This window comes from Struthio camelus, chromosome 7 (genome assembly GCF_040807025.1).
Source record: "Struthio camelus isolate bStrCam1 chromosome 7, bStrCam1.hap1, whole genome shotgun sequence".
Lineage (NCBI taxonomy): Eukaryota > Metazoa > Chordata > Aves > Struthioniformes > Struthionidae > Struthio > Struthio camelus.
The window spans coordinates 44394664-44533950 of record NC_090948.1 but is presented as its reverse complement, the minus strand read 5'-3'; positions in this window follow the sequence as shown (position 1 = coordinate 44533950).

Genomic DNA, 139287 nt, shown 5'->3' with positions numbered 1-139287 from the left:
GCGTCCATTTTTCCCCTTCACGCTGCCCCTGACAACCCGAGCATAACTGTTCAAGTGCTCAGGAAGAAGCCCTTTTGGTTTTGCTGTCTCAGCTAAAGGGACAGCACTAAAAAGAAGCCCAGCAATCCGGCCTTCTTGTCTTGATTTGAGCACGACCTGCCTCTACTTCCAGCGTCTCTCGGCGCTTCAGGAAGCGGAGCTGGAGGCAAAGAAGCAGCAGGGCTGCAAACAATTTAGCATTAGCCACTGTTTGAGTGATTCTGGCTGCAGCAGCAGGAGAGCTGTGAAGAAAGCTGCAGTGCGGGGAGGGGGGGGAAACACAATGCAGACGCTACCTACCCCCCACCCCCACCCCACCCCCATCCCCACCACCAAAAAAAAAAAAAAAGAGGAAAAGAAAGAGAAAAATCCCACTCTCATTTTGGTGCCTTCATCCTTCCCTCTCTCTCTCTTCCCTGCCAGTTACCTTCATCGTAGGAGGAGGAGGATGGGGTCCCGTAAATCCAGCCTGCTTATTATCAGCCCCCGGCTGAGCAAGGAACGAACGGGGAGAAGCTGGCACCGGTGTGTAAGAAGCGCCTTCTGCAGGTGTCTCACCGCGGCACCTTGGGAAACAACAGTGAGCTCAGTTGAGAGATGTTCTGTCAGCCTCCGCTTGGGCTAAGCCCCATCCTATCACGCTGTAGGAGCAGCTGATCGGCCATACTGAAAACGTAACCAAGACTACGAGCTGAAAATTAGGCGATGGTCTTCCTACCACGGCTGCCCCTTTCAGAGCAAGAACTCATCATCCTCACACCACCTCTGGCCTTAATTGTGCCTCTTTTCGGCATTCGCCTGCTACAGAGAGCGCCTCCGTAACAAGTTACGCGAGTGCAGCAGCTTAAGGCCAAGCAATGAAGGCCAAGAAAGGGCACGGGGACTTCCAGATTAGACAGAACGGAAGTCTACAAATAGCCCTTTCCTCCCGGGACAGAAAGAGAAACGCGTCAGAGGAGAAGAAGAGAAGCATCAGTAGCGTGAAAAGGAAACGCATGCTGAACCCACCTGACATAAAAAAGTAAATACGCCTGCTGGCTGAGAACGGTGCCGATGTTGCGAAGGACGACCGAGGCATCGTTCATCTCATACCACAGTCCGTTACTGGCCTGCAAATAAAGGCAGTGAGACATGGGACGAGTCCTTTCCCCCTAAAAAACAGTGGTTGCCGGTAGCCTTCTGGGGCAAGCCTCTCTTCACCAGCACAGGTTTTACCCTGCAAGAAACGAAGCTGATGCTTACCTTGGTGAAGCAGAAATAGTGTCCCGCGTGGCCGCTGCCACCTCTGTGCACCAGGACCGCATATAAGGCGTAGAGGACTGGTTCGCCGACTGGCTGAGACATGTATGCTCGAAGGTCCAAATACTCCGGATATTTCACGTGCTGAGGACAGAGCAAGAAGACCCCAAACTCATCTGGGAATACTTCACGAAAGAGCCGGAGAAAAACCCTGCTAAGAACACGGACCGGAAGTTGAGGCAGACCTTTCTTTGGCTCGTCAGAAAGAGGTCTTCCCAGGGACAACAGGTAACAATTTCAGGTGCAGAGAACCGTTCTCGGCAACATCAGCTCTTTAAGAGCAGAGCATATGCTTATCGTCCCACGGGAACTGTGCTGTTCCCCCAAGAGCAAGAGCCAGACCTACTTCTTGTACTGAGTCTTCCCAGACATCTACCGCCTCTGTACTTGCAGGCGGCAGACATTAACAGCTTTTCTAGAAGCGTGCTCTGCTCTGGGAAATCTCCCTCCCCAAGAGGACGGATTCGCTTCACAATTGTAGAGCTACCTTGCTAATCTTTCCGCCGGTGAAATCAGCAAATCTTTTCAGGGCTATGGTGAGAACGCTGGAAGAGCGATGGATCGTAAACCTCTTGGACGCAGCAACCATCTGTTCACACCTGCAAAGCGAGCACGGGCAAGTGTTTATAGGCATCTTTCCCTCCCCCGCCTCCCGCCAAAAGCCAAACACGTTTCCGCGTCTCTCGCACGCTCCTCCCAGTGCAATGCTCTGTCCTCGCGTAAGCGGGTGCTTCTTTTCAGAAAGCCACCCGCTGCCTTTCAGCCTTGCTCATGCAGAGACCGTAGCAGGATGCTTGAGGACACCGCGATACGCGCTGGGAAGGTTCTCTTTGGGCAGCCACACAAAAGCCTGAGTGCGCGTAGCCCGGCTGCGCGCCCCCCCAAAAGCGAGGCTTGCCAACAACTCCTAACGCAGCAGGAAGGCAACTCTTCCCACTAGAGCGCGGTTCCAGAATGTAATGCAATGCCGGGGGATGTTCCCTGGTACGCAGAAGTGGCTCCTTCTAGTCAAGCAGAATGACAAAGATGCCTCTCTTAAAAGCAAATGTACTGTTTGCCAAGCTCTGGGTGACTTCAGCTCTACAACCAAAAGGTGCGCCTCGCTGTCTCGTTTGCCTGTCTCAATTGAGTCAAAGGCTAGCTCATGCTCTGAGACAGGCCCTACATTTCAGCCGGGCTCTCCTATTAAGATGTCGTTAGGAAGAATCTTACTTGCTGCATTTGTAGCAGTTTTCACCATCCAGCCGTTCAGGTCTCACAAATTCCTCCAGAGCTGCGGGGACAGAGGAGGCTGCCTGGATGCGGAAGAAAGCAGGGCACTGAGTTCCTGGAAACTCAAATCCCAACCCGCCCCGAGTATTTTGCCACAGGGCCTCCCTCCTTCACCCAGGGGGAGACCGTCGGCTTTAGAACGCCACAAGTGGCAAGAACAAACCCTCAGAGCTCGGGCCCTTCAGCCACCGATCCAAAACGGCTTACCTGTATCTCCAAAGGGATGTCGAGGAACGCCTCGTAGGACTCCGACACTGCTTGGCAGCTCAAGCACGTTACTGCAAGCCAAACAGCAGCACGTCACAAAATGTGAAGGAGACTCCCTTTGCCCGCTTAAACCGTTAAGACCCACTCCTCCCGTCACACCGTTAAGCTCTTTGCGACAAACGGGCACAAAGGCACCGAGCAGTTCTAAGGACAGTCCTCGTTTGAAAAAGTACCTCTGGAGCGCAGAAATCCTCCAAAGATTTGGTGAATGACCGTGGCAGCTTGCGACGACGCGTCCAAGCTGGAAACAAATTATCATCAGAGCTCAGAAGAGCCTGCTTGTCTACGAAAAGCCGGGACAAAGGTTTTCGCGTAGGGTAGGACACGAAGGCGACAAAAGCGCTCGAGAACACTGAAAGGTCGAGGTGTTTCTGCTTACTCGGTGCTTCCATTCAAACAAGCCGTCTGCATAGCAGCCACGGTGCAGCGTAAGAATTCGTGAGCATCTTCCTGTCGGCCAAAATGGAAATGCTCCCCGATTCCTAATGAACACCAAGGGTACAAGGTCTAGCTCATCAAAAGGGACAGAACGCTTCCCTTTCTACAAGCGCTCTCTCGCCCTTAAAAACTTGAACTCTCCAAACCCTTTGCACCCGTGACATAGCCCTCTGAAAACGCAGACGTTTCTACAGAGGGAGAACGCCCTCTGCAATGACTTACGCCTAAGGTCCTTGAAGACAGCCGTAGGCTTGATGGCATCCTCAGAGCAGAGCAGGACCTGGTTAACGTGCGTTTCCATTGTACACATCATGCAGAAGCCTCGCTCGCGACCTGCCAAGAGTCAAGGAAGAACCCACCTCAGTCTGGTGAAAGACGCGCCCCTGTGGAAAACCCTAAGCAACAGCAACCTTGAAGTTGTAAGTGCAGCCTCTGCTCTCCGTTCTACGCTCTCTTCTCCTCAGCTGCCAAGAGCCCAGTCCGTGTGCATAAGCACTAGCCAGGAAGTCTGTAGTAGTAGCCCACATCTTCTGAGGAAGCACCTGCTAACGGACTGCTGCCAAGTCCTCTTTTGCCGGTAGCGTCCCAGGACTTTGCACGCCACAGAAGAGCACAACAGGCGAGGCAAGCCTATTTGACCCTGACGAAGCAGCCTTAAGAGAGACTGAGCGTTAGCTTCGGCGCGCTGCTCTCGGGTGAGCTACGCGATACGGCGCTAAGAATCCTTTGGGAGAAAGGGCAGGTTCAAGTAACGCGTGTGTAGGTACTTCCACCCTCCTTGCTCGCCAAAGGATGCTTAATTGCAAGACGTCTTGTAAACAAGGCGCCAACAGGGCCTAATTTCTCCGAGCATGGACTAAGACACCAGACCGGGAAGCACACAGCTGCCTGTGTCAGAACAGACCTACGTGCATACGACCAAAGGCCGCTAGGCTCCCATCGGTTCCACAGAAGAATAACTTCCAAAGAACACAAGCCCAAGGCTTGGAAAAATAAGGTCTGATTTGAGCCTCAATGAAACTCTGGGTTTCCAGACAGTCATCCCACAGAAATCTCTATCCGAGTTCACACCAGACTAGCTCACATCATTGCTTTCACGGCGGTCTGCCCTAGCTTCCGTCTTCCAACGGTTCAGCACTGACCACTCACAGCACTCGGGCGTTATGGAAACGCGGCTGGGAAGGACCGCTGAGAACCTGAGCTGCCCTCCTCCTGAACGTTATCATCTTTCTGCCAGTCGGAAACCCACGGGCCAAACATTCATGGAGCGCATCACTTCCCAATGCCCTTGATCTTTCACAGGAGGGAAGAAAGGATCCTTCCTTGACGTTTGAGCACAGTGCATTAAGTGAAAGCAAGCCCTCCATCAGCTAGCCTGAGCGCGTCGCAAAGGCACGATGAAAAGCCGGTGCGCGCCCCCCACCCCACCCCCCCACCCCACCCCCCTGCCCTGCCCCCCCCTCACCCCCCCGCAGGGAAAATAGGACATTTCAGAGAGTCACTTCACAGAGTCGCTGTTCTGCTCTTTGACCTGCAGAGCTGTCCCAGAGGTTGCAAGCAACATGCTCGGAAGTACTCACACGACTGGCTGTGTTCCCTGGAAAGCATGTAATTGGCGAGAGGCGGAGTGTAGGTCAAACACTGTAGAACCGAGTTGAGGAAACACGTATTGCCCAGGTTGTGCAGTCCAGCTCCAACACTTTGCCTTTGCCGCCACTCCACAGAAATCTTCTCGGGTGGGAAAAGCATCCTTTGTGGCGGAGCAGGTCCGTCAGTAACGACTGCAAGAGAACGCTAGCGTCAAAGAGACTGCACCCCTTTGTTTTACGAACGGAGGCTGCAAAGGTAGTGTTCTGGACAGGAGCCCCCAGAAGAACCAGCTGTAATCGAGAACACGAGCACGTAGTCGAGACAGCCCATGCCTCAAGTTTGCTGCTCAGCACACAGCTGGGGAAAAGCGTTTACTCCTCTGTTTTCCTTTTCCTCCTGGGCAACCACTACTACTCGGGCTTCAGGAACTTCGGCCAAGTCCCTTCCATCTCGAGGCTCCGCTCTGCTTGTTAGTCTAATTCTTCTGTCCTTCTTCCTTAGCCTGACCTGAACCGCAAGCTCACGCTGGCAATTACATGGCAATACGTGGAGGAGCTAAGGCCAAAAAAGAGGCCAGCAACCCTCCGAGGAGCAGAGCTCTTTCCAGGCAGTGTTGCCTTCAACTGTCGGAGGCGCACACACCTGGCGAAGCCTGTGTATTGCCACAAAGCTCCCTCCCCAGCAGCCACCGCAGCTTGTCAACCTCGCACAGTTCAGCTTTGCAACGCTAACCGCTCCCGCTGTCCCAGGGCAGTCACACCATTAACCTTTACTCTTGAAGTCTGTACTCACAGGAGTAGCTCCTTTCGGGGCCAGCTCCTGCAGCTGGTACCTGACCCCAGCTTGCAGAGCCTGACTTCATTTCTGTCGGACACGACTCCGACTCAAAAACAAACGCGCTCGGCTAGCCAGAAGGCGCGCTCAGCCCACGCTCGCTTCCGCCAGCGCGACTGCAAGCGTCCTGGCAGAGAGCGCGCCACGAGCTGCTGCGCCGCGGCCCTCTCTGCCGCACAGCGACCCCAGCTCTGTGGGCCATTGTGACGGCGGGCACCTCGGCCAAGCAGCTGAGCGGGCCGGGCCCGATCCGGCGCACCCAATCGGATCGCAGCGTGCCAGTGGCAGGCGGGTGCTGGGGGCAGCATGGCCCCACCCCTCCTTATGAGGGGGAGGCCGCGGGGGAGGCGCGCTCACCTCGGCGCCCCAAGGGCAGCCCCCGCCCCAAGGGCCCCAAGGGCCCCAAGGGCCCCCGGGCGTCGCCCGCCCCGTGGCCTGCGGCCTGCGGCCACTGCGCTGCCCCGCTGGCGGCAGGGGCGGGGGCTGGGCTCCCGCCCGCACAGCTGACACCTCTTTCCCGGGCCGAAGAAGCCGGACTAAGAAAAAAAAGCACGCTGCTGTCACCGTACCTGCTGTGCCGTTTGGGCTGCCCTGTTCCTGTTGGTGCGGGTTGTCTTTCCCACTCTTGTGGTGCCCCAAACTCTGTCCCTAAGACTTGTAGAGCACAACACCCGCTCTCCTCCAGCTCCCTTTTCCATGCATTTGGTCTAGGTCAGGAGGGGAAGCAAGCCCCTCATTCTGCACTACAGAGAAACACCTTCAACAGCCCTTAAGAGCAAGCCTGTTGGAAGACCCTGCAACGCCAAACAACTTTTAAGGCGTTCTTGGAGCAGCCGCACAATTTCACCTGTCTCCAGGAATTAGCGGAAAAGCCTGGCGCCATTACACGTTAGCACTAGTGCGCCTCCTCATCAGTGCGAGCACTGACTTGGACTTGGACTTTCTCTCTCCGGAAGGCTTTCCCAGGAACGGGGCTGCTCTCTCCTTGCGCCTTCTGGGACGAACTTAGTCCTGTACAATTGCTGCATAAGAGAGTCTTGACAGAACTAACGAGAGCAGCTATTTGACAAATACTTAGCGGGGGTAAGCCGCCTACGTTTCGCGGGCAGCTCCGGTGCTATGGAATTAACGCGTCAGTGTGTCCACAGCAGCTTTGGTTTGGGGGTTCTTCTCATACTGGATTGGGTGTTTTCCATCATTGCCCCAAGCGGTACTGCAGTTTGCCATGGAAAAGAGCGGCTCGACTCTAGATCGGTCTCCAGGCAAATTCAATTCGTTTTGCAATGCTGTAATCAGTCAAACTGCTCGAGCCGGGTGCCTCTTTCGAGGGACCCAGAACAAAAGAAGTCTGAAGAAACTGTCCTCCTTACAGTCTTAGTTCCCCGCCTGCCAGTGAAAGTCTCTTCCAGTCTTCTTTACTGAGTCAGTAAAGTCTCTTTCCTTCGGATCGGTTCACGTCTGCAGCCCGGGACGGTTGCTACGTTGCTGCTTCACGGTGCCTTCACTCGTTGCCGAAGGTTAACCGTTGCTTCTGCTCGTTCTGCTCTGGGTCCTTGAGGGCCGCTTCTAGCTGGTTTTGCAGTCCCATCAGCAGCAATGTCTTTCGCGTTCACTGCCGGTCAGTCCTGCGGCCTGCAGGCTTCATCTCCGTTAGGCCTCGCGCTCAGCTGGGCTAGAGCTAAATTAGCTCCCGTTTCTAACATAACAGTTATGCTAACTGAGGGACCAGTTTCTAACAGGTTCTACCTTGGCTCTTGGAGCTGCTCTGAGGGAAGGTTCCGGATCTGGAAGGGCAAAGCAATGCTTTTGAAGCCAGCCAGCATTTCATGCCAAAGAGAAGCAGGCATAGCCTGAGATGTCTCCAGGAGAGAGATGCTAACAGATTCCTGGCGCGGTGACACTACTTTCATTTGCGGGAGCTCTGTGCAGAGGGAACGGCTCTCTGTGACCGACTGCCCCCGCTCCCCCGCTGCTTTCTTCAAAGCACTCAGTGGCGGTAGCTTCTGTTTGGCTGAAGCTGGTCAGGCGAACACTCGCAGGCCTGGCACGGCAGAGCTGCTCCTGCGTGGGGCACGCTTGGAGGGTGCATTTGGCGTTTCCTCGGCGCTTGATAATGGAGAGCCTCACTGGGTAGGCAAGGTAGCACTGGGTAGGCAGGAAAGGTAACTCCCTGCCTGAAGTCCTGGGCTCCATAAATAATCCCTCCTACCTGCTCAGACGTCCAAGGCGGCTGCATGTCATAGTTTGCCTGTGAAACAGAGCAAAAGAGTCACCAGGTCTCTGAACTCTGTCAGGAGGAGCTGTGAGGAGGGGAAATCTCCTGGTTCCTGTGACTGTACAGGAGAGCAGACTTTTATCAGGCATAACCCGCAAGCAATCACCTTCCCTCTAACGTTGCCATTAACTCGGGCCACGGAGGGGCAGCGCAGGCGTTACTCTACCGGGAGAGGGTTAGTGTTCAGGGTTTGCCCTTTCGGTGTCCCGTTAGGGCCTAGCGCGTTTTGGCTAGGGGCTACGGGTTGGCACTCGCCTTTTCGGGGTAGGGATCGGGGGAGGCTTGGGGGAGGGTTCAGAGCTCTGCCTACGGCTGCTGGTAAGTGGTTAGGGCATGGGCTAGCCTTTTGGGTTCGGGCTAGGGCTCAGGGTGAGCCCGGTGTGGCAGGGACTTCAGGGGTGGGATCGGGGGGGGGGCCTGGGGTGAGAGGGAGGCTAAGGGGTTACCAGGTTGGGCTTGGGCTGGGCGGAGAGGGTGTGGGGCTAGGGATTAGAGCAGGGGCTCGGGGGAGGGCTGGGTGGGGGGGAAGGGACTGGGGTCAGGGCAGGGCTTCAGGGTCGGGGTTAGCGGCAGGCAGGGCAGGGCAGGGCAGGGGCCTAAGCAAAGGGCTCTCACAGGCCCTGTGCCATGCGCGCCGCCCTCACCGCAGGGCCCCTCACCGCCCCCAGCTCTGCCGTCTGCGTGGGCGCAGCTCTCCGGAGGCCGCCCCGCGTGCCCTGGCGCACCTGCCTCTAGCGCTGGTGGGCAGCGTCTGGGGCCGGCGTGCGGAGGCCGGGGCTGGCGTCAGGCTCGGGGCTCGGGGCTGGCACCGAGAGGGCGGGCGGGGAGCGAGCGAGCGAGCGAGCCCCGCGCCTTCCCCGCCACGCTGCCCGGGTCGCCGCCTGCCTGCCAGGCCCCGGCCATCTGCGCGCTGGCTGGCCGAGCAGCAAGCGGTGGGCGGGAGGGGCGGGGCGGGGTGGGGCGGGCCGAGCAGCAAGCGGTGGGTGGGAGGGGAGGGGCGGGGCGCCCCAGGAGCGACATGCAGCCCACCCAGTGGCGCTGCCGCCCGGGCCAAGGGCTGGTGCTGGTGCTGCTGGGCCGGCCGGGCCCCTGGGGGCCCGGGGGCCTGCGGGCAGCGGCAGGGGTGCCTGCTCCGGGGCTGCGCTGGCCCGGTGCCGGCCCTGGCATGGGCCGCCTGCCCCCGTGCCCCCGCGCTAGGCCGCGGCATGGCCCACCTGTGCCCGGTGGGCCCCGCTTTGCTCCATCCCTCCCCAGTTCGGTGTGTCTGGTGCCTTTGCCTTGGCTGCCGTGGCCACGCGTGGCTGTGTCGCCGGGACTGCCTGCGTGCCAGTGGCCCTGCGCCCCAAAGTGCCCCCTCGCTAGCCAGCTGGGCCTGACTGGATTTCCCTTTGCCTTATGCAGTTGCTCGACATCTTTTTTTTTTTCTTTTTCTTTTCCCTTTAGCCTCGCTTCCTCCACCCAGCCCCAGTGAAGCACAAGCAGCTTCTGATCAGACGTGCTGACACTTGACCTGCCCGAGCAGCAGAGTGGCTTGCTGCTCGCACTCCTGCCACGCGCTCCCACGGCGCCCCATTCGGGCCTTAGCTCCTGCCAGGCCTGGGGCGCCAGCGGGAGCTCTGCTACCCATCGGCATTACCGGCACCTTTGGAAAAAAGCACGCCTAATGGAAGCGAACGGGGGAAAAAAGTTGCTTCTTTGCGTGGTAAAATTCCGTACAGAAGTCTGAAGCACCGCTAAGGACTGGCTTTTGGTTTGATGGTCATTTTATTGTTTTGAGAATCAAAACAAGCTTTTCAAGCTTGGCTTGGCAATGCTATTGTTTTGAGCATGGCGATCTGTTGCTTTTGGTGGTAAGTTGCGGTGCTGGCGGCAAGGTTAGTCAGAGTCCTGAAGGCTCCCGCCAGCAAGCTCGGCATCGGAAAGGCAAGAGGCAGCAGGGTCACTCCCTGTCATGACATTCAGCCCAAGCCCATCTGCTCAGCGGTTTGCTTTTCTAGAAAGCAAAGACCCGAGCCTGCGCACAGCTCGACATGCGCCGTGACTCCGGCACTGAACGGGCTCGAGAGGAAGGCGGCCAAAAGCCTTCGAGGAAAACCGACTGCCTTTCAGGTCCGGGCTAAGGCGGGTGTTCTGCGCAGAAGAGCAGGACACAGCTACCTGCTTTCCTGGCACCCGCTAGACCTTAGGCACGTGCAATGTGGTGGCAGTCCCGCCTTCTTTCCCAGCAGCCCTTCAAAAACGGAAACAAGCAAGCAAGCAAATCACAGACGCTTTTTGTTGTTGTTTTTAATCAAGGCAGAATATTTGGCAGCTAGGGCCTACTGGACAGCTTTCCGCTGGCAAGCATTCCGAAAGTATTGCAAAGCATAGTCTCTGCTTGAATAAAAAGGAATCCCGCCACCTTCCTGGGGCCCCTTCCCTTCCATCTCCCCGCGGGATGGGGTGGAGCTCTGTTGGTTGCTTTCACCTGCACGGGAAGGCTGCCCGTCCCCGTGGCGTTGTCTGCCGCCACGGGTTCTGGCTTGCTCACGTACAAAGCCGTCTGCAGGAAGGGATTCTTCCTTCTCCTCCCGTGTGTGCTTCTGGAAACGAGGATCTGAGCGTTCCAAGAAGCTCTCCAGCTTCTTGAGGGGGGTCTCCTCTTTTCCTGACGCTTGCCATTGTCCACGGGGAGCTCAGAGAAACCCAAGTCCTACTGTCTGAAGGAAACAGGCAAGTTAAGAACAGAAAAAACAGGGGTGGCACTTGATGCCTCTACGGGACTGTCTTGTATCATACATTTCTACTGCAGGGGCTGATGTGCAGCGCATCAGCTGCCCTGCGGTTAATTTCCGTACGTCTGCCTTACTAGGAAGCGTAAACCCTGAGAGGTCGAGCGGGCATTAGGTCCTGGCTTGTAGACAAATCGTTAATCAAGGCTAGTTCCGGAATACGAGCACCTGAAAACAGTCACTCTCGTAGCCTTCCCAAGAACTGCGCGCAGATGGCATTCTGACCATGTGGTCCTGATCTAAAGGTTTAACGCAAGTCGGCAGTATCTTCCCTAGCCTCTCTGGATCAAGCTGTCAACGCGACCCCCAGAGAGAGTCCCCCCGCGTGCCCCCCCCCACCCCCCCGGCCCCAAAAGAGCTTGGAAGGAATAACAGGGCAGGCAAGAGAGACAGCCCCAAGAGAACGAGGAACAAATTGCTCGTTTTGCTGTAGCCCTTGCTTACTTGTAAGCCTTCTCTCGACGTTTATCTTTGGCCTTCTTGCGCTTCTTGACCTTCTCGTACTTTTTTCCTTTTTGGATCACCTGAAAGCTCTTGTCTCGATCCGTCCCCGTTTCTCTTCCGTTTTGCTGCCGCTCCCTTCTGCACGGGGGTGGTCTCTTCTCAAGAGGCGGGTGCGGATGTGATTCTAACTACGCGGGCCCGTTCTAAAGTGCCGCCCCAGCTCGGCCGTATCTTCCCTGTCTTCGCCTCATCAGCCTACCAACGTGATCCCCGGACAGACTCCGCACTACTGAGCGCTTTTTAAAGCAAACTGGGCGGACAAGAGAAAGAGCCAGAAAAGAACGAGGCACAAACTGCCGGAATCTCTTGTCTCGATCTTTCTCCGTTTCGCTTCTGTTTTGCTGTCGCTCCCTTCGGCGTGGCGATGTCCTCTTTTTCTGCTTCTTTGCTTTCCAGTCTTCCGGGGAGAGCCCTCCAAAGCAGAAGGAACTGACGCAGGCGGAAGCGCGTGTCTTTGAGGAGAGTGTTTTTCAGACTGCTGCTCCGGAACGGAACAGGGGCGCGAGTCTGCTCTGTGGCTGCGGAAGCGACGCACGTCTTCCCCTCCGGAGAGCGACGGCAGGTGGAGCCACCTGCTTTGGCAAGAAGGCTCGTGGCTTGGCCTGTCTTGTTGTGTTCGTCCTCCGCTTCGGGATCTGTATCGAGGCCGTTTTCCTGAGCTTCTGCCCTTACCTGGGCAGTTTCTGTCACGACGGGAAGACGTGCGCCTGCTTCCATTGCAGTGCCGCTGCTTCTGGCAGCTGTGCTTGTTTCTTTCCAGCCTGCAAGAGCGCCTCCTCTTGTGAGAATGACCGCCTGGTCCCCTTCCGTTTAGCTTCTCCCGCTCTTCGGTGCCAGAGCGCTCTCTCTTCCTCCGGCAGGGCTCCGGGGAAGGTTTTGGCGAGTCGCGTCTTTCGTCGGATGAAGGAACAGGCTTGCTTAGGTCCTCATCCTCCCGAGCGCTGCAGAGACCGTCAAGCTGCCATGCAGTCTGAGGTGCAGGCCGTTTGTTTGGAACGCTGAGAGCCATCTCCCGTTTCTCGGAGGGATCGAGAACGGAAGGCCTGGCAGTTGCCCAGGTTTGGACGCCAGCTGCTGGTAGAGCTGATGATGGCCTTTGGAGGGTGACACCATTGGGCTCCTCTTTCAGGGCTCCGTTTCTGTTGGAACCGTCTGAGCTCTGTATTTCAAAAGAAGAGAGTGTAAGAGGGCTCTGTGCAAACACACAGCTTTGAAAAGCCCTAAACACAAACCCCTCCTGCCAGATACTCCTACAGATTGCCTCGGGAGCTGAGCGGAAGGAAAACCACAACCCTGCTTTAGCTCGGAGTGCGAGGCCAAGGCGGGTGCTACTTTTCAGTCCTGCTTTTGGTTTTCTGCATATTGGAAGCAAATGAGCATCCTTTTTGAAAGCCCATCCAAACAGCTGAGCACGGATTAAAGATGTTCCTAAGTCTCGCTCTCTCGCTCTCCTCCTCTAAGCTTGACGTGTGTACGGATGTATGCGCGTCCATTTTTCCCCTTCACGCTGCCCCTGACAACCCGAGCATAACTGTTCAAGTGCTCAGGAAGAAGCCCTTTTGGTTTTGCTGTCTCAGCTAAAGGGACAGCACTAAAAAGAAGCCCAGCAATCCGGCCTTCTTGTCTTGATTTGAGCACGACCTGCCTCTACTTCCAGCGTCTCTCGGCGCTTCAGGAAGCGGAGCTGGAGGCAAAGAAGCAGCAGGGCTGCAAACAATTTAGCATTAGCCACTGTTTGAGTGATTCTGGCTGCAGCAGCAGGAGAGCTGTGAAGAAAGCTGCAGTGCGGGGAGGGGGGGGAAACACAATGCAGACGCTACCTACCCCCCACCCCCACCCCACCCCCATCCCCACCACCAAAAAAAAAAAAAAAGAGGAAAAGAAAGAGAAAAATCCCACTCTCATTTTGGTGCCTTCATCCTTCCCTCTCTCTCTCTTCCCTGCCAGTTACCTTCATCGTAGGAGGAGGAGGATGGGGTCCCGTAAATCCAGCCTGCTTATTATCAGCCCCCGGCTGAGCAAGGAACGAACGGGGAGAAGCTGGCACCGGTGTGTAAGAAGCGCCTTCTGCAGGTGTCTCACCGCGGCACCTTGGGAAACAACAGTGAGCTCAGTTGAGAGATGTTCTGTCAGCCTCCGCTTGGGCTAAGCCCCATCCTATCACGCTGTAGGAGCAGCTGATCGGCCATACTGAAAACGTAACCAAGACTACGAGCTGAAAATTAGGCGATGGTCTTCCTACCACGGCTGCCCCTTTCAGAGCAAGAACTCATCATCCTCACACCACCTCTGGCCTTAATTGTGCCTCTTTTCGGCATTCGCCTGCTACAGAGAGCGCCTCCGTAACAAGTTACGCGAGTGCAGCAGCTTAAGGCCAAGCAATGAAGGCCAAGAAAGGGCACGGGGACTTCCAGATTAGACAGAACGGAAGTCTACAAATAGCCCTTTCCTCCCGGGACAGAAAGAGAAACGCGTCAGAGGAGAAGAAGAGAAGCATCAGTAGCGTGAAAAGGAAACGCATGCTGAACCCACCTGACATAAAAAAGTAAATACGCCTGCTGGCTGAGAACGGTGCCGATGTTGCGAAGGACGACCGAGGCATCGTTCATCTCATACCACAGTCCGTTACTGGCCTGCAAATAAAGGCAGTGAGACATGGGACGAGTCCTTTCCCCCTAAAAAACAGTGGTTGCCGGTAGCCTTCTGGGGCAAGCCTCTCTTCACCAGCACAGGTTTTACCCTGCAAGAAACGAAGCTGATGCTTACCTTGGTGAAGCAGAAATAGTGTCCCGCGTGGCCGCTGCCACCTCTGTGCACCAGGACCGCATATAAGGCGTAGAGGACTGGTTCGCCGACTGGCTGAGACATGTATGCTCGAAGGTCCAAATACTCCGGATATTTCACGTGCTGAGGACAGAGCAAGAAGACCCCAAACTCATCTGGGAATACTTCACGAAAGAGCCGGAGAAAAACCCTGCTAAGAACACGGACCGGAAGTTGAGGCAGACCTTTCTTTGGCTCGTCAGAAAGAGGTCTTCCCAGGGACAACAGGTAACAATTTCAGGTGCAGAGAACCGTTCTCGGCAACATCAGCTCTTTAAGAGCAGAGCATATGCTTATCGTCCCACGGGAACTGTGCTGTTCCCCCAAGAGCAAGAGCCAGACCTACTTCTTGTACTGAGTCTTCCCAGACATCTACCGCCTCTGTACTTGCAGGCGGCAGACATTAACAGCTTTTCTAGAAGCGTGCTCTGCTCTGGGAAATCTCCCTCCCCAAGAGGACGGATTCGCTTCACAATTGTAGAGCTACCTTGCTAATCTTTCCGCCGGTGAAATCAGCAAATCTTTTCAGGGCTATGGTGAGAACGCTGGAAGAGCGATGGATCGTAAACCTCTTGGACGCAGCAACCATCTGTTCACACCTGCAAAGCGAGCACGGGCAAGTGTTTATAGGCATCTTTCCCTCCCCCGCCTCCCGCCAAAAGCCAAACACGTTTCCGCGTCTCTCGCACGCTCCTCCCAGTGCAATGCTCTGTCCTCGCGTAAGCGGGTGCTTCTTTTCAGAAAGCCACCCGCTGCCTTTCAGCCTTGCTCATGCAGAGACCGTAGCAGGATGCTTGAGGACACCGCGATACGCGCTGGGAAGGTTCTCTTTGGGCAGCCACACAAAAGCCTGAGTGCGCGTAGCCCGGCTGCGCGCCCCCCCAAAAGCGAGGCTTGCCAACAACTCCTAACGCAGCAGGAAGGCGACTCTTCCCACTAGAGCGCTGTTCCAGAATGTAATGCAATGCCGGGGGATGTTCCCTGGTACGCAGAAGTGGCTCCTTCTAGTCAAGCAGAATGACAAAGATGCCTCTCTTAAAAGCAAATGTACTGTTTGCCAAGCTCTGGGTGACTTCAGCTCTACAACCAAAAGGTGCGCCTCGCTGTCTCGTTTGCCTGTCTCAATTGAGTCAAAGGCTAGCTCATGCTCTGAGACAGGCCCTACATTTCAGCCGGGCTCTCCTATTAAGATGTCGTTAGGAAGAATCTTACTTGCTGCATTTGTAGCAGTTTTCACCATCCAGCCGTTCAGGTCTCACAAATTCCTCCAGAGCTGCGGGGACAGAGGAGGCTGCCTGGATGCGGAAGAAAGCAGGGCACTGAGTTCCTGGAAACTCAAATCCCAACCCGCCCCGAGTATTTTGCCACAGGGCCTCCCTCCTTCACCCAGGGGGAGACCGTCGGCTTTAGAACGCCACAAGTGGCAAGAACAAACCCTCAGAGCTCGGGCCCTTCAGCCACCGATCCAAAACGGCTTACCTGTATCTCCAAAGGGATGTCGAGGAACGCCTCGTAGGACTCCGACACTGCTTGGCAGCTCAAGCACGTTACTGCAAGCCAAACAGCAGCACGTCACAAAATGTGAAGGAGACTCCCTTTGCCCGCTTAAACCGTTAAGACCCACTCCTCCCGTCACACCGTTAAGCTCTTTGCGACAAACGGGCACAAAGGCACCGAGCAGTTCTAAGGACAGTCCTCGTTTGAAAAAGTACCTCTGAAGCGCAGAAATCCTCCAAAGATTTGGTGAATGACCGTGGCAGCTTGCGACGACGCGTCCAAGCTGGAAACAAATTATCATCAGAGCTCAGAAGAGCCTGCTTGTCTACGAAAAGCCGGGACAAAGGTTTTCGCGTAGGGTAGGACACGAAGGCGACAAAAGCGCTCGAGAACACTGAAAGGTCGAGGTGTTTCTGCTTACTCGGTGCTTCCATTCAAACAAGCCGTCTGCATAGCAGCCACGGTGCAGCGTAAGAATTCGTGAGCATCTTCCTGTCGGCCAAAATGGAAATGCTCCCCGATTCCTAATGAACACCAAGGGTACAAGGTCTAGCTCATCAAAAGGGACAGAACGCTTCCCTTTCTACAAGCGCTCTCTCGCCCTTAAAAACTTGAACTCTCCAAACCCTTTGCACCCGTGACATAGCCCTCTGAAAACGCAGACGTTTCTACAGAGGGAGAACGCCCTCTGCAATGACTTACGCCTAAGGTCCTTGAAGACAGCCGTAGGCTTGATGGCATCCTCAGAGCAGAGCAGGACCTGGTTAACGTGCGTTTCCATTGTACACATCATGCAGAAGCCTCGCTCGCGACCTGCCAAGAGTCAAGGAAGAACCCACCTCAGTCTGGTGAAAGACGCGCCCCTGTGGAAAACCCTAAGCAACAGCAACCTTGAAGTTGTAAGTGCAGCCTCTGCTCTCCGTTCTACGCTCTCTTCTCCTCAGCTGCCAAGAGCCCAGTCCGTGTGCATAAGCACTAGCCAGGAAGTCTGTAGTAGTAGCCCACATCTTCTGAGGAAGCACCTGCTAACGGACTGCTGCCAAGTCCTCTTTTGCCGGTAGCGTCCCAGGACTTTGCACGCCACAGAAGAGCACAACAGGCGAGGCAAGCCTATTTGACCCTGACGAAGCAGCCTTAAGAGAGACTGAGCGTTAGCTTCGGCGCGCTGCTCTCGGGTGAGCTACGCGATACGGCGCTAAGAATCCTTTGGGAGAAAGGGCAGGTTCAAGTAACGCGTGTGTAGGTACTTCCACCCTCCTTGCTCGCCAAAGGATGCTTAATTGCAAGACGTCTTGTAAACAAGGCGCCAACAGGGCCTAATTTCTCCGAGCATGGACTAAGACACCAGACCGGGAAGCACACAGGTGCCTGTGTCAGAACAGACCTACGTGCATACGACCAAAGGCCGCTAGGCTCCCATCGGTTCCACAGAAGAATAACTTCCAAAGAACACAAGCCCAAGGCTTGGAAAAATAAGGTCTGATTTGAGCCTCAATGAAACTCTGGGTTTCCAGACAGTCATCCCACAGAAATCTCTATCCGAGTTCACACCAGACTAGCTCACATCATTGCTTTCACGGCGGTCTGCCCTAGCTTCCGTCTTCCAACGGTTCAGCACTGACCACTCACAGCACTCGGGCGTTATGGAAACGCGGCTGGGAAGGACCGCTGAGAACCTGAGCTGCCCTCCTCCTGAACGTTATCATCTTTCTGCCAGTCGGAAACCCACGGGCCAAACATTCATGGAGCGCATCACTTCCCAATGCCCTTGATCTTTCACAGGAGGGAAGAAAGGATCCTTCCTTGACGTTTGAGCACAGTGCATTAAGTGAAAGCAAGCCCTCCATCAGCTAGCCTGAGCGCGTCGCAAAGGCACGATGAAAAGCCGGTGCGCGCCCCCCACCCCACCCCCCCACCCCACCCCCCTGCCCTGCCCCCCCCTCACCCCCCCGCAGGGAAAATAGGACATTTCAGAGAGTCACTTCACAGAGTCGCTGTTCTGCTCTTTGACCTGCAGAGCTGTCCCAGAGGTTGCAAGCAACATGCTCGGAAGTACTCACACGACTGGCTGTGTTCCCTGGAAAGCATGTAATTGGCGAGAGGCGGAGTGTAGGTCAAACACTGTAGAACCGAGTTGAGGAAACACGTATTGCCCAGGTTGTGCAGTCCAGCTCCAACACTTTGCCTTTGCCGCCACTCCACAGAAATCTTCTCGGGTGGGAAAAGCATCCTTTGTGGCGGAGCAGGTCCGTCAGTAACGACTGCAAGAGAACGCTAGCGTCAAAGAGACTGCACCCCTTTGTTTTACGAACGGAGGCTGCAAAGGTAGTGTTCTGGACAGGAGCCCCCAGAAGAACCAGCTGTAATCGAGAACACGAGCACGTAGTCGAGACAGCCCATGCCTCAAGTTTGCTGCTCAGCACACAGCTGGGGAAAAGCGTTTACTCCTCTGTTTTCCTTTTCCTCCTGGGCAACCACTACTACTCGGGCTTCAGGAACTTCGGCCAAGTCCCTTCCATCTCGAGGCTCCGCTCTGCTTGTTAGTCTAATTCTTCTGTCCTTCTTCCTTAGCCTGACCTGAACCGCAAGCTCACGCTGGCAATTACATGGCAATACGTGGAGGAGCTAAGGCCAAAAAAGAGGCCAGCAACCCTCCGAGGAGCAGAGCTCTTTCCAGGCAGTGTTGCCTTCAACTGTCGGAGGCGCACACACCTGGAGAAGCCTGTGTATTGCCACAAAGCTCCCTCCCCAGCAGCCACCGCAGCTTGTCAACCTCGCACAGTTCAGCTTTGCAACGCTAACCGCTCCCGCTGTCCCAGGGCAGTCACACCATTAACCTTTACTCTTGAAGTCTGTACTCACAGGAGTAGCTCCTTTCGGGGCCAGCTCCTGCAGCTGGTACCTGACCCCAGCTTGCAGAGCCTGACTTCATTTCTGTCGGACACGACTCCGACTCAAAAACAAACGCGCTCGGCTAGCCAGAAGGCGCGCTCAGCCCACGCTCGCTTCCGCCAGCGCGACTGCAAGTGCCCTGGCAGAGAGCGCGCCACGAGCTGCTGCGCCGCGGCCCTCTCTGCCGCACAGCGACCCCAGCTCTGTGGGCCATTGTGACGGCGGGCAGCTCGGCCAAGCAGCTGAGCGGGCCGGGCCCGATCCGGCGCACCCAATCGGATCGCAGCGTGCCAGTGGCAGGCGGGTGCTGGGGGCAGCATGGCCCCACCCCTCCTTATGAGGGGGAGGCCGCGGGGGAGGCGCGCTCACCTCGGCGCCCCAAGGGCAGCCCCCGCCCCAAGGGCCCCAAGGGCCCCAAGGGCCCCCCGGGGCTGCGCTGCCCCGCTGGCGGCAGGGGCGGGGGCTGGGCTCCCGCCCGCACAGCTGACACCTCTTTCCCGGGCCGAAGAAGCCGGACTAAGAAAAAAAAGCACGCTGCTGTCACCGTACCTGCTGTGCCGTTTGGGCTGCCCTGTTCCTGTTGGTGCGGGTTGTCTTTCCCACTCTTGTGGTGCCCCAAACTCTGTCCCTAAGACTTGTAGAGCACAACACCCGCTCTCCTCCAGCTCCCTTTTCCATGCATTTGGTCTAGGTCAGGAGGGGAAGCAAGCCCCTCATTCTGCACTACAGAGAAACACCTTCAACAGCCCTTAAGAGCAAGCCTGTTGGAAGACCCTGCAACGCCAAACAACTTTTAAGGCGTTCTTGGAGCAGCCGCACAATTTCACCTGTCTCCAGGAATTAGCGGAAAAGCCTGGCGCCATTACACGTTAGCACTAGTGCGCCTCCTCATCAGTGCGAGCACTGACTTGGACTTGGACTTTCTCTCTCCGGAAGGCTTTCCCAGGAACGGGGCTGCTCTCTCCTTGCGCCTTCTGGGACGAACTTAGTCCTGTACAATTGCTGCATAAGAGAGTCTTGACAGAACTAACGAGAGCAGCTATTTGACAAATACTTAGCGGGGGTAAGCCGCCTACGTTTCGCGGGCAGCTCCGGTGCTATGGAATTAACGCGTCAGTGTGTCCACAGCAGCTTTGGTTTGGGGGTTCTTCTCATACTGGATTGGGTGTTTTCCATCATTGCCCCAAGCGGTACTGCAGTTTGCCATGGAAAAGAGCGGCTCGACTCTAGATCGGTCTCCAGGCAAATTCAATTCGTTTTGCAATGCTGTAATCAGTCAAACTGCTCGAGCCGGGTGCCTCTTTCGAGGGACCCAGAACAAAAGAAGTCTGAAGAAACTGTCCTCCTTACAGTCTTAGTTCCCCGCCTGCCAGTGAAAGTCTCTTCCAGTCTTCTTTACTGAGTCAGTAAAGTCTCTTTCCTTCGGATCGGTTCACGTCTGCAGCCCGGGACGGTTGCTACGTTGCTGCTTCACGGTGCCTTCACTCGTTGCCGAAGGTTAACCGTTGCTTCTGCTCGTTCTGCTCTGGGTCCTTGAGGGCCGCTTCTAGCTGGTTTTGCAGTCCCATCAGCAGCAATGTCTTTCGCGTTCACTGCCGGTCAGTCCTGCGGCCTGCAGGCTTCATCTCCGTTAGGCCTCGCGCTCAGCTGGGCTAGAGCTAAATTAGCTCCCGTTTCTAACATAACAGTTATGCTAACTGAGGGACCAGTTTCTAACAGGTTCTACCTTGGCTCTTGGAGCTGCTCTGAGGGAAGGTTCCGGATCTGGAAGGGCAAAGCAATGCTTTTGAAGCCAGCCAGCATTTCATGCCAAAGAGAAGCAGGCATAGCCTGAGATGTCTCCAGGAGAGAGATGCTAACAGATTCCTGGCGCGGTGACACTACTTTCATTTGCGGGAGCTCTGTGCAGAGGGAACGGCTCTCTGTGACCGACTGCCCCCGCTCCCCCGCTGCTTTCTTCAAAGCACTCAGTGGCGGTAGCTTCTGTTTGGCTGAAGCTGGTCAGGCGAACACTCGCAGGCCTGGCACGGCAGAGCTGCTCCTGCGTGGGGCACGCTTGGAGGGTGCATTTGGCGTTTCCTCGGCGCTTGATAATGGAGAGCCTCACTGGGTAGGCAAGGTAGCACTGGGTAGGCAGGAAAGGTAACTCCCTGCCTGAAGTCCTGGGCTCCATAAATAATCCCTCCTACCTGCTCAGACGTCCAAGGCGGCTGCATGTCATAGTTTGCCTGTGAAACAGAGCAAAAGAGTCACCAGGTCTCTGAACTCTGTCAGGAGGAGCTGTGAGGAGGGGAAATCTCCTGGTTCCTGTGACTGTACAGGAGAGCAGACTTTTATCAGGCATAACCCGCAAGCAATCACCTTCCCTCTAACGTTGCCATTAACTCGGGCCACGGAGGGGCAGCGCAGGCGTTACTCTACCGGGAGAGGGTTAGTGTTCAGGGTTTGCCCTTTCGGTGTCCCGTTAGGGCCTAGCGCGTTTTGGCTAGGGGCTACGGGTTGGCACTCGCCTTTTCGGGGTAGGGATCGGGGGAGGCTTGGGGGAGGGTTCAGAGCTCTGCCTACGGCTGCTGGTAAGTGGTTAGGGCATGGGCTAGCCTTTTGGGCTCGGGCTAGGGCTCAGGGTGAGCCCGGTGTGGCAGGGACTTCAGGGGTGGGATCGGGGAGGGGCCTGGGGTGAGAGGGAGGCTAAGGGGTTACCAGGTTGGGCTTGGGCTGGGCGGAGAGGGTGTGGGGCTAGGGATTAGAGCAGGGGCTCGGGGGAGGGCTGGGTGGGGGGGGAAGGGACTGGGGTCAGGGCAGGGCTTCAGGGTCGGGGTTAGCGGCAGGCAGGGCAGGGCAGGGCAGGGCAGGGGCCTAAGCAAAGGGCTCTCACAGGCCCTGTGCCATGCGCGCCGCCCTCACCGCAGGGCCCCTCACCGCCCCCAGCTCTGCCGTCTGCGTGGGCGCAGCTCTCCGGAGGCCGCCCTGCGTGCCCTGGCGCACCTGCCTCTAGCGCTGGTGGGCAGCGTCTGGGGCCGGCGTGCGGAGGCCGGGGCTGGCATCAGGCTCGGGGCTCGGGGCTGGCACCGAGAGGGCGGGCGGGGAGCGAGCGAGCGAGCGAGCCCCGCGCCTTCCCCGCCACGCTGCCCGGGTCGCCGCCTGCCTGCCAGGCCCCGGCCATCTGCGCGCTGGCTGGCCGAGCAGCAAGCGGTGGGCGGGAGGGGCGGGGCGGGGTGGGGCGGGCCGAGCAGCAAGCGGTGGGTGGGAGGGGAGGGGCGGGGCGCCCCAGGAGCGACATGCAGCCCACCCAGTGGCGCTGCCGCCCGGGCCAAGGGCTGGTGCTGGTGCTGCTGGGCCGGCCGGGCCCCTGGGGGCCCGGGGGCCTGCGGGCAGCGGCAGGGGTGCCTGCTCCGGGGCTGCGCTGGCCCGGTGCCGGCCCTGGCATGGGCCGCCTGCCCCCGTGCCCCCGCGCTAGGCCGCGGCATGGCCCACCTGTGCCCGGTGGGCCCCGCTTTGCTCCATCCCTCCCCAGTTCGGTGTGTCTGGTGCCTTTGCCTTGGCTGCCGTGGCCACGCGTGGCTGTGTCGCCGGGACTGCCTGCGTGCCAGTGGCCCTGCGCCCCAAAGTGCCCCCTCGCTAGCCAGCTGGGCCTGACTGGATTTCCCTTTGCCTTATGCAGTTGCTCGACATCTTTTTTTTTTTCTTTTTCTTTTCCCTTTAGCCTCGCTTCCTCCACCCAGCCCCAGTGAAGCACAAGCAGCTTCTGATCAGACGTGCTGACACTTGACCTGCCCGAGCAGCAGAGTGGCTTGCTGCTCGCACTCCTGCCACGCGCTCCCACGGCGCCCCATTCGGGCCTTAGCTCCTGCCAGGCCTGGGGCGCCAGCGGGAGCTCTGCTACCCATCGGCATTACCGGCACCTTTGGAAAAAAGCACGCCTAATGGAAGCGAACGGGGGAAAAAAGTTGCTTCTTTGCGTGGTAAAATTCCGTACAGAAGTCTGAAGCACCGCTAAGGACTGGCTTTTGGTTTGATGGTCATTTTATTGTTTTGAGAATCAAAACAAGCTTTTCAAGCTTGGCTTGGCAATGCTATTGTTTTGAGCATGGCGATCTGTTGCTTTTGGTGGTAAGTTGCGGTGCTGGCGGCAAGGTTAGTCAGAGTCCTGAAGGCTCCCGCCAGCAAGCTCGGCATCGGAAAGGCAAGAGGCAGCAGGGTCACTCCCTGTCATGACATTCAGCCCAAGCCCATCTGCTCAGCGGTTTGCTTTTCTAGAAAGCAAAGACCCGAGCCTGCGCACAGCTCGACGTGCGCCGTGACTCCGGCACTGAACGGGCTCGAGAGGAAGGCGGCCAAAAGCCTTCGAGGAAAACCGACTGCCTTTCAGGTCCGGGCTAAGGCGGGTGTTCTGCGCAGAAGAGCAGGACACAGCTACCTGCTTTCCTGGCACCCGCTAGACCTTAGGCACGTGCAATGTGGTGGCAGTCCCGCCTTCTTTCCCAGCAGCCCTTCAAAAACGGAAACAAGCAAGCAAGCAAATCACAGACGCTTTTTGTTGTTGTTTTTAATCAAGGCAGAATATTTGGCAGCTAGGGCCTACTGGACAGCTTTCCGCTGGCAAGCATTCCGAAAGTATTGCAAAGCATAGTCTCTGCTTGAATAAAAAGGAATCCCGCCACCTTCCTGGGGCCCCTTCCCTTCCATCTCCCCGCGGGATGGGGTGGAGCTCTGTTGGTTGCTTTCACCTGCACGGGAAGGCTGCCCGTCCCCGTGGCGTTGTCTGCCGCCACGGGTTCTGGCTTGCTCACGTACAAAGCCGTCTGCAGGAAGGGATTCTTCCTTCTCCTCCCGTGTGTGCTTCTGGAAACGAGGATCTGAGCGTTCCAAGAAGCTCTCCAGCTTCTTGAGGGGGGTCTCCTCTTTTCCTGACGCTTGCCATTGTCCACGGGGAGCTCAGAGAAATCCAAGTCCTACTGTCTGAAGGAAACAGGCAAGTTAAGAACAGAAAAAACAGGGGTGGCACTTGATGCCTCTACGGGACTGTCTTGTATCATACATTTCTACTGCAGGGGCTGATGTGCAGCGCATCAGCTGCCCTGCGGTTAATTGCCGTACGTCTGCCTTACTAGGAAGCGTAAACCCTGAGAGGTCGAGCGGGCATTAGGTCCTGGCTTGTAGACAAATCGTTAATCAAGGCTAGTTCCGGAATACGAGCACCTGAAAACAGTCACTCTCGTAGCCTTCCCAAGAACTGCGCGCAGATGGCATTCTGACCATGTGGTCCTGATCTAAAGGTTTAACGCAAGTCGGCAGTATCTTCCCTAGCCTCTCTGGATCAAGCTGTCAACGCGACCCCCAGAGAGAGTCCCCCCGCGTGCCCCCCCCCACCCCCCCGGCCCCAAAAGAGCTTGGAAGGAATAACAGGGCAGGCAAGAGAGACAGCCCCAAGAGAACGAGGAACAAATTGCTCGTTTTGCTGTAGCCCTTGCTTACTTGTAAGCCTTCTCTCGACGTTTATCTTTGGCCTTCTTGCGCTTCTTGACCTTCTCGTACTTTTTTCCTTTTTGGATCACCTGAAAGCTCTTGTCTCGATCCGTCCCCGTTTCTCTTCCGTTTTGCTGCCGCTCCCTTCTGCACGGGGGTGGTCTCTTCTCAAGAGGCGGGTGCGGATGTGATTCTAACTACGCGGGCCCGTTCTAAAGTGCCGCCCCAGCTCGGCCGTATCTTCCCTGTCTTCGCCTCATCAGCCTACCAACGTGATCCCCGGACAGACTCCGCACTACTGAGCGCTTTTTAAAGCAAACTGGGCGGACAAGAGAAAGAGCCAGAAAAGAACGAGGCACAAACTGCCGGAATCTCTTGTCTCGCTCTTTCTCCGTTTCGCTTCTGTTTTGCTGTCGCTCCCTTCGGCGTGGCGATGTCCTCTTTTTCTGCTTCTTTGCTTTCCAGTCTTCCGGGGAGAGCCCTCCAAAGCAGAAGGAACTGACGCAGGCGGAAGCGCGTGTCTTTGAGGAGAGTGTTTTTCAGACTGCTGCTCCGGAACGGAACAGGGGCGCGAGTCTGCTCTGTGGCTGCGGAAGCGACGCACGTCTTCCCCTCCGGAGAGCGACGGCAGGTGGAGCCACCTGCTTTGGCAAGAAGGCTCGTGGCTTGGCCTGTCTTGTTGTGTTCGTCCTCCGCTTCGGGATCTGTATCGAGGCCGTTTTCCTGAGCTTCTGCCCTTACCTGGGCAGTTTCTGTCACGACGGGAAGACGTGCGCCTGCTTCCATTGCAGTGCCGCTGCTTCTGGCAGCTGTGCTTGTTTCTTTCCAGCCTGCAAGAGCGCCTCCTCTTGTGAGAATGACCGCCTGGTCCCCTTCCGTTTAGCTTCTCCCGCTCTTCGGTGCCAGAGCGCTCTCTCTTCCTCCGGCAGGGCTCCGGGGAAGGTTTTGGCGAGTCGCGTCTTTCGTCGGATGAAGGAACAGGCTTGCTTAGGTCCTCATCCTCCCGAGCGCTGCAGAGACCGTCAGGCTGCCACGCAGTCTGAGGTGCAGGCCGTTTGTTTGGAACGCTGAGAGCCATCTCCCGTTTCTCGGAGGGATCGAGAACGGAAGGCCTGGCAGTTGCCCAGGTTTGGACGCCAGCTGCTGGTAGAGCTGATGATGGCCTTTGGAGGGTGACACCATTGGGCTCCTCTTTCAGGGCTCCGTTTCTGTTGGAACCGTCTGAGCTCTGTATTTCAAAAGAAGAGAGTGTAAGAGGGCTCTGTGCAAACACACAGCTTTGAAAAGCCCTAAACACAAACCCCTCCTGCCAGATACTCCTACAGATTGCCTCGGGAGCTGAGCGGAAGGAAAACCACAACCCTGCTTTAGCTCGGAGTGCGAGGCCAAGGCGGGTGCTACTTTTCAGTCCTGCTTTTGGTTTTCTGCATATTGGAAGCAAATGAGCATCCTTTTTGAAAGCCCATCCAAACAGCTGAGCACGGATTAAAGATGTTCCTAAGTCTCGCTCTCTCGCTCTCCTCCTCTAAGCTTGACGTGTGTACGGATGTATGCGCGTCCATTTTTCCCCTTCACGCTGCCCCTGACAACCCGAGCATAACTGTTCAAGTGCTCAGGAAGAAGCCCTTTTGGTTTTGCTGTCTCAGCTAAAGGGACAGCACTAAAAAGAAGCCCAGCAATCCGGCCTTCTTGTCTTGATTTGAGCACGACCTGCCTCTACTTCCAGCGTCTCTCGGCGCTTCAGGAAGCGGAGCTGGAGGCAAAGAAGCAGCAGGGCTGCAAACAATTTAGCATTAGCCACTGTTTGAGTGATTCTGGCTGCAGCAGCAGGAGAGCTGTGAAGAAAGCTGCAGTGCGGGGAGGGGGGGGAAACACAATGCAGACGCTACCTACCCCCCACCCCCACCCCACCCCCATCCCCACCACCAAAAAAAAAAAAAAAGAGGAAAAGAAAGAGAAAAATCCCACTCTCATTTTGGTGCCTTCATCCTTCCCTCTCTCTCTCTTCCCTGCCAGTTACCTTCATCGTAGGAGGAGGAGGATGGGGTCCCGTAAATCCAGCCTGCTTATTATCAGCCCCCGGCTGAGCAAGGAACGAACGGGGAGAAGCTGGCACGGGTGTGTAAGAAGCGCCTTCTGCAGGTGTCTCACCGCGGCACCTTGGGAAACAACAGTGAGCTCAGTTGAGAGATGTTCTGTCAGCCTCCGCTTGGGCTAAGCCCCATCCTATCACGCTGTAGGAGCAGCTGATCGGCCATACTGAAAACGTAACCAAGACTACGAGCTGAAAATTAGGCGATGGTCTTCCTACCACGGCTGCCCCTTTCAGAGCAAGAACTCATCATCCTCACACCACCTCTGGCCTTAATTGTGCCTCTTTTCGGCATTCGCCTGCTACAGAGAGCGCCTCCGTAACAAGTTACGCGAGTGCAGCAGCTTAAGGCCAAGCAATGAAGGCCAAGAAAGGGCACGGGGACTTCCAGATTAGACAGAACGGAAGTCTACAAATAGCCCTTTCCTCCCGGGACAGAAAGAGAAACGCGTCAGAGGAGAAGAAGAGAAGCATCAGTAGCGTGAAAAGGAAACGCATGCTGAACCCACCTGACATAAAAAAGTAAATACGCCTGCTGGCTGAGAACGGTGCCGATGTTGCGAAGGACGACCGAGGCATCGTTCATCTCATACCACAGTCCGTTACTGGCCTGCAAATAAAGGCAGTGAGACATGGGACGAGTCCTTTCCCCCTAAAAAACAGTGGTTGCCGGTAGCCTTCTGGGGCAAGCCTCTCTTCACCAGCACAGGTTTTACCCTGCAAGAAACGAAGCTGATGCTTACCTTGGTGAAGCAGAAATAGTGTCCCGCGTGGCCGCTGCCACCTCTGTGCACCAGGACCGCATATAAGGCGTAGAGGACTGGTTCGCCGACTGGCTGAGACATGTATGCTCGAAGGTCCAAATACTCCGGATATTTCACGTGCTGAGGACAGAGCAAGAAGACCCCAAACTCATCTGGGAATACTTCACGAAAGAGCCGGAGAAAAACCCTGCTAAGAACACGGACCGGAAGTTGAGGCAGACCTTTCTTTGGCTCGTCAGAAAGAGGTCTTCCCAGGGACAACAGGTAACAATTTCAGGTGCAGAGAACCGTTCTCGGCAACATCAGCTCTTTAAGAGCAGAGCATATGCTTATCGTCCCACGGGAACTGTGCTGTTCCCCCAAGAGCAAGAGCCAGACCTACTTCTTGTACTGAGTCTTCCCAGACATCTACCGCCTCTGTACTTGCAGGCGGCAGACATTAACAGCTTTTCTAGAAGCGTGCTCTGCTCTGGGAAATCTCCCTCCCCAAGAGGACGGATTCGCTTCACAATTGTAGAGCTACCTTGCTAATCTTTCCGCCGGTGAAATCAGCAAATCTTTTCAGGGCTATGGTGAGAACGCTGGAAGAGCGATGGATCGTAAACCTCTTGGACGCAGCAACCATCTGTTCACACCTGCAAAGCGAGCACGGGCAAGTGTTTATAGGCATCTTTCCCTCCCCCGCCTCCCGCCAAAAGCCAAACACGTTTCCGCGTCTCTCGCACGCTCCTCCCAGTGCAATGCTCTGTCCTCGCGTAAGCGGGTGCTTCTTTTCAGAAAGCCACCCGCTGCCTTTCAGCCTTGCTCATGCAGAGACCGTAGCAGGATGCTTGAGGACACCGCGATACGCGCTGGGAAGGTTCTCTTTGGGCAGCCACACAAAAGCCTGAGTGCGCGTAGCCCGGCTGCGCGCCCCCCCAAAAGCGAGGCTTGCCAACAACTCCTAACGCAGCAGGAAGGCGACTCTTCCCACTAGAGCGCTGTTCCAGAATGTAATGCAATGCCGGGGGATGTTCCCTGGTACGCAGAAGTGGCTCCTTCTAGTCAAGCAGAATGACAAAGATGCCTCTCTTAAAAGCAAATGTACTGTTTGCCAAGCTCTGGGTGACTTCAGCTCTACAACCAAAAGGTGCGCCTCGCTGTCTCGTTTGCCTGTCTCAATTGAGTCAAAGGCTAGCTCATGCTCTGAGACAGGCCCTACATTTCAGCCGGGCTCTCCTATTAAGATGTCGTTAGGAAGAATCTTACTTGCTGCATTTGTAGCAGTTTTCACCATCCAGCCGTTCAGGTCTCACAAATTCCTCCAGAGCTGCGGGGACAGAGGAGGCTGCCTGGATGCGGAAGAAAGCAGGGCACTGAGTTCCTGGAAACTCAAATCCCAACCCGCCCCGAGTATTTTGCCACAGGGCCTCCCTCCTTCACCCAGGGGGAGACCGTCGGCTTTAGAACGCCACAAGTGGCAAGAACAAACCCTCAGAGCTCGGGCCCTTCAGCCACCGATCCAAAACGGCTTACCTGTATCTCCAAAGGGATGTCGAGGAACGCCTCGTAGGACTCCGACACTGCTTGGCAGCTCAAGCACGTTACTGCAAGCCAAACAGCAGCACGTCACAAAATGTGAAGGAGACTCCCTTTGCCCGCTTAAACCGTTAAGACCCACTCCTCCCGTCACACCGTTAAGCTCTTTGCGACAAACGGGCACAAAGGCACCGAGCAGTTCTAAGGACAGTCCTCGTTTGAAAAAGTACCTCTGAAGCGCAGAAATCCTCCAAAGATTTGGTGAATGACCGTGGCAGCTTGCGACGACGCGTCCAAGCTGGAAACAAATTATCATCAGAGCTCAGAAGAGCCTGCTTGTCTACGAAAAGCCGGGACAAAGGTTTTCGCGTAGGGTAGGACACGAAGGCGACAAAAGCGCTCGAGAACACTGAAAGGTCGAGGTGTTTCTGCTTACTCGGTGCTTCCATTCAAACAAGCCGTCTGCATAGCAGCCACGGTGCAGCGTAAGAATTCGTGAGCATCTTCCTGTCGGCCAAAATGGAAATGCTCCCCGATTCCTAATGAACACCAAGGGTACAAGGTCTAGCTCATCAAAAGGGACAGAACGCTTCCCTTTCTACAAGCGCTCTCTCGCCCTTAAAAACTTGAACTCTCCAAACCCTTTGCACCCGTGACATAGCCCTCTGAAAACGCAGACGTTTCTACAGAGGGAGAACGCCCTCTGCAATGACTTACGCCTAAGGTCCTTGAAGACAGCCGTAGGCTTGATGGCATCCTCAGAGCAGAGCAGGACCTGGTTAACGTGCGTTTCCATTGTACACATCATGCAGAAGCCTCGCTCGCGACCTGCCAAGAGTCAAGGAAGAACCCACCTCAGTCTGGTGAAAGACGCGCCCCTGTGGAAAACCCTAAGCAACAGCAACCTTGAAGTTGTAAGTGCAGCCTCTGCTCTCCGTTCTACGCTCTCTTCTCCTCAGCTGCCAAGAGCCCAGTCCGTGTGCATAAGCACTAGCCAGGAAGTCTGTAGTAGTAGCCCACATCTTCTGAGGAAGCACCTGCTAACGGACTGCTGCCAAGTCCTCTTTTGCCGGTAGCGTCCCAGGACTTTGCACGCCACAGAAGAGCACAACAGGCGAGGCAAGCCTATTTGACCCTGACGAAGCAGCCTTAAGAGAGACTGAGCGTTAGCTTCGGCGCGCTGCTCTCGGGTGAGCTACGCGATACGGCGCTAAGAATCCTTTGGGAGAAAGGGCAGGTTCAAGTAACGCGTGTGTAGGTACTTCCACCCTCCTTGCTCGCCAAAGGATGCTTAATTGCAAGACGTCTTGTAAACAAGGCGCCAACAGGGCCTAATTTCTCCGAGCATGGACTAAGACACCAGACCGGGAAGCACACAGCTGCCTGTGTCAGAACAGACCTACGTGCATACGACCAAAGGCCGCTAGGCTCCCATCGGTTCCACAGAAGAATAACTTCCAAAGAACACAAGCCCAAGGCTTGGAAAAATAAGGTCTGATTTGAGCCTCAATGAAACTCTGGGTTTCCAGACAGTCATCCCACAGAAATCTCTATCCGAGTTCACACCAGACTAGCTCACATCATTGCTTTCACGGCGGTCTGCCCTAGCTTCCGTCTTCCAACGGTTCAGCACTGACCACTCACAGCACTCGGGCGTTATGGAAACGCGGCTGGGAAGGACCGCTGAGAACCTGAGCTGCCCTCCTCCTGAACGTTATCATCTTTCTGCCAGTCGGAAACCCACGGGCCAAACATTCATGGAGCGCATCACTTCCCAATGCCCTTGATCTTTCACAGGAGGGAAGAAAGGATCCTTCCTTGACGTTTGAGCACAGTGCATTAAGTGAAAGCAAGCCCTCCATCAGCTAGCCTGAGCGCGTCGCAAAGGCACGATGAAAAGCCGGTGCGCGCCCCCCACCCCACCCCCCCACCCCACCCCCCTGCCCTGCCCCCCCCTCACCCCCCCGCAGGGAAAATAGGACATTTCAGAGAGTCACTTCACAGAGTCGCTGTTCTGCTCTTTGACCTGCAGAGCTGTCCCAGAGGTTGCAAGCAACATGCTCGGAAGTACTCACACGACTGGCTGTGTTCCCTGGAAAGCATGTAATTGGCGAGAGGCGGAGTGTAGGTCAAACACTGTAGAACCGAGTTGAGGAAACACGTATTGCCCAGGTTGTGCAGTCCAGCTCCAACACTTTGCCTTTGCCGCCACTCCACAGAAATCTTCTCGGGTGGGAAAAGCATCCTTTGTGGCGGAGCAGGTCCGTCAGTAACGACTGCAAGAGAACGCTAGCGTCAAAGAGACTGCACCCCTTTGTTTTACGAACGGAGGCTGCAAAGGTAGTGTTCTGGACAGGAGCCCCCAGAAGAACCAGCTGTAATCGAGAACACGAGCACGTAGTCGAGACAGCCCATGCCTCAAGTTTGCTGCTCAGCACACAGCTGGGGAAAAGCGTTTACTCCTCTGTTTTCCTTTTCCTCCTGGGCAACCACTACTACTCGGGCTTCAGGAACTTCGGCCAAGTCCCTTCCATCTCGAGGCTCCGCTCTGCTTGTTAGTCTAATTCTTCTGTCCTTCTTCCTTAGCCTGACCTGAACCGCAAGCTCACGCTGGCAATTACATGGCAATACGTGGAGGAGCTAAGGCCAAAAAAGAGGCCAGCAACCCTCCGAGGAGCAGAGCTCTTTCCAGGCAGTGTTGCCTTCAACTGTCGGAGGCGCACACACCTGGAGAAGCCTGTGTATTGCCACAAAGCTCCCTCCCCAGCAGCCACCGCAGCTTGTCAACCTCGCACAGTTCAGCTTTGCAACGCTAACCGCTCCCGCTGTCCCAGGGCAGTCACACCATTAACCTTTACTCTTGAAGTCTGTACTCACAGGAGTAGCTCCTTTCGGGGCCAGCTCCTGCAGCTGGTACCTGACCCCAGCTTGCAGAGCCTGACTTCATTTCTGTCGGACACGACTCCGACTCAAAAACAAACGCGCTCGGCTAGCCAGAAGGCGCGCTCAGCCCACGCTCGCTTCCGCCAGCGCGACTGCAAGCGTCCTGGCAGAGAGCGCGCCACGAGCTGCTGCGCCGCGGCCCTCTCTGCCGCACAGCGACCCCAGCTCTGTGGGCCATTGTGACGGCGGGCAGCTCGGCCAAGCAGCTGAGCGGGCCGGGCCCGATCCGGCGCACCCAATCGGATCGCAGCGTGCCAGTGGCAGGCGGGTGCTGGGGGCAGCATGGCCCCACCCCTCCTTATGAGGGGGAGGCCGCGGGGGAGGCGCGCTCACCTCGGCGCCCCAAGGGCAGCCCCCGCCCCAAGGGCCCCAAGGGCCCCAAGGGCCCCCCGGGGCTGCGCTGCCCCGCTGGCGGCAGGGGCGGGGGCTGGGCTCCCGCCCGCACAGCTGACACCTCTTTCCCCGGCCGAAGAAGCCGGACTAAGAAAAAAAAGCACGCTGCTGTCACCGTACCTGCTGTGCCGTTTGGGCTGCCCTGTTCCTGTTGGTGCGGGTTGTCTTTCCCACTCTTGTGGTGCCCCAAACTCTGTCCCTAAGACTTGTAGAGCACAACACCCGCTCTCCTCCAGCTCCCTTTTCCATGCATTTGGTCTAGGTCAGGAGGGGAAGCAAGCCCCTCATTCTGCACTACAGAGAAACACCTTCAACAGCCCTTAAGAGCAAGCCTGTTGGAAGACCCTGCAACGCCAAACAACTTTTAAGGCGTTCTTGGAGCAGCCGCACAATTTCACCTGTCTCCAGGAATTAGCGGAAAAGCCTGGCGCCATTACACGTTAGCACTAGTGCGCCTCCTCATCAGTGCGAGCACTGACTTGGACTTGGACTTTCTCTCTCCGGAAGGCTTTCCCAGGAACGGGGCTGCTCTCTCCTTGCGCCTTCTGGGACGAACTTAGTCCTGTACAATTGCTGCATAAGAGAGTCTTGACAGAACTAACGAGAGCAGCTATTTGACAAATACTTAGCGGGGGTAAGCCGCCTACGTTTCGCGGGCAGCTCCGGTGCTATGGAATTAACGCGTCAGTGTGTCCACAGCAGCTTTGGTTTGGGGGTTCTTCTCATACTGGATTGGGTGTTTTCCATCATTGCCCCAAGCGGTACTGCAGTTTGCCATGGAAAAGAGCGGCTCGACTCTAGATCGGTCTCCAGGCAAATTCAATTCGTTTTGCAATGCTGTAATCAGTCAAACTGCTCGAGCCGGGTGTCTCTTTCGAGGGACCCAGAACAAAAGAAGTCTGAAGAAACTGTCCTCCTTACAGTCTTAGTTCCCCGCCTGCCAGTGAAAGTCTCTTCCAGTCTTCTTTACTGAGTCAGTAAAGTCTCTTTCCTTCGGATCGGTTCACGTCTGCAGCCCGGGACGGTTGCTACGTTGCTGCTTCACGGTGCCTTCACTCGTTGCCGAAGGTTAACCGTTGCTTCTGCTCGTTCTGCTCTGGGTCCTTGAGGGCCGCTTCTAGCTGGTTTTGCAGTCCCATCAGCAGCAATGTCTTTCGCGTTCACTGCCGGTCAGTCCTGCGGCCTGCAGGCTTCATCTCCGTTAGGCCTCGCGCTCAGCTGGGCTAGAGCTAAATTAGCTCCCGTTTCTAACATAACAGTTATGCTAACTGAGGGACCAGTTTCTAACAGGTTCTACCTTGGCTCTTGGAGCTGCTCTGAGGGAAGGTTCCGGATCTGGAAGGGCAAAGCAATGCTTTTGAAGCCAGCCAGCATTTCATGCCAAAGAGAAGCAGGCATAGCCTGAGATGTCTCCAGGAGAGAGATGCTAACAGATTCCTGGCGCGGTGACACTACTTTCATTTGCGGGAGCTCTGTGCAGAGGGAACGGCTCTCTGTGACCGACTGCCCCCGCTCCCCCGCTGCTTTCTTCAAAGCACTCAGTGGCGGTAGCTTCTGTTTGGCTGAAGCTGGTCAGGCGAACACTCGCAGGCCTGGCACGGCAGAGCTGCTCCTGCGTGGGGCACGCTTGGAGGGTGCATTTGGCGTTTCCTCGGCGCTTGATAATGGAGAGCCTCACTGGGTAGGCAAGGTAGCACTGGGTAGGCAGGAAAGGTAACTCCCTGCCTGAAGTCCTGGGCTCCATAAATAATCCCTCCTACCTGCTCAGACGTCCAAGGCGGCTGCATGTCATAGTTTGCCTGTGAAACAGAGCAAAAGAGTCACCAGGTCTCTGAACTCTGTCAGGAGGAGCTGTGAGGAGGGGAAATCTCCTGGTTCCTGTGACTGTACAGGAGAGCAGACTTTTATCAGGCATAACCCGCAAGCAATCACCTTCCCTCTAACGTTGCCATTAACTCGGGCCACGGAGGGGCAGCGCAGGCGTTACTCTACCGGGAGAGGGTTAGTGTTCAGGGTTTGCCCTTTCGGTGTCCCGTTAGGGCCTAGCGCGTTTTGGCTAGGGGCTACGGGTTGGCACTCGCCTTTTCGGGGTAGGGATCGGGGGAGGCTTGGGGGAGGGTTCAGAGCTCTGCCTACGGCTGCTGGTAAGTGGTTAGGGCATGGGCTAGCCTTTTGGGTTCGGGCTAGGGCTCAGGGTGAGCCCGGTGTGGCAGGGACTTCAGGGGTGGGATCGGGGGGGGGGCCTGGGGTGAGAGGGAGGCTAAGGGGTTACCAGGTTGGGCTTGGGCTGGGCGGAGAGGGTGTGGGGCTAGGGATTAGAGCAGGGGCTCGGGGGAGGGCTGGGTGGGGGGGAAGGGACTGGGGTCAGGGCAGGGCTTCAGGGTCGGGGTTAGCGGCAGGCAGGGCAGGGCAGGGCAGGGGCCTAAGCAAAGGGCTCTCACAGGCCCTGTGCCATGCGCGCCGCCCTCACCGCAGGGCCCCTCACCGCCCCCAGCTCTGCCGTCTGCGTGGGCGCAGCTCTCCGGAGGCCGCCCCGCGTGCCCTGGCGCACCTGCCTCTAGCGCTGGTGGGCAGCGTCTGGGGCCGGCGTGCGGAGGCCGGGGCTGGCGTCAGGCTCGGGGCTCGGGGCTGGCACCGAGAGGGCGGGCGGGGAGCGAGCGAGCGAGCGAGCCCCGCGCCTTCCCCGCCACGCTGCCCGGGTCGCCGCCTGCCTGCCAGGCCCCGGCCATCTGCGCGCTGGCTGGCCGAGCAGCAAGCGGTGGGCGGGAGGGGCGGGGCGGGGTGGGGTGGGCCGAGCAGCAAGCGGTGGGTGGGAGGGGAGGGGCGGGGCGCCCCAGGAGCGACATGCAGCCCACCCAGTGGCGCTGCCGCCCGGGCCAAGGGCTGGTGCTGGTGCTGCTGGGCCGGCCGGGCCCCTGGGGGCCCGGGGGCCTGCGGGCAGCGGCAGGGGTGCCTGCTCCGGGGCTGCGCTGGCCCGGTGCCGGCCCTGGCATGGGCCGCCTGCCCCCGTGCCCCCGCGCTAGGCCGCGGCATGGCCCACCTGTGCCCGGTGGGCCCCGCTTTGCTCCATCCCTCCCCAGTTCGGTGTGTCTGGTGCCTTTGCCTTGGCTGCCGTGGCCACGCGTGGCTGTGTCGCCGGGACTGCCTGCGTGCCAGTGGCCCTGCGCCCCAAAGTGCCCCCTCGCTAGCCAGCTGGGCCTGACTGGATTTCCCTTTGCCTTATGCAGTTGCTCGACATCTTTTTTTTTTTCTTTTTCTTTTCCCTTTAGCCTCGCTTCCTCCACCCAGCCCCAGTGAAGCACAAGCAGCTTCTGATCAGACGTGCTGACACTTGACCTGCCCGAGCAGCAGAGTGGCTTGCTGCTCGCACTCCTGCCACGCGCTCCCACGGCGCCCCATTCGGGCCTTAGCTCCTGCCAGGCCTGGGGCGCCAGCGGGAGCTCTGCTACCCATCGGCATTACCGGCACCTTTGGAAAAAAGCACGCCTAATGGAAGCGAACGGGGGAAAAAAGTTGCTTCTTTGCGTGGTAAAATTCCGTACAGAAGTCTGAAGCACCGCTAAGGACTGGCTTTTGGTTTGATGGTCATTTTATTGTTTTGAGAATCAAAACAAGCTTTTCAAGCTTGGCTTGGCAATGCTATTGTTTTGAGCATGGCGATCTGTTGCTTTTGGTGGTAAGTTGCGGTGCTGGCGGCAAGGTTAGTCAGAGTCCTGAAGGCTCCCGCCAGCAAGCTCGGCATCGGAAAGGCAAGAGGCAGCAGGGTCACTCCCTGTCATGACATTCAGCCCAAGCCCATCTGCTCAGCGGTTTGCTTTTCTAGAAAGCAAAGACCCGAGCCTGCGCACAGCTCGACGTGCGCCGTGACTCCGGCACTGAACGGGCTCGAGAGGAAGGCGGCCAAAAGCCTTCGAGGAAAACCGACTGCCTTTCAGGTCCGGGCTAAGGCGGGTGTTCTGCGCAGAAGAGCAGGACACAGCTACCTGCTTTCCTGGCACCCGCTAGACCTTAGGCACGTGCAATGTGGTGGCAGTCCCGCCTTCTTTCCCAGCAGCCCTTCAAAAACGGAAACAAGCAAGCAAGCAAATCACAGACGCTTTTTGTTGTTGTTTTTAATCAAGGCAGAATATTTGGCAGCTAGGGCCTACTGGACAGCTTTCCGCTGGCAAGCATTCCGAAAGTATTGCAAAGCATAGTCTCTGCTTGAATAAAAAGGAATCCCGCCACCTTCCTGGGGCCCCTTCCCTTCCATCTCCCCGCGGGATGGGGTGGAGCTCTGTTGGTTGCTTTCACCTGCACGGGAAGGCTGCCCGTCCCCGTGGCGTTGTCTGCCGCCACGGGTTCTGGCTTGCTCACGTACAAAGCCGTCTGCAGGAAGGGATTCTTCCTTCTCCTCCCGTGTGTGCTTCTGGAAACGAGGATCTGAGCGTTCCAAGAAGCTCTCCAGCTTCTTGAGGGGGGTCTCCTCTTTTCCTGACGCTTGCCATTGTCCACGGGGAGCTCAGAGAAATCCAAGTCCTACTGTCTGAAGGAAACAGGCAAGTTAAGAACAGAAAAAACAGGGGTGGCACTTGATGCCTCTACGGGACTGTCTTGTATCATACATTTCTACTGCAGGGGCTGATGTGCAGCGCATCAGCTGCCCTGCGGTTAATTGCCGTACGTCTGCCTTACTAGGAAGCGTAAACCCTGAGAGGTCGAGCGGGCATTAGGTCCTGGCTTGTAGACAAATCGTTAATCAAGGCTAGTTCCGGAATACGAGCACCTGAAAACAGTCACTCTCGTAGCCTTCCCAAGAACTGCGCGCAGATGGCATTCTGACCATGTGGTCCTGATCTAAAGGTTTAACGCAAGTCGGCAGTATCTTCCCTAGCCTCTCTGGATCAAGCTGTCAACGCGACCCCCAGAGAGAGTCCCCCCGCGTGCCCCCCCCCACCCCCCCGGCCCCAAAAGAGCTTGGAAGGAATAACAGGGCAGGCAAGAGAGACAGCCCCAAGAGAACGAGGAACAAATTGCTCGTTTTGCTGTAGCCCTTGCTTACTTGTAAGCCTTCTCTCGACGTTTATCTTTGGCCTTCTTGCGCTTCTTGACCTTCTCGTACTTTTTTCCTTTTTGGATCACCTGAAAGCTCTTGTCTCGATCCGTCCCCGTTTCTCTTCCGTTTTGCTGCCGCTCCCTTCTGCACGGGGGTGGTCTCTTCTCAAGAGGCGGGTGCGGATGTGATTCTAACTACGCGGGCCCGTTCTAAAGTGCCGCCCCAGCTCGGCCGTATCTTCCCTGTCTTCGCCTCATCAGCCTACCAACGTGATCCCCGGACAGACTCCGCACTACTGAGCGCTTTTTAAAGCAAACTGGGCGGACAAGAGAAAGAGCCAGAAAAGAACGAGGCACAAACTGCCGGAATCTCTTGTCTCGCTCTTTCTCCGTTTCGCTTCTGTTTTGCTGTCGCTCCCTTCGGCGTGGCGATGTCCTCTTTTTCTGCTTCTTTGCTTTCCAGTCTTCCGGGGAGAGCCCTCCAAAGCAGAAGGAACTGACGCAGGCGGAAGCGCGTGTCTTTGAGGAGAGTGTTTTTCAGACTGCTGCTCCGGAACGGAACAGGGGCGCGAGTCTGCTCTGTGGCTGCGGAAGCGACGCACGTCTTCCCCTCCGGAGAGCGACGGCAGGTGGAGCCACCTGCTTTGGCAAGAAGGCTCGTGGCTTGGCCTGTCTTGTTGTGTTCGTCCTCCGCTTCGGGATCTGTATCGAGGCCGTTTTCCTGAGCTTCTGCCCTTACCTGGGCAGTTTCTGTCACGACGGGAAGACGTGCGCCTGCTTCCATTGCAGTGCCGCTGCTTCTGGCAGCTGTGCTTGTTTCTTTCCAGCCTGCAAGAGCGCCTCCTCTTGTGAGAATGACCGCCTGGTCCCCTTCCGTTTAGCTTCTCCCGCTCTTCGGTGCCAGAGCGCTCTCTCTTCCTCCGGCAGGGCTCCGGGGAAGGTTTTGGCGAGTCGCGTCTTTCGTCGGATGAAGGAACAGGCTTGCTTAGGTCCTCATCCTCCCGAGCGCTGCAGAGACCGTCAGGCTGCCACGCAGTCTGAGGTGCAGGCCGTTTGTTTGGAACGCTGAGAGCCATCTCCCGTTTCTCGGAGGGATCGAGAACGGAAGGCCTGGCAGTTGCCCAGGTTTGGACGCCAGCTGCTGGTAGAGCTGATGATGGCCTTTGGAGGGTGACACCATTGGGCTCCTCTTTCAGGGCTCCGTTTCTGTTGGAACCGTCTGAGCTCTGTATTTCAAAAGAAGAGAGTGTAAGAGGGCTCTGTGCAAACACACAGCTTTGAAAAGCCCTAAACACAAACCCCTCCTGCCAGATACTCCTACAGATTGCCTCGGGAGCTGAGCGGAAGGAAAACCACAACCCTGCTTTAGCTCGGAGTGCGAGGCCAAGGCGGGTGCTACTTTTCAGTCCTGCTTTTGGTTTTCTGCATATTGGAAGCAAATGAGCATCCTTTTTGAAAGCCCATCCAAACAGCTGAGCACGGATTAAAGATGTTCCTAAGTCTCGCTCTCTCGCTCTCCTCCTCTAAGCTTGACGTGTGTACGGATGTATGCGCGTCCATTTTTCCCCTTCACGCTGCCCCTGACAACCCGAGCATAACTGTTCAAGTGCTCAGGAAGAAGCCCTTTTGGTTTTGCTGTCTCAGCTAAAGGGACAGCACTAAAAAGAAGCCCAGCAATCCGGCCTTCTTGTCTTGATTTGAGCACGACCTGCCTCTACTTCCAGCGTCTCTCGGCGCTTCAGGAAGCGGAGCTGGAGGCAAAGAAGCAGCAGGGCTGCAAACAATTTAGCATTAGCCACTGTTTGAGTGATTCTGGCTGCAGCAGCAGGAGAGCTGTGAAGAAAGCTGCAGTGCGAGGAGGGGGGGGAAAACACAATGCAGACGCTACCTACCCCCCACCCCCACCCCACCCCCATCCCCACCACCAAAAAAAAAAAAAAAGAGGAAAAGAAAGAGAAAAATCCCACTCTCATTTTGGTGCCTTCATCCTTCCCTCTCTCTCTCTTCCCTGCCAGTTACCTTCATCGTAGGAGGAGGAGGATGGGGTCCCGTAAATCCAGCCTGCTTATTATCAGCCCCCGGCTGAGCAAGGAACGAACGGGGAGAAGCTGGCACCGGTGTGTAAGAAGCGCCTTCTGCAGGTGTCTCACCGCGGCACCTTGGGAAACAACAGTGAGCTCAGTTGAGAGATGTTCTGTCAGCCTCCGCTTGGGCTAAGCCCCATCCTATCACGCTGTAGGAGCAGCTGATCGGCCATACTGAAAACGTAACCAAGACTACGAGCTGAAAATTAGGCGATGGTCTTCCTACCACGGCTGCCCCTTTCAGAGCAAGAACTCATCATCCTCACACCACCTCTGGCCTTAATTGTGCCTCTTTTCGGCATTCGCCTGCTACAGAGAGCGCCTCCGTAACAAGTTACGCGAGTGCAGCAGCTTAAGGCCAAGCAATGAAGGCCAAGAAAGGGCACGGGGACTTCCAGATTAGACAGAACGGAAGTCTACAAATAGCCCTTTCCTCCCGGGACAGAAAGAGAAACGCGTCAGAGGAGAAGAAGAGAAGCATCAGTAGCGTGAAAAGGAAACGCATGCTGAACCCACCTGACATAAAAAAGTAAATACGCCTGCTGGCTGAGAACGGTGCCGATGTTGCGAAGGACGACCGAGGCATCGTTCATCTCATACCACAGTCCGTTACTGGCCTGCAAATAAAGGCAGTGAGACATGGGACGAGTCCTTTCCCCCTAAAAAACAGTGGTTGCCGGTAGCCTTCTGGGGCAAGCCTCTCTTCACCAGCACAGGTTTTACCCTGCAAGAAACGAAGCTGATGCTTACCTTGGTGAAGCAGAAATAGTGTCCCGCGTGGCCGCTGCCACCTCTGTGCACCAGGACCGCATATAAGGCGTAGAGGACTGGTTCGCCGACTGGCTGAGACATGTATGCTCGAAGGTCCAAATACTCCGGATATTTCACGTGCTGAGGACAGAGCAAGAAGACCCCAAACTCATCTGGGAATACTTCACGAAAGAGCCGGAGAAAAACCCTGCTAAGAACACGGACCGGAAGTTGAGGCAGACCTTTCTTTGGCTCGTCAGAAAGAGGTCTTCCCAGGGACAACAGGTAACAATTTCAGGTGCAGAGAACCGTTCTCGGCAACATCAGCTCTTTAAGAGCAGAGCATATGCTTATCGTCCCACGGGAACTGTGCTGTTCCCCCAAGAGCAAGAGCCAGACCTACTTCTTGTACTGAGTCTTCCCAGACATCTACCGCCTCTGTACTTGCAGGCGGCAGACATTAACAGCTTTTCTAGAAGCGTGCTCTGCTCTGGGAAATCTCCCTCCCCAAGAGGACGGATTCGCTTCACAATTGTAGAGCTACCTTGCTAATCTTTCCGCCGGTGAAATCAGCAAATCTTTTCAGGGCTATGGTGAGAACGCTGGAAGAGCGATGGATCGTAAACCTCTTGGACGCAGCAACCATCTGTTCACACCTGCAAAGCGAGCACGGGCAAGTGTTTATAGGCATCTTTCCCTCCCCCGCCTCCCGCCAAAAGCCAAACACGTTTCCGCGTCTCTCGCACGCTCCTCCCAGTGCAATGCTCTGTCCTCGCGTAAGCGGGTGCTTCTTTTCAGAAAGCCACCCGCTGCCTTTCAGCCTTGCTCATGCAGAGACCGTAGCAGGATGCTTGAGGACACCGCGATACGCGCTGGGAAGGTTCTCTTTGGGCAGCCACACAAAAGCCTGAGTGCGCGTAGCCCGGCTGCGCGCCCCCCCAAAAGCGAGGCTTGCCAACAACTCCTAACGCAGCAGGAAGGCAACTCTTCCCACTAGAGCGCGGTTCCAGAATGTAATGCAATGCCGGGGGATGTTCCCTGGTACGCAGAAGTGGCTCCTTCTAGTCAAGCAGAATGACAAAGATGCCTCTCTTAAAAGCAAATGTACTGTTTGCCAAGCTCTGGGTGACTTCAGCTCTACAACCAAAAGGTGCGCCTCGCTGTCTCGTTTGCCTGTCTCAATTGAGTCAAAGGCTAGCTCATGCTCTGAGACAGGCCCTACATTTCAGCCGGGCTCTCCTATTAAGATGTCGTTAGGAAGAATCTTACTTGCTGCATTTGTAGCAGTTTTCACCATCCAGCCGTTCAGGTCTCACAAATTCCTCCAGAGCTGCGGGGACAGAGGAGGCTGCCTGGATGCGGAAGAAAGCAGGGCACTGAGTTCCTGGAAACTCAAATCCCAACCCGCCCCGAGTATTTTGCCACAGGGCCTCCCTCCTTCACCCAGGGGGAGACCGTCGGCTTTAGAACGCCACAAGTGGCAAGAACAAACCCTCAGAGCTCGGGCCCTTCAGCCACCGATCCAAAACGGCTTACCTGTATCTCCAAAGGGATGTCGAGGAACGCCTCGTAGGACTCCGACACTGCTTGGCAGCTCAAGCACGTTACTGCAAGCCAAACAGCAGCACGTCACAAAATGTGAAGGAGACTCCCTTTGCCCGCTTAAACCGTTAAGACCCACTCCTCCCGTCACACCGTTAAGCTCTTTGCGACAAACGGGCACAAAGGCACCGAGCAGTTCTAAGGACAGTCCTCGTTTGAAAAAGTACCTCTGGAGCGCAGAAATCCTCCAAAGATTTGGTGAATGACCGTGGCAGCTTGCGACGACGCGTCCAAGCTGGAAACAAATTATCATCAGAGCTCAGAAGAGCCTGCTTGTCTACGAAAAGCCGGGACAAAGGTTTTCGCGTAGGGTAGGACACGAAGGCGACAAAAGCGCTCGAGAACACTGAAAGGTCGAGGTGTTTCTGCTTACTCGGTGCTTCCATTCAAACAAGCCGTCTGCATAGCAGCCACGGTGCAGCGTAAGAATTCGTGAGCATCTTCCTGTCGGCCAAAATGGAAATGCTCCCCGATTCCTAATGAACACCAAGGGTACAAGGTCTAGCTCATCAAAAGGGACAGAACGCTTCCCTTTCTACAAGCGCTCTCTCGCCCTTAAAAACTTGAACTCTCCAAACCCTTTGCACCCGTGACATAGCCCTCTGAAAACGCAGACGTTTCTACAGAGGGAGAACGCCCTCTGCAATGACTTACGCCTAAGGTCCTTGAAGACAGCCGTAGGCTTGATGGCATCCTCAGAGCAGAGCAGGACCTGGTTAACGTGCGTTTCCATTGTACACATCATGCAGAAGCCTCGCTCGCGACCTGCCAAGAGTCAAGGAAGAACCCACCTCAGTCTGGTGAAAGACGCGCCCCTGTGGAAAACCCTAAGCAACAGCAACCTTGAAGTTGTAAGTGCAGCCTCTGCTCTCCGTTCTACGCTCTCTTCTCCTCAGCTGCCAAGAGCCCAGTCCGTGTGCATAAGCACTAGCCAGGAAGTCTGTAGTAGTAGCCCACATCTTCTGAGGAAGCACCTGCTAACGGACTGCTGCCAAGTCCTCTTTTGCCGGTAGCGTCCCAGGACTTTGCACGCCACAGAAGAGCACAACAGGCGAGGCAAGCCTATTTGACCCTGACGAAGCAGCCTTAAGAGAGACTGAGCGTTAGCTTCGGCGCGCTGCTCTCGGGTGAGCTACGCGATACGGCGCTAAGAATCCTTTGGGAGAAAGGGCAGGTTCAAGTAACGCGTGTGTAGGTACTTCCACCCTCCTTGCTCGCCAAAGGATGCTTAATTGCAAGACGTCTTGTAAACAAGGCGCCAACAGGGCCTAATTTCTCCGAGCATGGACTAAGACACCAGACCGGGAAGCACACAGCTGCCTGTGTCAGAACAGACCTACGTGCATACGACCAAAGGCCGCTAGGCTCCCATCGGTTCCACAGAAGAATAACTTCCAAAGAACACAAGCCCAAGGCTTGGAAAAATAAGGTCTGATTTGAGCCTCAATGAAACTCTGGGTTTCCAGACAGTCATCCCACAGAAATCTCTATCCGAGTTCACACCAGACTAGCTCACATCATTGCTTTCACGGCGGTCTGCCCTAGCTTCCGTCTTCCAACGGTTCAGCACTGACCACTCACAGCACTCGGGCGTTATGGAAACGCGGCTGGGAAGGACCGCTGAGAACCTGAGCTGCCCTCCTCCTGAACGTTATCATCTTTCTGCCAGTCGGAAACCCACGGGCCAAACATTCATGGAGCGCATCACTTCCCAATGCCCTTGATCTTTCACAGGAGGGAAGAAAGGATCCTTCCTTGACGTTTGAGCACAGTGCATTAAGTGAAAGCAAGCCCTCCATCAGCTAGCCTGAGCGCGTCGCAAAGGCACGATGAAAAGCCGGTGCGCGCCCCCCACCCCACCCCCCCACCCCACCCCCCTGCCCTGCCCCCCCCTCACCCCCCCGCAGGGAAAATAGGACATTTCAGAGAGTCACTTCACAGAGTCGCTGTTCTGCTCTTTGACCTGCAGAGCTGTCCCAGAGGTTGCAAGCAACATGCTCGGAAGTACTCACACGACTGGCTGTGTTCCCTGGAAAGCATGTAATTGGCGAGAGGCGGAGTGTAGGTCAAACACTGTAGAACCGAGTTGAGGAAACACGTATTGCCCAGGTTGTGCAGTCCAGCTCCAACACTTTGCCTTTGCCGCCACTCCACAGAAATCTTCTCGGGTGGGAAAAGCATCCTTTGTGGCGGAGCAGGTCCGTCAGTAACGACTGCAAGAGAACGCTAGCGTCAAAGAGACTGCACCCCTTTGTTTTACGAACGGAGGCTGCAAAGGTAGTGTTCTGGACAGGAGCCCCCAGAAGAACCAGCTGTAATCGAGAACACGAGCACGTAGTCGAGACAGCCCATGCCTCAAGTTTGCTGCTCAGCACACAGCTGGGGAAAAGCGTTTACTCCTCTGTTTTCCTTTTCCTCCTGGGCAACCACTACTACTCGGGCTTCAGGAACTTCGGCCAAGTCCCTTCCATCTCGAGGCTCCGCTCTGCTTGTTAGTCTAATTCTTCTGTCCTTCTTCCTTAGCCTGACCTGAACCGCAAGCTCACGCTGGCAATTACATGGCAATACGTGGAGGAGCTAAGGCCAAAAAAGAGGCCAGCAACCCTCCGAGGAGCAGAGCTCTTTCCAGGCAGTGTTGCCTTCAACTGTCGGAGGCGCACACACCTGGCGAAGCCTGTGTATTGCCACAAAGCTCCCTCCCCAGCAGCCACCGCAGCTTGTCAACCTCGCACAGTTCAGCTTTGCAACGCTAACCGCTCCCGCTGTCCCAGGGCAGTCACACCATTAACCTTTACTCTTGAAGTCTGTACTCACAGGAGTAGCTCCTTTCGGGGCCAGCTCCTGCAGCTGGTACCTGACCCCAGCTTGCAGAGCCTGACTTCATTTCTGTCGGACACGACTCCGACTCAAAAACAAACGCGCTCGGCTAGCCAGAAGGCGCGCTCAGCCCACGCTCGCTTCCGCCAGCGCGACTGCAAGCGTCCTGGCAGAGAGCGCGCCACGAGCTGCTGCGCCGCGGCCCTCTCTGCCGCACAGCGACCCCAGCTCTGTGGGCCATTGTGACGGCGGGCACCTCGGCCAAGCAGCTGAGCGGGCCGGGCCCGATCCGGCGCACCCAATCGGATCGCAGCGTGCCAGTGGCAGGCGGGTGCTGGGGGCAGCATGGCCCCACCCCTCCTTATGAGGGGGAGGCCGCGGGGGAGGCGCGCTCACCTCGGCGCCCCAAGGGCAGCCCCCGCCCCAAGGGCCCCAAGGGCCCCAAGGGCCCCCGGGCGTCGCCCGCCCCGTGGCCTGCGGCCTGCGGCCACTGCGCTGCCCCGCTGGCGGCAGGGGCGGGGGCTGGGCTCCCGCCCGCACAGCTGACACCTCTTTCCCGGGCCGAAGAAGCCGGACTAAGAAAAAAAAGCACGCTGCTGTCACCGTACCTGCTGTGCCGTTTGGGCTGCCCTGTTCCTGTTGGTGCGGGTTGTCTTTCCCACTCTTGTGGTGCCCCAAACTCTGTCCCTAAGACTTGTAGAGCACAACACCCGCTCTCCTCCAGCTCCCTTTTCCATGCATTTGGTCTAGGTCAGGAGGGGAAGCAAGCCCCTCATTCTGCACTACAGAGAAACACCTTCAACAGCCCTTAAGAGCAAGCCTGTTGGAAGACCCTGCAACGCCAAACAACTTTTAAGGCGTTCTTGGAGCAGCCGCACAATTTCACCTGTCTCCAGGAATTAGCGGAAAAGCCTGGCGCCATTACACGTTAGCACTAGTGCGCCTCCTCATCAGTGCGAGCACTGACTTGGACTTGGACTTTCTCTCTCCGGAAGGCTTTCCCAGGAACGGGGCTGCTCTCTCCTTGCGCCTTCTGGGACGAACTTAGTCCTGTACAATTGCTGCATAAGAGAGTCTTGACAGAACTAACGAGAGCAGCTATTTGACAAATACTTAGCGGGGGTAAGCCGCCTACGTTTCGCGGGCAGCTCCGGTGCTATGGAATTAACGCGTCAGTGTGTCCACAGCAGCTTTGGTTTGGGGGTTCTTCTCATACTGGATTGGGTGTTTTCCATCATTGCCCCAAGCGGTACTGCAGTTTGCCATGGAAAAGAGCGGCTCGACTCTAGATCGGTCTCCAGGCAAATTCAATTCGTTTTGCAATGCTGTAATCAGTCAAACTGCTCGAGCCGGGTGCCTCTTTCGAGGGACCCAGAACAAAAGAAGTCTGAAGAAACTGTCCTCCTTACAGTCTTAGTTCCCCGCCTGCCAGTGAAAGTCTCTTCCAGTCTTCTTTACTGAGTCAGTAAAGTCTCTTTCCTTCGGATCGGTTCACGTCTGCAGCCCGGGACGGTTGCTACGTTGCTGCTTCACGGTGCCTTCACTCGTTGCCGAAGGTTAACCGTTGCTTCTGCTCGTTCTGCTCTGGGTCCTTGAGGGCCGCTTCTAGCTGGTTTTGCAGTCCCATCAGCAGCAATGTCTTTCGCGTTCACTGCCGGTCAGTCCTGCGGCCTGCAGGCTTCATCTCCGTTAGGCCTCGCGCTCAGCTGGGCTAGAGCTAAATTAGCTCCCGTTTCTAACATAACAGTTATGCTAACTGAGGGACCAGTTTCTAACAGGTTCTACCTTGGCTCTTGGAGCTGCTCTGAGGGAAGGTTCCGGATCTGGAAGGGCAAAGCAATGCTTTTGAAGCCAGCCAGCATTTCATGCCAAAGAGAAGCAGGCATAGCCTGAGATGTCTCCAGGAGAGAGATGCTAACAGATTCCTGGCGCGGTGACACTACTTTCATTTGCGGGAGCTCTGTGCAGAGGGAACGGCTCTCTGTGACCGACTGCCCCCGCTCCCCCGCTGCTTTCTTCAAAGCACTCAGTGGCGGTAGCTTCTGTTTGGCTGAAGCTGGTCAGGCGAACACTCGCAGGCCTGGCACGGCAGAGCTGCTCCTGCGTGGGGCACGCTTGGAGGGTGCATTTGGCGTTTCCTCGGCGCTTGATAATGGAGAGCCTCACTGGGTAGGCAAGGTAGCACTGGGTAGGCAGGAAAGGTAACTCCCTGCCTGAAGTCCTGGGCTCCATAAATAATCCCTCCTACCTGCTCAGACGTCCAAGGCGGCTGCATGTCATAGTTTGCCTGTGAAACAGAGCAAAAGAGTCACCAGGTCTCTGAACTCTGTCAGGAGGAGCTGTGAGGAGGGGAAATCTCCTGGTTCCTGTGACTGTACAGGAGAGCAGACTTTTATCAGGCATAACCCGCAAGCAATCACCTTCCCTCTAACGTTGCCATTAACTCGGGCCACGGAGGGGCAGCGCAGGCGTTACTCTACCGGGAGAGGGTTAGTGTTCAGGGTTTGCCCTTTCGGTGTCCCGTTAGGGCCTAGCGCGTTTTGGCTAGGGGCTACGGGTTGGCACTCGCCTTTTCGGGGTAGGGATCGGGGGAGGCTTGGGGGAGGGTTCAGAGCTCTGCCTACGGCTGCTGGTAAGTGGTTAGGGCATGGGCTAGCCTTTTGGGTTCGGGCTAGGGCTCAGGGTGAGCCCGGTGTGGCAGGGACTTCAGGGGTGGGATCGGGGGGGGGGCCTGGGGTGAGAGGGAGGCTAAGGGGTTACCAGGTTGGGCTTGGGCTGGGCGGAGAGGGTGTGGGGCTAGGGATTAGAGCAGGGGCTCGGGGGAGGGCTGGGTGGGGGGGAAGGGACTGGGGTCAGGGCAGGGCTTCAGGGTCGGGGTTAGCGGCAGGCAGGGCAGGGCAGGGCAGGGGCCTAAGCAAAGGGCTCTCACAGGCCCTGTGCCATGCGCGCCGCCCTCACCGCAGGGCCCCTCACCGCCCCCAGCTCTGCCGTCTGCGTGGGCGCAGCTCTCCGGAGGCCGCCCCGCGTGCCCTGGCGCACCTGCCTCTAGCGCTGGTGGGCAGCGTCTGGGGCCGGCGTGCGGAGGCCGGGGCTGGCGTCAGGCTCGGGGCTCGGGGCTGGCACCGAGAGGGCGGGCGGGGAGCGAGCGAGCGAGCGAGCCCCGCGCCTTCCCCGCCACGCTGCCCGGGTCGCCGCCTGCCTGCCAGGCCCCGGCCATCTGCGCGCTGGCTGGCCGAGCAGCAAGCGGTGGGCGGGAGGGGCGGGGCGGGGTGGGGCGGGCCGAGCAGCAAGCGGTGGGTGGGAGGGGAGGGGCGGGGCGCCCCAGGAGCGACATGCAGCCCACCCAGTGGCGCTGCCGCCCGGGCCAAGGGCTGGTGCTGGTGCTGCTGGGCCGGCCGGGCCCCTGGGGGCCCGGGGGCCTGCGGGCAGCGGCAGGGGTGCCTGCTCCGGGGCTGCGCTGGCCCGGTGCCGGCCCTGGCATGGGCCGCCTGCCCCCGTGCCCCCGCGCTAGGCCGCGGCATGGCCCACCTGTGCCCGGTGGGCCCCGCTTTGCTCCATCCCTCCCCAGTTCGGTGTGTCTGGTGCCTTTGCCTTGGCTGCCGTGGCCACGCGTGGCTGTGTCGCCGGGACTGCCTGCGTGCCAGTGGCCCTGCGCCCCAAAGTGCCCCCTCGCTAGCCAGCTGGGCCTGACTGGATTTCCCTTTGCCTTATGCAGTTGCTCGACATCTTTTTTTTTTTCTTTTTCTTTTCCCTTTAGCCTCGCTTCCTCCACCCAGCCCCAGTGAAGCACAAGCAGCTTCTGATCAGACGTGCTGACACTTGACCTGCCCGAGCAGCAGAGTGGCTTGCTGCTCGCACTCCTGCCACGCGCTCCCACGGCGCCCCATTCGGGCCTTAGCTCCTGCCAGGCCTGGGGCGCCAGCGGGAGCTCTGCTACCCATCGGCATTACCGGCACCTTTGGAAAAAAGCACGCCTAATGGAAGCGAACGGGGGAAAAAAGTTGCTTCTTTGCGTGGTAAAATTCCGTACAGAAGTCTGAAGCACCGCTAAGGACTGGCTTTTGGTTTGATGGTCATTTTATTGTTTTGAGAATCAAAACAAGCTTTTCAAGCTTGGCTTGGCAATGCTATTGTTTTGAGCATGGCGATCTGTTGCTTTTGGTGGTAAGTTGCGGTGCTGGCGGCAAGGTTAGTCAGAGTCCTGAAGGCTCCCGCCAGCAAGCTCGGCATCGGAAAGGCAAGAGGCAGCAGGGTCACTCCCTGTCATGACATTCAGCCCAAGCCCATCTGCTCAGCGGTTTGCTTTTCTAGAAAGCAAAGACCCGAGCCTGCGCACAGCTCGACATGCGCCGTGACTCCGGCACTGAACGGGCTCGAGAGGAAGGCGGCCAAAAGCCTTCGAGGAAAACCGACTGCCTTTCAGGTCCGGGCTAAGGCGGGTGTTCTGCGCAGAAGAGCAGGACACAGCTACCTGCTTTCCTGGCACCCGCTAGACCTTAGGCACGTGCAATGTGGTGGCAGTCCCGCCTTCTTTCCCAGCAGCCCTTCAAAAACGGAAACAAGCAAGCAAGCAAATCACAGACGCTTTTTGTTGTTGTTTTTAATCAAGGCAGAATATTTGGCAGCTAGGGCCTACTGGACAGCTTTCCGCTGGCAAGCATTCCGAAAGTATTGCAAAGCATAGTCTCTGCTTGAATAAAAAGGAATCCCGCCACCTTCCTGGGGCCCCTTCCCTTCCATCTCCCCGCGGGATGGGGTGGAGCTCTGTTGGTTGCTTTCACCTGCACGGGAAGGCTGCCCGTCCCCGTGGCGTTGTCTGCCGCCACGGGTTCTGGCTTGCTCACGTACAAAGCCGTCTGCAGGAAGGGATTCTTCCTTCTCCTCCCGTGTGTGCTTCTGGAAACGAGGATCTGAGCGTTCCAAGAAGCTCTCCAGCTTCTTGAGGGGGGTCTCCTCTTTTCCTGACGCTTGCCATTGTCCACGGGGAGCTCAGAGAAACCCAAGTCCTACTGTCTGAAGGAAACAGGCAAGTTAAGAACAGAAAAAACAGGGGTGGCACTTGATGCCTCTACGGGACTGTCTTGTATCATACATTTCTACTGCAGGGGCTGATGTGCAGCGCATCAGCTGCCCTGCGGTTAATTTCCGTACGTCTGCCTTACTAGGAAGCGTAAACCCTGAGAGGTCGAGCGGGCATTAGGTCCTGGCTTGTAGACAAATCGTTAATCAAGGCTAGTTCCGGAATACGAGCACCTGAAAACAGTCACTCTCGTAGCCTTCCCAAGAACTGCGCGCAGATGGCATTCTGACCATGTGGTCCTGATCTAAAGGTTTAACGCAAGTCGGCAGTATCTTCCCTAGCCTCTCTGGATCAAGCTGTCAACGCGACCCCCAGAGAGAGTCCCCCCGCGTGCCCCCCCCCACCCCCCCGGCCCCAAAAGAGCTTGGAAGGAATAACAGGGCAGGCAAGAGAGACAGCCCCAAGAGAACGAGGAACAAATTGCTCGTTTTGCTGTAGCCCTTGCTTACTTGTAAGCCTTCTCTCGACGTTTATCTTTGGCCTTCTTGCGCTTCTTGACCTTCTCGTACTTTTTTCCTTTTTGGATCACCTGAAAGCTCTTGTCTCGATCCGTCCCCGTTTCTCTTCCGTTTTGCTGCCGCTCCCTTCTGCACGGGGGTGGTCTCTTCTCAAGAGGCGGGTGCGGATGTGATTCTAACTACGCGGGCCCGTTCTAAAGTGCCGCCCCAGCTCGGCCGTATCTTCCCTGTCTTCGCCTCATCAGCCTACCAACGTGATCCCCGGACAGACTCCGCACTACTGAGCGCTTTTTAAAGCAAACTGGGCGGACAAGAGAAAGAGCCAGAAAAGAACGAGGCACAAACTGCCGGAATCTCTTGTCTCGATCTTTCTCCGTTTCGCTTCTGTTTTGCTGTCGCTCCCTTCGGCGTGGCGATGTCCTCTTTTTCTGCTTCTTTGCTTTCCAGTCTTCCGGGGAGAGCCCTCCAAAGCAGAAGGAACTGACGCAGGCGGAAGCGCGTGTCTTTGAGGAGAGTGTTTTTCAGACTGCTGCTCCGGAACGGAACAGGGGCGCGAGTCTGCTCTGTGGCTGCGGAAGCGACGCACGTCTTCCCCTCCGGAGAGCGACGGCAGGTGGAGCCACCTGCTTTGGCAAGAAGGCTCGTGGCTTGGCCTGTCTTGTTGTGTTCGTCCTCCGCTTCGGGATCTGTATCGAGGCCGTTTTCCTGAGCTTCTGCCCTTACCTGGGCAGTTTCTGTCACGACGGGAAGACGTGCGCCTGCTTCCATTGCAGTGCCGCTGCTTCTGGCAGCTGTGCTTGTTTCTTTCCAGCCTGCAAGAGCGCCTCCTCTTGTGAGAATGACCGCCTGGTCCCCTTCCGTTTAGCTTCTCCCGCTCTTCGGTGCCAGAGCGCTCTCTCTTCCTCCGGCAGGGCTCCGGGGAAGGTTTTGGCGAGTCGCGTCTTTCGTCGGATGAAGGAACAGGCTTGCTTAGGTCCTCATCCTCCCGAGCGCTGCAGAGACCGTCAAGCTGCCACGCAGTCTGAGGTGCAGGCCGTTTGTTTGGAACGCTGAGAGCCATCTCCCGTTTCTCGGAGGGATCGAGAACGGAAGGCCTGGCAGTTGCCCAGGTTTGGACGCCAGCTGCTGGTAGAGCTGATGATGGCCTTTGGAGGGTGACACCATTGGGCTCCTCTTTCAGGGCTCCGTTTCTGTTGGAACCGTCTGAGCTCTGTATTTCAAAAGAAGAGAGTGTAAGAGGGCTCTGTGCAAACACACAGCTTTGAAAAGCCCTAAACACAAACCCCTCCTGCCAGATACTCCTACAGATTGCCTCGGGAGCTGAGCGGAAGGAAAACCACAACCCTGCTTTAGCTCGGAGTGCGAGGCCAAGGCGGGTGCTACTTTTCAGTCCTGCTTTTGGTTTTCTGCATATTGGAAGCAAATGAGCATCCTTTTTGAAAGCCCATCCAAACAGCTGAGCACGGATTAAAGATGTTCCTAAGTCTCGCTCTCTCGCTCTCCTCCTCTAAGCTTGACGTGTGTACGGATGTATGCGCGTCCATTTTTCCCCTTCACGCTGCCCCTGACAACCCGAGCATAACTGTTCAAGTGCTCAGGAAGAAGCCCTTTTGGTTTTGCTGTCTCAGCTAAAGGGACAGCACTAAAAAGAAGCCCAGCAATCCGGCCTTCTTGTCTTGATTTGAGCACGACCTGCCTCTACTTCCAGCGTCTCTCGGCGCTTCAGGAAGCGGAGCTGGAGGCAAAGAAGCAGCAGGGCTGCAAACAATTTAGCATTAGCCACTGTTTGAGTGATTCTGGCTGCAGCAGCAGGAGAGCTGTGAAGAAAGCTGCAGTGCGGGGAGGGGGGGGAAACACAATGCAGACGCTACCTACCCCCCACCCCCACCCCACCCCCATCCCCACCACCAAAAAAAAAAAAAAAGAGGAAAAGAAAGAGAAAAATCCCACTCTCATTTTGGTGCCTTCATCCTTCCCTCTCTCTCTCTTCCCTGCCAGTTACCTTCATCGTAGGAGGAGGAGGATGGGGTCCCGTAAATCCAGCCTGCTTATTATCAGCCCCCGGCTGAGCAAGGAACGAACGGGGAGAAGCTGGCACCGGTGTGTAAGAAGCGCCTTCTGCAGGTGTCTCACCGCGGCACCTTGGGAAACAACAGTGAGCTCAGTTGAGAGATGTTCTGTCAGCCTCCGCTTGGGCTAAGCCCCATCCTATCACGCTGTAGGAGCAGCTGATCGGCCATACTGAAAACGTAACCAAGACTACGAGCTGAAAATTAGGCGATGGTCTTCCTACCACGGCTGCCCCTTTCAGAGCAAGAACTCATCATCCTCACACCACCTCTGGCCTTAATTGTGCCTCTTTTCGGCATTCGCCTGCTACAGAGAGCGCCTCCGTAACAAGTTACGCGAGTGCAGCAGCTTAAGGCCAAGCAATGAAGGCCAAGAAAGGGCACGGGGACTTCCAGATTAGACAGAACGGAAGTCTACAAATAGCCCTTTCCTCCCGGGACAGAAAGAGAAACGCGTCAGAGGAGAAGAAGAGAAGCATCAGTAGCGTGAAAAGGAAACGCATGCTGAACCCACCTGACATAAAAAAGTAAATACGCCTGCTGGCTGAGAACGGTGCCGATGTTGCGAAGGACGACCGAGGCATCGTTCATCTCATACCACAGTCCGTTACTGGCCTGCAAATAAAGGCAGTGAGACATGGGACGAGTCCTTTCCCCCTAAAAAACAGTGGTTGCCGGTAGCCTTCTGGGGCAAGCCTCTCTTCACCAGCACAGGTTTTACCCTGCAAGAAACGAAGCTGATGCTTACCTTGGTGAAGCAGAAATAGTGTCCCGCGTGGCCGCTGCCACCTCTGTGCACCAGGACCGCATATAAGGCGTAGAGGACTGGTTCGCCGACTGGCTGAGACATGTATGCTCGAAGGTCCAAATACTCCGGATATTTCACGTGCTGAGGACAGAGCAAGAAGACCCCAAACTCATCTGGGAATACTTCACGAAAGAGCCGGAGAAAAACCCTGCTAAGAACACGGACCGGAAGTTGAGGCAGACCTTTCTTTGGCTCGTCAGAAAGAGGTCTTCCCAGGGACAACAGGTAACAATTTCAGGTGCAGAGAACCGTTCTCGGCAACATCAGCTCTTTAAGAGCAGAGCATATGCTTATCGTCCCACGGGAACTGTGCTGTTCCCCCAAGAGCAAGAGCCAGACCTACTTCTTGTACTGAGTCTTCCCAGACATCTACCGCCTCTGTACTTGCAGGCGGCAGACATTAACAGCTTTTCTAGAAGCGTGCTCTGCTCTGGGAAATCTCCCTCCCCAAGAGGACGGATTCGCTTCACAATTGTAGAGCTACCTTGCTAATCTTTCCGCCGGTGAAATCAGCAAATCTTTTCAGGGCTATGGTGAGAACGCTGGAAGAGCGATGGATCGTAAACCTCTTGGACGCAGCAACCATCTGTTCACACCTGCAAAGCGAGCACGGGCAAGTGTTTATAGGCATCTTTCCCTCCCCCGCCTCCCGCCAAAAGCCAAACACGTTTCCGCGTCTCTCGCACGCTCCTCCCAGTGCAATGCTCTGTCCTCGCGTAAGCGGGTGCTTCTTTTCAGAAAGCCACCCGCTGCCTTTCAGCCTTGCTCATGCAGAGACCGTAGCAGGATGCTTGAGGACACCGCGATACGCGCTGGGAAGGTTCTCTTTGGGCAGCCACACAAAAGCCTGAGTGCGCGTAGCCCGGCTGCGCGCCCCCCCAAAAGCGAGGCTTGCCAACAACTCCTAACGCAGCAGGAAGGCAACTCTTCCCACTAGAGCGCGGTTCCAGAATGTAATGCAATGCCGGGGGATGTTCCCTGGTACGCAGAAGTGGCTCCTTCTAGTCAAGCAGAATGACAAAGATGCCTCTCTTAAAAGCAAATGTACTGTTTGCCAAGCTCTGGGTGACTTCAGCTCTACAACCAAAAGGTGCGCCTCGCTGTCTCGTTTGCCTGTCTCAATTGAGTCAAAGGCTAGCTCATGCTCTGAGACAGGCCCTACATTTCAGCCGGGCTCTCCTATTAAGATGTCGTTAGGAAGAATCTTACTTGCTGCATTTGTAGCAGTTTTCACCATCCAGCCGTTCAGGTCTCACAAATTCCTCCAGAGCTGCGGGGACAGAGGAGGCTGCCTGGATGCGGAAGAAAGCAGGGCACTGAGTTCCTGGAAACTCAAATCCCAACCCGCCCCGAGTATTTTGCCACAGGGCCTCCCTCCTTCACCCAGGGGGAGACCGTCGGCTTTAGAACGCCACAAGTGGCAAGAACAAACCCTCAGAGCTCGGGCCCTTCAGCCACCGATCCAAAACGGCTTACCTGTATCTCCAAAGGGATGTCGAGGAACGCCTCGTAGGACTCCGACACTGCTTGGCAGCTCAAGCACGTTACTGCAAGCCAAACAGCAGCACGTCACAAAATGTGAAGGAGACTCCCTTTGCCCGCTTAAACCGTTAAGACCCACTCCTCCCGTCACACCGTTAAGCTCTTTGCGACAAACGGGCACAAAGGCACCGAGCAGTTCTAAGGACAGTCCTCGTTTGAAAAAGTACCTCTGGAGCGCAGAAATCCTCCAAAGATTTGGTGAATGACCGTGGCAGCTTGCGACGACGCGTCCAAGCTGGAAACAAATTATCATCAGAGCTCAGAAGAGCCTGCTTGTCTACGAAAAGCCGGGACAAAGGTTTTCGCGTAGGGTAGGACACGAAGGCGACAAAAGCGCTCGAGAACACTGAAAGGTCGAGGTGTTTCTGCTTACTCGGTGCTTCCATTCAAACAAGCCGTCTGCATAGCAGCCACGGTGCAGCGTAAGAATTCGTGAGCATCTTCCTGTCGGCCAAAATGGAAATGCTCCCCGATTCCTAATGAACACCAAGGGTACAAGGTCTAGCTCATCAAAAGGGACAGAACGCTTCCCTTTCTACAAGCGCTCTCTCGCCCTTAAAAACTTGAACTCTCCAAACCCTTTGCACCCGTGACATAGCCCTCTGAAAACGCAGACGTTTCTACAGAGGGAGAACGCCCTCTGCAATGACTTACGCCTAAGGTCCTTGAAGACAGCCGTAGGCTTGATGGCATCCTCAGAGCAGAGCAGGACCTGGTTAACGTGCGTTTCCATTGTACACATCATGCAGAAGCCTCGCTCGCGACCTGCCAAGAGTCAAGGAAGAACCCACCTCAGTCTGGTGAAAGACGCGCCCCTGTGGAAAACCCTAAGCAACAGCAACCTTGAAGTTGTAAGTGCAGCCTCTGCTCTCCGTTCTACGCTCTCTTCTCCTCAGCTGCCAAGAGCCCAGTCCGTGTGCATAAGCACTAGCCAGGAAGTCTGTAGTAGTAGCCCACATCTTCTGAGGAAGCACCTGCTAACGGACTGCTGCCAAGTCCTCTTTTGCCGGTAGCGTCCCAGGACTTTGCACGCCACAGAAGAGCACAACAGGCGAGGCAAGCCTATTTGACCCTGACGAAGCAGCCTTAAGAGAGACTGAGCGTTAGCTTCGGCGCGCTGCTCTCGGGTGAGCTACGCGATACGGCGCTAAGAATCCTTTGGGAGAAAGGGCAGGTTCAAGTAACGCGTGTGTAGGTACTTCCACCCTCCTTGCTCGCCAAAGGATGCTTAATTGCAAGACGTCTTGTAAACAAGGCGCCAACAGGGCCTAATTTCTCCGAGCATGGACTAAGACACCAGACCGGGAAGCACACAGCTGCCTGTGTCAGAACAGACCTACGTGCATACGACCAAAGGCCGCTAGGCTCCCATCGGTTCCACAGAAGAATAACTTCCAAAGAACACAAGCCCAAGGCTTGGAAAAATAAGGTCTGATTTGAGCCTCAATGAAACTCTGGGTTTCCAGACAGTCATCCCACAGAAATCTCTATCCGAGTTCACACCAGACTAGCTCACATCATTGCTTTCACGGCGGTCTGCCCTAGCTTCCGTCTTCCAACGGTTCAGCACTGACCACTCACAGCACTCGGGCGTTATGGAAACGCGGCTGGGAAGGACCGCTGAGAACCTGAGCTGCCCTCCTCCTGAACGTTATCATCTTTCTGCCAGTCGGAAACCCACGGGCCAAACATTCATGGAGCGCATCACTTCCCAATGCCCTTGATCTTTCACAGGAGGGAAGAAAGGATCCTTCCTTGACGTTTGAGCACAGTGCATTAAGTGAAAGCAAGCCCTCCATCAGCTAGCCTGAGCGCGTCGCAAAGGCACGATGAAAAGCCGGTGCGCGCCCCCCACCCCACCCCCCCACCCCACCCCCCTGCCCTGCCCCCCCCTCACCCCCCCGCAGGGAAAATAGGACATTTCAGAGAGTCACTTCACAGAGTCGCTGTTCTGCTCTTTGACCTGCAGAGCTGTCCCAGAGGTTGCAAGCAACATGCTCGGAAGTACTCACACGACTGGCTGTGTTCCCTGGAAAGCATGTAATTGGCGAGAGGCGGAGTGTAGGTCAAACACTGTAGAACCGAGTTGAGGAAACACGTATTGCCCAGGTTGTGCAGTCCAGCTCCAACACTTTGCCTTTGCCGCCACTCCACAGAAATCTTCTCGGGTGGGAAAAGCATCCTTTGTGGCGGAGCAGGTCCGTCAGTAACGACTGCAAGAGAACGCTAGCGTCAAAGAGACTGCACCCCTTTGTTTTACGAACGGAGGCTGCAAAGGTAGTGTTCTGGACAGGAGCCCCCAGAAGAACCAGCTGTAATCGAGAACACGAGCACGTAGTCGAGACAGCCCATGCCTCAAGTTTGCTGCTCAGCACACAGCTGGGGAAAAGCGTTTACTCCTCTGTTTTCCTTTTCCTCCTGGGCAACCACTACTACTCGGGCTTCAGGAACTTCGGCCAAGTCCCTTCCATCTCGAGGCTCCGCTCTGCTTGTTAGTCTAATTCTTCTGTCCTTCTTCCTTAGCCTGACCTGAACCGCAAGCTCACGCTGGCAATTACATGGCAATACGTGGAGGAGCTAAGGCCAAAAAAGAGGCCAGCAACCCTCCGAGGAGCAGAGCTCTTTCCAGGCAGTGTTGCCTTCAACTGTCGGAGGCGCACACACCTGGCGAAGCCTGTGTATTGCCACAAAGCTCCCTCCCCAGCAGCCACCGCAGCTTGTCAACCTCGCACAGTTCAGCTTTGCAACGCTAACCGCTCCCGCTGTCCCAGGGCAGTCACACCATTAACCTTTACTCTTGAAGTCTGTACTCACAGGAGTAGCTCCTTTCGGGGCCAGCTCCTGCAGCTGGTACCTGACCCCAGCTTGCAGAGCCTGACTTCATTTCTGTCGGACACGACTCCGACTCAAAAACAAACGCGCTCGGCTAGCCAGAAGGCGCGCTCAGCCCACGCTCGCTTCCGCCAGCGCGACTGCAAGCGTCCTGGCAGAGAGCGCGCCACGAGCTGCTGCGCCGCGGCCCTCTCTGCCGCACAGCGACCCCAGCTCTGTGGGCCATTGTGACGGCGGGCACCTCGGCCAAGCAGCTGAGCGGGCCGGGCCCGATCCGGCGCACCCAATCGGATCGCAGCGTGCCAGTGGCAGGCGGGTGCTGGGGGCAGCATGGCCCCACCCCTCCTTATGAGGGGGAGGCCGCGGGGGAGGCGCGCTCACCTCGGCGCCCCAAGGGCAGCCCCCGCCCCAAGGGCCCCAAGGGCCCCAAGGGCCCCCGGGCGTCGCCCGCCCCGTGGCCTGCGGCCTGCGGCCACTGCGCTGCCCCGCTGGCGGCAGGGGCGGGGGCTGGGCTCCCGCCCGCACAGCTGACACCTCTTTCCCGGGCCGAAGAAGCCGGACTAAGAAAAAAAAGCACGCTGCTGTCACCGTACCTGCTGTGCCGTTTGGGCTGCCCTGTTCCTGTTGGTGCGGGTTGTCTTTCCCACTCTTGTGGTGCCCCAAACTCTGTCCCTAAGACTTGTAGAGCACAACACCCGCTCTCCTCCAGCTCCCTTTTCCATGCATTTGGTCTAGGTCAGGAGGGGAAGCAAGCCCCTCATTCTGCACTACAGAGAAACACCTTCAACAGCCCTTAAGAGCAAGCCTGTTGGAAGACCCTGCAACGCCAAACAACTTTTAAGGCGTTCTTGGAGCAGCCGCACAATTTCACCTGTCTCCAGGAATTAGCGGAAAAGCCTGGCGCCATTACACGTTAGCACTAGTGCGCCTCCTCATCAGTGCGAGCACTGACTTGGACTTGGACTTTCTCTCTCCGGAAGGCTTTCCCAGGAACGGGGCTGCTCTCTCCTTGCGCCTTCTGGGACGAACTTAGTCCTGTACAATTGCTGCATAAGAGAGTCTTGACAGAACTAACGAGAGCAGCTATTTGACAAATACTTAGCGGGGGTAAGCCGCCTACGTTTCGCGGGCAGCTCCGGTGCTATGGAATTAACGCGTCAGTGTGTCCACAGCAGCTTTGGTTTGGGGGTTCTTCTCATACTGGATTGGGTGTTTTCCATCATTGCCCCAAGCGGTACTGCAGTTTGCCATGGAAAAGAGCGGCTCGACTCTAGATCGGTCTCCAGGCAAATTCAATTCGTTTTGCAATGCTGTAATCAGTCAAACTGCTCGAGCCGGGTGCCTCTTTCGAGGGACCCAGAACAAAAGAAGTCTGAAGAAACTGTCCTCCTTACAGTCTTAGTTCCCCGCCTGCCAGTGAAAGTCTCTTCCAGTCTTCTTTACTGAGTCAGTAAAGTCTCTTTCCTTCGGATCGGTTCACGTCTGCAGCCCGGGACGGTTGCTACGTTGCTGCTTCACGGTGCCTTCACTCGTTGCCGAAGGTTAACCGTTGCTTCTGCTCGTTCTGCTCTGGGTCCTTGAGGGCCGCTTCTAGCTGGTTTTGCAGTCCCATCAGCAGCAATGTCTTTCGCGTTCACTGCCGGTCAGTCCTGCGGCCTGCAGGCTTCATCTCCGTTAGGCCTCGCGCTCAGCTGGGCTAGAGCTAAATTAGCTCCCGTTTCTAACATAACAGTTATGCTAACTGAGGGACCAGTTTCTAACAGGTTCTACCTTGGCTCTTGGAGCTGCTCTGAGGGAAGGTTCCGGATCTGGAAGGGCAAAGCAATGCTTTTGAAGCCAGCCAGCATTTCATGCCAAAGAGAAGCAGGCATAGCCTGAGATGTCTCCAGGAGAGAGATGCTAACAGATTCCTGGCGCGGTGACACTACTTTCATTTGCGGGAGCTCTGTGCAGAGGGAACGGCTCTCTGTGACCGACTGCCCCCGCTCCCCCGCTGCTTTCTTCAAAGCACTCAGTGGCGGTAGCTTCTGTTTGGCTGAAGCTGGTCAGGCGAACACTCGCAGGCCTGGCACGGCAGAGCTGCTCCTGCGTGGGGCACGCTTGGAGGGTGCATTTGGCGTTTCCTCGGCGCTTGATAATGGAGAGCCTCACTGGGTAGGCAAGGTAGCACTGGGTAGGCAGGAAAGGTAACTCCCTGCCTGAAGTCCTGGGCTCCATAAATAATCCCTCCTACCTGCTCAGACGTCCAAGGCGGCTGCATGTCATAGTTTGCCTGTGAAACAGAGCAAAAGAGTCACCAGGTCTCTGAACTCTGTCAGGAGGAGCTGTGAGGAGGGGAAATCTCCTGGTTCCTGTGACTGTACAGGAGAGCAGACTTTTATCAGGCATAACCCGCAAGCAATCACCTTCCCTCTAACGTTGCCATTAACTCGGGCCACGGAGGGGCAGCGCAGGCGTTACTCTACCGGGAGAGGGTTAGTGTTCAGGGTTTGCCCTTTCGGTGTCCCGTTAGGGCCTAGCGCGTTTTGGCTAGGGGCTACGGGTTGGCACTCGCCTTTTCGGGGTAGGGATCGGGGGAGGCTTGGGGGAGGGTTCAGAGCTCTGCCTACGGCTGCTGGTAAGTGGTTAGGGCATGGGCTAGCCTTTTGGGTTCGGGCTAGGGCTCAGGGTGAGCCCGGTGTGGCAGGGACTTCAGGGGTGGGATCGGGGGGGGGGCCTGGGGTGAGAGGGAGGCTAAGGGGTTACCAGGTTGGGCTTGGGCTGGGCGGAGAGGGTGTGGGGCTAGGGATTAGAGCAGGGGCTCGGGGGAGGGCTGGGTGGGGGGGAAGGGACTGGGGTCAGGGCAGGGCTTCAGGGTCGGGGTTAGCGGCAGGCAGGGCAGGGCAGGGCAGGGGCCTAAGCAAAGGGCTCTCACAGGCCCTGTGCCATGCGCGCCGCCCTCACCGCAGGGCCCCTCACCGCCCCCAGCTCTGCCGTCTGCGTGGGCGCAGCTCTCCGGAGGCCGCCCCGCGTGCCCTGGCGCACCTGCCTCTAGCGCTGGTGGGCAGCGTCTGGGGCCGGCGTGCGGAGGCCGGGGCTGGCGTCAGGCTCGGGGCTCGGGGCTGGCACCGAGAGGGCGGGCGGGGAGCGAGCGAGCGAGCGAGCCCCGCGCCTTCCCCGCCACGCTGCCCGGGTCGCCGCCTGCCTGCCAGGCCCCGGCCATCTGCGCGCTGGCTGGCCGAGCAGCAAGCGGTGGGCGGGAGGGGCGGGGCGGGGTGGGGCGGGCCGAGCAGCAAGCGGTGGGTGGGAGGGGAGGGGCGGGGCGCCCCAGGAGCGACATGCAGCCCACCCAGTGGCGCTGCCGCCCGGGCCAAGGGCTGGTGCTGGTGCTGCTGGGCCGGCCGGGCCCCTGGGGGCCCGGGGGCCTGCGGGCAGCGGCAGGGGTGCCTGCTCCGGGGCTGCGCTGGCCCGGTGCCGGCCCTGGCATGGGCCGCCTGCCCCCGTGCCCCCGCGCTAGGCCGCGGCATGGCCCACCTGTGCCCGGTGGGCCCCGCTTTGCTCCATCCCTCCCCAGTTCGGTGTGTCTGGTGCCTTTGCCTTGGCTGCCGTGGCCACGCGTGGCTGTGTCGCCGGGACTGCCTGCGTGCCAGTGGCCCTGCGCCCCAAAGTGCCCCCTCGCTAGCCAGCTGGGCCTGACTGGATTTCCCTTTGCCTTATGCAGTTGCTCGACATCTTTTTTTTTTTCTTTTTCTTTTCCCTTTAGCCTCGCTTCCTCCACCCAGCCCCAGTGAAGCACAAGCAGCTTCTGATCAGACGTGCTGACACTTGACCTGCCCGAGCAGCAGAGTGGCTTGCTGCTCGCACTCCTGCCACGCGCTCCCACGGCGCCCCATTCGGGCCTTAGCTCCTGCCAGGCCTGGGGCGCCAGCGGGAGCTCTGCTACCCATCGGCATTACCGGCACCTTTGGAAAAAAGCACGCCTAATGGAAGCGAACGGGGGAAAAAAGTTGCTTCTTTGCGTGGTAAAATTCCGTACAGAAGTCTGAAGCACCGCTAAGGACTGGCTTTTGGTTTGATGGTCATTTTATTGTTTTGAGAATCAAAACAAGCTTTTCAAGCTTGGCTTGGCAATGCTATTGTTTTGAGCATGGCGATCTGTTGCTTTTGGTGGTAAGTTGCGGTGCTGGCGGCAAGGTTAGTCAGAGTCCTGAAGGCTCCCGCCAGCAAGCTCGGCATCGGAAAGGCAAGAGGCAGCAGGGTCACTCCCTGTCATGACATTCAGCCCAAGCCCATCTGCTCAGCGGTTTGCTTTTCTAGAAAGCAAAGACCCGAGCCTGCGCACAGCTCGACATGCGCCGTGACTCCGGCACTGAACGGGCTCGAGAGGAAGGCGGCCAAAAGCCTTCGAGGAAAACCGACTGCCTTTCAGGTCCGGGCTAAGGCGGGTGTTCTGCGCAGAAGAGCAGGACACAGCTACCTGCTTTCCTGGCACCCGCTAGACCTTAGGCACGTGCAATGTGGTGGCAGTCCCGCCTTCTTTCCCAGCAGCCCTTCAAAAACGGAAACAAGCAAGCAAGCAAATCACAGACGCTTTTTGTTGTTGTTTTTAATCAAGGCAGAATATTTGGCAGCTAGGGCCTACTGGACAGCTTTCCGCTGGCAAGCATTCCGAAAGTATTGCAAAGCATAGTCTCTGCTTGAATAAAAAGGAATCCCGCCACCTTCCTGGGGCCCCTTCCCTTCCATCTCCCCGCGGGATGGGGTGGAGCTCTGTTGGTTGCTTTCACCTGCACGGGAAGGCTGCCCGTCCCCGTGGCGTTGTCTGCCGCCACGGGTTCTGGCTTGCTCACGTACAAAGCCGTCTGCAGGAAGGGATTCTTCCTTCTCCTCCCGTGTGTGCTTCTGGAAACGAGGATCTGAGCGTTCCAAGAAGCTCTCCAGCTTCTTGAGGGGGGTCTCCTCTTTTCCTGACGCTTGCCATTGTCCACGGGGAGCTCAGAGAAACCCAAGTCCTACTGTCTGAAGGAAACAGGCAAGTTAAGAACAGAAAAAACAGGGGTGGCACTTGATGCCTCTACGGGACTGTCTTGTATCATACATTTCTACTGCAGGGGCTGATGTGCAGCGCATCAGCTGCCCTGCGGTTAATTTCCGTACGTCTGCCTTACTAGGAAGCGTAAACCCTGAGAGGTCGAGCGGGCATTAGGTCCTGGCTTGTAGACAAATCGTTAATCAAGGCTAGTTCCGGAATACGAGCACCTGAAAACAGTCACTCTCGTAGCCTTCCCAAGAACTGCGCGCAGATGGCATTCTGACCATGTGGTCCTGATCTAAAGGTTTAACGCAAGTCGGCAGTATCTTCCCTAGCCTCTCTGGATCAAGCTGTCAACGCGACCCCCAGAGAGAGTCCCCCCGCGTGCCCCCCCCCACCCCCCCGGCCCCAAAAGAGCTTGGAAGGAATAACAGGGCAGGCAAGAGAGACAGCCCCAAGAGAACGAGGAACAAATTGCTCGTTTTGCTGTAGCCCTTGCTTACTTGTAAGCCTTCTCTCGACGTTTATCTTTGGCCTTCTTGCGCTTCTTGACCTTCTCGTACTTTTTTCCTTTTTGGATCACCTGAAAGCTCTTGTCTCGATCCGTCCCCGTTTCTCTTCCGTTTTGCTGCCGCTCCCTTCTGCACGGGGGTGGTCTCTTCTCAAGAGGCGGGTGCGGATGTGATTCTAACTACGCGGGCCCGTTCTAAAGTGCCGCCCCAGCTCGGCCGTATCTTCCCTGTCTTCGCCTCATCAGCCTACCAACGTGATCCCCGGACAGACTCCGCACTACTGAGCGCTTTTTAAAGCAAACTGGGCGGACAAGAGAAAGAGCCAGAAAAGAACGAGGCACAAACTGCCGGAATCTCTTGTCTCGATCTTTCTCCGTTTCGCTTCTGTTTTGCTGTCGCTCCCTTCGGCGTGGCGATGTCCTCTTTTTCTGCTTCTTTGCTTTCCAGTCTTCCGGGGAGAGCCCTCCAAAGCAGAAGGAACTGACGCAGGCGGAAGCGCGTGTCTTTGAGGAGAGTGTTTTTCAGACTGCTGCTCCGGAACGGAACAGGGGCGCGAGTCTGCTCTGTGGCTGCGGAAGCGACGCACGTCTTCCCCTCCGGAGAGCGACGGCAGGTGGAGCCACCTGCTTTGGCAAGAAGGCTCGTGGCTTGGCCTGTCTTGTTGTGTTCGTCCTCCGCTTCGGGATCTGTATCGAGGCCGTTTTCCTGAGCTTCTGCCCTTACCTGGGCAGTTTCTGTCACGACGGGAAGACGTGCGCCTGCTTCCATTGCAGTGCCGCTGCTTCTGGCAGCTGTGCTTGTTTCTTTCCAGCCTGCAAGAGCGCCTCCTCTTGTGAGAATGACCGCCTGGTCCCCTTCCGTTTAGCTTCTCCCGCTCTTCGGTGCCAGAGCGCTCTCTCTTCCTCCGGCAGGGCTCCGGGGAAGGTTTTGGCGAGTCGCGTCTTTCGTCGGATGAAGGAACAGGCTTGCTTAGGTCCTCATCCTCCCGAGCGCTGCAGAGACCGTCAAGCTGCCATGCAGTCTGAGGTGCAGGCCGTTTGTTTGGAACGCTGAGAGCCATCTCCCGTTTCTCGGAGGGATCGAGAACGGAAGGCCTGGCAGTTGCCCAGGTTTGGACGCCAGCTGCTGGTAGAGCTGATGATGGCCTTTGGAGGGTGACACCATTGGGCTCCTCTTTCAGGGCTCCGTTTCTGTTGGAACCGTCTGAGCTCTGTATTTCAAAAGAAGAGAGTGTAAGAGGGCTCTGTGCAAACACACAGCTTTGAAAAGCCCTAAACACAAACCCCTCCTGCCAGATACTCCTACAGATTGCCTCGGGAGCTGAGCGGAAGGAAAACCACAACCCTGCTTTAGCTCGGAGTGCGAGGCCAAGGCGGGTGCTACTTTTCAGTCCTGCTTTTGGTTTTCTGCATATTGGAAGCAAATGAGCATCCTTTTTGAAAGCCCATCCAAACAGCTGAGCACGGATTAAAGATGTTCCTAAGTCTCGCTCTCTCGCTCTCCTCCTCTAAGCTTGACGTGTGTACGGATGTATGCGCGTCCATTTTTCCCCTTCACGCTGCCCCTGACAACCCGAGCATAACTGTTCAAGTGCTCAGGAAGAAGCCCTTTTGGTTTTGCTGTCTCAGCTAAAGGGACAGCACTAAAAAGAAGCCCAGCAATCCGGCCTTCTTGTCTTGATTTGAGCACGACCTGCCTCTACTTCCAGCGTCTCTCGGCGCTTCAGGAAGCGGAGCTGGAGGCAAAGAAGCAGCAGGGCTGCAAACAATTTAGCATTAGCCACTGTTTGAGTGATTCTGGCTGCAGCAGCAGGAGAGCTGTGAAGAAAGCTGCAGTGCGGGGAGGGGGGGGAAACACAATGCAGACGCTACCTACCCCCCACCCCCACCCCACCCCCATCCCCACCACCAAAAAAAAAAAAAAAGAGGAAAAGAAAGAGAAAAATCCCACTCTCATTTTGGTGCCTTCATCCTTCCCTCTCTCTCTCTTCCCTGCCAGTTACCTTCATCGTAGGAGGAGGAGGATGGGGTCCCGTAAATCCAGCCTGCTTATTATCAGCCCCCGGCTGAGCAAGGAACGAACGGGGAGAAGCTGGCACCGGTGTGTAAGAAGCGCCTTCTGCAGGTGTCTCACCGCGGCACCTTGGGAAACAACAGTGAGCTCAGTTGAGAGATGTTCTGTCAGCCTCCGCTTGGGCTAAGCCCCATCCTATCACGCTGTAGGAGCAGCTGATCGGCCATACTGAAAACGTAACCAAGACTACGAGCTGAAAATTAGGCGATGGTCTTCCTACCACGGCTGCCCCTTTCAGAGCAAGAACTCATCATCCTCACACCACCTCTGGCCTTAATTGTGCCTCTTTTCGGCATTCGCCTGCTACAGAGAGCGCCTCCGTAACAAGTTACGCGAGTGCAGCAGCTTAAGGCCAAGCAATGAAGGCCAAGAAAGGGCACGGGGACTTCCAGATTAGACAGAACGGAAGTCTACAAATAGCCCTTTCCTCCCGGGACAGAAAGAGAAACGCGTCAGAGGAGAAGAAGAGAAGCATCAGTAGCGTGAAAAGGAAACGCATGCTGAACCCACCTGACATAAAAAAGTAAATACGCCTGCTGGCTGAGAACGGTGCCGATGTTGCGAAGGACGACCGAGGCATCGTTCATCTCATACCACAGTCCGTTACTGGCCTGCAAATAAAGGCAGTGAGACATGGGACGAGTCCTTTCCCCCTAAAAAACAGTGGTTGCCGGTAGCCTTCTGGGGCAAGCCTCTCTTCACCAGCACAGGTTTTACCCTGCAAGAAACGAAGCTGATGCTTACCTTGGTGAAGCAGAAATAGTGTCCCGCGTGGCCGCTGCCACCTCTGTGCACCAGGACCGCATATAAGGCGTAGAGGACTGGTTCGCCGACTGGCTGAGACATGTATGCTCGAAGGTCCAAATACTCCGGATATTTCACGTGCTGAGGACAGAGCAAGAAGACCCCAAACTCATCTGGGAATACTTCACGAAAGAGCCGGAGAAAAACCCTGCTAAGAACACGGACCGGAAGTTGAGGCAGACCTTTCTTTGGCTCGTCAGAAAGAGGTCTTCCCAGGGACAACAGGTAACAATTTCAGGTGCAGAGAACCGTTCTCGGCAACATCAGCTCTTTAAGAGCAGAGCATATGCTTATCGTCCCACGGGAACTGTGCTGTTCCCCCAAGAGCAAGAGCCAGACCTACTTCTTGTACTGAGTCTTCCCAGACATCTACCGCCTCTGTACTTGCAGGCGGCAGACATTAACAGCTTTTCTAGAAGCGTGCTCTGCTCTGGGAAATCTCCCTCCCCAAGAGGACGGATTCGCTTCACAATTGTAGAGCTACCTTGCTAATCTTTCCGCCGGTGAAATCAGCAAATCTTTTCAGGGCTATGGTGAGAACGCTGGAAGAGCGATGGATCGTAAACCTCTTGGACGCAGCAACCATCTGTTCACACCTGCAAAGCGAGCACGGGCAAGTGTTTATAGGCATCTTTCCCTCCCCCGCCTCCCGCCAAAAGCCAAACACGTTTCCGCGTCTCTCGCACGCTCCTCCCAGTGCAATGCTCTGTCCTCGCGTAAGCGGGTGCTTCTTTTCAGAAAGCCACCCGCTGCCTTTCAGCCTTGCTCATGCAGAGACCGTAGCAGGATGCTTGAGGACACCGCGATACGCGCTGGGAAGGTTCTCTTTGGGCAGCCACACAAAAGCCTGAGTGCGCGTAGCCCGGCTGCGCGCCCCCCCAAAAGCGAGGCTTGCCAACAACTCCTAACGCAGCAGGAAGGCGACTCTTCCCACTAGAGCGCGGTTCCAGAATGTAATGCAATGCCGGGGGATGTTCCCTGGTACGCAGAAGTGGCTCCTTCTAGTCAAGTAGAATGACAAAGATGCCTCTCTTAAAAGCAAATGTACTGTTTGCCAAGCTCTGGGTGACTTCAGCTCTACAACCAAAAGGTGCGCCTCGCTGTCTCGTTTGCCTGTCTCAATTGAGTCAAAGGCTAGCTCATGCTCTGAGACAGGCCCTACATTTCAGCCGGGCTCTCCTATTAAGATGTCGTTAGGAAGAATCTTACTTGCTGCATTTGTAGCAGTTTTCACCATCCAGCCGTTCAGGTCTCACAAATTCCTCCAGAGCTGCGGGGACAGAGGAGGCTGCCTGGATGCGGAAGAAAGCAGGGCACTGAGTTCCTGGAAACTCAAATCCCAACCCGCCCCGAGTATTTTGCCACAGGGCCTCCCTCCTTCACCCAGGGGGAGACCGTCGGCTTTAGAACGCCACAAGTGGCAAGAACAAACCCTCAGAGCTCGGGCCCTTCAGCCACCGATCCAAAACGGCTTACCTGTATCTCCAAAGGGATGTCGAGGAACGCCTCGTAGGACTCCGACACTGCTTGGCAGCTCAAGCACGTTACTGCAAGCCAAACAGCAGCACGTCACAAAATGTGAAGGAGACTCCCTTTGCCCGCTTAAACCGTTAAGACCCACTCCTCCCGTCACACCGTTAAGCTCTTTGCGACAAACGGGCACAAAGGCACCGAGCAGTTCTAAGGACAGTCCTCGTTTGAAAAAGTACCTCTGAAGCGCAGAAATCCTCCAAAGATTTGGTGAATGACCGTGGCAGCTTGCGACGACGCGTCCAAGCTGGAAACAAATTATCATCAGAGCTCAGAAGAGCCTGCTTGTCTACGAAAAGCCGGGACAAAGGTTTTCGCGTAGGGTAGGACACGAAGGCGACAAAAGCGCTCGAGAACACTGAAAGGTCGAGGTGTTTCTGCTTACTCGGTGCTTCCATTCAAACAAGCCGTCTGCATAGCAGCCACGGTGCAGCGTAAGAATTCGTGAGCATCTTCCTGTCGGCCAAAATGGAAATGCTCCCCGATTCCTAATGAACACCAAGGGTACAAGGTCTAGCTCATCAAAAGGGACAGAACGCTTCCCTTTCTACAAGCGCTCTCTCGCCCTTAAAAACTTGAACTCTCCAAACCCTTTGCACCCGTGACATAGCCCTCTGAAAACGCAGACGTTTCTACAGAGGGAGAACGCCCTCTGCAATGACTTACGCCTAAGGTCCTTGAAGACAGCCGTAGGCTTGATGGCATCCTCAGAGCAGAGCAGGACCTGGTTAACGTGCGTTTCCATTGTACACATCATGCAGAAGCCTCGCTCGCGACCTGCCAAGAGTCAAGGAAGAACCCACCTCAGTCTGGTGAAAGACGCGCCCCTGTGGAAAACCCTAAGCAACAGCAACCTTGAAGTTGTAAGTGCAGCCTCTGCTCTCCGTTCTACGCTCTCTTCTCCTCAGCTGCCAAGAGCCCAGTCCGTGTGCATAAGCACTAGCCAGGAAGTCTGTAGTAGTAGCCCACATCTTCTGAGGAAGCACCTGCTAACGGACTGCTGCCAAGTCCTCTTTTGCCGGTAGCGTCCCAGGACTTTGCACGCCACAGAAGAGCACAACAGGCGAGGCAAGCCTATTTGACCCTGACGAAGCAGCCTTAAGAGAGACTGAGCGTTAGCTTCGGCGCGCTGCTCTCGGGTGAGCTACGCGATACGGCGCTAAGAATCCTTTGGGAGAAAGGGCAGGTTCAAGTAACGCGTGTGTAGGTACTTCCACCCTCCTTGCTCGCCAAAGGATGCTTAATTGCAAGACGTCTTGTAAACAAGGCGCCAACAGGGCCTAATTTCTCCGAGCATGGACTAAGACACCAGACCGGGAAGCACACAGCTGCCTGTGTCAGAACAGACCTACGTGCATACGACCAAAGGCCGCTAGGCTCCCATCGGTTCCACAGAAGAATAACTTCCAAAGAACACAAGCCCAAGGCTTGGAAAAATAAGGTCTGATTTGAGCCTCAATGAAACTCTGGGTTTCCAGACAGTCATCCCACAGAAATCTCTATCCGAGTTCACACCAGACTAGCTCACATCATTGCTTTCACGGCGGTCTGCCCTAGCTTCCGTCTTCCAACGGTTCAGCACTGACCACTCACAGCACTCGGGCGTTATGGAAACGCGGCTGGGAAGGACCGCTGAGAACCTGAGCTGCCCTCCTCCTGAACGTTATCATCTTTCTGCCAGTCGGAAACCCACGGGCCAAACATTCATGGAGCGCATCACTTCCCAATGCCCTTGATCTTTCACAGGAGGGAAGAAAGGATCCTTCCTTGACGTTTGAGCACAGTGCATTAAGTGAAAGCAAGCCCTCCATCAGCTAGCCTGAGCGCGTCGCAAAGGCACGATGAAAAGCCGGTGCGCGCCCCCCACCCCACCCCCCCACCCCACCCCCCTGCCCTGCCCCCCCCTCACCCCCCCGCAGGGAAAATAGGACATTTCAGAGAGTCACTTCACAGAGTCGCTGTTCTGCTCTTTGACCTGCAGAGCTGTCCCAGAGGTTGCAAGCAACATGCTCGGAAGTACTCACACGACTGGCTGTGTTCCCTGGAAAGCATGTAATTGGCGAGAGGCGGAGTGTAGGTCAAACACTGTAGAACCGAGTTGAGGAAACACGTATTGCCCAGGTTGTGCAGTCCAGCTCCAACACTTTGCCTTTGCCGCCACTCCACAGAAATCTTCTCGGGTGGGAAAAGCATCCTTTGTGGCGGAGCAGGTCCGTCAGTAACGACTGCAAGAGAACGCTAGCGTCAAAGAGACTGCACCCCTTTGTTTTACGAACGGAGGCTGCAAAGGTAGTGTTCTGGACAGGAGCCCCCAGAAGAACCAGCTGTAATCGAGAACACGAGCACGTAGTCGAGACAGCCCATGCCTCAAGTTTGCTGCTCAGCACACAGCTGGGGAAAAGCGTTTACTCCTCTGTTTTCCTTTTCCTCCTGGGCAACCACTACTACTCGGGCTTCAGGAACTTCGGCCAAGTCCCTTCCATCTCGAGGCTCCGCTCTGCTTGTTAGTCTAATTCTTCTGTCCTTCTTCCTTAGCCTGACCTGAACCGCAAGCTCACGCTGGCAATTACATGGCAATACGTGGAGGAGCTAAGGCCAAAAAAGAGGCCAGCAACCCTCCGAGGAGCAGAGCTCTTTCCAGGCAGTGTTGCCTTCAACTGTCGGAGGCGCACACACCTGGAGAAGCCTGTGTATTGCCACAAAGCTCCCTCCCCAGCAGCCACCGCAGCTTGTCAACCTCGCACAGTTCAGCTTTGCAACGCTAACCGCTCCCGCTGTCCCAGGGCAGTCACACCATTAACCTTTACTCTTGAAGTCTGTACTCACAGGAGTAGCTCCTTTCGGGGCCAGCTCCTGCAGCTGGTACCTGACCCCAGCTTGCAGAGCCTGACTTCATTTCTGTCGGACACGACTCCGACTCAAAAACAAACGCGCTCGGCTAGCCAGAAGGCGCGCTCAGCCCACGCTCGCTTCCGCCAGCGCGACTGCAAGCGTCCTGGCAGAGAGCGCGCCACGAGCTGCTGCGCCGCGGCCCTCTCTGCCGCACAGCGACCCCAGCTCTGTGGGCCATTGTGACGGCGGGCACCTCGGCCAAGCAGCTGAGCGGGCCGGGCCCGATCCGGCGCACCCAATCGGATCGCAGCGTGCCAGTGGCAGGCGGGTGCTGGGGGCAGCATGGCCCCACCCCTCCTTATGAGGGGGAGGCCGCGGGGGAGGCGCGCTCACCTCGGCGCCCCAAGGGCAGCCCCCGCCCCAAGGGCCCCAAGGGCCCCAAGGGCCCCCGGGCGTCGCCCGCCCCGTGGCCTGCGGCCTGCGGCCGCTGCGCTGCCCCGCTGACGGCAGGGGCGGGGGCTGGGCTCCCGCCCGCACAGCTGACACCTCTTTCCCGGGCCGAAGAAGCCGGACTAAGAAAAAAAAGCACGCTGCTGTCACCGTACCTGCTGTGCCGTTTGGGCTGCCCTGTTCCTGTTGGTGCGGGTTGTCTTTCCCACTCTTGTGGTGCCCCAAACTCTGTCCCTAAGACTTGTAGAGCACAACACCCGCTCTCCTCCAGCTCCCTTTTCCATGCATTTGGTCTAGGTCAGGAGGGGAAGCAAGCCCCTCATTCTGCACTACAGAGAAACACCTTCAACAGCCCTTAAGAGCAAGCCTGTTGGAAGACCCTGCAACGCCAAACAACTTTTAAGGCGTTCTTGGAGCAGCCGCACAATTTCACCTGTCTCCAGGAATTAGCGGAAAAGCCTGGCGCCATTACACGTTAGCACTAGTGCGCCTCCTCATTAGTGCGAGCACGCTTGGACTTTCTCTCTCCGGAAGGCTTTCCCAGGAACGGGGCTGCTCTCTCCTTGCGCCTTCTGGGACGAACTTAGTCCTGTACAATTGCCGCATAAGAGAGTCTTGACAGAACTAACAAGAGCAGCTATTTGACAAATACTTAGCGGGGGTAAGCCGCCTACGTTTCGCGGGCAGCTCCGGTGCTATGGAATTAACGCGTCAGTGTGTCCACAGCAGCTTTGGTTTGGGGGTTCTTCTCATACTGGATTGGGTGTTTTCCATCATTGCCCCAAGCGGTACTGCAGTTTGCCATGGAAAAGAGCGGCTCGACTCTAGATCGTTCTCCAGGCAAATTCAATTCGTTTTGCAATGCTGTAATCAGTCAAACTGCTCAAGCCGGGTGCCTCTTTCGAGGGACCCAGAACAAAAGAAGTCTGAAGAAACTGTCCTCCTTACAGTCTTAGTTCCCCGCCTGCCAGTGAAAGTCTCTTCCAGTCTTCTTTACTGAGTTAGTAAAGTCTCTTTCCTTCGGATCGGTTCACGTCTGCAGCCCGGGACGGTTGCTACGTTGCTGCTTCACGGTGCCTTCACTCGTTGCCGAAGGTTAACCGTTGCTTCTGCTCGTTCTGCTCTGGGTCCTTGAGGGCCGCTTCTAGCTGGTTTTGCAGTCCCATCAGCAGCAATGTCTTTCGCGTTCACTGCCGGTCAGTCCTGCGGCCTGCAGGCTTCATCTCCGTTAGGCCTCGCGCTCAGCTGGGCTAGAGCTAAATTAGCTCCCGTTTCTAACATAACAGTTATGCTAACTGAGGGACCAGTTTCTAACAGGTTCTACCTTGGCTCTTGGAGCTGCTCTGAGGGAAGGTTCCGGATCTGGAAGGGCAAAGCAATGCTTTTGAAGCCAGCCAGCATTTCATGCCAAAGAGAAGCAGGCATAGCCTGAGATGTCTCCAGGAGAGAGATGCTAACAGATTCCTGGCGCGGTGACACTACTTTCATTTGCGGGAGCTCTGTGCAGAGGGAACGGCTCTCTGTGACCGACTGCCCCCGCTCCCCCGCTGCTTTCTTCAAAGCACTCAGTGGCGGTAGCTTCTGTTTGGCTGAAGCTGGTCAGGCGAACACTCGCAGGCCTGGCACGGCAGAGCTGCTCCTGCGTGGGGCACGCTTGGAGGGTGCATTTGGCGTTTCCTCGGCGCTTGATAATGGAGAGCCTCACTGGGTAGGCAAGGTAGCACTGGGTAGGCAGGAAAGGTAACTCCCTGCCTGAAGTCCTGGGCTCCATAAATAATCCCTCCTACCTGCTCAGACGTCCAAGGCGGCTGCATGTCATAGTTTGCCTGTGAAACAGAGCAAAAGAGTCACCAGGTCTCTGAACTCTGTCAGGAGGAGCTGTGAGGAGGGGAAATCTCCTGGTTCCTGTGACTGTACAGGAGAGCAGACTTTTATCAGGCATAACCCGCAAGCAATCACCTTCCCTCTAACGTTGCCATTAACTCGGGCCACGGAGGGGCAGCGCAGGCGTTACTCTACCGGGAGAGGGTTAGTGTTCAGGGTTTGCCCTTTCGGTGTCCCGTTAGGGCCTAGCGCGTTTTGGCTAGGGGCTACGGGTTGGCACTCGCCTTTTCGGGGTAGGGATCGGGGGAGGCTTGGGGGAGGGTTCAGAGCTCTGCCTACGGCTGCTGGTAAGTGGTTAGGGCATGGGCTAGCCTTTTGGGTTCGGGCTAGGGCTCAGGGTGAGCCCGGTGTGGCAGGGACTTCAGGGGTGGGATCGGGGGGGGGGCCTGGGGTGAGAGGGAGGCTAAGGGGTTACCAGGTTGGGCTTGGGCTGGGCGGAGAGGGTGTGGGGCTAGGGATTAGAGCAGGGGCTCGGGGGAGGGCTGGGTGGGGGGGAAGGGACTGGGGTCAGGGCAGGGCTTCAGGGTCGGGGTTAGCGGCAGGCAGGGCAGGGCAGGGCAGGGCAGGGCAGGGGCCTAAGCAAAGGGCTCTCACAGGCCCTGTGCCATGCGCGCCGCCCTCACCGCAGGGCCCCTCACCGCCCCCAGCTCTGCCGTCTGCGTGGGCGCAGCTCTCCGGAGGCCGCCCCGCGTGCCCTGGCGCACCTGCCTCTAGCGCTGGTGGGCAGCGTCTGGGGCCGGCGTGCGGAGGCCGGGGCTGGCGTCAGGCTCGGGGCTCGGGGCTGGCACCGAGAGGGCGGGCGGGGAGCGAGCGAGCGAGCGAGCCCCGCGCCTTCCCCGCCACGCTGCCCGGGTCGCCGCCTGCCTGCCAGGCCCCGGCCATCTGCGCGCTGGCTGGCCGAGCAGCAAGCGGTGGGCGGGAGGGGCGGGGCGGGGTGGGGCGGGCCGAGCAGCAAGCGGTGGGTGGGAGGGGAGGGGCGGGGCGCCCCAGGAGCGACATGCAGCCCACCCAGTGGCGCTGCCGCCCGGGCCAAGGGCTGGTGCTGGTGCTGCTGGGCCGGCCGGGCCCCTGGGGGCCCGGGGGCCTGCGGGCAGCGGCAGGGGTGCCTGCTCCGGGGCTGCGCTGGCCCGGTGCCGGCCCTGGCACGGGCCGCCTGCCCCCGTGCCCCCGCGCTAGGCCGCGGCATGGCCCACCTGTGCCTGGTGGGCCCCGCTTTGCTCCATCCCTCCCCAGTTCGGTGTGTCTGGTGCCTTTGCCTTGGCTGCCGTGGCCACGCGTGGCTGTGTCGCCGGGACTGCCTGCGTGCCAGTGGCCCTGCGCCCCAAAGTGCCCCCTCGCTAGCCAGCTGGGCCTGACTGGATTTCCCTTTGCCTTATGCAGTTGCTCGACATCTTTTTTTTTTCTTTTTCTTTTCCCTTTAGCCTCGCTTCCTCCACCCAGCCCCAGTGAAGCACAAGCAGCTTCTGATCAGACGTGCTGACACTTGACCTGCCCGAGCAGCAGAGTGGCTTGCTGCTCGCACTCCTGCCACGCGCTCCCACGGCGCCCCATTCGGGCCTTAGCTCCTGCCAGGCCTGGGGCGCCAACGGGAGCTCTGCTACCCATCGGCATTACCGGCACCTTTGGAAAAAAGCACGCCTAATGGAAGCGAACGGGGGAAAAAAGTTGCTTCTTTGCGTGGTAAAATTCCGTACAGAAGTCTGAAGCACCGCTAAGGACTGGCTTTTGGTTTGATGGTCATTTTATTGTTTTGAGAATCAAAACAAGCTTTTCAAGCTTGGCTTGGCAATGCTATTGTTTTGAGCATGGCGATCTGTTGCTTTTGGTGGTAAGTTGCGGTGCTGGCGGCAAGGTTAGTCAGAGTCCTGAAGGCTCCCGCCAGCAAGCTCGGCATCGGAAAGGCAAGAGGCAGCAGGGTCACTCCCTGTCATGACATTCAGCCCAAGCCCATCTGCTCAGCGGTTTGCTTTTCTAGAAAGCAAAGACCCGAGCCTGCGCACAGCTCGACGTGCGCCGTGACTCCGGCACTGAACGGGCTCGAGAGGAAGGCGGCCAAAAGCCTTCGAGGAAAACCGACTGCCTTTCAGGTCCGGGCTAAGGCGGGTGTTCTGCGCAGAAGAGCAGGACACAGCTACCTGCTTTCCTGGCACCCGCTAGACCTTAGGCACGTGCAATGTGGTGGCAGTCCCGCCTTCTTTCCCAGCAGCCCTTCAAAAACGGAAACAAGCAAGCAAGCAAATCACAGACGCTTTTTGTTGTTGTTTTTAATCAAGGCAGAATATTTGGCAGCTAGGGCCTACTGGACAGCTTTCCGCTGGCAAGCATTCCGAAAGTATTGCAAAGCATAGTCTCTGCTTGAATAAAAAGGAATCCCGCCACCTTCCTGGGGCCCCTTCCCTTCCATCTCCCCGCGGGATGGGGTGGAGCTCTGTTGGTTGCTTTCACCTGCACGGGAAGGCTGCCCGTCCCCGTGGCGTTGTCTGCCGCCACGGGTTCTGGCTTGCTCACGTACAAAGCCGTCTGCAGGAAGGGATTCTTCCTTCTCCTCCCGTGTGTGCTTCTGGAAACGAGGATCTGAGCGTTCCAAGAAGCTCTCCAGCTTCTTGAGGGGGGTCTCCTCTTTTCCTGACGCTTGCCATTGTCCACGGGGAGCTCAGAGAAATCCAAGTCCTACTGTCTGAAGGAAACAGGCAAGTTAAGAACAGAAAAAACAGGGGTGGCACTTGATGCCTCTACGGGACTGTCTTGTATCATACATTTCTACTGCAGGGGCTGATGTGCAGCGCATCAGCTGCCCTGCGGTTAATTGCCGTACGTCTGCCTTACTAGGAAGCGTAAACCCTGAGAGGTCGAGCGGGCATTAGGTCCTGGCTTGTAGACAAATCGTTAATCAAGGCTAGTTCCGGAATACGAGCACCTGAAAACAGTCACTCTCGTAGCCTTCCCAAGAACTGCGCGCAGATGGCATTCTGACCATGTGGTCCTGATCTAAAGGTTTAACGCAAGTCGGCAGTATCTTCCCTAGCCTCTCTGGATCAAGCTGTCAACGCGACCCCCAGAGAGAGTCCCCCCGCGTGCCCCCCCCCACCCCCCCGGCCCCAAAAGAGCTTGGAAGGAATAACAGGGCAGGCAAGAGAGACAGCCCCAAGAGAACGAGGAACAAATTGCTCGTTTTGCTGTAGCCCTTGCTTACTTGTAAGCCTTCTCTCGACGTTTATCTTTGGCCTTCTTGCGCTTCTTGACCTTCTCGTACTTTTTTCCTTTTTGGATCACCTGAAAGCTCTTGTCTCGATCCGTCCCCGTTTCTCTTCCGTTTTGCTGCCGCTCCCTTCTGCACGGGGGTGGTCTCTTCTCAAGAGGCGGGTGCGGATGTGATTCTAACTACGCGGGCCCGTTCTAAAGTGCCGCCCCAGCTCGGCCGTATCTTCCCTGTCTTCGCCTCATCAGCCTACCAACGTGATCCCCGGACAGACTCCGCACTACTGAGCGCTTTTTAAAGCAAACTGGGCGGACAAGAGAAAGAGCCAGAAAAGAACGAGGCACAAACTGCCGGAATCTCTTGTCTCGCTCTTTCTCCGTTTCGCTTCTGTTTTGCTGTCGCTCCCTTCGGCGTGGCGATGTCCTCTTTTTCTGCTTCTTTGCTTTCCAGTCTTCCGGGGAGAGCCCTCCAAAGCAGAAGGAACTGACGCAGGCGGAAGCGCGTGTCTTTGAGGAGAGTGTTTTTCAGACTGCTGCTCCGGAACGGAACAGGGGCGCGAGTCTGCTCTGTGGCTGCGGAAGCGACGCACGTCTTCCCCTCCGGAGAGCGACGGCAGGTGGAGCCACCTGCTTTGGCAAGAAGGCTCGTGGCTTGGCCTGTCTTGTTGTGTTCGTCCTCCGCTTCGGGATCTGTATCGAGGCCGTTTTCCTGAGCTTCTGCCCTTACCTGGGCAGTTTCTGTCACGACGGGAAGACGTGCGCCTGCTTCCATTGCAGTGCCGCTGCTTCTGGCAGCTGTGCTTGTTTCTTTCCAGCCTGCAAGAGTGCCTCCTCTTGTGAGAATGACCGCCTGGTCCCCTTCCGTTTAGCTTCTCCCGCTCTTCGGTGCCAGAGCGCTCTCTCTTCCTCCGGCAGGGCTCCGGGGAAGGTTTTGGCGAGTCGCGTCTTTCGTCGGATGAAGGAACAGGCTTGCTTAGGTCCTCATCCTCCCGAGCGCTGCAGAGACCGTCAGGCTGCCACGCAGTCTGAGGTGCAGGCCGTTTGTTTGGAACGCTGAGAGCCATCTCCCGTTTCTCGGAGGGATCGAGAACGGAAGGCCTGGCAGTTGCCCAGGTTTGGACGCCAGCTGCTGGTAGAGCTGATGATGGCCTTTGGAGGGTGACACCATTGGGCTCCTCTTTCAGGGCTCCGTTTCTGTTGGAACCGTCTGAGCTCTGTATTTCAAAAGAAGAGAGTGTAAGAGGGCTCTGTGCAAACACACAGCTTTGAAAAGCCCTAAACACAAACCCCTCCTGCCAGATACTCCTACAGATTGCCTCGGGAGCTGAGCGGAAGGAAAACCACAACCCTGCTTTAGCTCGGAGTGCGAGGCCAAGGCGGGTGCTACTTTTCAGTCCTGCTTTTGGTTTTCTGCATATTGGAAGCAAATGAGCATCCTTTTTGAAAGCCCATCCAAACAGCTGAGCACGGATTAAAGATGTTCCTAAGTCTCGCTCTCTCGCTCTCCTCCTCTAAGCTTGACGTGTGTACGGATGTATGCGCGTCCATTTTTCCCCTTCACGCTGCCCCTGACAACCCGAGCATAACTGTTCAAGTGCTCAGGAAGAAGCCCTTTTGGTTTTGCTGTCTCAGCTAAAGGGACAGCACTAAAAAGAAGCCCAGCAATCCGGCCTTCTTGTCTTGATTTGAGCACGACCTGCCTCTACTTCCAGCGTCTCTCGGCGCTTCAGGAAGCGGAGCTGGAGGCAAAGAAGCAGCAGGGCTGCAAACAATTTAGCATTAGCCACTGTTTGAGTGATTCTGGCTGCAGCAGCAGGAGAGCTGTGAAGAAAGCTGCAGTGCGAGGAGGGGGGGGAAAACACAATGCAGACGCTACCTACCCCCCACCCCCACCCCACCCCCATCCCCACCACCAAAAAAAAAAAAAAAGAGGAAAAGAAAGAGAAAAATCCCACTCTCATTTTGGTGCCTTCATCCTTCCCTCTCTCTCTCTTCCCTGCCAGTTACCTTCATCGTAGGAGGAGGAGGATGGGGTCCCGTAAATCCAGCCTGCTTATTATCAGCCCCCGGCTGAGCAAGGAACGAACGGGGAGAAGCTGGCACCGGTGTGTAAGAAGCGCCTTCTGCAGGTGTCTCACCGCGGCACCTTGGGAAACAACAGTGAGCTCAGTTGAGAGATGTTCTGTCAGCCTCCGCTTGGGCTAAGCCCCATCTTATCATGCTGTAGGAGCAGCTGATCGGCCATACTGAAAACGTAACCAAGACTACGAGCTGAAAATTAGGCGATGGTCTTCCTACCACGGCTGCCCCTTTCAGAGCAAGAACTCATCATCCTCACACCACCTCTGGCCTTAATTGTGCCTCTTTTCGGCATTCGCCTGCTACAGAGAGCGCCTCCGTAACAAGTTACGCGAGTGCAGCAGCTTAAGGCCAAGCAATGAAGGCCAAGAAAGGGCACGGGGACTTCCAGATTAGACAGAACGGAAGTCTACAAATAGCCCTTTCCTCCCGGGACAGAAAGAGAAACGCGTCAGAGGAGAAGAAGAGAAGCATCAGTAGCGTGAAAAGGAAACGCATGCTGAACCCACCTGACATAAAAAAGTAAATACGCCTGCTGGCTGAGAACGGTGCCGATGTTGCGAAGGACGACCGAGGCATCGTTCATCTCATACCACAGTCCGTTACTGGCCTGCAAATAAAGGCAGTGAGACATGGGACGAGTCCTTTCCCCCTAAAAAACAGTGGTTGCCGGTAGCCTTCTGGGGCAAGCCTCTCTTCACCAGCACAGGTTTTACCCTGCAAGAAACGAAGCTGATGCTTACCTTGGTGAAGCAGAAATAGTGTCCCGCGTGGCCGCTGCCACCTCTGTGCACCAGGACCGCATATAAGGCGTAGAGGACTGGTTCGCCGACTGGCTGAGACATGTATGCTCGAAGGTCCAAATACTCCGGATATTTCACGTGCTGAGGACAGAGCAAGAAGACCCCAAACTCATCTGGGAATACTTCACGAAAGAGCCGGAGAAAAACCCTGCTAAGAACACGGACCGGAAGTTGAGGCAGACCTTTCTTTGGCTCGTCAGAAAGAGGTCTTCCCAGGGACAACAGGTAACAATTTCAGGTGCAGAGAACCGTTCTCGGCAACATCAGCTCTTTAAGAGCAGAGCATATGCTTATCGTCCCACGGGAACTGTGCTGTTCCCCCAAGAGCAAGAGCCAGACCTACTTCTTGTACTGAGTCTTCCCAGACATCTACCGCCTCTGTACTTGCAGGCGGCAGACATTAACAGCTTTTCTAGAAGCGTGCTCTGCTCTGGGAAATCTCCCTCCCCAAGAGGACGGATTCGCTTCACAATTGTAGAGCTACCTTGCTAATCTTTCCGCCGGTGAAATCGGCAAATCTTTTCAGGGCTATGGTGAGAACGCTGGAAGAGCGATGGATCGTAAACCTCTTGGACGCAGCAACCATCTGTTCACACCTGCAAAGCGAGCACGGGCAAGTGTTTATAGGCATCTTTCCCTCCCCCGCCTCCCGCCAAAAGCCAAACACGTTTCCGCGTCTCTCGCACGCTCCTCCCAGTGCAATGCTCTGTCCTCGCGTAAGCGGGTGCTTCTTTTCAGAAAGCCACCCGCTGCCTTTCAGCCTTGCTCATGCAGAGACCGTAGCAGGATGCTTGAGGACACCGCGATACGCGCTGGGAAGGTTCTCTTTGGGCAGCCACACAAAAGCCTGAGTGCGCGTAGCCCGGCTGCGCGCCCCCCCCAAAAGCGAGGCTTGCCAACAACTCCTAACGCAGCAGGAAGGCGACTCTTCCCACTAGAGCGCGGTTCCAGAATGTAATGCAATGCCGGGGGATGTTCCCTGGTACGCAGAAGTGGCTCCTTCTAAGTCAAGCAGAATGACAAAGATGCCTCTCTTAAAAGCAAATGTACTGTTTGCCAAGCTCTGGGTGACTTCAGGGTATTAGCTCTACAACCAAAAGGTGCGCCTCGCTGTCTCGTTTGCCTGTCTCAATTGAGTCAAAGGCTAGCTCATGCTCTGAGACAGGCCCTACATTTCAGCCGGGCTCTCCTATTAAGATGTCGTTAGGAAGAATCTTACTTGCTGCATTTGTAGCAGTTTTCACCATCCAGCCGTTCAGGTCTCACAAATTCCTCCAGAGCTGCGGGGACAGAGGAGGCTGCCTGGATGCGGAAGAAAGCAGGGCACTGAGCTCCTGGAAACTCAAATCCCAACCCGCCCCGAGTATTTTGCCACAGGGCCTCCCTCCTTCACCCAGGGGGAGACCGTCGGCTTTAGAACGCCACAAGTGGCAAGAACAAACCCTCAGAGCTCGGGCCCTTCAGCCACCGATCCAAAACGGCTTACCTGTATCTCCAAAGGGATGTCGAGGAACGCCTCGTAGGACTCCGACACTGCTTGGCAGCTCAAGCACGTTACTGCAAGCCAAACAGCAGCACGTCACAAAATGTGAAGGAGACTCCCTTTGCCCGCTTAAACCGTTAAGACCCACTCCTCCCGTCACACCGTTAAGCTCTTTGCGACAAACGGGCACAAAGGCACCGAGCAGTTCTAAGGACAGTCCTCGTTTGAAAAAGTACCTCTGAAGCGCAGAAATCCTCCAAAGATTTGGTGAATGACCGTGGCAGCTTGCGACGACGCGTCCAAGCTGGAAACAAATTATCATCAGAGCTCAGAAGAGCCTGCTTGTCTACGAAAAGCCGGGACAAAGGTTTTCGCGTAGGGTAGGACACGAAGGCGACAAAAGCGCTCGAGAACACTGAAAGGTCGAGGTGTTTCTGCTTACTCGGTGCTTCCATTCAAACAAGCCGTCTGCATAGCAGCCACGGTGCAGCGTAAGAATTCGTGAGCATCTTCCTGTCGGCCAAAATGGAAATGCTCCCCGATTCCTAATGAACACCAAGGGTACAAGGTCTAGCTCATCAAAAGGGACAGAACGCTTCCCTTTCTACAAGCGCTCTCTCGCCCTTAAAAACTTGAACTCTCCAAACCCTTTGCACCCGTGACATAGCCCTCTGAAAACGCAGACGTTTCTACAGAGGGAGAACGCCCTCTGCAATGACTTACGCCTAAGGTCCTTGAAGACAGCCGTAGGCTTGATGGCATCCTCAGAGCAGAGCAGGACCTGGTTAACGTGCGTTTCCATTGTACACATCATGCAGAAGCCTCGCTCGCGACCTGCCAAGAGTCAAGGAAGAACCCACCTCAGTCTGGTGAAAGACGCGCCCCTGTGGAAAACCCTAAGCAACAGCAACCTTGAAGTTGTAAGTGCAGCCTCTGCTCTCCGTTCTACGCTCTCTTCTCCTCAGCTGCCAAGAGCCCAGTCCGTGTGCATAAGCACTAGCCAGGAAGTCTGTAGTAGTAGCCCACATCTTCTGAGGAAGCACCTGCTAACGGACTGCTGCCAAGTCCTCTTTTGCCGGTAGCGTCCCAGGACTTTGCACGCCACAGAAGAGCACAACAGGCGAGGCAAGCCTATTTGACCCTGACGAAGCAGCCTTAAGAGAGACTGAGCGTTAGCTTCGGCGCGCTGCTCTCGGGTGAGCTACGCGATACGGCGCTAAGAATCCTTTGGGAGAAAGGGCAGGTTCAAGTAACGCGTGTGTAGGTACTTCCACCCTCCTTGCTCGCCAAAGGATGCTTAATTGCAAGACGTCTTGTAAACAAGGCGCCAACAGGGCCTAATTTCTCCGAGCATGGACTAAGACACCAGACCGGGAAGCACACAGCTGCCTGTGTCAGAACAGACCTACGTGCATACGACCAAAGGCCGCTAGGCTCCCATCGGTTCCACAGAAGAATAACTTCCAAAGAACACAAGCCCAAGGCTTGGAAAAATAAGGTCTGATTTGAGCCTCAATGAAACTCTGGGTTTCCAGACAGTCATCCCACAGAAATCTCTATCCGAGTTCACACCAGACTAGCTCACATCATTGCTTTCACGGCGGTCTGCCCTAGCTTCCGTCTTCCAACGGTTCAGCACTGACCACTCACAGCACTCGGGCGTTATGGAAACGCGGCTGGGAAGGACCGCTGAGAACCTGAGCTGCCCTCCTCCTGAACGTTATCATCTTTCTGCCAGTCGGAAACCCACGGGCCAAACATTCATGGAGCGCATCACTTCCCAATGCCCTTGATCTTTCACAGGAGGGAAGAAAGGATCCTTCCTTGACGTTTGAGCACAGTGCATTAAGTGAAAGCAAGCCCTCCATCAGCTAGCCTGAGCGCGTCGCAAAGGCACGATGAAAAGCCGGTGCGCGCCCCCCACCCCACCCCCCCACCCCACCCCCCTGCCCTGCCCCCCCCTCACCCCCCCGCAGGGAAAATAGGACATTTCAGAGAGTCACTTCACAGAGTCGCTGTTCTGCTCTTTGACCTGCAGAGCTGTCCCAGAGGTTGCAAGCAACATGCTCGGAAGTACTCACACGACTGGCTGTGTTCCCTGGAAAGCATGTAATTGGCGAGAGGCGGAGTGTAGGTCAAACACTGTAGAACCGAGTTGAGGAAACACGTATTGCCCAGGTTGTGCAGTCCAGCTCCAACACTTTGCCTTTGCCGCCACTCCACAGAAATCTTCTCGGGTGGGAAAAGCATCCTTTGTGGCGGAGCAGGTCCGTCAGTAACGACTGCAAGAGAACGCTAGCGTCAAAGAGACTGCACCCCTTTGTTTTACGAACGGAGGCTGCAAAGGTAGTGTTCTGGACAGGAGCCCCCAGAAGAACCAGCTGTAATCGAGAACACGAGCACGTAGTCGAGACAGCCCATGCCTCAAGTTTGCTGCTCAGCACACAGCTGGGGAAAAGCGTTTACTCCTCTGTTTTCCTTTTCCTCCTGGGCAACCACTACTACTCGGGCTTCAGGAACTTCGGCCAAGTCCCTTCCATCTCGAGGCTCCGCTCTGCTTGTTAGTCTAATTCTTCTGTCCTTCTTCCTTAGCCTGACCTGAACCGCAAGCTCACGCTGGCAATTACATGGCAATACGTGGAGGAGCTAAGGCCAAAAAAGAGGCCAGCAACCCTCCGAGGAGCAGAGCTCTTTCCAGGCAGTGTTGCCTTCAACTGTCGGAGGCGCACACACCTGGAGAAGCCTGTGTATTGCCACAAAGCTCCCTCCCCAGCAGCCACCGCAGCTTGTCAACCTCGCACAGTTCAGCTTTGCAACGCTAACCGCTCCCGCTGTCCCAGGGCAGTCACACCATTAACCTTTACTCTTGAAGTCTGTACTCACAGGAGTAGCTCCTTTCGGGGCCAGCTCCTGCAGCTGGTACCTGACCCCAGCTTGCAGAGCCTGACTTCATTTCTGTCGGACACGACTCCGACTCAAAAACAAACGCGCTCGGCTAGCCAGAAGGCGCGCTCAGCCCACGCTCGCTTCCGCCAGCGCGACTGCAAGCGTCCTGGCAGAGAGCGCGCCACGAGCTGCTGCGCCGCGGCCCTCTCTGCCGCACAGCGACCCCAGCTCTGTGGGCCATTGTGACGGCGGGCACCTCGGCCAAGCAGCTGAGCGGGCCGGGCCCGATCCGGCGCACCCAATCGGATCGCAGCGTGCCAGTGGCAGGCGGGTGCTGGGGGCAGCATGGCCCCACCCCTCCTTATGAGGGGGAGGCCGCGGGGGAGGCGCGCTCACCTCGGCGCCCCAAGGGCAGCCCCCGCCCCAAGGGCCCCAAGGGCCCCAAGGGCCCCCGGGCGTCGCCCGCCCCGTGGCCTGCGGCCTGCGGCCGCTGCGCTGCCCCGCTGGCGGCAGGGGCGGGGGCTGGGCTCCCGCCCGCACAGCTGACACCTCTTTCCCGGGCCGAAGAAGCCGGACTAAGAAAAAAAAGCACGCTGCTGTCACCGTACCTGCTGTGCCGTTTGGGCTGCCCTGTTCCTGTTGGTGCGGGTTGTCTTTCCCACTCTTGTGGTGCCCCAAACTCTGTCCCTAAGACTTGTAGAGCACAACACCCGCTCTCCTCCAGCTCCCTTTTCCATGCATTTGGTCTAGGTCAGGAGGGGAAGCAAGCCCCTCATTCTGCACTACAGAGAAACACCTTCAACAGCCCTTAAGAGCAAGCCTGTTGGAAGACCCTGCAACGCCAAACAACTTTTAAGGCGTTCTTGGAGCAGCCGCACAATTTCACCTGTCTCCAGGAATTAGCGGAAAAGCCTGGCGCCATTACACGTTAGCACTAGTGCGCCTCCTCATTAGTGCGAGCACGCTTGGACTTTCTCTCTCCGGAAGGCTTTCCCAGGAACGGGGCTGCTCTCTCCTTGCGCCTTCTGGGACGAACTTAGTCCTGTACAATTGCCGCATAAGAGAGTCTTGACAGAACTAACGAGAGCAGCTATTTGACAAATACTTAGCGGGGGTAAGCCGCCTACGTTTCGCGGGCAGCTCCGGTGCTATGGAATTAACGCGTCAGTGTGTCCACAGCAGCTTTGGTTTGGGGGTTCTTCTCATACTGGATTGGGTGTTTTCCATCATTGCCCCAAGCGGTACTGCAGTTTGCCATGGAAAAGAGCGGCTCGACTCTAGATCGGTCTCCAGGCAAATTCAATTCGTTTTGCAATGCTGTAATCAGTCAAACTGCTCAAGCCGGGTGCCTCTTTCGAGGGACCCAGAACAAAAGAAGTCTGAAGAAACTGTCCTCCTTACAGTCTTAGTTCCCCGCCTGCCAGTGAAAGTCTCTTCCAGTCTTCTTTACTGAGTTAGTAAAGTCTCTTTCCTTCGGATCGGTTCACGTCTGCAGCCCGGGACGGTTGCTACGTTGCTGCTTCACGGTGCCTTCACTCGTTGCCGAAGGTTAACCGTTGCTTCTGCTCGTTCTGCTCTGGGTCCTTGAGGGCCGCTTCTAGCTGGTTTTGCAGTCCCATCAGCAGCAATGTCTTTCGCGTTCACTGCCGGTCAGTCCTGCGGCCTGCAGGCTTCATCTCCGTTAGGCCTCGCGCTCAGCTGGGCTAGAGCTAAATTAGCTCCCGTTTCTAACATAACAGTTATGCTAACTGAGGGACCAGTTTCTAACAGGTTCTACCTTGGCTCTTGGAGCTGCTCTGAGGGAAGGTTCCGGATCTGGAAGGGCAAAGCAATGCTTTTGAAGCCAGCCAGCATTTCATGCCAAAGAGAAGCAGGCATAGCCTGAGATGTCTCCAGGAGAGAGATGCTAACAGATTCCTGGCGCGGTGACACTACTTTCATTTGCGGGAGCTCTGTGCAGAGGGAACGGCTCTCTGTGACCGACTGCCCCCGCTCCCCCGCTGCTTTCTTCAAAGCACTCAGTGGCGGTAGCTTCTGTTTGGCTGAAGCTGGTCAGGCGAACACTCGCAGGCCTGGCACGGCAGAGCTGCTCCTGCGTGGGGCACGCTTGGAGGGTGCATTTGGCGTTTCCTCGGCGCTTGATAATGGAGAGCCTCACTGGGTAGGCAAGGTAGCACTGGGTAGGCAGGAAAGGTAACTCCCTGCCTGAAGTCCTGGGCTCCATAAATAATCCCTCCTACCTGCTCAGACGTCCAAGGCGGCTGCATGTCATAGTTTGCCTGTGAAACAGAGCAAAAGAGTCACCAGGTCTCTGAACTCTGTCAGGAGGAGCTGTGAGGAGGGGAAATCTCCTGGTTCCTGTGACTGTACAGGAGAGCAGACTTTTATCAGGCATAACCCGCAAGCAATCACCTTCCCTCTAACGTTGCCATTAACTCGGGCCACGGAGGGGCAGCGCAGGCGTTACTCTACCGGGAGAGGGTTAGTGTTCAGGGTTTGCCCTTTCGGTGTCCCGTTAGGGCCTAGCGCGTTTTGGCTAGGGGCTACGGGTTGGCACTCGCCTTTTCGGGGTAGGGATCGGGGGAGGCTTGGGGGAGGGTTCAGAGCTCTGCCTACGGCTGCTGGTAAGTGGTTAGGGCATGGGCTAGCCTTTTGGGTTCGGGCTAGGGCTCAGGGTGAGCCCGGTGTGGCAGGGACTTCAGGGGTGGGATCGGGGGGGGGGCCTGGGGTGAGAGGGAGGCTAAGGGGTTACCAGGTTGGGCTTGGGCTGGGCGGAGAGGGTGTGGGGCTAGGGATTAGAGCAGGGGCTCGGGGGAGGGCTGGGTGGGGGGGAAGGGACTGGGGTCAGGGCAGGGCTTCAGGGTCGGGGTTAGCGGCAGGCAGGGCAGGGCAGGGCAGGGCAGGGCAGGGGCCTAAGCAAAGGGCTCTCACAGGCCCTGTGCCATGCGCGCCGCCCTCACCGCAGGGCCCCTCACCGCCCCCAGCTCTGCCGTCTGCGTGGGCGCAGCTCTCCGGAGGCCGCCCCGCGTGCCCTGGCGCACCTGCCTCTAGCGCTGGTGGGCAGCGTCTGGGGCCGGCGTGCGGAGGCCGGGGCTGGCGTCAGGCTCGGGGCTCGGGGCTGGCACCGAGAGGGCGGGCGGGGAGCGAGCGAGCGAGCGAGCCCCGCGCCTTCCCCGCCACGCTGCCCGGGTCGCCGCCTGCCTGCCAGGCCCCGGCCATCTGCGCGCTGGCTGGCCGAGCAGCAAGCGGTGGGCGGGAGGGGCGGGGCGGGGTGGGGCGGGCCGAGCAGCAAGCGGTGGGTGGGAGGGGAGGGGCGGGGCGCCCCAGGAGCGACATGCAGCCCACCCAGTGGCGCTGCCGCCCGGGCCAAGGGCTGGTGCTGGTGCTGCTGGGCCGGCCGGGCCCCTGGGGGCCCGGGGGCCTGCGGGCAGCGGCAGGGGTGCCTGCTCCGGGGCTGCGCTGGCCCGGTGCCGGCCCTGGCACGGGCCGCCTGCCCCCGTGCCCCCGCGCTAGGCCGCGGCATGGCCCACCTGTGCCCGGTGGGCCCCGCTTTGCTCCATCCCTCCCCAGTTCGGTGTGTCTGGTGCCTTTGCCTTGGCTGCCGTGGCCACGCGTGGCTGTGTCGCCGGGACTGCCTGCGTGCCAGTGGCCCTGCGCCCCAAAGTGCCCCCTCGCTAGCCAGCTGGGCCTGACTGGATTTCCCTTTGCCTTATGCAGTTGCTCGACATCTTTTTTTTTTCTTTTTCTTTTCCCTTTAGCCTCGCTTCCTCCACCCAGCCCCAGTGAAGCACAAGCAGCTTCTGATCAGACGTGCTGACACTTGACCTGCCCGAGCAGCAGAGTGGCTTGCTGCTCGCACTCCTGCCACGCGCTCCCACGGCGCCCCATTCGGGCCTTAGCTCCTGCCAGGCCTGGGGCGCCAACGGGAGCTCTGCTACCCATCGGCATTACCGGCACCTTTGGAAAAAAGCACGCCTAATGGAAGCGAACGGGGGAAAAAAGTTGCTTCTTTGCGTGGTAAAATTCCGTACAGAAGTCTGAAGCACCGCTAAGGACTGGCTTTTGGTTTGATGGTCATTTTATTGTTTTGAGAATCAAAACAAGCTTTTCAAGCTTGGCTTGGCAATGCTATTGTTTTGAGCATGGCGATCTGTTGCTTTTGGTGGTAAGTTGCGGTGCTGGCGGCAAGGTTAGTCAGAGTCCTGAAGGCTCCCGCCAGCAAGCTCGGCATCGGAAAGGCAAGAGGCAGCAGGGTCACTCCCTGTCATGACATTCAGCCCAAGCCCATCTGCTCAGCGGTTTGCTTTTCTAGAAAGCAAAGACCCGAGCCTGCGCACAGCTCGACGTGCGCCGTGACTCCGGCACTGAACGGGCTCGAGAGGAAGGCGGCCAAAAGCCTTCGAGGAAAACCGACTGCCTTTCAGGTCCGGGCTAAGGCGGGTGTTCTGCGCAGAAGAGCAGGACACAGCTACCTGCTTTCCTGGCACCCGCTAGACCTTAGGCACGTGCAATGTGGTGGCAGTCCCGCCTTCTTTCCCAGCAGCCCTTCAAAAACGGAAACAAGCAAGCAAGCAAATCACAGACGCTTTTTGTTGTTGTTTTTAATCAAGGCAGAATATTTGGCAGCTAGGGCCTACTGGACAGCTTTCCGCTGGCAAGCATTCCGAAAGTATTGCAAAGCATAGTCTCTGCTTGAATAAAAAGGAATCCCGCCACCTTCCTGGGGCCCCTTCCCTTCCATCTCCCCGCGGGATGGGGTGGAGCTCTGTTGGTTGCTTTCACCTGCACGGGAAGGCTGCCCGTCCCCGTGGCGTTGGCTGCCGCCACGGGTTCTGGCTTGCTCACGTACAAAGCCGTCTGCAGGAAGGGATTCTTCCTTCTCCTCCCGTGTGTGCTTCTGGAAACGAGGATCTGAGCGTTCCAAGAAGCTCTCCAGCTTCTTGAGGGGGGTCTCCTCTTTTCCTGACGCTTGCCATTGTCCACGGGGAGCTCAGAGAAATCCAAGTCCTACTGTCTGAAGGAAACAGGCAAGTTAAGAACAGAAAAAACAGGGGTGGCACTTGATGCCTCTACGGGACTGTCTTGTATCATACATTTCTACTGCAGGGGCTGATGTGCAGCGCATCAGCTGCCCTGCGGTTAATTGCCGTACGTCTGCCTTACTAGGAAGCGTAAACCCTGAGAGGTCGAGCGGGCATTAGGTCCTGGCTTGTAGACAAATCGTTAATCAAGGCTAGTTCCGGAATACGAGCACCTGAAAACAGTCACTCTCGTAGCCTTCCCAAGAACTGCGCGCAGATGGCATTCTGACCATGTGGTCCTGATCTAAAGGTTTAACGCAAGTCGGCAGTATCTTCCCTAGCCTCTCTGGATCAAGCTGTCAACGCGACCCCCAGAGAGAGTCCCCCCGCGTGCCCCCCCCCACCCCCCCGGCCCCAAAAGAGCTTGGAAGGAATAACAGGGCAGGCAAGAGAGACAGCCCCAAGAGAACGAGGAACAAATTGCTCGTTTTGCTGTAGCCCTTGCTTACTTGTAAGCCTTCTCTCGACGTTTATCTTTGGCCTTCTTGCGCTTCTTGACCTTCTCGTACTTTTTTCCTTTTTGGATCACCTGAAAGCTCTTGTCTCGATCCGTCCCCGTTTCTCTTCCGTTTTGCTGCCGCTCCCTTCTGCACGGGGGTGGTCTCTTCTCAAGAGGCGGGTGCGGATGTGATTCTAACTACGCGGGCCCGTTCTAAAGTGCCGCCCCAGCTCGGCCGTATCTTCCCTGTCTTCGCCTCATCAGCCTACCAACGTGATCCCCGGACAGACTCCGCACTACTGAGCGCTTTTTAAAGCAAACTGGGCGGACAAGAGAAAGAGCCAGAAAAGAACGAGGCACAAACTGCCGGAATCTCTTGTCTCGCTCTTTCTCCGTTTCGCTTCTGTTTTGCTGTCGCTCCCTTCGGCGTGGCGATGTCCTCTTTTTCTGCTTCTTTGCTTTCCAGTCTTCCGGGGAGAGCCCTCCAAAGCAGAAGGAACTGACGCAGGCGGAAGCGCGTGTCTTTGAGGAGAGTGTTTTTCAGACTGCTGCTCCGGAACGGAACAGGGGCGCGAGTCTGCTCTGTGGCTGCGGAAGCGACGCACGTCTTCCCCTCCGGAGAGCGACGGCAGGTGGAGCCACCTGCTTTGGCAAGAAGGCTCGTGGCTTGGCCTGTCTTGTTGTGTTCGTCCTCCGCTTCGGGATCTGTATCGAGGCCGTTTTCCTGAGCTTCTGCCCTTACCTGGGCAGTTTCTGTCACGACGGGAAGACGTGCGCCTGCTTCCATTGCAGTGCCGCTGCTTCTGGCAGCTGTGCTTGTTTCTTTCCAGCCTGCAAGAGCGCCTCCTCTTGTGAGAATGACCGCCTGGTCCCCTTCCGTTTAGCTTCTCCCGCTCTTCGGTGCCAGAGCGCTCTCTCTTCCTCCGGCAGGGCTCCGGGGAAGGTTTTGGCGAGTCGCGTCTTTCGTCGGATGAAGGAACAGGCTTGCTTAGGTCCTCATCCTCCCGAGCGCTGCAGAGACCGTCAGGCTGCCACGCAGTCTGAGGTGCAGGCCGTTTGTTTGGAACGCTGAGAGCCATCTCCCGTTTCTCGGAGGGATCGAGAACGGAAGGCCTGGCAGTTGCCCAGGTTTGGACGCCAGCTGCTGGTAGAGCTGATGATGGCCTTTGGAGGGTGACACCATTGGGCTCCTCTTTCAGGGCTCCGTTTCTGTTGGAACCGTCTGAGCTCTGTATTTCAAAAGAAGAGAGTGTAAGAGGGCTCTGTGCAAACACACAGCTTTGAAAAGCCCTAAACACAAACCCCTCCTGCCAGATACTCCTACAGATTGCCTCGGGAGCTGAGCGGAAGGAAAACCACAACCCTGCTTTAGCTCGGAGTGCGAGGCCAAGGCGGGTGCTACTTTTCAGTCCTGCTTTTGGTTTTCTGCATATTGGAAGCAAATGAGCATCCTTTTTGAAAGCCCATCCAAACAGCTGAGCACGGATTAAAGATGTTCCTAAGTCTCGCTCTCTCGCTCTCCTCCTCTAAGCTTGACGTGTGTACGGATGTATGCGCGTCCATTTTTCCCCTTCACGCTGCCCCTGACAACCCGAGCATAACTGTTCAAGTGCTCAGGAAGAAGCCCTTTTGGTTTTGCTGTCTCAGCTAAAGGGACAGCACTAAAAAGAAGCCCAGCAATCCGGCCTTCTTGTCTTGATTTGAGCACGACCTGCCTCTACTTCCAGCGTCTCTCGGCGCTTCAGGAAGCGGAGCTGGAGGCAAAGAAGCAGCAGGGCTGCAAACAATTTAGCATTAGCCACTGTTTGAGTGATTCTGGCTGCAGCAGCAGGAGAGCTGTGAAGAAAGCTGCAGTGCGAGGAGGGGGGGGAAAACACAATGCAGACGCTACCTACCCCCCACCCCCACCCCACCCCCATCCCCACCACCAAAAAAAAAAAAAAAGAGGAAAAGAAAGAGAAAAATCCCACTCTCATTTTGGTGCCTTCATCCTTCCCTCTCTCTCTCTTCCCTGCCAGTTACCTTCATCGTAGGAGGAGGAGGATGGGGTCCCGTAAATCCAGCCTGCTTATTATCAGCCCCCGGCTGAGCAAGGAACGAACGGGGAGAAGCTGGCACCGGTGTGTAAGAAGCGCCTTCTGCAGGTGTCTCACCGCGGCACCTTGGGAAACAACAGTGAGCTCAGTTGAGAGATGTTCTGTCAGCCTCCGCTTGGGCTAAGCCCCATCCTATCACGCTGTAGGAGCAGCTGATCGGCCATACTGAAAACGTAACCAAGACTACGAGCTGAAAATTAGGCGATGGTCTTCCTACCACGGCTGCCCCTTTCAGAGCAAGAACTCATCATCCTCACACCACCTCTGGCCTTAATTGTGCCTCTTTTCGGCATTCGCCTGCTACAGAGAGCGCCTCCGTAACAAGTTACGCGAGTGCAGCAGCTTAAGGCCAAGCAATGAAGGCCAAGAAAGGGCACGGGGACTTCCAGATTAGACAGAACGGAAGTCTACAAATAGCCCTTTCCTCCCGGGACAGAAAGAGAAACGCGTCAGAGGAGAAGAAGAGAAGCATCAGTAGCGTGAAAAGGAAACGCATGCTGAACCCACCTGACATAAAAAAGTAAATACGCCTGCTGGCTGAGAACGGTGCCGATGTTGCGAAGGACGACCGAGGCATCGTTCATCTCATACCACAGTCCGTTACTGGCCTGCAAATAAAGGCAGTGAGACATGGGACGAGTCCTTTCCCCCTAAAAAACAGTGGTTGCCGGTAGCCTTCTGGGGCAAGCCTCTCTTCACCAGCACAGGTTTTACCCTGCAAGAAACGAAGCTGATGCTTACCTTGGTGAAGCAGAAATAGTGTCCCGCGTGGCCGCTGCCACCTCTGTGCACCAGGACCGCATATAAGGCGTAGAGGACTGGTTCGCCGACTGGCTGAGACATGTATGCTCGAAGGTCCAAATACTCCGGATATTTCACGTGCTGAGGACAGAGCAAGAAGACCCCAAACTCATCTGGGAATACTTCACGAAAGAGCCGGAGAAAAACCCTGCTAAGAACACGGACCGGAAGTTGAGGCAGACCTTTCTTTGGCTCGTCAGAAAGAGGTCTTCCCAGGGACAACAGGTAACAATTTCAGGTGCAGAGAACCGTTCTCGGCAACATCAGCTCTTTAAGAGCAGAGCATATGCTTATCGTCCCACGGGAACTGTGCTGTTCCCCCAAGAGCAAGAGCCAGACCTACTTCTTGTACTGAGTCTTCCCAGACATCTACCGCCTCTGTACTTGCAGGCGGCAGACATTAACAGCTTTTCTAGAAGCGTGCTCTGCTCTGGGAAATCTCCCTCCCCAAGAGGACGGATTCGCTTCACAATTGTAGAGCTACCTTGCTAATCTTTCCGCCGGTGAAATCGGCAAATCTTTTCAGGGCTATGGTGAGAACGCTGGAAGAGCGATGGATCGTAAACCTCTTGGACGCAGCAACCATCTGTTCACACCTGCAAAGCGAGCACGGGCAAGTGTTTATAGGCATCTTTCCCTCCCCCGCCTCCCGCCAAAAGCCAAACACGTTTCCGCGTCTCTCGCACGCTCCTCCCAGTGCAATGCTCTGTCCTCGCGTAAGCGGGTGCTTCTTTTCAGAAAGCCACCCGCTGCCTTTCAGCCTTGCTCATGCAGAGACCGTAGCAGGATGCTTGAGGACACCGCGATACGCGCTGGGAAGGTTCTCTTTGGGCAGCCACACAAAAGCCTGAGTGCGCGTAGCCCGGCTGCGCGCCCCCCCAAAAGCGAGGCTTGCCAACAACTCCTAACGCAGCAGGAAGGCGACTCTTCCCACTAGAGCGCGGTTCCAGAATGTAATGCAATGCCGGGGGATGTTCCCTGGTACGCAGAAGTGGCTCCTTCTACTCAAGCAGAATGACAAAGATGCCTCTCTTAAAAGCAAATGTACTGTTTGCCAAGCTCTGGGTGACTTCAGCTCTACAACCAAAAGGTGCGCCTCGCTGTCTCGTTTGCCTGTCTCAATTGAGTCAAAGGCTAGCTCATGCTCTGAGACAGGCCCTACATTTCAGCCGGGCTCTCCTATTAAGATGTCGTTAGGAAGAATCTTACTTGCTGCATTTGTAGCAGTTTTCACCATCCAGCCGTTCAGGTCTCACAAATTCCTCCAGAGCTGCGGGGACAGAGGAGGCTGCCTGGATGCGGAAGAAAGCAGGGCACTGAGTTCCTGGAAACTCAAATCCCAACCCGCCCCGAGTATTTTGCCACAGGGCCTCCCTCCTTCACCCAGGGGGAGACCGTCGGCTTTAGAACGCCACAAGTGGCAAGAACAAACCCTCAGAGCTCGGGCCCTTCAGCCACCGATCCAAAACGGCTTACCTGTATCTCCAAAGGGATGTCGAGGAACGCCTCGTAGGACTCCGACACTGCTTGGCAGCTCAAGCACGTTACTGCAAGCCAAACAGCAGCACGTCACAAAATGTGAAGGAGACTCCCTTTGCCCGCTTAAACCGTTAAGACCCACTCCTCCCGTCACACCGTTAAGCTCTTTGCGACAAACGGGCACAAAGGCACCGAGCAGTTCTAAGGACAGTCCTCGTTTGAAAAAGTACCTCTGGAGCGCAGAAATCCTCCAAAGATTTGGTGAATGACCGTGGTAGCTTGCGACGACGCGTCCAAGCTGGAAACAAATTATCATCAGAGCTCAGAAGAGCCTGCTTGTCTACGAAAAGCCGGGACAAAGGTTTTCGCGTAGGGTAGGACACGAAGGCGACAAAAGCGCTCGAGAACACTGAAAGGTCGAGGTGTTTCTGCTTACTCGGTGCTTCCATTCAAACAAGCCGTCTGCATAGCAGCCACGGTGCAGCGTAAGAATTCGTGAGCATCTTCCTGTCGGCCAAAATGGAAATGCTCCCCGATTCCTAATGAACACCAAGGGTACAAGGTCTAGCTCATCAAAAGGGACAGAACGCTTCCCTTTCTACAAGCGCTCTCTCGCCCTTAAAAACTTGAACTCTCCAAACCCTTTGCACCCGTGACATAGCCCTCTGAAAACGCAGACGTTTCTACAGAGGGAGAACGCCCTCTGCAATGACTTACGCCTAAGGTCCTTGAAGACAGCCGTAGGCTTGATGGCATCCTCAGAGCAGAGCAGGACCTGGTTAACGTGCGTTTCCATTGTACACATCATGCAGAAGCCTCGCTCGCGACCTGCCAAGAGTCAAGGAAGAACCCACCTCAGTCTGGTGAAAGACGCGCCCCTGTGGAAAACCCTAAGCAACAGCAACCTTGAAGTTGTAAGTGCAGCCTCTGCTCTCCGTTCTACGCTCTCTTCTCCTCAGCTGCCAAGAGCCCAGTCCGTGTGCATAAGCACTAGCCAGGAAGTCTGTAGTAGTAGCCCACATCTTCTGAGGAAGCACCTGCTAACGGACTGCTGCCAAGTCCTCTTTTGCCGGTAGCGTCCCAGGACTTTGCACGCCACAGAAGAGCACAACAGGCGAGGCAAGCCTATTTGACCCTGACGAAGCAGCCTTAAGAGAGACTGAGCGTTAGCTTCGGCGCGCTGCTCTCGGGTGAGCTACGCGATACGGCGCTAAGAATCCTTTGGGAGAAAGGGCAGGTTCAAGTAACGCGTGTGTAGGTACTTCCACCCTCCTTGCTCGCCAAAGGATGCTTAATTGCAAGACGTCTTGTAAACAAGGCGCCAACAGGGCCTAATTTCTCCGAGCATGGACTAAGACACCAGACCGGGAAGCACACAGCTGCCTGTGTCAGAACAGACCTACGTGCATACGACCAAAGGCCGCTAGGCTCCCATCGGTTCCACAGAAGAATAACTTCCAAAGAACACAAGCCCAGGCTTGGAAAAATAAGGTCTGATTTGAGCCTCAATGAAACTCTGGGTTTCCAGACAGTCATCCCACAGAAATCTCTATCCGAGTTCACACCAGACTAGCTCACATCATTGCTTTCACGGCGGTCTGCCCTAGCTTCCGTCTTCCAACGGTTCAGCACTGACCACTCACAGCACTCGGGCGTTATGGAAACGCGGCTGGGAAGGACCGCTGAGAACCTGAGCTGCCCTCCTCCTGAACGTTATCATCTTTCTGCCAGTCGGAAACCCACGGGCCAAACATTCATGGAGCGCATCACTTCCCAATGCCCTTGATCTTTCACAGGAGGGAAGAAAGGATCCTTCCTTGACGTTTGAGCACAGTGCATTAAGTGAAAGCAAGCCCTCCATCAGCTAGCCTGAGCGCGTCGCAAAGGCACGATGAAAAGCCGGTGCGCGCCCCCCACCCCACCCCCCCCACCCCACCCCCCTGCCCTGCCCCCCCCCTCACCCCCCCGCAGGGAAAATAGGACATTTCAGAGAGTCACTTCACAGAGTCGCTGTTCTGCTCTTTGACCTGCAGAGCTGTCCCAGAGGTTGCAAGCAACATGCTCGGAAGTACTCACACGACTGGCTGTGTTCCCTGGAAAGCATGTAATTGGCGAGAGGCGGAGTGTAGGTCAAACACTGTAGAACCGAGTTGAGGAAACACGTATTGCCCAGGTTGTGCAGTCCAGCTCCAACACTTTGCCTTTGCCGCCACTCCACAGAAATCTTCTCGGGTGGGAAAAGCATCCTTTGTGGCGGAGCAGGTCCGTCAGTAACGACTGCAAGAGAACGCTAGCGTCAAAGAGACTGCACCCCTTTGTTTTACGAACGGAGGCTGCAAAGGTAGTGTTCTGGACAGGAGCCCCCAGAAGAACCAGCTGTAATCGAGAACACGAGCACGTAGTCGAGACAGCCCATGCCTCAAGTTTGCTGCTCAGCACACAGCTGGGGAAAAGCGTTTACTCCTCTGTTTTCCTTTTCCTCCTGGGCAACCACTACTACTCGGGCTTCAGGAACTTCGGCCAAGTCCCTTCCATCTCGAGGCTCCGCTCTGCTTGTTAGTCTAATTCTTCTGTCCTTCTTCCTTAGCCTGACCTGAACCGCAAGCTCACGCTGGCAATTACATGGCAATACGTGGAGGAGCTAAGGCCAAAAAAGAGGCCAGCAACCCTCCGAGGAGCAGAGCTCTTTCCAGGCAGTGTTGCCTTCAACTGTCGGAGGCGCACACACCTGGAGAAGCCTGTGTATTGCCACAAAGCTCCCTCCCCAGCAGCCACCGCAGCTTGTCAACCTCGCACAGTTCAGCTTTGCAACGCTAGCCGCTCCCGCTGTCCCAGGGCAGTCACACCATTAACCTTTACTCTTGAAGTCTGTACTCACAGGAGTAGCTCCTTTCGGGGCCAGCTCCTGCAGCTGGTACCTGACCCCAGCTTGCAGAGCCTGACTTCATTTCTGTCGGACACGACTCCGACTCAAAAACAAACGCGCTCGGCTAGCCAGAAGGCGCGCTCAGCCCACGCTCGCTTCCGCCAGCGCGACTGCAAGCGCCCTGGCAGAGAGCGCGCCACGAGCTGCTGCGCCGCGGCCCTCTCTGCCGCACAGCGACCCCAGCTCTGTGGGCCATTGTGACGGCGGGCAGCTCGGCCAAGCAGCTGAGCGGGCCGGGCCCGATCCGGCGCACCCAATCGGATCGCAGCGTGCCAGTGGCAGGCAGGTGCTGGGGGCAGCATGGCCCCACCCCTCCTTATGAGGGGGAGGCCGCGGGGGAGGCGCGCTCACCTCGGCGCCCCAAGGGCAGCCCCCGCCCCAAGGGCCCCAAGGGCCCCAAGGGCCCCCCGGGGCTGCGCTGCCCCGCTGGCGGCAGGGGCGGGGGCTGGGCTCCCGCTCACACAGCTGACACCTCTTTCCCGGGCCGAAGAAGCCGGACTAAGAAAAAAAAGCACGCTGCTGTCACCGTACCTGCTGTGCCGTTTGGGCTGCCCTGTTCCTGTTGGTGCGGGTTGTCTTTCCCACTCTTGTGGTGCCCCAAACTCTGTCCCTAAGACTTGTAGAGCACAACACCCGCTCTCCTCCAGCTCCCTTTTCCATGCATTTGGTCTAGGTCAGGAGGGGAAGCAAGCCCCTCATTCTGCACTACAGAGAAACACCTTCAACAGCCCTTAAGAGCAAGCCTGTTGGAAGACCCTGCAACGCCAAACAACTTTTAAGGCGTTCTTGGAGCAGCCGCACAATTTCACCTGTCTCCAGGAATTAGCGGAAAAGCCTGGCGCCATTACACGTTAGCACTAGTGCGCCTCCTCATCAGTGCGAGCACTGACTTGGACTTGGACTTTCTCTCTCCAGAAGGCTTTCCCAGGAACGGGGCTGCTCTCTCCTTGCGCCTTCTGGGACGAACTTAGTCCTGTACAATTGCCGCATAAGAGAGTCTTGACAGAACTAACGAGAGCAGCTATTTGACAAATACTTAGCGGGGGTAAGCCGCCTACGTTTCGCGGGCAGCTCCGGTGCTATGGAATTAACGCGTCAGTGTGTCCACAGCAGCTTTGGTTTGGGGGTTCTTCTCATACTGGATTGGGTGTTTTCCATCATTGCCCCAAGCGGTACTGCAGTTTGCCATGGAAAAGAGCGGCTCGACTCTAGATCGGTCTCCAGGCAAATTCAATTCGTTTTGCAATGCTGTAATCAGTCAAACTGCTCAAGCCGGGTGCCTCTTTCGAGGGACCCAGAACAAAAGAAGTCTGAAGAAACTGTCCTCCTTACAGTCTTAGTTCCCCGCCTGCCAGTGAAAGTCTCTTCCAGTCTTCTTTACTGAGTTAGTAAAGTCTCTTTCCTTCGGATCGGTTCACGTCTGCAGCCCGGGACGGTTGCTACGTTGCTGCTTCACGGTGCCTTCACTCGTTGCCGAAGGTTAACCGTTGCTTCTGCTCGTTCTGCTCTGGGTCCTTGAGGGCCGCTTCTAGCTGGTTTTGCAGTCCCATCAGCAGCAATGTCTTTCGCGTTCACTGCCGGTCAGTCCTGCGGCCTGCAGGCTTCATCTCCGTTAGGCCTTGCGCTCAGCTGGGCTAGAGCTAAATTAGCTCCCGTTTCTAACATAACAGTTATGCTAACTGAGGGACCAGTTTCTAACAGGTTCTACCTTGGCTCTTGGAGCTGCTCTGAGGGAAGGTTCCGGATCTGGAAGGGCAAAGCAATGCTTTTGAAGCCAGCCAGCATTTCATGCCAAAGAGAAGCAGGCATAGCCTGAGATGTCTCCAGGAGAGAGATGCTAACAGATTCCTGGCGCGGTGACACTACTTTCATTTGCGGGAGCTCTGTGCAGAGGGAACGGCTCTCTGTGACCGACTGCCCCCGCTCCCCCGCTGCTTTCTTCAAAGCACTCAGTGGCGGTAGCTTCTGTTTGGCTGAAGCTGGTCAGGCGAACACTCGCAGGCCTGGCACGGCAGAGCTGCTCCTGCGTGGGGCACGCTTGGAGGGTGCATTTGGCATTTCCTCGGCGCTTGATAATGGAGAGCCTCACTGGGTAGGCAAGGTAGCACTGGGTAGGCAGGAAAGGTAACTCCCTGCCTGAAGTCCTGGGCTCCATAAATAATCCCTCCTACCTGCTCAGACGTCCAAGGCGGCTGCATGTCATAGTTTGCCTGTGAAACAGAGCAAAAGAGTCACCAGGTCTCTGAACTCTGTCAGGAGGAGCTGTGAGGAGGGGAAATCTCCTGGTTCCTGTGACTGTACAGGAGAGCAGACTTTTATCAGGCATAACCCGCAAGCAATCACCTTCCCTCTAACGTTGCCATTAACTCGGGCCACGGAGGGGCAGCGCAGGCGTTACTCTACCGGGAGAGGGTTAGTGTTCAGGGTTTGCCCTTTCGGTGTCCCGTTAGGGCCTAGCGCGTTTTGGCTAGGGGCTACGGGTTGGCACTCGCCTTTTCGGGGTAGGGATCGGGGGAGGCTTGGGGGAGGGTTCAGAGCTCTGCCTACGGCTGCTGGTAAGTGGTTAGGGCATGGGCTAGCCTTTTGGGTTCGGGCTAGGGCTCAGGGTGAGCCCGGTGTGGCAGGGACTTCAGGGGTGGGATCGGGGGGGGGCCTGGGGTGAGAGGGAGGCTAAGGGGTTACCAGGTTGGGCTTGGGCTGGGCGGAGAGGGTGTGGGGCTAGGGATTAGAGCAGGGGCTCGGGGGAGGGCTGGGTGGGGGGGAAGGGACTGGGGTCAGGGCAGGGCTTCAGGGTCGGGGTTAGCGGCAGGCAGGGCAGGGCAGGGCAGGGGCCTAAGCAAAGGGCTCTCACAGGCCCTGTGCCATGCGCGCCGCCCTCACCGCAGGGCCCCTCACCGCCCCCAGCTCTGCCGTCTGCGTGGGCGCAGCTCTCCGGAGGCCGCCCCGCGTGCCCTGGCGCACCTGCCTCTAGCGCTGGTGGGCAGCGTCTGGGGCCGGCGTGCGGAGGCCGGGGCTGGCGTCAGGCTCGGGGCTCGGGGCTGGCACCGAGAGGGCGGGCGGGGAGCGAGCGAGCGAGCGAGCCCCGCGCCTTCCCCGCCACGCTGCCCGGGTCGCCGCCTGCCTGCCAGGCCCCGGCCATCTGCGCGCTGGCTGGCCGAGCAGCAAGCGGTGGGCGGGAGGGGCGGGGCGGGGTGGGGCGGGCCGAGCAGCAAGCGGTGGGTGGGAGGGGAGGGGCGGGGCGCCCCAGGAGCGACATGCAGCCCACCCAGTGGCGCTGCCGCCCGGGCCAAGGGCTGGTGCTGGTGCTGCTGGGCCGGCCGGGCCCCTGGGGGCCCGGGGGCCTGCGGGCAGCGGCAGGGGTGCCTGCTCCGGGGCTGCGCTGGCCCGGTGCCGGCCCTGGCATGGGCCGCCTGCCCCCGTGCCCCCGCGCTAGGCCGCGGCATGGCCCACCTGTGCCCGGTGGGCCCCGCTTTGCTCCATCCCTCCCCAGTTCGGTGTGTCTGGTGCCTTTGCCTTGGCTGCCGTGGCCACGCGTGGCTGTGTCGCCGGGACTGCCTGCGTGCCAGTGGCCCTGCGCCCCAAAGTGCCCCCTCGCTAGCCAGCTGGGCCTGACTGGATTTCCCTTTGCCTTATGCAGTTGCTCGACATCTTTTTTTTTTTCTTTTTCTTTTCCCTTTAGCCTCGCTTCCTCCACCCAGCCCCAGTGAAGCACAAGCAGCTTCTGATCAGACGTGCTGACACTTGACCTGCCCGAGCAGCAGAGTGGCTTGCTGCTCGCACTCCTGCCACGCGCTCCCACGGCGCCCCATTCGGGCCTTAGCTCCTGCCAGGCCTGGGGCGCCAGCGGGAGCTCTGCTACCCATCGGCATTACCGGCACCTTTGGAAAAAAGCACGCCTAATGGAAGCGAACGGGGGAAAAAAGTTGCTTCTTTGCGTGGTAAAATTCCGTACAGAAGTCTGAAGCACCGCTAAGGACTGGCTTTTGGTTTGATGGTCATTTTATTGTTTTGAGAATCAAAACAAGCTTTTCAAGCTTGGCTTGGCAATGCTATTGTTTTGAGCATGGCGATCTGTTGCTTTTGGTGGTAAGTTGCGGTGCTGGCGGCAAGGTTAGTCAGAGTCCTGAAGGCTCCCGCCAGCAAGCTCGGCATCGGAAAGGCAAGAGGCAGCAGGGTCACTCCCTGTCATGACATTCAGCCCAAGCCCATCTGCTCAGCGGTTTGCTTTTCTAGAAAGCAAAGACCCGAGCCTGCGCACAGCTCGACGTGCGCCGTGACTCCGGCACTGAACGGGCTCGAGAGGAAGGCGGCCAAAAGCCTTCGAGGAAAACCGACTGCCTTTCAGGTCCGGGCTAAGGCGGGTGTTCTGCGCAGAAGAGCAGGACACAGCTACCTGCTTTCCTGGCACCCGCTAGACCTTAGGCACGTGCAATGTGGTGGCAGTCCCGCCTTCTTTCCCAGCAGCCCTTCAAAAACGGAAACAAGCAAGCAAGCAAATCACAGACGCTTTTTGTTGTTGTTTTTAATCAAGGCAGAATATTTGGCAGCTAGGGCCTACTGGACAGCTTTCCGCTGGCAAGCATTCCGAAAGTATTGCAAAGCATAGTCTCTGCTTGAATAAAAAGGAATCCCGCCACCTTCCTGGGGCCCCTTCCCTTCCATCTCCCCGCGGGATGGGGTGGAGCTCTGTTGGTTGCTTTCACCTGCACGGGAAGGCTGCCCGTCCCCGTGGCGTTGTCTGCCGCCACGGGTTCTGGCTTGCTCACGTACAAAGCCGTCTGCAGGAAGGGATTCTTCCTTCTCCTCCCGTGTGTGCTTCTGGAAACGAGGATCTGAGCGTTCCAAGAAGCTCTCCAGCTTCTTGAGGGGGGTCTCCTCTTTTCCTGACGCTTGCCATTGTCCACGGGGAGCTCAGAGAAATCCAAGTCCTACTGTCTGAAGGAAACAGGCAAGTTAAGAACAGAAAAAACAGGGGTGGCACTTGATGCCTCTACGGGACTGTCTTGTATCATACATTTCTACTGCAGGGGCTGATGTGCAGCGCATCAGCTGCCCTGCGGTTAATTGCCGTACGTCTGCCTTACTAGGAAGCGTAAACCCTGAGAGGTCGAGCGGGCATTAGGTCCTGGCTTGTAGACAAATCGTTAATCAAGGCTAGTTCCGGAATACGAGCACCTGAAAACAGTCACTCTCGTAGCCTTCCCAAGAACTGCGCGCAGATGGCATTCTGACCATGTGGTCCTGATCTAAAGGTTTAACGCAAGTCGGCAGTATCTTCCCTAGCCTCTCTGGATCAAGCTGTCAACGCGACCCCCAGAGAGAGTCCCCCCGCGTGCCCCCCCCCACCCCCCCGGCCCCAAAAGAGCTTGGAAGGAATAACAGGGCAGGCAAGAGAGACAGCCCCAAGAGAACGAGGAACAAATTGCTCGTTTTGCTGTAGCCCTTGCTTACTTGTAAGCCTTCTCTCGACGTTTATCTTTGGCCTTCTTGCGCTTCTTGACCTTCTCGTACTTTTTTCCTTTTTGGATCACCTGAAAGCTCTTGTCTCGATCCGTCCCCGTTTCTCTTCCGTTTTGCTGCCGCTCCCTTCTGCACGGGGGTGGTCTCTTCTCAAGAGGCGGGTGCGGATGTGATTCTAACTACGCGGGCCCGTTCTAAAGTGCCGCCCCAGCTCGGCCGTATCTTCCCTGTCTTCGCCTCATCAGCCTACCAACGTGATCCCCGGACAGACTCCGCACTACTGAGCGCTTTTTAAAGCAAACTGGGCGGACAAGAGAAAGAGCCAGAAAAGAACGAGGCACAAACTGCCGGAATCTCTTGTCTCGCTCTTTCTCCGTTTCGCTTCTGTTTTGCTGTCGCTCCCTTCGGCGTGGCGATGTCCTCTTTTTCTGCTTCTTTGCTTTCCAGTCTTCCGGGGAGAGCCCTCCAAAGCAGAAGGAACTGACGCAGGCGGAAGCGCGTGTCTTTGAGGAGAGTGTTTTTCAGACTGCTGCTCCGGAACGGAACAGGGGCGCGAGTCTGCTCTGTGGCTGCGGAAGCGACGCACGTCTTCCCCTCCGGAGAGCGACGGCAGGTGGAGCCACCTGCTTTGGCAAGAAGGCTCGTGGCTTGGCCTGTCTTGTTGTGTTCGTCCTCCGCTTCGGGATCTGTATCGAGGCCGTTTTCCTGAGCTTCTGCCCTTACCTGGGCAGTTTCTGTCACGACGGGAAGACGTGCGCCTGCTTCCATTGCAGTGCCGCTGCTTCTGGCAGCTGTGCTTGTTTCTTTCCAGCCTGCAAGAGCGCCTCCTCTTGTGAGAATGACCGCCTGGTCCCCTTCCGTTTAGCTTCTCCCGCTCTTCGGTGCCAGAGCGCTCTCTCTTCCTCCGGCAGGGCTCCGGGGAAGGTTTTGGCGAGTCGCGTCTTTCGTCGGATGAAGGAACAGGCTTGCTTAGGTCCTCATCCTCCCGAGCGCTGCAGAGACCGTCAGGCTGCCACGCAGTCTGAGGTGCAGGCCGTTTGTTTGGAACGCTGAGAGCCATCTCCCGTTTCTCGGAGGGATCGAGAACGGAAGGCCTGGCAGTTGCCCAGGTTTGGACGCCAGCTGCTGGTAGAGCTGATGATGGCCTTTGGAGGGTGACACCATTGGGCTCCTCTTTCAGGGCTCCGTTTCTGTTGGAACCGTCTGAGCTCTGTATTTCAAAAGAAGAGAGTGTAAGAGGGCTCTGTGCAAACACACAGCTTTGAAAAGCCCTAAACACAAACCCCTCCTGCCAGATACTCCTACAGATTGCCTCGGGAGCTGAGCGGAAGGAAAACCACAACCCTGCTTTAGCTCGGAGTGCGAGGCCAAGGCGGGTGCTACTTTTCAGTCCTGCTTTTGGTTTTCTGCATATTGGAAGCAAATGAGCATCCTTTTTGAAAGCCCATCCAAACAGCTGAGCACGGATTAAAGATGTTCCTAAGTCTCGCTCTCTCGCTCTCCTCCTCTAAGCTTGACGTGTGTACGGATGTATGCGCGTCCATTTTTCCCCTTCACGCTGCCCCTGACAACCCGAGCATAACTGTTCAAGTGCTCAGGAAGAAGCCCTTTTGGTTTTGCTGTCTCAGCTAAAGGGACAGCACTAAAAAGAAGCCCAGCAATCCGGCCTTCTTGTCTTGATTTGAGCACGACCTGCCTCTACTTCCAGCGTCTCTCGGCGCTTCAGGAAGCGGAGCTGGAGGCAAAGAAGCAGCAGGGCTGCAAACAATTTAGCATTAGCCACTGTTTGAGTGATTCTGGCTGCAGCAGCAGGAGAGCTGTGAAGAAAGCTGCAGTGCGGGGAGGGGGGGAAAACACAATGCAGACGCTACCTACCCCCCACCCCCACCCCACCCCCATCCCCACCACCAAAAAAAAAAAAGAGGAAAAGAAAGAGAAAAATCCCACTCTCATTTTGGTGCCTTCATCCTTCCCTCTCTCTCTCTTCCCTGCCAGTTACCTTCATCGTAGGAGGAGGAGGATGGGGTCCCGTAAATCCAGCCTGCTTATTATCAGCCCCCGGCTGAGCAAGGAACGAACGGGGAGAAGCTGGCACCGGTGTGTAAGAAGCGCCTTCTGCAGGTGTCTCACCGCGGCACCTTGGGAAACAACAGTGAGCTCAGTTGAGAGATGTTCTGTCAGCCTCCGCTTGGGCTAAGCCCCATCCTATCACGCTGTAGGAGCAGCTGATCGGCCATACTGAAAACGTAACCAAGACTACGAGCTGAAAATTAGGCGATGGTCTTCCTACCACGGCTGCCCCTTTCAGAGCAAGAACTCATCATCCTCACACCACCTCTGGCCTTAATTGTGCCTCTTTTCGGCATTCGCCTGCTACAGAGAGCGCCTCCGTAACAAGTTACGCGAGTGCAGCAGCTTAAGGCCAAGCAATGAAGGCCAAGAAAGGGCACGGGGACTTCCAGATTAGACAGAACGGAAGTCTACAAATAGCCCTTTCCTCCCGGGACAGAAAGAGAAACGCATCAGAGGAGAAGAAGAGAAGCATCAGTAGCGTGAAAAGGAAACGCATGCTGAACCCACCTGACATAAAAAAGTAAATACGCCTGCTGGCTGAGAACGGTGCCGATGTTGCGAAGGACGACCGAGGCATCGTTCATCTCATACCACAGTCCGTTACTGGCCTGCAAATAAAGGCAGTGAGACATGGGACGAGTCCTTTCCCCCTAAAAAACAGTGGTTGCCGGTAGCCTTCTGGGGCAAGCCTCTCTTCACCAGCACAGGTTTTACCCTGCAAGAAACGAAGCTGATGCTTACCTTGGTGAAGCAGAAATAGTGTCCCGCGTGGCCGCTGCCACCTCTGTGCACCAGGACCGCATATAAGGCGTAGAGGACTGGTTCGCCGACTGGCTGAGACATGTATGCTCGAAGGTCCAAATACTCCGGATATTTCACGTGCTGAGGACAGAGCAAGAAGACCCCAAACTCATCTGGGAATACTTCACGAAAGAGCCGGAGAAAAACCCTGCTAAGAACACGGACCGGAAGTTGAGGCAGACCTTTCTTTGGCTCGTCAGAAAGAGGTCTTCCCAGGGACAACAGGTAACAATTTCAGGTGCAGAGAACCGTTCTCGGCAACATCAGCTCTTTAAGAGCAGAGCATATGCTTATCGTCCCACGGGAACTGTGCTGTTCCCCCAAGAGCAAGAGCCAGACCTACTTCTTGTACTGAGTCTTCCCAGACATCTACCGCCTCTGTACTTGCAGGCGGCAGACATTAACAGCTTTTCTAGAAGCGTGCTCTGCTCTGGGAAATCTCCCTCCCCAAGAGGACGGATTCGCTTCACAATTGTAGAGCTACCTTGCTAATCTTTCCGCCGGTGAAATCGGCAAATCTTTTCAGGGCTATGGTGAGAACGCTGGAAGAGCGATGGATCGTAAACCTCTTGGACGCAGCAACCATCTGTTCACACCTGCAAAGCGAGCACGGGCAAGTGTTTATAGGCATCTTTCCCTCCCCCGCCTCCCGCCAAAAGCCAAACACGTTTCCGCGTCTCTCGCACGCTCCTCCCAGTGCAATGCTCTGTCCTCGCGTAAGCGGGTGCTTCTTTTCAGAAAGCCACCCGCTGCCTTTCAGCCTTGCTCATGCGGAGACCGTAGCAGGATGCTTGAGGACACCGCGATACGCGCTGGGAAGGTTCTCTTTGGGCAGCCACACAAAAGCCTGAGTGCGCGTAGCCCGGCTGCGCGCCCCCCCAAAAGCGAGGCTTGCCAACAACTCCTAACGCAGCAGGAAGGCGACTCTTCCCACTAGAGCGCGGTTCCAGAATGTAATGCAATGCCGGGGGATGTTCCCTGGTACGCAGAAGTGGCTCCTTCTACTCAAGCAGAATGACAAAGATGCCTCTCTTAAAAGCAAATGTACTGTTTGCCAAGCTCTGGGTGACTTCAGCTCTACAACCAAAAGGTGCGCCTCGCTGTCTCGTTTGCCTGTCTCAATTGAGTCAAAGGCTAGCTCATGCTCTGAGACAGGCCCTACATTTCAGCCGGGCTCTCCTATTAAGATGTCGTTAGGAAGAATCTTACTTGCTGCATTTGTAGCAGTTTTCACCATCCAGCCGTTCAGGTCTCACAAATTCCTCCAGAGCTGCGGGGACAGAGGAGGCTGCCTGGATGCGGAAGAAAGCAGGGCACTGAGTTCCTGGAAACTCAAATCCCAACCCGCCCCGAGTATTTTGCCACAGGGCCTCCCTCCTTCACCCAGGGGGAGACCGTCGGCTTTAGAACGCCACAAGTGGCAAGAACAAACCCTCAGAGCTCGGGCCCTTCAGCCACCGATCCAAAACGGCTTACCTGTATCTCCAAAGGGATGTCGAGGAACGCCTCGTAGGACTCCGACACTGCTTGGCAGCTCAAGCACGTTACTGCAAGCCAAACAGCAGCACGTCACAAAATGTGAAGGAGACTCCCTTTGCCCGCTTAAACCGTTAAGACCCACTCCTCCCGTCACACCGTTAAGCTCTTTGCGACAAACGGGCACAAAGGCACCGAGCAGTTCTAAGGACAGTCCTCGTTTGAAAAAGTACCTCTGGAGCGCAGAAATCCTCCAAAGATTTGGTGAATGACCGTGGCAGCTTGCGACGACGCGTCCAAGCTGGAAACAAATTATCATCAGAGCTCAGAAGAGCCTGCTTGTCTACGAAAAGCCGGGACAAAGGTTTTCGCGTAGGGTAGGACACGAAGGCGACAAAAGCGCTCGAGAACACTGAAAGGTCGAGGTGTTTCTGCTTACTCGGTGCTTCCATTCAAACAAGCCGTCTGCATAGCAGCCACGGTGCAGCGTAAGAATTCGTGAGCATCTTCCTGTCGGCCAAAATGGAAATGCTCCCCGATTCCTAATGAACACCAAGGGTACAAGGTCTAGCTCATCAAAAGGGACAGAACGCTTCCCTTTCTACAAGCGCTCTCTCGCCCTTAAAAAATTGAACTCTCCAAACCCTTTGCACCCGTGACATAGCCCTCTGAAAACGCAGACGTTTCTACAGAGGGAGAACGCCCTCTGCAATGACTTACGCCTAAGGTCCTTGAAGACAGCCGTAGGCTTGATGGCATCCTCAGAGCAGAGCAGGACCTGGTTAACGTGCGTTTCCATTGTACACATCATGCAGAAGCCTCGCTCGCGACCTGCCAAGAGTCAAGGAAGAACCCACCTCAGTCTGGTGAAAGACGCGCCCCTGTGGAAAACCCTAAGCAACAGCAACCTTGAAGTTGTAAGTGCAGCCTCTGCTCTCCGTTCTACGCTCTCTTCTCCTCAGCTGCCAAGAGCCCAGTCCGTGTGCATAAGCACTAGCCAGGAAGTCTGTAGTAGTAGCCCACATCTTCTGAGGAAGCACCTGCTAACGGACTGCTGCCAAGTCCTCTTTTGCCGGTAGCGTCCCAGGACTTTGCACGCCACAGAAGAGCACAACAGGCGAGGCAAGCCTATTTGACCCTGACGAAGCAGCCTTAAGAGAGACTGAGCGTTAGCTTCGGCGCGCTGCTCTCGGGTGAGCTACGCGATACGGCGCTAAGAATCCTTTGGGAGAAAGGGCAGGTTCAAGTAACGCGTGTGTAGGTACTTCCACCCTCCTTGCTCGCCAAAGGATGCTTAATTGCAAGACGTCTTGTAAACAAGGCGCCAACAGGGCCTAATTTCTCCGAGCATGGACTAAGACACCAGACCGGGAAGCACACAGGTGCCTGTGTCAGAACAGACCTACGTGCATACGACCAAAGGCCGCTAGGCTCCCATCGGTTCCACAGAAGAATAACTTCCAAAGAACACAAGCCCAAGGCTTGGAAAAATAAGGTCTGATTTGAGCCTCAATGAAACTCTGGGTTTCCAGACAGTCATCCCACAGAAATCTCTATCCGAGTTCACACCAGACTAGCTCACATCATTGCTTTCACGGCGGTCTGCCCTAGCTTCCGTCTTCCAACGGTTCAGCACTGACCACTCACAGCACTCGGGCGTTATGGAAACGCGGCTGGGAAGGACCGCTGAGAACCTGAGCTGCCCTCCTCCTGAACGTTATCATCTTTCTGCCAGTCGGAAACCCACGGGCCAAACATTCATGGAGCGCATCACTTCCCAATGCCCTTGATCTTTCACAGGAGGGAAGAAAGGATCCTTCCTTGACGTTTGAGCACAGTGCATTAAGTGAAAGCAAGCCCTCCATCAGCTAGCCTGAGCGCGTCGCAAAGGCACGATGAAAAGCCGGTGCGCGCCCCCCACCCCACCCCCCCACCCCACCCCCCTGCCCTGCCCCCCCCTCACCCCCCCGCAGGGAAAATAGGACATTTCAGAGAGTCACTTCACAGAGTCGCTGTTCTGCTCTTTGACCTGCAGAGCTGTCCCAGAGGTTGCAAGCAACATGCTCGGAAGTACTCACACGACTGGCTGTGTTCCCTGGAAAGCATGTAATTGGCGAGAGGCGGAGTGTAGGTCAAACACTGTAGAACCGAGTTGAGGAAACACGTATTGCCCAGGTTGTGCAGTCCAGCTCCAACACTTTGCCTTTGCCGCCACTCCACAGAAATCTTCTCGGGTGGGAAAAGCATCCTTTGTGGCGGAGCAGGTCCGTCAGTAACGACTGCAAGAGAACGCTAGCGTCAAAGAGACTGCACCCCTTTGTTTTACGAACGGAGGCTGCAAAGGTAGTGTTCTGGACAGGAGCCCCCAGAAGAACCAGCTGTAATCGAGAACACGAGCACGTAGTCGAGACAGCCCATGCCTCAAGTTTGCTGCTCAGCACACAGCTGGGGAAAAGCGTTTACTCCTCTGTTTTCCTTTTCCTCCTGGGCAACCACTACTACTCGGGCTTCAGGAACTTCGGCCAAGTCCCTTCCATCTCGAGGCTCCGCTCTGCTTGTTAGTCTAATTCTTCTGTCCTTCTTCCTTAGCCTGACCTGAACCGCAAGCTCACGCTGGCAATTACATGGCAATACGTGGAGGAGCTAAGGCCAAAAAAGAGGCCAGCAACCCTCCGAGGAGCAGAGCTCTTTCCAGGCAGTGTTGCCTTCAACTGTCGGAGGCGCACACACCTGGAGAAGCCTGTGTATTGCCACAAAGCTCCCTCCCCAGCAGCCACCGCAGCTTGTCAACCTCGCACAGTTCAGCTTTGCAACGCTAGCCGCTCCCGCTGTCCCAGGGCAGTCACACCATTAACCTTTACTCTTGAAGTCTGTACTCACAGGAGTAGCTCCTTTCGGGGCCAGCTCCTGCAGCTGGTACCTGACCCCAGCTTGCAGAGCCTGACTTCATTTCTGTCGGACACGACTCCGACTCAAAAACAAACGCGCTCGGCTAGCCAGAAGGCGCGCTCAGCCCACGCTCGCTTCCGCCAGCGCGACTGCAAGCGCCCTGGCAGAGAGCGCGCCACGAGCTGCTGCGCCGCGGCCCTCTCTGCCGCACAGCGACCCCAGCTCTGTGGGCCATTGTGACGGCGGGCAGCTCGGCCAAGCAGCTGAGCGGGCCGGGCCCGATCCGGCGCACCCAATCGGATTGCAGCGTGCCAGTGGCAGGCGGGTGCTGGGGGCAGCATGGCCCCACCCCTCCTTATGAGGGGGAGGCCGCGGGGGAGGCGCGCTCACCTCGGCGCCCCAAGGGCAGCCCCCGCCCCAAGGGCCCCAAGGGCCCCAAGGGCCCCCCGGGGCTGCGCTGCCCCGCTGGCGGCAGGGGCGGGGGCTGGGCTCCCGCCCGCACAGCTGACACCTCTTTCCCGGGCCGAAGAAGCCGGACTAAGAAAAAAAAGCACGCTGCTGTCACCGTACCTGCTGTGCCGTTTGGGCTGCCCTGTTCCTGTTGGTGCGGGTTGTCTTTCCCACTCTTGTGGTGCCCCAAACTCTGTCCCTAAGACTTGTAGAGCACAACACCCGCTCTCCTCCAGCTCCCTTTTCCATGCATTTGGTCTAGGTCAGGAGGGGAAGCAAGCCCCTCATTCTGCACTACAGAGAAACACCTTCAACAGCCCTTAAGAGCAAGCCTGTTGGAAGACCCTGCAACGCCAAACAACTTTTAAGGCGTTCTTGGAGCAGCCGCACAATTTCACCTGTCTCCAGGAATTAGCGGAAAAGCCTGGCGCCATTACACGTTAGCACTAGTGCGCCTCCTCATCAGTGCGAGCACTGACTTGGACTTGGACTTTCTCTCTCCGGAAGGCTTTCCCAGGAACGGGGCTGCTCTCTCCTTGCGCTTTCTGGGACGAACTTAGTCCTGTACAATTGCTGCATAAGAGAGTCTTGACAGAACTAACGAGAGCAGCTATTTGACAAATACTTAGCGGGGGTAAGCCGCCTACGTTTCGCGGGCAGCTCCGGTGCTATGGAATTAACGCGTCAGTGTGTCCACAGCAGCTTTGGTTTGGGGGTTCTTCTCATACTGGATTGGGTGTTTTCCATCATTGCCCCAAGCGGTACTGCAGTTTGCCATGGAAAAGAGCGGCTCGACTCTAGATCGGTCTCCAGGCAAATTCAATTCGTTTTGCAATGCTGTAATCAGTCAAACTGCTCGAGCCGGGTGCCTCTTTCGAGGGACCCAGAACAAAAGAAGTCTGAAGAAACTGTCCTCCTTACAGTCTTAGTTCCCTGCCTGCCAGTGAAAGTCTCTTCCAGTCTTCTTTACTGAGTCAGTAAAGTCTCTTTCCTTCGGATCGGTTCACGTCTGCAGCCCGGGACGGTTGCTACGTTGCTGCTTCACGGTGCCTTCACTCGTTGCCGAAGGTTAACCGTTGCTTCTGCTCGTTCTGCTCTGGGTCCTTGAGGGCCGCTTCTAGCTGGTTTTGCAGTCCCATCAGCAGCAATGTCTTTCGCGTTCACTGCCGGTCAGTCCTGCGGCCTGCAGGCTTCATCTCCGTTAGGCCTAGCGCTCAGCTGGGCTAGAGCTAAATTAGCTCCCGTTTCTAACATAACAGTTATGCTAACTGAGGGACCAGTTTCTAACAGGTTCTACCTTGGCTCTTGGAGCTGCTCTGAGGGAAGGTTCCGGATCTGGAAGGGCAAAGCAATGCTTTTGAAGCCAGCCAGCATTTCATGCCAAAGAGAAGCAGGCATAGCCTGAGATGTCTCCAGGAGAGAGATGCTAACAGATTCCTGGCGCGGTGACACTACTTTCATTTGCGGGAGCTCTGTGCAGAGGGAACGGCTCTCTGTGACCGACTGCCCCCGCTCCCCCGCTGCTTTCTTCAAAGCACTCAGTGGCGGTAGCTTCTGTTTGGCTGAAGCTGGTCAGGCGAACACTCGCAGGCCTGGCACGGCAGAGCTGCTCCTGCGTGGGGCACGCTTGGAGGGTGCATTTGGCGTTTCCTCGGCGCTTGATAATGGAGAGCCTCACTGGGTAGGCAAGGTAGCACTGGGTAGGCAGGAAAGGTAACTCCCTGCCTGAAGTCCTGGGCTCCATAAATAATCCCTCCTACCTGCTCAGACGTCCAAGGCGGCTGCATGTCATAGTTTGCCTGTGAAACAGAGCAAAAGAGTCACCAGGTCTCTGAACTCTGTCAGGAGGAGCTGTGAGGAGGGGAAATCTCCTGGTTCCTGTGACTGTACAGGAGAGCAGACTTTTATCAGGCATAACCCGCAAGCAATCACCTTCCCTCTAACGTTGCCATTAACTCGGGCCACGGAGGGGCAGCGCAGGCGTTACTCTACCGGGAGAGGGTTAGTGTTCAGGGTTTGCCCTTTCGGTGTCCCGTTAGGGCCTAGCGCGTTTTGGCTAGGGGCTACGGGTTGGCACTCGCCTTTTCGGGGTAGGGATCGGGGGAGGCTTGGGGGAGGGTTCAGAGCTCTGCCTACGGCTGCTGGTAAGTGGTTAGGGCATGGGCTAGCCTTTTGGGTTCGGGCTAGGGCTCAGGGTGAGCCCGGTGTGGCAGGGACTTCAGGGGTGGGATCGGGGGGGGGCCTGGGGTGAGAGGGAGGCTAAGGGGTTACCAGGTTGGGCTTGGGCTGGGCGGAGAGGGTGTGGGGCTAGGGATTAGAGCAGGGGCTCGGGGGAGGGCTGGGTGGGGGGGAAGGGACTGGGGTCAGGGCAGGGCTTCAGGGTCGGGGTTAGCGGCAGGCAGGGCAGGGCAGGGCAGGGCAGGGCAGGGGCCTAAGCAAAGGGCTCTCACAGGCCCTGTGCCATGCGCGCCGCCCTCACCGCAGGGCCCCTCACCGCCCCCAGCTCTGCCGTCTGCGTGGGCGCAGCTCTCCGGAGGCCGCCCTGCGTGCCCTGGCGCACCTGCCTCTAGCGCTGGTGGGCAGCGTCTGGGGCCGGCGTGCGGAGGCCGGGGCTGGCGTCAGGCTCGGGGCTCGGGGCTGGCACCGAGAGGGCGGGCGGGGAGCGAGCGAGCGAGCGAGCCCCGCGCCTTCCCCGCCACGCTGCCCGGGTCGCCGCCTGCCTGCCAGGCCCCGGCCATCTGCGCGCTGGCTGGCCGAGCAGCAAGCGGTGGGCGGGAGGGGCGGGGCGGGGTGGGGCGGGCCGAGCAGCAAGCGGTGGGCGGGAGGGGAGGGGCGGGGCGCCCCAGGAGCGACATGCAGCCCACCCAGTGGCGCTGCCGCCCGGGCCAAGGGCTGGTGCTGGTGCTGCTGGGCCGGCCGGGCCCCTGGGGGCCCGGGGGCCTGCGGGCAGCGGCAGGGGTGCCTGCTCCGGGGCTGCGCTGGCCCGGTGCCGGCCCTGGCACGGGCCGCCTGCCCCCGTGCCCCCGCGCTAGGCCGCGGCACGGCCCACCTGTGCCCGGTGGGCCCCGCTTTGCTCCATCCCTCCCCAGTTCGGTGTGTCTGGTGCCTTTGCCTTGGCTGCCGTGGCCACGCGTGGCTGTGTCGCCGGGACTGCCTGCGTGCCAGTGGCCCTGCGCCCCAAAGTGCCCCCTCGCTAGCCAGCTGGGCCTGACTGGATTTCCCTTTGCCTTATGCAGTTGCTCGACATCTTTTTTTTTTTCTTTTTCTTTTCCCTTTAGCCTCGCTTCCTCCACCCAGCCCCAGTGAAGCACAAGCAGCTTCTGATCAGACGTGCTGACACTTGACCTGCCCGAGCAGCAGAGTGGCTTGCTGCTCGCACTCCTGCCACGCGCTCCCACGGCGCCCCATTCGGGCCTTAGCTCCTGCCAGGCCTGGGGCGCCAGCGGGAGCTCTGCTACCCATCGGCATTACCGGCACCTTTGGAAAAAAGCACGCCTAATGGAAGCGAACGGGGGAAAAAAGTTGCTTCTTTGCGTGGTAAAATTCCGTACAGAAGTCTGAAGCACCGCTAAGGACTGGCTTTTGGTTTGATGGTCATTTTATTGTTTTGAGAATCAAAACAAGCTTTTCAAGCTTGGCTTGGCAATGCTATTGTTTTGAGCATGGCGATCTGTTGCTTTTGGTGGTAAGTCGCGGTGCTGGCGGCAAGGTTAGTCAGAGTCCTGAAGGCTCCCGCCAGCAAGCTCGGCATCGGAAAGGCAAGAGGCAGCAGGGTCACTCCCTGTCATGACATTCAGCCCAAGCCCATCTGCTCAGCGGTTTGCTTTTCTAGAAAGCAAAGACCCAAGCCTGCGCACAGCTCGACGTGCGCCGTGACTCCGGCACTGAACGGGCTCAAGAGGAAGGCGGCCAAAAGCCTTCGAGGAAAACCGACTGCCTTTCAGGTCCGGGCTAAGGCGGGTGTTCTGCGCAGAAGAGCAGGACACAGCTACCTGCTTTCCTGGCACCCGCTAGACCTTAGGCACGTGCAATGTGGTGGCAGTCCCGCCTTCTTTCCCAGCAGCCCTTCAAAAACGGAAACAAGCAAGCAAGCAAATCACAGACGCTTTTTGTTGTTGTTTTTAATCAAGGCAGAATATTTGGCAGCTAGGGCCTACTGGACAGCTTTCCGCTGGCAAGCATTCCGAAAGTATTGCAAAGCATAGTCTCTGCTTGAATAAAAAGGAATCCCGCCACCTTCCTGGGGCCCCTTCCCTTCCATCTCCCCGCGGGATGGGGTGGAGCTCTGTTGGTTGCTTTCACCTGCACGGGAAGGCTGCCCGTCCCCGTGGCGTTGTCTGCCGCCACGGGTTCTGGCTTGCTCACGTACAAAGCCGTCTGCAGGAAGGGATTCTTCCTTCTCCTCCCGTGTGTGCTTCTGGAAACGAGGATCTGAGCGTTCCAAGAAGCTCTCCAGCTTCTTGAGGGGGGTCTCCTCTTTTCCTGACGCTTGCCATTGTCCACGGGGAGCTCAGAGAAATCCAAGTCCTACTGTCTGAAGGAAACAGGCAAGTTAAGAACAGAAAAAACAGGGGTGGCACTTGATGCCTCTACGGGACTGTCTTGTATCATACATTTCTACTGCAGGGGCTGATGTGCAGCGCATCAGCTGCCCTGCGGTTAATTGCCGTACGTCTGCCTTACTAGGAAGCGTAAACCCTGAGAGGTCGAGCGGGCATTAGGTCCTGGCTTGTAGACAAATCGTTAATCAAGGCTAGTTCCGGAATACGAGCACCTGAAAACAGTCACTCTCGTAGCCTTCCCAAGAACTGCGCACAGATGGCATTCTGACCATGTGGTCCTGATCTAAAGGTTTAACGCAAGTCGGCAGTATCTTCCCTAGCCTCTCTGGATCAAGCTGTCAACGCGACCCCCAGAGAGAGTCCCCCCGCGCCCCCCCCCCCCCGCCCGCCCCTAAAGAGCTTGGAAGGAATAACAGGGCAGGCAAGAGAGACAGCCCCAAGAGAACGAGGAACAAATTGCTCGTTTTGCTGTAGCCCTTGCTTACTTGTAAGCCTTCTCTCGACGTTTATCTTTGGCCTTCTTGCGCTTCTTGACCTTCTCGTACTTTTTTCCTTTTTGGATCACCTGAAAGCTCTTGTCTCGATCCGTCCCCGTTTCTCTTCCGTTTTGCTGCCGCTCCCTTCTGCACGGGGGTGGTCTCTTCTCAAGAGGCGGGTGCGGATGTGATTCTAACTACGCGGGCCCGTTCTAAAGTGCCGCCCCAGCTCGGCCGTATCTTCCCTGTCTTCGCCTCATCAGCCTACCAACGTGATCCCCGGACAGACTCCGCACTACTGAGCGCTTTTTAAAGCAAACTGGGCGGACAAGAGAAAGAGCCAGAAAAGAACGAGGCACAAACTGCCGGAATCTCTTGTCTCGATCTTTCTCCGTTTCGCTTCTGTTTTGCTGTCGCTCCCTTCGGCGTGGCGATGTCCTCTTTTTCTGCTTCTTTGCTTTCCAGTCTTCCGGGGAGAGCCCTCCAAAGCAGAAGGAACTGACGCAGGCGGAAGCGCGTGTCTTTGAGGAGAGTGTTTTTCAGACTGCTGCTCCGGAACGGAACAGGGGCGCGAGTCTGCTCTGTGGCTGCGGAAGCGACGCACGTCTTCCCCTCCGGAGAGCGACGGCAGGTGGAGCCACCTGCTTTGGCAAGAAGGCTCGTGGCTTGGCCTGTCTTGTTGTGTTCGTCCTCCGCTTCAGGATCTGTATCGAGGCCGTTTTCCTGAGCTTCTGCCCTTACCTGGGCAGTTTCTGTCACGACGGGAAGACGTGCGCCTGCTTCCATTGCAGTGCCGCTGCTTCTGGCAGCTGTGCTTGTTTCTTTCCAGCCTGCAAGAGCGCCTCCTCTTGTGAGAATGACCGCCTGGTCCCCTTCCGTTTAGCTTCTCCCGCTCTTCGGTGCCAGAGCGCTCTCTCTTCCTCCGGCAGGGCTCCGGGGAAGGTTTTGGCGAGTCGCGTCTTTCGTCGGATGAAGGAACAGGCTTGCTTAGGTCCTCATCCTCCCGAGCGCTGCAGAGACCGTCAGGCTGCCACGCAGTCTGAGGTGCAGGCCGTTTGTTTGGAACGCTGAGAGCCATCTCCCGTTTCTCGGAGGGATCGAGAACGGAAGGCCTGGCAGTTGCCCAGGTTTGGACGCCAGCTGCTGGTAGAGCTGATGATGGCCTTTGGAGGGTGACACCATTGGGCTCCTCTTTCAGGGCTCCGTTTCTGTTGGAACCGTCTGAGCTCTGTATTTCAAAAGAAGAGAGTGTAAGAGGGCTCTGTGCAAACACACAGCTTTGAAAAGCCCTAAACACAAACCCCTCCTGCCAGATACTCCTACAGATTGCCTCGGGAGCTGAGCGGAAGGAAAACCACAACCCTGCTTTAGCTCGGAGTGCGAGGCCAAGGCGGGTGCTACTTTTCAGTCCTGCTTTTGGTTTTCTGCATATTGGAAGCAAATGAGCATCCTTTTTGAAAGCCCATCCAAACAGCTGAGCACGGATTAAAGATGTTCCTAAGTCTCGCTCTCTCGCTCTCCTCCTCTAAGCTTGACGTGTGTACGGATGTATGCGCGTCCATTTTTCCCCTTCACGCTGCCCCTGACAACCCGAGCATAACTGTTCAAGTGCTCAGGAAGAAGCCCTTTTGGTTTTGCTGTCTCAGCTAAAGGGACAGCACTAAAAAGAAGCCCAGCAATCCGGCCTTCTTGTCTTGATTTGAGCACGACCTGCCTCTACTTCCAGCGTCTCTCGGCGCTTCAGGAAGCGGAGCTGGAGGCAAAGAAGCAGCAGGGCTGCAAACAATTTAGCATTAGCCACTGTTTGAGTGATTCTGGCTGCAGCAGCAGGAGAGCTGTGAAGAAAGCTGCAGTGCGGGGAGGGGGGGAAAACACAATGCAGACGCTACCTACCCCCCACCCCCACCCCACCCCCATCCCCACCACCAAAAAAAAAAAAAAGAGGAAAAGAAAGAGAAAAATCCCACTCTCATTTTGGTGCCTTCATCCTTCCCTCTCTCTCTCTTCCCTGCCAGTTACCTTCATCGTAGGAGGAGGAGGATGGGGTCCCGTAAATCCAGCCTGCTTATTATCAGCCCCCGGCTGAGCAAGGAACGAACGGGGAGAAGCTGGCACGGGTGTGTAAGAAGCGCCTTCTGCAGGTGTCTCACCGCGGCACCTTGGGAAACAACAGTGAGCTCAGTTGAGAGATGTTCTGTCAGCCTCCGCTTGGGCTAAGCCCCATCCTATCACGCTGTAGGAGCAGCTGATCGGCCATACTGAAAACGTAACCAAGACTACGAGCTGAAAATTAGGCGATGGTCTTCCTACCACGGCTGCCCCTTTCAGAGCAAGAACTCATCATCCTCACACCACCTCTGGCCTTAATTGTGCCTCTTTTCGGCATTCGCCTGCTACAGAGAGCGCCTCCGTAACAAGTTACGCGAGTGCAGCAGCTTAAGGCCAAGCAATGAAGGCCAAGAAAGGGCACGGGGACTTCCAGATTAGACAGAACGGAAGTCTACAAATAGCCCTTTCCTCCCGGGACAGAAAGAGAAACGCGTCAGAGAAGAAGAGAAGCATCAGTAGCGTGAAAAGGAAACGCATGCTGAACCCACCTGACATAAAAAAGTAAATACGCCTGCTGGCTGAGAACGGTGCCGATGTTGCGAAGGACGACCGAGGCATCGTTCATCTCATACCACAGTCCGTTACTGGCCTGCAAATAAAGGCAGTGAGACATGGGACGAGTCCTTTCCCCCTAAAAAACAGTGGTTGCCGGTAGCCTTCTGGGGCAAGCCTCTCTTCACCAGCACAGGTTTTACCCTGCAAGAAACGAAGCTGATGCTTACCTTGGTGAAGCAGAAATAGTGTCCCGCGTGGCCGCTGCCACCTCTGTGCACCAGGACCGCATATAAGGCGTAGAGGACTGGTTCGCCGACTGGCTGAGACATGTATGCTCGAAGGTCCAAATACTCCGGATATTTCACGTGCTGAGGACAGAGCAAGAAGACCCCAAACTCATCTGGGAATACTTCACGAAAGAGCCGGAGAAAAACCCTGCTAAGAACACGGACCGGAAGTTGAGGCAGACCTTTCTTTGGCTCGTCAGAAAGAGGTCTTCCCAGGGACAACAGGTAACAATTTCAGGTGCAGAGAACCGTTCTCGGCAACATCAGCTCTTTAAGAGCAGAGCATATGCTTATCGTCCCACGGGAACTGTGCTGTTCCCCCAAGAGCAAGAGCCAGACCTACTTCTTGTACTGAGTCTTCCCAGACATCTACCGCCTCTGTACTTGCAGGCGGCAGACATTAACAGCTTTTCTAGAAGCGTGCTCTGCTCTGGGAAATCTCCCTCCCCAAGAGGACGGATTCGCTTCACAATTGTAGAGCTACCTTGCTAATCTTTCCGCCGGTGAAATCGGCAAATCTTTTCAGGGCTATGGTGAGAACGCTGGAAGAGCGATGGATCGTAAACCTCTTGGACGCAGCAACCATCTGTTCACACCTGCAAAGCGAGCACGGGCAAGTGTTTATGGGCATCTTTCCCTCCCCCGCCTCCCGCCAAAAGCCAAACACGTTTCCGCGTCTCTCGCACGCTCCTCCCAGTGCAATGCTCTGTCCTCGCGTAAGCGGGTGCTTCTTTTCAGAAAGCCACCCGCTGCCTTTCAGCCTTGCTCATGCAGAGACCGTAGCAGGATGCTTGAGGACACCGCGATACGCGCTGGGAAGGTTCTCTTTGGGCAGCCACACAAAAGCCTGAGTGCGCGTAGCCCGGCTGCGCGCCCCCCCAAAAGCGAGGCTTGCCAACAACTCCTAACGCAGCAGGAAGGCGACTCTTCCCACTAGAGCGCGGTTCCAGAATGTAATGCAATGCCGGGGGATGTTCCCTGGTACGCAGAAGTGGCTCCTTCTACTCAAGCAGAATGACAAAGATGCCTCTCTTAAAAGCAAATGTACTGTTTGCCAAGCTCTGGGTGACTTCAGGGTATTAGCTCTACAACCAAAAGGTGCGCCTCGCTGTCTCGTTTGCCTGTCTCAATTGAGTCAAAGGCTAGCTCATGCTCTGAGACAGGCCCTACATTTCAGCCGGGCTCTCCTATTAAGATGTCGTTAGGAAGAATCTTACTTGCTGCATTTGTAGCAGTTTTCACCATCCAGCCGTTCAGGTCTCACAAATTCCTCCAGAGCTGTGGGGACAGAGGAGGCTGCCTGGATGCGGAAGAAAGCAGGGCACTGAGTTCCTGGAAACTCAAATCCCAACCCGCCCCGAGTATTTTGCCACAGGGCCTCCCTCCTTCACCCAGGGGGAGACCGTCGGCTTTAGAACGCCACAAGTGGCAAGAACAAACCCTCAGAGCTCGGGCCCTTCAGCCACCGATCCAAAACGGCTTACCTGTATCTCCAAAGGGATGTCGAGGAACGCCTCGTAGGACTCCGACACTGCTTGGCAGCTCAAGCACGTTACTGCAAGCCAAACAGCAGCACGTCACAAAATGTGAAGGAGACTCCCTTTGCCCGCTTAAACCGTTAAGACCCACTCCTCCCGTCACACCGTTAAGCTCTTTGCGACAAACGGGCACAAAGGCACCGAGCAGTTCTAAGGACAGTCCTCGTTTGAAAAAGTACCTCTGGAGCGCAGAAATCCTCCAAAGATTTGGTGAATGACCGTGGTAGCTTGCGACGACGCGTCCAAGCTGGAAACAAATTATCATCAGAGCTCAGAAGAGCCTGCTTGTCTACAAAAAGCCGGGACAAAGGTTTTCGCGTAGGGTAGGACACGAAGGCGACAAAAGCGCTCGAGAACACTGAAAGGTCGAGGTGTTTCTGCTTACTCGGTGCTTCCATTCAAACAAGCCGTCTGCATAGCAGCCACGGTGCAGCGTAAGAATTCGTGAGCATCTTCCTGTCGGCCAAAATGGAAATGCTCCCCGATTCCTAATGAACACCAAGGGTACAAGGTCTAGCTCATCAAAAGGGACAGAACGCTTCCCTTTCTACAAGCGCTCTCTCGCCCTGGAGTTCACACCAGACTAGCTCACATCATTGCTTTCACGGCGGTCTGCCCTAGCTTCCGTCTTCCAACGGTTCAGCACTGACCACTCACAGCACTCGGGCGTTATGGAAACGCGGCTGGGAAGGACCGCTGAGAACCTGAGCTGCCCTCCTCCTGAACGTTATCATCTTTCTGCCAGTCGGAAACCCACGGGCCAAACATTCATGGAGCGCATCACTTCCCAATGCCCTTGATCTTTCACAGGAGGGAAGAAAGGATCCTTCCTTGACGTTTGAGCACAGTGCATTAAGTGAAAGCAAGCCCTCCATCAGCTAGCCTGAGCGCGTCGCAAAGGCACGATGAAAAGCCGGTGCGCGCCCCCCACCCCACCCCCCCACCCCACCCCCCTGCCCTGCCCCCCCCTCACCCCCCCGCAGGGAAAATAGGACATTTCAGAGAGTCACTTCACAGAGTCGCTGTTCTGCTCTTTGACCTGCAGAGCTGTCCCAGAGGTTGCAAGCAACATGCTCGGAAGTACTCACACGACTGGCTGTGTTCCCTGGAAAGCATGTAATTGGCGAGAGGCGGAGTGTAGGTCAAACACTGTAGAACCGAGTTGAGGAAACACGTATTGCCCAGGTTGTGCAGTCCAGCTCCAACACTTTGCCTTTGCCGCCACTCCACAGAAATCTTCTCGGGTGGGAAAAGCATCCTTTGTGGCGGAGCAGGTCCGTCAGTAACGACTGCAAGAGAACGCTAGCGTCAAAGAGACTGCACCCCTTTGTTTTACGAACGGAGGCTGCAAAGGTAGTGTTCTGGACAGGAGCCCCCAGAAGAACCAGCTGTAATCGAGAACACGAGCACGTAGTCGAGACAGCCCATGCCTCAAGTTTGCTGCTCAGCACACAGCTGGGGAAAAGCGTTTACTCCTCTGTTTTCCTTTTCCTCCTGGGCAACCACTACTACTCGGGCTTCAGGAACTTCGGCCAAGTCCCTTCCATCTCGAGGCTCCGCTCTGCTTGTTAGTCTAATTCTTCTGTCCTTCTTCCTTAGCCTGACCTGAACCGCAAGCTCACGCTGGCAATTACATGGCAATACGTGGAGGAGCTAAGGCCAAAAAAGAGACCAGCAACCCTCCGAGGAGCAGAGCTCTTTCCAGGCAGTGTTGCCTTCAACTGTCGGAGGCGCACACACCTGGAGAAGCCTGTGTATTGCCACAAAGCTCCCTCCCCAGCAGCCACCGCAGCTTGTCAACCTCGCACAGTTCAGCTTTGCAACGCTAGCCGCTCCCGCTGTCCCAGGGCAGTCACACCATTAACCTTTACTCTTGAAGTCTGTACTCACAGGAGTAGCTCCTTTCGGGGCCAGCTCCTGCAGCTGGTACCTGACCCCAGCTTGCAGAGCCTGACTTCATTTCTGTCGGACACGACTCCGACTCAAAAACAAACGCGCTCGGCTAGCCAGAAGGCGCGCTCAGCCCACGCTCGCTTCCGCCAGCGCGACTGCAAGCGCCCTGGCAGAGAGCGCGCCACGAGCTGCTGCGCCGCGGCCCTCTCTGCCGCACAGCGACCCCAGCTCTGTGGGCCATTGTGACGGCGGGCAGCTCGGCCAAGCAGCTGAGCGGGCCGGGCCCGATCCGGCGCACCCAATCGGATCGCAGCGTGCCAGTGGCAGGCGGGTGCTGGGGGCAGCATGGCCCCACCCCTCCTTATGAGGGGGAGGCCGCGGGGGAGGCGCGCTCACCTCGGCGCCCCAAGGGCAGCCCCCGCCCCAAGGGCCCCAAGGGCCCCAAGGGCCCCCCGGGGCTGCGCTGCCCCGCTGGCGGCAGGGGCGGGGGCTGGGCTCCCGCCCGCACAGCTGACACCTCTTTCCCGGGCCGAAGAAGCCGGACTAAGAAAAAAAAGCACGCTGCTGTCACCGTACCTGCTGTGCCGTTTGGGCTGCCCTGTTCCTGTTGGTGCGGGTTGTCTTTCCCACTCTTGTGGTGCCCCAAACTCTGTCCCTAAGACTTGTAGAGCACAACACCCGCTCTCCTCCAGCTCCCTTTTCCATGCATTTGGTCTAGGTCAGGAGGGGAAGCAAGCCCCTCATTCTGCACTACAGAGAAACACCTTCAACAGCCCTTAAGAGCAAGCCTGTTGGAAGACCCTGCAACGCCAAACAACTTTTAAGGCGTTCTTGGAGCAGCCGCACAATTTCACCTGTCTCCAGGAATTAGCGGAAAAGCCTGGCGCCATTACACGTTAGCACTAGTGCGCCTCCTCATCAGTGCGAGCACTGACTTGGACTTGGACTTTCTCTCTCCAGAAGGCTTTCCCAGGAACGGGGCTGCTCTCTCCTTGCGCCTTCTGGGACGAACTTAGTCCTGTACAATTGCCGCATAAGAGAGTCTTGACAGAACTAACGAGAGCAGCTATTTGACAAATACTTAGCGGGGGTAAGCCGCCTACGTTTCGCGGGCAGCTCCGGTGCTATGGAATTAACGCGTCAGTGTGTCCACAGCAGCTTTGGTTTGGGGGTTCTTCTCATACTGGATTGGGTGTTTTCCATCATTGCCCCAAGCGGTACTGCAGTTTGCCATGGAAAAGAGCGGCTCGACTCTAGATCGTTCTCCAGGCAAATTCAATTCGTTTTGCAATGCTGTAATCAGTCAAACTGCTCGAGCCGGGTGCCTCTTTCGAGGGACCCAGAACAAAAGAAGTCTGAAGAAACTGTCCTCCTTACAGTCTTAGTTCCCCGCCTGCCAGTGAAAGTCTCTTCCAGTCTTCTTTACTGAGTCAGTAAAGTCTCTTTCCTTCGGATCGGTTCACGTCTGCAGCCCGGGACGGTTGCTACGTTGCTGCTTCACGGTGCCTTCACTCGTTGCCGAAGGTTAACCGTTGCTTCTGCTCGTTCTGCTCTGGGTCCTTGAGGGCCGCTTCTAGCTGGTTTTGCAGTCCCATCAGCAGCAATGTCTTTCGCGTTCACTGCCGGTCAGTCCTGCGGCCTGCAGGCTTCATCTCCGTTAGGCCTCGCGCTCAGCTGGGCTAGAGCTAAATTAGCTCCCGTTTCTAACATAACAGTTATGCTAACTGAGGGACCAGTTTCTAACAGGTTCTACCTTGGCTCTTGGAGCTGCTCTGAGGGAAGGTTCCGGATCTGGAAGGGCAAAGCAATGCTTTTGAAGCCAGCCAGCATTTCATGCCAAAGAGAAGCAGGCATAGCCTGAGATGTCTCCAGGAGAGAGATGCTAACAGATTCCTGGCGCGGTGACACTACTTTCATTTGCGGGAGCTCTGTGCAGAGGGAACGGCTCTCTGTGACCGACTGCCCCCGCTCCCCCGCTGCTTTCTTCAAAGCACTCAGTGGCGGTAGCTTCTGTTTGGCTGAAGCTGGTCAGGCGAACACTCGCAGGCCTGGCACGGCAGAGCTGCTCCTGCGTGGGGCACGCTTGGAGGGTGCATTTGGCGTTTCCTCGGCGCTTGATAATGGAGAGCCTCACTGGGTAGGCAAGGTAGCACTGGGTAGGCAGGAAAGGTAACTCCCTGCCTGAAGTCCTGGGCTCCATAAATAATCCCTCCTACCTGCTCAGACGTCCAAGGCGGCTGCATGTCATAGTTTGCCTGTGAAACAGAGCAAAAGAGTCACCAGGTCTCTGAACTCTGTCAGGAGGAGCTGTGAGGAGGGGAAATCTCCTGGTTCCTGTGACTGTACAGGAGAGCAGACTTTTATCAGGCATAACCCGCAAGCAATCACCTTCCCTCTAACGTTGCCATTAACTCGGGCCACGGAGGGGCAGCGCAGGCGTTACTCTACCGGGAGAGGGTTAGTGTTCAGGGTTTGCCCTTTCGGTGTCCCGTTAGGGCCTAGCGCGTTTTGGCTAGGGGCTACGGGTTGGCACTCGCCTTTTCGGGGTAGGGATCGGGGGAGGCTTGGGGGAGGGTTCAGAGCTCTGCCTACGGCTGCTGGTAAGTGGTTAGGGCATGGGCTAGCCTTTTGGGTTCGGGCTAGGGCTCAGGGTGAGCCCGGTGTGGCAGGGACTTCAGGGGTGGGATCGGGGGGGGGCCTGGGGTGAGAGGGAGGCTAAGGGGTTACCAGGTTGGGCTTGGGCTGGGCGGAGAGGGTGTGGGGCTAGGGATTAGAGCAGGGGCTCGGGGGAGGGCTGGGTGGGGGGGAAGGGACTGGGGTCAGGGCAGGGCTTCAGGGTCGGGGTTAGCGGCAGGCAGGGCAGGGCAGGGCAGGGCAGGGCAGGGGCCTAAGCAAAGGGCTCTCACAGGCCCTGTGCCATGCGCGCCGCCCTCACCGCAGGGCCCCTCACCGCCCCCAGCTCTGCCGTCTGCGTGGGCGCAGCTCTCCGGAGGCCGCCCCGCGTGCCCTGGCGCACCTGCCTCTAGCGCTGGTGGGCAGCGTCTGGGGCCGGCGTGCGGAGGCCGGGGCTGGCGTCAGGCTCGGGGCTCGGGGCTGGCACCGAGAGGGCGGGCGGGGAGCGAGCGAGCGAGCGAGCCCCGCGCCTTCCCCGCCACGCTGCCCGGGTCGCCGCCTGCCTGCCAGGCCCCGGCCATCTGCGCGCTGGCTGGCCGAGCAGCAAGCGGTGGGCGGGAGGGGCGGGGCGGGGTGGGGCGGGCCGAGCAGCAAGCGGTGGGTGGGAGGGGAGGGGCGGGGCGCCCCAGGAGCGACATGCAGCCCACCCAGTGGCGCTGCCGCCCGGGCCAAGGGCTGGTGCTGGTGCTGCTGGGCCGGCCGGGCCCCTGGGGGCCCGGGGGCCTGCGGGCAGCGGCAGGGGTGCCTGCTCCGGGGCTGCGCTGGCCCGGTGCCGGCCCTGGCATGGGCCGCCTGCCCCCGTGCCCCCGCGCTAGGCCGCGGCATGGCCCACCTGTGCCCGGTGGGCCCCGCTTTGCTCCATCCCTCCCCAGTTCGGTGTGTCTGGTGCCTTTGCCTTGGCTGCCGTGGCCACGCGTGGCTGTGTCGCCGGGACTGCCTGCGTGCCAGTGGCCCTGCGCCCCAAAGTGCCCCCTCGCTAGCCAGCTGGGCCTGACTGGATTTCCCTTTGCCTTATGCAGTTGCTCGACATCTTTTTTTTTTTCTTTTTCTTTTCCCTTTAGCCTCGCTTCCTCCACCCAGCCCCAGTGAAGCACAAGCAGCTTCTGATCAGACGTGCTGACACTTGACCTGCCCGAGCAGCAGAGTGGCTTGCTGCTCGCACTCCTGCCACGCGCTCCCACGGCGCCCCATTCGGGCCTTAGCTCCTGCCAGGCCTGGGGCGCCAGCGGGAGCTCTGCTACCCATCGGCATTACCGGCACCTTTGGAAAAAAGCACGCCTAATGGAAGCGAACGGGGGAAAAAAGTTGCTTCTTTGCGTGGTAAAATTCCGTACAGAAGTCTGAAGCACCGCTAAGGACTGGCTTTTGGTTTGATGGTCATTTTATTGTTTTGAGAATCAAAACAAGCTTTTCAAGCTTGGCTTGGCAATGCTATTGTTTTGAGCATGGCGATCTGTTGCTTTTGGTGGTAAGTTGCGGTGCTGGCGGCAAGGTTAGTCAGAGTCCTGAAGGCTCCCGCCAGCAAGCTCGGCATCGGAAAGGCAAGAGGCAGCAGGGTCACTCCCTGTCATGACATTCAGCCCAAGCCCATCTGCTCAGCGGTTTGCTTTTCTAGAAAGCAAAGACCCGAGCCTGCGCACAGCTCGACGTGCGCCGTGACTCCGGCACTGAACGGGCTCGAGAGGAAGGCGGCCAAAAGCCTTCGAGGAAAACCGACTGCCTTTCAGGTCCGGGCTAAGGCGGGTGTTCTGCGCAGAAGAGCAGGACACAGCTACCTGCTTTCCTGGCACCCGCTAGACCTTAGGCACGTGCAATGTGGTGGCAGTCCCGCCTTCTTTCCCAGCAGCCCTTCAAAAACGGAAACAAGCAAGCAAGCAAATCACAGACGCTTTTTGTTGTTGTTTTTAATCAAGGCAGAATATTTGGCAGCTAGGGCCTACTGGACAGCTTTCCGCTGGCAAGCATTCCGAAAGTATTGCAAAGCATAGTCTCTGCTTGAATAAAAAGGAATCCCGCCACCTTCCTGGGGCCCCTTCCCTTCCATCTCCCCGCGGGATGGGGTGGAGCTCTGTTGGTTGCTTTCACCTGCACGGGAAGGCTGCCCGTCCCCGTGGCGTTGTCTGCCGCCACGGGTTCTGGCTTGCTCACGTACAAAGCCGTCTGCAGGAAGGGATTCTTCCTTCTCCTCCCGTGTGTGCTTCTGGAAACGAGGATCTGAGCGTTCCAAGAAGCTCTCCAGCTTCTTGAGGGGGGTCTCCTCTTTTCCTGACGCTTGCCATTGTCCACGGGGAGCTCAGAGAAATCCAAGTCCTACTGTCTGAAGGAAACAGGCAAGTTAAGAACAGAAAAAACAGGGGTGGCACTTGATGCCTCTACGGGACTGTCTTGTATCATACATTTCTACTGCAGGGGCTGATGTGCAGCGCATCAGCTGCCCTGCGGTTAATTGCCGTACGTCTGCCTTACTAGGAAGCGTAAACCCTGAGAGGTCGAGCGGGCATTAGGTCCTGGCTTGTAGACAAATCGTTAATCAAGGCTAGTTCCGGAATACGAGCACCTGAAAACAGTCACTCTCGTAGCCTTCCCAAGAACTGCGCGCAGATGGCATTCTGACCATGTGGTCCTGATCTAAAGGTTTAACGCAAGTCGGCAGTATCTTCCCTAGCCTCTCTGGATCAAGCTGTCAACGCGACCCCCAGAGAGAGTCCCCCCGCGTGCCCCCCCCCACCCCCCCGGCCCCAAAAGAGCTTGGAAGGAATAACAGGGCAGGCAAGAGAGACAGCCCCAAGAGAACGAGGAACAAATTGCTCGTTTTGCTGTAGCCCTTGCTTACTTGTAAGCCTTCTCTCGACGTTTATCTTTGGCCTTCTTGCGCTTCTTGACCTTCTCGTACTTTTTTCCTTTTTGGATCACCTGAAAGCTCTTGTCTCGATCCGTCCCCGTTTCTCTTCCGTTTTGCTGCCGCTCCCTTCTGCACGGGGGTGGTCTCTTCTCAAGAGGCGGGTGCGGATGTGATTCTAACTACGCGGGCCCGTTCTAAAGTGCCGCCCCAGCTCGGCCGTATCTTCCCTGTCTTCGCCTCATCAGCCTACCAACGTGATCCCCGGACAGACTCCGCACTACTGAGCGCTTTTTAAAGCAAACTGGGCGGACAAGAGAAAGAGCCAGAAAAGAACGAGGCACAAACTGCCGGAATCTCTTGTCTCGCTCTTTCTCCGTTTCGCTTCTGTTTTGCTGTCGCTCCCTTCGGCGTGGCGATGTCCTCTTTTTCTGCTTCTTTGCTTTCCAGTCTTCCGGGGAGAGCCCTCCAAAGCAGAAGGAACTGACGCAGGCGGAAGCGCGTGTCTTTGAGGAGAGTGTTTTTCAGACTGCTGCTCCGGAACGGAACAGGGGCGCGAGTCTGCTCTGTGGCTGCGGAAGCGACGCACGTCTTCCCCTCCGGAGAGCGACGGCAGGTGGAGCCACCTGCTTTGGCAAGAAGGCTCGTGGCTTGGCCTGTCTTGTTGTGTTCGTCCTCCGCTTCGGGATCTGTATCGAGGCCGTTTTCCTGAGCTTCTGCCCTTACCTGGGCAGTTTCTGTCACGACGGGAAGACGTGCGCCTGCTTCCATTGCAGTGCCGCTGCTTCTGGCAGCTGTGCTTGTTTCTTTCCAGCCTGCAAGAGCGCCTCCTCTTGTGAGAATGACCGCCTGGTCCCCTTCCGTTTAGCTTCTCCCGCTCTTCGGTGCCAGAGCGCTCTCTCTTCCTCCGGCAGGGCTCCGGGGAAGGTTTTGGCGAGTCGCGTCTTTCGTCGGATGAAGGAACAGGCTTGCTTAGGTCCTCATCCTCCCGAGCGCTGCAGAGACCGTCAGGCTGCCACGCAGTCTGAGGTGCAGGCCGTTTGTTTGGAACGCTGAGAGCCATCTCCCGTTTCTCGGAGGGATCGAGAACGGAAGGCCTGGCAGTTGCCCAGGTTTGGACGCCAGCTGCTGGTAGAGCTGATGATGGCCTTTGGAGGGTGACACCATTGGGCTCCTCTTTCAGGGCTCCGTTTCTGTTGGAACCGTCTGAGCTCTGTATTTCAAAAGAAGAGAGTGTAAGAGGGCTCTGTGCAAACACACAGCTTTGAAAAGCCCTAAACACAAACCCCTCCTGCCAGATACTCCTACAGATTGCCTCGGGAGCTGAGCGGAAGGAAAACCACAACCCTGCTTTAGCTCGGAGTGCGAGGCCAAGGCGGGTGCTACTTTTCAGTCCTGCTTTTGGTTTTCTGCATATTGGAAGCAAATGAGCATCCTTTTTGAAAGCCCATCCAAACAGCTGAGCACGGATTAAAGATGTTCCTAAGTCTCGCTCTCTCGCTCTCCTCCTCTAAGCTTGACGTGTGTACGGATGTATGCGCGTCCATTTTTCCCCTTCACGCTGCCCCTGACAACCCGAGCATAACTGTTCAAGTGCTCAGGAAGAAGCCCTTTTGGTTTTGCTGTCTCAGCTAAAGGGACAGCACTAAAAAGAAGCCCAGCAATCCGGCCTTCTTGTCTTGATTTGAGCACGACCTGCCTCTACTTCCAGCGTCTCTCGGCGCTTCAGGAAGCGGAGCTGGAGGCAAAGAAGCAGCAGGGCTGCAAACAATTTAGCATTAGCCACTGTTTGAGTGATTCTGGCTGCAGCAGCAGGAGAGCTGTGAAGAAAGCTGCAGTGCGAGGAGGGGGGGAAAACACAATGCAGACGCTACCTACCCCCCACCCCCACCCCACCCCCATCCCCACCACCAAAAAAAAAAAAGAGGAAAAGAAAGAGAAAAATCCCACTCTCATTTTGGTGCCTTCATCCTTCCCTCTCTCTCTCTTCCCTGCCAGTTACCTTCATCGTAGGAGGAGGAGGATGGGGTCCCGTAAATCCAGCCTGCTTATTATCAGCCCCCGGCTGAGCAAGGAACGAACGGGGAGAAGCTGGCACCGGTGTGTAAGAAGCGCCTTCTGCAGGTGTCTCACCGCGGCACCTTGGGAAACAACAGTGAGCTCAGTTGAGAGATGTTCTGTCAGCCTCCGCTTGGGCTAAGCCCCATCCTATCACGCTGTAGGAGCAGCTGATCGGCCATACTGAAAACGTAACCAAGACTACGAGCTGAAAATTAGGCGATGGTCTTCCTACCACGGCTGCCCCTTTCAGAGCAAGAACTCATCATCCTCACACCACCTCTGGCCTTAATTGTGCCTCTTTTCGGCATTCGCCTGCTACAGAGAGCGCCTCCGTAACAAGTTACGCGAGTGCAGCAGCTTAAGGCCAAGCAATGAAGGCCAAGAAAGGGCACGGGGACTTCCAGATTAGACAGAACGGAAGTCTACAAATAGCCCTTTCCTCCCGGGACAGAAAGAGAAACGCATCAGAGGAGAAGAAGAGAAGCATCAGTAGCGTGAAAAGGAAACGCATGCTGAACCCACCTGACATAAAAAAGTAAATACGCCTGCTGGCTGAGAACGGTGCCGATGTTGCGAAGGACGACCGAGGCATCGTTCATCTCATACCACAGTCCGTTACTGGCCTGCAAATAAAGGCAGTGAGACATGGGACGAGTCCTTTCCCCCTAAAAAACAGTGGTTGCCGGTAGCCTTCTGGGGCAAGCCTCTCTTCACCAGCACAGGTTTTACCCTGCAAGAAACGAAGCTGATGCTTACCTTGGTGAAGCAGAAATAGTGTCCCGCGTGGCCGCTGCCACCTCTGTGCACCAGGACCGCATATAAGGCGTAGAGGACTGGTTCGCCGACTGGCTGAGACATGTATGCTCGAAGGTCCAAATACTCCGGATATTTCACGTGCTGAGGACAGAGCAAGAAGACCCCAAACTCATCTGGGAATACTTCACGAAAGAGCCGGAGAAAAACCCTGCTAAGAACACGGACCGGAAGTTGAGGCAGACCTTTCTTTGGCTCGTCAGAAAGAGGTCTTCCCAGGGACAACAGGTAACAATTTCAGGTGCAGAGAACCGTTCTCGGCAACATCAGCTCTTTAAGAGCAGAGCATATGCTTATCGTCCCACGGGAACTGTGCTGTTCCCCCAAGAGCAAGAGCCAGACCTACTTCTTGTACTGAGTCTTCCCAGACATCTACCGCCTCTGTACTTGCAGGCGGCAGACATTAACAGCTTTTCTAGAAGCGTGCTCTGCTCTGGGAAATCTCCCTCCCCAAGAGGACGGATTCGCTTCACAATTGTAGAGCTACCTTGCTAATCTTTCCGCCGGTGAAATCGGCAAATCTTTTCAGGGCTATGGTGAGAACGCTGGAAGAGCGATGGATCGTAAACCTCTTGGACGCAGCAACCATCTGTTCACACCTGCAAAGCGAGCACGGGCAAGTGTTTATAGGCATCTTTCCCTCCCCCGCCTCCCGCCAAAAGCCAAACACGTTTCCGCGTCTCTCGCACGCTCCTCCCAGTGCAATGCTCTGTCCTCGCGTAAGCGGGTGCTTCTTTTCAGAAAGCCACCCGCTGCCTTTCAGCCTTGCTCATGCGGAGACCGTAGCAGGATGCTTGAGGACACCGCGATACGCGCTGGGAAGGTTCTCTTTGGGCAGCCACACAAAAGCCTGAGTGCGCGTAGCCCGGCTGCGCGCCCCCCCAAAAGCGAGGCTTGCCAACAACTCCTAACGCAGCAGGAAGGCGACTCTTCCCACTAGAGCGCGGTTCCAGAATGTAATGCAATGCCGGGGGATGTTCCCTGGTACGCAGAAGTGGCTCCTTCTACTCAAGCAGAATGACAAAGATGCCTCTCTTAAAAGCAAATGTACTGTTTGCCAAGCTCTGGGTGACTTCAGCTCTACAACCAAAAGGTGCGCCTCGCTGTCTCGTTTGCCTGTCTCAATTGAGTCAAAGGCTAGCTCATGCTCTGAGACAGGCCCTACATTTCAGCCGGGCTCTCCTATTAAGATGTCGTTAGGAAGAATCTTACTTGCTGCATTTGTAGCAGTTTTCACCATCCAGCCGTTCAGGTCTCACAAATTCCTCCAGAGCTGCGGGGACAGAGGAGGCTGCCTGGATGCGGAAGAAAGCAGGGCACTGAGTTCCTGGAAACTCAAATCCCAACCCGCCCCGAGTATTTTGCCACAGGGCCTCCCTCCTTCACCCAGGGGGAGACCGTCGGCTTTAGAACGCCACAAGTGGCAAGAACAAACCCTCAGAGCTCGGGCCCTTCAGCCACCGATCCAAAACGGCTTACCTGTATCTCCAAAGGGATGTCGAGGAACGCCTCGTAGGACTCCGACACTGCTTGGCAGCTCAAGCACGTTACTGCAAGCCAAACAGCAGCACGTCACAAAATGTGAAGGAGACTCCCTTTGCCCGCTTAAACCGTTAAGACCCACTCCTCCCGTCACACCGTTAAGCTCTTTGCGACAAACGGGCACAAAGGCACCGAGCAGTTCTAAGGACAGTCCTCGTTTGAAAAAGTACCTCTGGAGCGCAGAAATCCTCCAAAGATTTGGTGAATGACCGTGGCAGCTTGCGACGACGCGTCCAAGCTGGAAACAAATTATCATCAGAGCTCAGAAGAGCCTGCTTGTCTACGAAAAGCCGGGACAAAGGTTTTCGCGTAGGGTAGGACACGAAGGCGACAAAAGCGCTCGAGAACACTGAAAGGTCGAGGTGTTTCTGCTTACTCGGTGCTTCCATTCAAACAAGCCGTCTGCATAGCAGCCACGGTGCAGCGTAAGAATTCGTGAGCATCTTCCTGTCGGCCAAAATGGAAATGCTCCCCGATTCCTAATGAACACCAAGGGTACAAGGTCTAGCTCATCAAAAGGGACAGAACGCTTCCCTTTCTACAAGCGCTCTCTCGCCCTTAAAAAATTGAACTCTCCAAACCCTTTGCACCCGTGACATAGCCCTCTGAAAACGCAGACGTTTCTACAGAGGGAGAACGCCCTCTGCAATGACTTACGCCTAAGGTCCTTGAAGACAGCCGTAGGCTTGATGGCATCCTCAGAGCAGAGCAGGACCTGGTTAACGTGCGTTTCCATTGTACACATCATGCAGAAGCCTCGCTCGCGACCTGCCAAGAGTCAAGGAAGAACCCACCTCAGTCTGGTGAAAGACGCGCCCCTGTGGAAAACCCTAAGCAACAGCAACCTTGAAGTTGTAAGTGCAGCCTCTGCTCTCCGTTCTACGCTCTCTTCTCCTCAGCTGCCAAGAGCCCAGTCCGTGTGCATAAGCACTAGCCAGGAAGTCTGTAGTAGTAGCCCACATCTTCTGAGGAAGCACCTGCTAACGGACTGCTGCCAAGTCCTCTTTTGCCGGTAGCGTCCCAGGACTTTGCACGCCACAGAAGAGCACAACAGGCGAGGCAAGCCTATTTGACCCTGACGAAGCAGCCTTAAGAGAGACTGAGCGTTAGCTTCGGCGCGCTGCTCTCGGGTGAGCTACGCGATACGGCGCTAAGAATCCTTTGGGAGAAAGGGCAGGTTCAAGTAACGCGTGTGTAGGTACTTCCACCCTCCTTGCTCGCCAAAGGATGCTTAATTGCAAGACGTCTTGTAAACAAGGCGCCAACAGGGCCTAATTTCTCCGAGCATGGACTAAGACACCAGACCGGGAAGCACACAGGTGCCTGTGTCAGAACAGACCTACGTGCATACGACCAAAGGCCGCTAGGCTCCCATCGGTTCCACAGAAGAATAACTTCCAAAGAACACAAGCCCAAGGCTTGGAAAAATAAGGTCTGATTTGAGCCTCAATGAAACTCTGGGTTTCCAGACAGTCATCCCACAGAAATCTCTATCCGAGTTCACACCAGACTAGCTCACATCATTGCTTTCACGGCGGTCTGCCCTAGCTTCCGTCTTCCAACGGTTCAGCACTGACCACTCACAGCACTCGGGCGTTATGGAAACGCGGCTGGGAAGGACCGCTGAGAACCTGAGCTGCCCTCCTCCTGAACGTTATCATCTTTCTGCCAGTCGGAAACCCACGGGCCAAACATTCATGGAGCGCATCACTTCCCAATGCCCTTGATCTTTCACAGGAGGGAAGAAAGGATCCTTCCTTGACGTTTGAGCACAGTGCATTAAGTGAAAGCAAGCCCTCCATCAGCTAGCCTGAGCGCGTCGCAAAGGCACGATGAAAAGCCGGTGCGCGCCCCCCACCCCACCCCCCCACCCCACCCCCCTGCCCTGCCCCCCCCTCACCCCCCCGCAGGGAAAATAGGACATTTCAGAGAGTCACTTCACAGAGTCGCTGTTCTGCTCTTTGACCTGCAGAGCTGTCCCAGAGGTTGCAAGCAACATGCTCGGAAGTACTCACACGACTGGCTGTGTTCCCTGGAAAGCATGTAATTGGCGAGAGGCGGAGTGTAGGTCAAACACTGTAGAACCGAGTTGAGGAAACACGTATTGCCCAGGTTGTGCAGTCCAGCTCCAACACTTTGCCTTTGCCGCCACTCCACAGAAATCTTCTCGGGTGGGAAAAGCATCCTTTGTGGCGGAGCAGGTCCGTCAGTAACGACTGCAAGAGAACGCTAGCGTCAAAGAGACTGCACCCCTTTGTTTTACGAACGGAGGCTGCAAAGGTAGTGTTCTGGACAGGAGCCCCCAGAAGAACCAGCTGTAATCGAGAACACGAGCACGTAGTCGAGACAGCCCATGCCTCAAGTTTGCTGCTCAGCACACAGCTGGGGAAAAGCGTTTACTCCTCTGTTTTCCTTTTCCTCCTGGGCAACCACTACTACTCGGGCTTCAGGAACTTCGGCCAAGTCCCTTCCATCTCGAGGCTCCGCTCTGCTTGTTAGTCTAATTCTTCTGTCCTTCTTCCTTAGCCTGACCTGAACCGCAAGCTCACGCTGGCAATTACATGGCAATACGTGGAGGAGCTAAGGCCAAAAAAGAGGCCAGCAACCCTCCGAGGAGCAGAGCTCTTTCCAGGCAGTGTTGCCTTCAACTGTCGGAGGCGCACACACCTGGAGAAGCCTGTGTATTGCCACAAAGCTCCCTCCCCAGCAGCCACCGCAGCTTGTCAACCTCGCACAGTTCAGCTTTGCAACGCTAGCCGCTCCCGCTGTCCCAGGGCAGTCACACCATTAACCTTTACTCTTGAAGTCTGTACTCACAGGAGTAGCTCCTTTCGGGGCCAGCTCCTGCAGCTGGTACCTGACCCCAGCTTGCAGAGCCTGACTTCATTTCTGTCGGACACGACTCCGACTCAAAAACAAACGCGCTCGGCTAGCCAGAAGGCGCGCTCAGCCCACGCTCGCTTCCGCCAGCGCGACTGCAAGCGCCCTGGCAGAGAGCGCGCCACGAGCTGCTGCGCCGCGGCCCTCTCTGCCGCACAGCGACCCCAGCTCTGTGGGCCATTGTGACGGCGGGCAGCTCGGCCAAGCAGCTGAGCGGGCCGGGCCCGATCCGGCGCACCCAATCGGATTGCAGCGTGCCAGTGGCAGGCGGGTGCTGGGGGCAGCATGGCCCCACCCCTCCTTATGAGGGGGAGGCCGCGGGGGAGGCGCGCTCACCTCGGCGCCCCAAGGGCAGCCCCCGCCCCAAGGGCCCCAAGGGCCCCAAGGGCCCCCCGGGGCTGCGCTGCCCCGCTGGCGGCAGGGGCGGGGGCTGGGCTCCCGCCCGCACAGCTGACACCTCTTTCCCGGGCCGAAGAAGCCGGACTAAGAAAAAAAAGCACGCTGCTGTCACCGTACCTGCTGTGCCGTTTGGGCTGCCCTGTTCCTGTTGGTGCGGGTTGTCTTTCCCACTCTTGTGGTGCCCCAAACTCTGTCCCTAAGACTTGTAGAGCACAACACCCGCTCTCCTCCAGCTCCCTTTTCCATGCATTTGGTCTAGGTCAGGAGGGGAAGCAAGCCCCTCATTCTGCACTACAGAGAAACACCTTCAACAGCCCTTAAGAGCAAGCCTGTTGGAAGACCCTGCAACGCCAAACAACTTTTAAGGCGTTCTTGGAGCAGCCGCACAATTTCACCTGTCTCCAGGAATTAGCGGAAAAGCCTGGCGCCATTACACGTTAGCACTAGTGCGCCTCCTCATCAGTGCGAGCACTGACTTGGACTTGGACTTTCTCTCTCCGGAAGGCTTTCCCAGGAACGGGGCTGCTCTCTCCTTGCGCTTTCTGGGACGAACTTAGTCCTGTACAATTGCTGCATAAGAGAGTCTTGACAGAACTAACGAGAGCAGCTATTTGACAAATACTTAGCGGGGGTAAGCCGCCTACGTTTCGCGGGCAGCTCCGGTGCTATGGAATTAACGCGTCAGTGTGTCCACAGCAGCTTTGGTTTGGGGGTTCTTCTCATACTGGATTGGGTGTTTTCCATCATTGCCCCAAGCGGTACTGCAGTTTGCCATGGAAAAGAGCGGCTCGACTCTAGATCGGTCTCCAGGCAAATTCAATTCGTTTTGCAATGCTGTAATCAGTCAAACTGCTCGAGCCGGGTGCCTCTTTCGAGGGACCCAGAACAAAAGAAGTCTGAAGAAACTGTCCTCCTTACAGTCTTAGTTCCCTGCCTGCCAGTGAAAGTCTCTTCCAGTCTTCTTTACTGAGTCAGTAAAGTCTCTTTCCTTCGGATCGGTTCACGTCTGCAGCCCGGGACGGTTGCTACGTTGCTGCTTCACGGTGCCTTCACTCGTTGCCGAAGGTTAACCGTTGCTTCTGCTCGTTCTGCTCTGGGTCCTTGAGGGCCGCTTCTAGCTGGTTTTGCAGTCCCATCAGCAGCAATGTCTTTCGCGTTCACTGCCGGTCAGTCCTGCGGCCTGCAGGCTTCATCTCCGTTAGGCCTAGCGCTCAGCTGGGCTAGAGCTAAATTAGCTCCCGTTTCTAACATAACAGTTATGCTAACTGAGGGACCAGTTTCTAACAGGTTCTACCTTGGCTCTTGGAGCTGCTCTGAGGGAAGGTTCCGGATCTGGAAGGGCAAAGCAATGCTTTTGAAGCCAGCCAGCATTTCATGCCAAAGAGAAGCAGGCATAGCCTGAGATGTCTCCAGGAGAGAGATGCTAACAGATTCCTGGCGCGGTGACACTACTTTCATTTGCGGGAGCTCTGTGCAGAGGGAACGGCTCTCTGTGACCGACTGCCCCCGCTCCCCCGCTGCTTTCTTCAAAGCACTCAGTGGCGGTAGCTTCTGTTTGGCTGAAGCTGGTCTGGCGAACACTCGCAGGCCTGGCACGGCAGAGCTGCTCCTGCGTGGGGCACGCTTGGAGGGTGCATTTGGCGTTTCCTCGGCGCTTGATAATGGAGAGCCTCACTGGGTAGGCAAGGTAGCACTGGGTAGGCAGGAAAGGTAACTCCCTGCCTGAAGTCCTGGGCTCCATAAATAATCCCTCCTACCTGCTCAGACGTCCAAGGCGGCTGCATGTCATAGTTTGCCTGTGAAACAGAGCAAAAGAGTCACCAGGTCTCTGAACTCTGTCAGGAGGAGCTGTGAGGAGGGGAAATCTCCTGGTTCCTGTGACTGTACAGGAGAGCAGACTTTTATCAGGCATAACCCGCAAGCAATCACCTTCCCTCTAACGTTGCCATTAACTCGGGCCACGGAGGGGCAGCGCAGGCGTTACTCTACCGGGAGAGGGTTAGTGTTCAGGGTTTGCCCTTTCGGTGTCCCGTTAGGGCCTAGCGCGTTTTGGCTAGGGGCTACGGGTTGGCACTCGCCTTTTCGGGGTAGGGATCGGGGGAGGCTTGGGGGAGGGTTCAGAGCTCTGCCTACGGCTGCTGGTAAGTGGTTAGGGCATGGGCTAGCCTTTTGGGTTCGGGCTAGGGCTCAGGGTGAGCCCGGTGTGGCAGGGACTTCAGGGGTGGGATCGGGGGGGGGCCTGGGGTGAGAGGGAGGCTAAGGGGTTACCAGGTTGGGCTTGGGCTGGGCGGAGAGGGTGTGGGGCTAGGGATTAGAGCAGGGGCTCGGGGGAGGGCTGGGTGGGGGGGAAGGGACTGGGGTCAGGGCAGGGCTTCAGGGTCGGGGTTAGCGGCAGGCAGGGCAGGGCAGGGCAGGGCAGGGCAGGGGCCTAAGCAAAGGGCTCTCACAGGCCCTGTGCCATGCGCGCCGCCCTCACCGCAGGGCCCCTCACCGCCCCCAGCTCTGCCGTCTGCGTGGGCGCAGCTCTCCGGAGGCCGCCCTGCGTGCCCTGGCGCACCTGCCTCTAGCGCTGGTGGGCAGCGTCTGGGGCCGGCGTGCGGAGGCCGGGGCTGGCGTCAGGCTCGGGGCTCGGGGCTGGCACCGAGAGGGCGGGCGGGGAGCGAGCGAGCGAGCGAGCCCCGCGCCTTCCCCGCCACGCTGCCCGGGTCGCCGCCTGCCTGCCAGGCCCCGGCCATCTGCGCGCTGGCTGGCCGAGCAGCAAGCGGTGGGCGGGAGGGGCGGGGCGGGGTGGGGCGGGCCGAGCAGCAAGCGGTGGGCGGGAGGGGAGGGGCGGGGCGCCCCAGGAGCGACATGCAGCCCACCCAGTGGCGCTGCCGCCCGGGCCAAGGGCTGGTGCTGGTGCTGCTGGGCCGGCCGGGCCCCTGGGGGCCCGGGGGCCTGCGGGCAGCGGCAGGGGTGCCTGCTCCGGGGCTGCGCTGGCCCGGTGCCGGCCCTGGCACGGGCCGCCTGCCCCCGTGCCCCCGCGCTAGGCCGCGGCACGGCCCACCTGTGCCCGGTGGGCCCCGCTTTGCTCCATCCCTCCCCAGTTCGGTGTGTCTGGTGCCTTTGCCTTGGCTGCCGTGGCCACGCGTGGCTGTGTCGCCGGGACTGCCTGCGTGCCAGTGGCCCTGCGCCCCAAAGTGCCCCCTCGCTAGCCAGCTGGGCCTGACTGGATTTCCCTTTGCCTTATGCAGTTGCTCGACATCTTTTTTTTTTTCTTTTTCTTTTCCCTTTAGCCTCGCTTCCTCCACCCAGCCCCAGTGAAGCACAAGCAGCTTCTGATCAGACGTGCTGACACTTGACCTGCCCGAGCAGCAGAGTGGCTTGCTGCTCGCACTCCTGCCACGCGCTCCCACGGCGCCCCATTCGGGCCTTAGCTCCTGCCAGGCCTGGGGCGCCAGCGGGAGCTCTGCTACCCATCGGCATTACCGGCACCTTTGGAAAAAAGCACGCCTAATGGAAGCGAACGGGGGAAAAAAGTTGCTTCTTTGCGTGGTAAAATTCCGTACAGAAGTCTGAAGCACCGCTAAGGACTGGCTTTTGGTTTGATGGTCATTTTATTGTTTTGAGAATCAAAACAAGCTTTTCAAGCTTGGCTTGGCAATGCTATTGTTTTGAGCATGGCGATCTGTTGCTTTTGGTGGTAAGTCGCGGTGCTGGCGGCAAGGTTAGTCAGAGTCCTGAAGGCTCCCGCCAGCAAGCTCGGCATCGGAAAGGCAAGAGGCAGCAGGGTCACTCCCTGTCATGACATTCAGCCCAAGCCCATCTGCTCAGCGGTTTGCTTTTCTAGAAAGCAAAGACCCAAGCCTGCGCACAGCTCGACGTGCGCCGTGACTCCGGCACTGAACGGGCTCAAGAGGAAGGCGGCCAAAAGCCTTCGAGGAAAACCGACTGCCTTTCAGGTCCGGGCTAAGGCGGGTGTTCTGCGCAGAAGAGCAGGACACAGCTACCTGCTTTCCTGGCACCCGCTAGACCTTAGGCACGTGCAATGTGGTGGCAGTCCCGCCTTCTTTCCCAGCAGCCCTTCAAAAACGGAAACAAGCAAGCAAGCAAATCACAGACGCTTTTTGTTGTTGTTTTTAATCAAGGCAGAATATTTGGCAGCTAGGGCCTACTGGACAGCTTTCCGCTGGCAAGCATTCCGAAAGTATTGCAAAGCATAGTCTCTGCTTGAATAAAAAGGAATCCCGCCACCTTCCTGGGGCCCCTTCCCTTCCATCTCCCCGCGGGATGGGGTGGAGCTCTGTTGGTTGCTTTCACCTGCACGGGAAGGCTGCCCGTCCCCGTGGCGTTGTCTGCCGCCACGGGTTCTGGCTTGCTCACGTACAAAGCCGTCTGCAGGAAGGGATTCTTCCTTCTCCTCCCGTGTGTGCTTCTGGAAACGAGGATCTGAGCGTTCCAAGAAGCTCTCCAGCTTCTTGAGGGGGGTCTCCTCTTTTCCTGACGCTTGCCATTGTCCACGGGGAGCTCAGAGAAATCCAAGTCCTACTGTCTGAAGGAAACAGGCAAGTTAAGAACAGAAAAAACAGGGGTGGCACTTGATGCCTCTACGGGACTGTCTTGTATCATACATTTCTACTGCAGGGGCTGATGTGCAGCGCATCAGCTGCCCTGCGGTTAATTGCCGTACGTCTGCCTTACTAGGAAGCGTAAACCCTGAGAGGTCGAGCGGGCATTAGGTCCTGGCTTGTAGACAAATCGTTAATCAAGGCTAGTTCCGGAATACGAGCACCTGAAAACAGTCACTCTCGTAGCCTTCCCAAGAACTGCGCACAGATGGCATTCTGACCATGTGGTCCTGATCTAAAGGTTTAACGCAAGTCGGCAGTATCTTCCCTAGCCTCTCTGGATCAAGCTGTCAACGCGACCCCCAGAGAGAGTCCCCCCGCGCCCCCCCCCCCCCCGCCCGCCCCTAAAGAGCTTGGAAGGAATAACAGGGCAGGCAAGAGAGACAGCCCCAAGAGAACGAGGAACAAATTGCTCGTTTTGCTGTAGCCCTTGCTTACTTGTAAGCCTTCTCTCGACGTTTATCTTTGGCCTTCTTGCGCTTCTTGACCTTCTCGTACTTTTTTCCTTTTTGGATCACCTGAAAGCTCTTGTCTCGATCCGTCCCCGTTTCTCTTCCGTTTTGCTGCCGCTCCCTTCTGCACGGGGGTGGTCTCTTCTCAAGAGGCGGGTGCGGATGTGATTCTAACTACGCGGGCCCGTTCTAAAGTGCCGCCCCAGCTCGGCCGTATCTTCCCTGTCTTCGCCTCATCAGCCTACCAACGTGATCCCCGGACAGACTCCGCACTACTGAGCGCTTTTTAAAGCAAACTGGGCGGACAAGAGAAAGAGCCAGAAAAGAACGAGGCACAAACTGCCGGAATCTCTTGTCTCGCTCTTTCTCCGTTTCGCTTCTGTTTTGCTGTCGCTCCCTTCGGCGTGGCGATGTCCTCTTTTTCTGCTTCTTTGCTTTCCAGTCTTCCGGGGAGAGCCCTCCAAAGCAGAAGGAACTGACGCAGGCGGAAGCGCGTGTCTTTGAGGAGAGTGTTTTTCAGACTGCTGCTCCGGAACGGAACAGGGGCGCGAGTCTGCTCTGTGGCTGCGGAAGCGACGCACGTCTTCCCCTCCGGAGAGCGACGGCAGGTGGAGCCACCTGCTTTGGCAAGAAGGCTCGTGGCTTGGCCTGTCTTGTTGTGTTCGTCCTCCGCTTCAGGATCTGTATCGAGGCCGTTTTCCTGAGCTTCTGCCCTTACCTGGGCAGTTTCTGTCACGACGGGAAGACGTGCGCCTGCTTCCATTGCAGTGCCGCTGCTTCTGGCAGCTGTGCTTGTTTCTTTCCAGCCTGCAAGAGCGCCTCCTCTTGTGAGAATGACCGCCTGGTCCCCTTCCGTTTAGCTTCTCCCGCTCTTCGGTGCCAGAGCGCTCTCTCTTCCTCCGGCAGGGCTCCGGGGAAGGTTTTGGCGAGTCGCGTCTTTCGTCGGATGAAGGAACAGGCTTGCTTAGGTCCTCATCCTCCCGAGCGCTGCAGAGACCGTCAGGCTGCCACGCAGTCTGAGGTGCAGGCCGTTTGTTTGGAACGCTGAGAGCCATCTCCCGTTTCTCGGAGGGATCGAGAACGGAAGGCCTGGCAGTTGCCCAGGTTTGGACGCCAGCTGCTGGTAGAGCTGATGATGGCCTTTGGAGGGTGACACCATTGGGCTCCTCTTTCAGGGCTCCGTTTCTGTTGGAACCGTCTGAGCTCTGTATTTCAAAAGAAGAGAGTGTAAGAGGGCTCTGTGCAAACACACAGCTTTGAAAAGCCCTAAACACAAACCCCTCCTGCCAGATACTCCTACAGATTGCCTCGGGAGCTGAGCGGAAGGAAAACCACAACCCTGCTTTAGCTCGGAGTGCGAGGCCAAGGTGGGTGCTACTTTTCAGTCCTGCT